This window comes from Platalea leucorodia (assembly GCF_965183815.1).
Source record: "Platalea leucorodia genome assembly, chromosome: 5".
Lineage (NCBI taxonomy): Eukaryota > Metazoa > Chordata > Aves > Pelecaniformes > Threskiornithidae > Platalea > Platalea leucorodia.
This window is the reverse complement of record NC_138827.1, coordinates 52,295,092-52,413,692: the sequence shown is the minus strand read 5'-3', so window position 1 is coordinate 52,413,692 and position 118,601 is coordinate 52,295,092. Positions and strand designations below refer to the sequence as shown.

At 51.0% G+C, this 118,601-nt stretch overlaps 1 protein-coding gene across 1 annotated transcript; it reads left to right on the top strand.

Annotated features, from left to right (window-relative positions):
• Window positions 1–24,521: 24,521 nt before the first annotated feature.
• PAPPA2 (pappalysin 2) lies at window positions 24,522–116,464 on the top strand (the record flags this gene model as incomplete). Its single annotated transcript, XM_082313979.1, has 22 exons — window positions 24,522–25,014; window positions 30,136–31,198; window positions 52,233–52,378; window positions 59,164–59,457; window positions 60,189–60,381; window positions 61,920–62,041; window positions 63,968–64,460; window positions 65,004–65,132; window positions 66,786–66,877; window positions 67,133–67,326; window positions 68,518–68,649; window positions 72,026–72,161; window positions 72,405–72,621; window positions 83,018–83,189; window positions 85,559–85,736; window positions 87,959–88,172; window positions 95,000–95,168; window positions 95,906–96,038; window positions 97,179–97,288; window positions 100,035–100,106; window positions 114,312–114,410; window positions 116,390–116,464. 22 exons carry the CDS (start codon window positions 24,522–24,524, stop codon window positions 116,462–116,464), a joined length of 4,926 nt encoding a protein of 1,641 aa, XP_082170105.1.
• Window positions 116,465–118,601: the final 2,137 nt, after the last annotated feature.

The window sequence follows — 118,601 nt, the reverse complement described above, 5'->3', positions numbered from 1 at the left end:
AGATTTCAAAAAATCAGGAAGTGAAACACATATAGAGAAATCTATTTCAAATCTCAGTGTTTTCAAGCCTGTTGAATGACTGTATGAGGGTTGGCCAGCCTGAATATTTTCCAGTCCACTTTCATTCATTGGGGTTGATTTTCTTGGTGCAAACCAATGGGTTTTGAAAAATGTATCCTTCTACGGAAGGCAGCTACCAACGAGGGCATTTCAGGGTGCGATCCACTGACCTACTGATGGTTTCCAGCCTGGGAAATTTCACGCTGCTCTGTTGCCTCTGCTAGACATGAACTCTGCCCGCACAAGTGAGCTTTTCCATCTAGCCCGTGTGCTATTCTTCACTGGCCAAATCAAACCCATGCTGGGCACAAGGATATGTCTGGTGCATTCAAGTAGGAAGTAAAATGATATCTCTGCTGGTTATCTGGTGAGAAAAAATATCCTAAGACTTCTGGAATTGGCAAATAAAAGTTTGGGATCCCATCCTAGGATCCCTGTTGCTGTCTGATCCAACCCAAAGATCCATACACATCTGCCTGTGTTTGAGCTGCTCTTCCTGACAGGTACGTACCACTCCTGCCCTCTGCTTGCCGCTTTGCCTGGCTAGAGTGGGCTCTGCTCTTCTGCATCACCCCTGTCACCTGCAGCCCAGGACGACGCACTGCGATGCTGTCTTATTGCTCACTGGCCAGGTCCAACATGGATCTTTCATGATTAAAAAAGACATAAAGTTGTGACTGCTCTCATCCCTCCCTGCCCACATGGAGAGGGAAGTGCAGTGCGATGCCCAGGCTGGATGCAAGGGACTACGCACAGACTTCAGCACCTAAAGTCCTCACCACCCCTGGCCCTCACCCACCAATTTACACTCCCGCCACCCTAACCCAGATAGGTCTCCGTTTCATTTTTACTACCCCTTATACTTTACTTCTTCCCCAGGTCCAACCCTGGAGTCACAAGACGTGTGTGTGTATCACCCTCTCCTGGCTGTGCAACCTCCATGCTCATATGGCCAATCTGCAATCAGAAACAGAGGAGAAAGATTGGCAGCTGTCACATCCTCTAAGTCTCCTCCCATATGAACATGGAGGGGAGCAAGGTCCTTGCTTAGTGCCTGCTTTGCAAGCAGATTCCTGTGAAGAGCAAGGAGCCAACAGCTCTGTCACTGTGGAGGTGAGCCCTGGGTTCTGACCTTCAGCAGAGAAATAGGGGAGAGGCAGGAAAAAAGGGGGATGAGGGTTAAGCTCTGCCCCTGCATGCAGCATCATGTCGGCTGCCAGGACCCTGAGGGCACCTAAAAGCCTTGATTGCCTTGAACAGCCCCATCTGGGACCTCCACCCACGCACCCTCTGGCCGTTGGCCCAGGAGCTGTATTTAAGGTCAGGCCTGGGCTTCTCCCCTTGTTTGGGGTGTAGTGCAATGGTGTCTATCACTAGTTCTATCTTCTGACTGGACCTGGTGCCTGTGCTGAAGAGTCCAGTCCTGCCTCTGGCACTGTCTTCTGCTGCTCCTGGGTGGACCTGAGACCTGGCTCCTTTGCTGTGTCTGGGAGTGTTGATGGACACTGTTACCAGCACCCAGTCCTGCCTGCTGAGTTCAGGTCCCATGGGGCTGCACCCTTGTTGGTGAGTGTCCTGCTGTGCTGGGATCACCCTTGGCTTCTGGCTTGTTCCCCTGCATGAGGCAGCCCTCTGCTCCCTGATATTAGCAACTGCAGGGGTGGCTGTGCCCTGCCTGCTTCCCCAGCCTGCTTTCTCTTTGCTAAGCTGGGTGGATGGCAGGTCACAGGGGTTAGTGCTGCAAGGACACCCCCCCTGCCTCCCCCCCCCCCCCCCCCCAAAAGAGTCAGCTGCTGGATTTGGGTAAGCTGGTAGATGGCGGGCAGAGGCTGCTTGTTTTCCTTCATGTTCCCTGGTTCCTTTTTAAACTAGGGCTTAAAAAAGCATTTTGTGGTCTTGTTGCCCCCTTTGAGCTGCTGCAGCACCCCTGTACTGCCTTGCTTGCTCTCTGCCAGCCCCTGTCCCCCTGCCCTGCTTTGGGCAGGGCATGACTTGAGCTGTCATGGCCAAGGGGGTGCCTGGAGAAGCTCCCCTCACTGAGACAACCTTCAGCCCAGGAGCTGAGGATGCCTTCATGGCAGCAGTGCTCTGAAATGCTTTATTAGTATCAGAGGGCTCAGCTGGGGAAGGGGAAACACCCCGGGCCTCAGGGGAGAGGATGGGTTTGGGAGAGACCTGCTTCTTCTCAGTACCAGAGCTTACCGTCAGAGGGCAAGCTCAGCTCAGGCGAAGATGCTCCACACCCGGTTACTGCAGCCTGCTGCTTCCCGGACCCATCTCTGCCAGGGCTGCTGCTGCTGCCAGGTAATGACAAAGGAAAGGGAGGCCATTTACCATCCCTCTCGCAGGGGAGATCCAGCTTCCCATCTCTGCCTGCTGCCAGGAAGGGCTCTGCTCCCTGGTTCCCCTGAGAGCAAATCTTGCTTTGCAGGAACACCCCAGCCTGCAGTAAGTGGCAAGAATGATGCTGTGAGCTCTAAGCCAGATCAGTTTAATACAGAAGAGATTCCCAGAAAGCAGCAGGTTTGTGCTTTAGCATCCCAAATACAATATAATCTTCCCCACCCTCTCTTCCTCCAGCAGAAATTGTATTTATGGCTGAGAATAGACTTTGAACAGCATGTGGAAAAGTTGTGCTGGCTGGTGCTTGCTTTCTATCCAGCACCTTGCTGCTCTCCAGAGCCACATGGTGAGCATGGCTGCACAGCCCCAGCAAAACCAGTGGCATTAAGGTAACCTCTATGGGAGTGGTGCCCCTCAGGTGCTTCAGATGCATCCTAGAGGAGCAAAGAAAACTGCTTTTTTGCTGCAGCTCTGACCTCTCCCAGGAGCCCCATGTGCTGGCATGTGGTCCCTGCTGCCAGCCCAAGACCCTCTGTGCTTCCCAGGGCATTTGGTGAGGATTTACATCTTGCCAGCTCCCCCCTTTGCCTCTTCCAATGAATCTCAGTCTTAATCCACACACCCGTCGTTGCCCAGAGTCTTCCTTTAAAAAGCCTGACGCTGGAGAGCTTTTCAGAGGGGAATAATGAACCAGACGCTTTCCCGGTGTCTCTCTTTGTTTTTACAGCCGTGGGTCTCCCCTGAAGACAGAGAGCCCTTTGTACTACATGGGGTCCCCTTACAAAAGGGGGCTTGTGAACAGAGCATCCTCCCATTGGGTACCACATCAAACTGATTTTTTTCCACCTGCCCTCCTAGGCATAGTCAGTGTAAAAGCCCTTTCTGCATACAGGGGACTGAGCCAATAACTTTAACCTTGGAGATGCATGATGCATGTATGTAGGATCGCTTGGTGCCTTCCTGCTGCCCACCCTCTGTCTAACTGAAGGGCAAATGAAGGGTTAACCTGGTTGTCATCTTCTCCCCTGCCCAGTTGATATTTGGAGTGAAGCCACATTTCATTCTCTAGATGGCTGATAATTGAATAAACTCTATCTCAAGTGAATTTAAAACCAAGACAGGAGCTCTCCCCACCAGAAGTCGATAAGTTTTCTCTAACAGGAATTTTTGTCTGGAGTTAATACTGCAGCCGCCTCTTCCAGGGATGAAGGCATGCTTGCGAGCTGTTGATTTTTGCCTGATATGGGGCTTTAAATTTAGATCTCTATGTGCATGAAGGAAATTCCTGTTTCTATTTGCTGTTAAGGGTGAAATTTAGGACTACAGCCTCAAATGGCCTTAAAACTGTTAAGCCATAAGTGCTGATGGTTTGATGTCCAGAATCCTTGACCAGGTAACACAGGGGAAAGAAAGGCAGAGGGCTTTATGTGCTGGTCAGGAGCCTGAATCTGCTTAGATCACAGTGTGGATGGAAGAAAGCAATGTGATGTAGCTAATTAACATCATGCCAATTAAATATTGGGTACTCCTCATGTACCCTTGTGATAAATCACTCTGTTTCAGGTGGCAAATTCTCACACTGTCATTTAATATGTGGATGCATGATGAGCCTAAAGAAAGCTGTCTCCTGTGAAGTTGAGACTGGTGACTTATTGAGCTATTTAAGATATTTGCTTTGGTCCTTCTTTGTGTTCACTTTTCACAGATATTCAAACAAATGCCTTTGAGTCTGGGAACCAGCAGATTTTTGGCACGTGTTCATTTTGCAAATGGGGGCATTCACACCAGAAATGCAGTTCTAGGATTTCATAGCCACGCGGTGGGTAGACAGAGATGCACCATGCAGTCTGTGCCCCATCAGAAATACCTAGCGCAGCTCATGTTTCAAACTTCACTGAGCAAAATAATTGCATGGAGCTGTTTACTGTCAATCTGCTGACTGCATGTTATTAATAGGAGAGATGGAGTGAATAATTAGGACTAATGACTAAATTAGAGAAAGTTGTCATCTATTCATGAATAGTTTGCAGAGAGAAGCAGTGTTCAACAATTAAACTGATAGGCAAAAATGATTCATTCCTCTTTGCAAACATACTTTACATTATGCCAATACATAAACACCCACACCTGACCCCATGTTGAGACTGCAGCTTCCCTCAGCCCCATTTTGGCACTTGATGTAATTGCCAGAGGTGCTGGGGATCCCCTGCCCCACTGAGCTTCCCTACCAGGCTTTGGAGCTGGGTGTCTTTAGGAAAGCAGAGGCATCTATCTAAATTATGGTCTGAGGATCATAGAATGATTTTGGATAGAAGATCACCTAGTCCAACCCCCCTGCCATGGGTAGGGATGTCTTTCACTAGATCAGGTTGCTCAAAGCCCCATGCAGCCTGACCCTGAACACTTCCAGTGATGGGGCTGTTGTGGTTTAACCCCAGCCAGCAACTAAGCACCACACAGCCACTTGCTCACTCCCCTGGCAGGTTGGGGGAGAGAATCAGAAGAGTAAAAGTGAGAAAAATTGTGGTTTGAGATAGACAGTTTAATAGGTAAAGCAAAAGCCATGCACGTAAGCAAAGCAAAACAAGGAATTCGTTCACTACTTCCCATCGGCAGGCAGGTGTTTGGCCATCTCCAGGAAAGCAGGGCTCTGTCACATGTAATGGTTACTTGAAAAGACAAACGCCATAACCCTGAATGTCCTCCTCTTCCCTTCTTCCTTCTTCTCCCAGCTTTATATACTGAGCATGATGTCATATGGTGTGGAATATCCCTTTGGTCAGTTGGGGCCAGCTGTGTCACCTCCCAACTTCTTGTGCACCCCCAGCCTACTCGGTGGTGGAGCAGGGTGAGAAGCAGAAAAGGCCTTGACTCTGTGTAAGCGCTGCTTAGCAATAATGAAAAGATCTCTGTATTGTCAACACTGCTTTCAGCACAAATCCAAAACATAGCCCCATACTAGCTACTATGAAGAAAATTAGCTCTATCCCAGCCAAAACCAGCACAGGGGCACTCACAGCTTTTTTGGGCAACGTTTCCACTGTCTCAGCACCCTCCTTGTAAGAAATTTCTTCCTTATATCTACCCTCTTTTAGTTTAAAGCTGTTACCCCTTGTCCTGACACTACAGGCCCCGGTAAAATGTCTCAATTTTTCTTATAAGCCCTCTTTAGATACTGAAAGGCCCCAATAACATCTCGCCAGAGCCTCCTCTTACCCAGGCTGAACAACCCCAACTATCTCAGTCTTTCTTCAGAGGAGAGGTGTTCCAGCCCTTGGGTTGTTTCAGTGACTGTCTAACAAGTCCATGTCTGTCTTGTACTGGGGACCCCAGAGCGGGATGCAATGCTCCCGGTGGGGTCTCACAAGAGCAGAGTACAGGGAAAGCGTCACCTCCCTGGAACTGCTGGCCACGCTGCAAGTGCACATTGCCAGCTCAAGTCCAATTTGTCACCCACCAGTATCCCCAAGTTCTTCTCTGCAGGGCTGCTCTCAACAAATTCATCTGAGTTTGGGCTCCAGTTTTGGATGCTGACAATCAGTTTGTGGAGTTGGAAGAAACTTAATGTTTTCAGCTGCCCCAGAAACACTGAAAACTTACTGTGTGAGTATGGAAAAACTAGCCAGCATGGGAAGACCAGGGGACTGGGGCAGTTTTGCCAAGAGCAAAGACAACTGAGGGGAGGGTACAGAAACAGGCTCCAAATACACCCAAAGCTGCCAGAGAAGAAATAAACTGTCGTTTGAGGAAAAGGCAAGGAGTGATTGGTTTAAACTGCAGCAAAAGAGTTAGGAAGACCTGAGGAAACCCCTTTCTGCCAGGAAAAAAAAAGAGAAGCAGTAGGAGATGATGCTGTGGGGAGTCCACTTTGCTGGCTGGAGGATCCAACCTTGCTGCTGAAGCAGCTATGGGGGAAATGCCAAATGAGGTTTGCCCCATGAACTGGGATGCCCTGCTGGTTCCTCTCCTGCCACTTTGTTGAAGGTGCTTTGTCCTTCCTCATGCAGCAACTGTGGAGGATAATGTGTGGAAGTGGATCTTGGAGACAGGGATGTTTGGAAAGCAGGGGAGACTTGCAAAAGTACAGGTGGGCCCCGAGGGGCAGGATTCACTTTAGCTATCTCCAGCCATCCAAAAGCTAGTTGTTGCAGGAAAAGCTGTTGTCCAAGATCCCTCGATGACCGAAGGACTGAAAGAGCAACTGTCTGAGAGTGATTCATCCCATCTAACCCAATTGCCTCAGATACTTGGGATAAATCAGCCTCTGGACTGAACGCTTGTTCATCTCTTCACTCACCAGAGAGAGAGCCTGGATGATTTGCTTGCTTTAGACAACCAAGCAAACCAACCAACCTTACAGATATCTGATGTGAGGTGAGATGAATTCAATATGAGCGTTACAGGAATTTTCCATGGAACCACCCAGGTGAGGTGAGGTACCCAGGGGTCTGCTGAACCTATAAAAACCCTCTCTAGACTGTCCTGGGCTGACCAATGTCCATACACCAACCCTCATGCACCCTTCCTTCTCCTCAACCACCCTCTGCCCACAACCCCATTTTTGAGTCTGATTCTCACGAAGGCTGGGGAACTGGTGAAAAAGGTCATCCCACAAAAGTTCACTTCAAACATTTAAATCCATTTGTTTCCAGACAGGAACCGTACTCAGGGTGCTCACTATCCTAAGAACTGTTGAGCCAACTAATTTTCTGGTGGGAAAGCCTGCCAGCACGTTGGAGGCTGAGGGAATTCTGTGGAACACGTTCAGAAAGCAAATGATTGATTCATCATCATCGGTGGTGGAGAACTGATTCCAGGAATTATGTGTGTGCCAAGCTGAAGCCTGTTGAAGCCAGGGAAAAGGCATCCTTGAATTTGGGTCATCAGTCAGCGTAGGGAAATGCACGGAGGCCCTGGTACAGGAAAGCTTAACTTCCAGCGCATGCTCAAGCCTAACTAACCTCCGTTAACGTCAACGAAGATAAAATTAAACATGAGGTCAAGATTTTGGATAAGAATGGTTTATGGCCTGGAGGCTTACGTGGCCGAGAAGGTCAAGCCAATGAGCCAGGGTGTTTGATATTGAGGAATCTAATCAAGGAGCTCCTGCGTCAGCTGCCCTGTGAATCAGGGAATAATTCAGGATAACAGACACATCTGAGTAATTCGTGACCTACTGGCAGACGATTCACACAGACAGGCAACATCCATCAGTAATGTTATTCCGTGCATAGGTCTTCTTGTGAGGCTTATGGGTCTGTGGGTGGCTCCACCGGGGGGTTCATTGAGGGAGAAGCTGGGAGCAGCCGGGATCACGCGGACGCCCCGGCACACATTGCTCCATGGGGGCAGAGCTGGTCCTTCACCCACTGGCACCCCAAAAGCCATGGTACAATAGTTGCTGTGGGCAAAGGGGGACCTTCAGGTTTTTCAAGCTGTCCTTGAGAAGAAAGGGATCAAGGTGAGGTGTGGGGGGGCATTACTGTAGACCCCGTATCCTGTCCCTGCTCTGCTCCACACTTCGTGTGTAACCTTGTTTAGACCTGCTTTATAACCTACTTTCCCACCTGAAATTTCAGTGTGTGTCTCTGCTTTCAGCTTCCAACATGGTCTGCAAGATCCATCAGCTGTATTCTGATGTTCACCAAGAGCTGCCATGAAACAGTCAACACCACAAATACAGAAAAAGCCTAGCTTGGAGCTCTAAAACTGAGAGTCAAAGTATAAGACTCAAAATCTGGAGAAAACCAAGCTTCATAATCTCTGTTCATCACAAAACAACTAGTTTTCCAATAGCTAGGAACCTACCTCCGGTGACACATTGCCATGGGATAAAATATCTGCCTCACCTCTCCAGCCTGGATGCATACCGATGCCATGGCACTATAGCTGTATCTATGGTAGGCTTGTGGTTTGCCATGCCGTATCTGAGATATTAGATCAGACAGGGAAAAGTTTGAGCCCGACACCATCAAATTCCTGTTTGACAGTGAATCGACAGTGCCTTTGGGAGCTTCCTTTGGGTGCACCGTACCTCCGCTCATCTTCATGGACCAAGTGACTCCAGGCAGTGCCAGGTGCCCCAGAAGCAGGAGGTCCCTGCGCCCCTTGCGAAACGTGGTCCGGCTGTTCCACCTGGCTTGAAGACACAAAGGGGAGAGGGAGGCCCCAAGCCGTCAGCAGATGGGGTATGAAGTGAGTGTTATGGCGTGACATGGCTGGGATGCACCTGGAGCACCAGCAGAGAGGTGAGGGAGAGCTTCCTGAGACCCTATCAGGAGACCTGCACCGGCTCCAAATGCACAGGGAAATCTGCTCCAAAAGAGTCATCTGTGGGACTGGTGATTTGCCAGAGAGTCTTAAAAAAATAAAATAATTCCAAGTACAGCTGGAACCAGAATCTATAAAGGATCAACAGAGAGAAAGAATATCTTCACTGTGTTTGCATGATCAGCATCAGGCCTGGAGATGCTAGAATAAGAAATAAAAAAAGAAATCTCTTTTTTGCCATGGAAAGTGCAGGAAAAGAGGGCAGCATGTCAGGTCCCTGCTGGAGTTTGGCTGGGGCCTTGCTAATGCCAGGCTTTTGCAGAAGGTGTGAAAGGAGTTGCAGGCATCCTGCTAACCCTCTCCTTCTGCAGGATGCACCAGCACAGCCCTCAAGCCAGGGTGTTGGCACCCACCAAGCACCCAGCCACCCTCCCTGCAATGGGATGGAGTATCTTGCTTTTCCCTAGAGGGCTCCCACCTGGCCTTGGAGATGGGGAGAAGCTCAGAGCAGTACAGAGCTCCCCATCCTCACCCCAGCACGTGAACATGGACCCAATTTTTGTGCCTCTCTCCCAATTTTTGTGTATTGTTTGTACCGTCATTGGTGCTTTGGAGCCTCCCGTGTGGGGACTGTGCTCTGCCCCTGCTAGCTGACATCTGCCCGCATGCCCCAGTGAAGCAGATAGCCATCAAGCGGCTTCCACTTAGCTTTAAAAGTGGCTATAAAAAGAGCTTGACAAGATCAAATGCTAATAGAGAGGTTTTCTGAAGGTTGAAACTGATCTGCTCGAGGGCATTCGTGATGGGGAGATGCTAGAAGAAACCAAACAACCAGTGCATTGCGGAGTAAATCATTTGATTTTAAATACTCTCCGGGAAAGGATCCTACGAGGGGGAAAAAAAGCTCTTTTAAGTGCTTGGAAAGCTGTTGCTTTTCTAAATCTCTCCTTTGCTGCAACATGTATAGAGCATTGCCGTCCAAAGCTACGGATGACAAGTGGGTCGCTGTGGGGGACTTTCTTCCCTGAATTTGTCTGAACCATGTGAAACTTCAGCATCCACAGTGTCCTGCCCCAATGGTGTCCATGGATGGTGTGGAAAACCACCTTCCACTGCTTGCATCCTTTGGTGTCCCCATCTTTGTATTCAGAGGGGCAACAGACAGTCCCCTGGCCTCTCAACAGCTGGAGAGGCTTCAGTTGCATCTCCATGATGGGCAGAAAGGCCCTACCAGCAGAACTACAGCTCCCTCTCACCCAGCTGCAGCACGAAGCAGTGCCCATCTCCTGGCATGGGGTAGCTGTGTGTCAGTATTGGCTTCTGGGGGTTAGCTCAGTGCAATTCCACCCAAAACATGATCTCTGGGAAGAGTTTAATAGGTTGGTCCTTGCTCTCTCTGAAACAGGGAGGAGGATGTCAGTATTGCTCTTCCAGGACAGGGATTGAGAGTTGTGGCTACGGCAGGGCAAGCTGGGAGCAGCAAAATGGCTCATTAGAGCCCTGCCAGCATCTGTGTCCTCAACCCGGGTGAGGATGAATGTCCACCTGAACAGCACCCATGTCATTAGAGCGACAGGGCTTTACCCCTCATGAGCATCTAGGCCCAGCTCTCCCAATTTCCAGTCAACGCTGGTGGACAAAGGCTCCATCTCCACTGTTTTTTTTTTTGCAGGACAGATGCCAGGCCAAAAATGGCCTCAGTCCCGCTAGCATCACACCACAGCTGAGCCAGGCAGCCTGTTTCTCAGCAGGTCTATCGGTGGGAGCGCAGGACCATGCAACCATGGTTACACAGATCTTGGACCAGTTGACTCCTAACCAGTCATGTCTGAGCACAAGTGTGGGTCCGGCCCCAAAAGAGCCACATAGACATGCCTTTAGGAAGGGTTGGTTCAGACCATCCAGCTGAGCATCACCAGGCAGCTTGGGGACCAGAAATCCCCAGCTGTCCTGCCTGTGGTTCTCATCCTTGTGCTCCCACTCCTCCCCCCATTTCTTCTCTCCACCATCCAGCCTTCTGTTCTCTCTCTGCTAATGCATCCAGCGCATAAAAGTGAGGTTTCCGAAGAGATCTCTGAACCCAAAGAGACAGCGGGGAGATGGATAGAGAGAGGGAAAGAGAAAGAGGCTTTTTGAATATTGAATCAAGGCTGTCTCCAGTATTATTGAATTCCCATAAGAAGACAGCCAGTGAGCCCACTGCTTTAGTGTCCTATGAATATTTCATTGCTTGACTTAAGCTCGGTGAAAATAGTTTCACTGCACAAAAGCACCTCTTTAGCTTGTGGACTTCTCTCCAAGCACATGGTGAGTGTCCCCTCGCTCACACCGGCTATGAAGTCACCCTGGCTTACAGAGTCATCCCACACTACAGCAAACTAAATTTGTCAAATCTGGGTGGTGTTTTGGCACCACTCGGGAATTTCCAGAAGACAATTGGTCACAGCTCAAAATGTGTTGGTGGCTTGCTGGGTTGGACTGCATGAGCACTGCAGCAGTGTTGGCAGCAGTGATGCTCAGTACCTGTGTCTCCATCCAACCAGGGCAACAGCGGAGAAGGTGCATGGTTGGGGAGGTCATCTCGCCTCACTTTGACCTACCAAGTCGGCTGCAGAACTGTGGATACAAGCTGTGCATCCTGGTACCCAGTTGTGGGCACTGGTCTTGAGGGTCTGGGTCTGCTTAGTTCCCCAAATTTTAGATGCTTACCTGGAGCTTCTCTGGATAATCCAAACCTCATGAATTGCTCGGGCTGGAAATCTTTCAAAAACAGGCTCTTTCACAAAAATTTGGTGACTCCTGCTTTCAGACAGGCTGTAAGCCCCATTCACCAATGCTACAGAGAATCCTGATGCAGGAGCATTGCTTTCCCACTCTGCACAGATGAAAACGGTGTCTCAAATACCATGAAAATACCTGCTTTTCCCTCTTCAGGGCTGTGTTTTTTGGAAGTGCCGGTGCCCTACTCCTACCATCCCCTGCTTTTCCTCCACAACCCAGGAGCTTCCTCTGATATTATCCAACAGTCAAAGGTCCTGCTCAGACATAGCAGTGGCAATAACCTTTTTCTTGTTTATTCGTTGAGCTCAGAGGTCTCCTAACCACAGCACTTAACACCTCTCCTTGCTCTGCCAGATACCATCACACAGATCTGGAGTGATTTGAGTCTGGAGGGGGATGGCTAATTGCATTGCTTTCTTCTCCTCTTTTTTTGTCTTTTTTTTTTTCCCAGTCTGGAAATACTCTTCAAAGGCAAACAGGGCAGATTAATGAGAATTAATTATTTTATTGTAGACAGGGTAGATAACAGTACTTGTTACTGAGGTTACCCAATATTTCCCGTTATAGGGTTACGTTTCCCATTGCTTAGAACAATGCCAAAATGTGAACATTTAGGCAGAAATTGTCTGTCTCAACATGAACTTCTCTGGAAAATTTCAGCCAAACTGGGTCAGCTTTTTCCAAGAGAAAAGCCAAAGGAAAGCCATTTGGCTTGCCTGTGGCCAAACACCCTTCCCGAACCTCCTTTGGAAAGCTGTCACACCCTGTGCTTCATGTGGGGAGGTGAAATTTGGCAAGGGACATTTCTCTTGATGGGACCATGCTCTCAACCTTTTCAGCTGCAAACCCCTCCTGGTTTCCTTGGAGGAGCATGATGCCCACTGCAGCTTATTTAAGCTTGTAGACTTGTTTTTTGTAGCTAAGGTTTCAGCAGTGGTTGCTTGACCTGCTGACCAGAGGTGCAAGCAGCACCGTGCTGGAGTATGGTGGTGTGCGTGGTGGGCAGGTCCAGTGCTGTCCTCCCCAGGCTGCCTGTCCTGTGGGGTGGAGGTCCTCCATGTCTCCTGCCTTGGGTCTGCCCATCCTAGGCTTTAATTTTCTAGAAGGGTGATGGCGGGCGGCTCCAGTTGACGTCAATGCAATTGCATTAGCAATGCTGAAAACCAGGCCCATGTCGTCTACACAACTGAGCCTCAGCACTCTTCCATCCATGGCTGTGGGATTGAACAGTCCCTGTAGAGTCCAGGATAGGGACAGACAGTGGGACAGGGAGCAGGGACCCCATTTCTCCTTGCTGGGCACCCACCTGCTGCAGACAAGGGGCTTGCAGGCACCTTCAGCGTGTCACAACTGCTTGTCTCTGATGAAAGATGAGAAGACAGGTGGCAATGCATTTTCTGAGCTAATTTCTCATGGTCATAGATCATTGATCATAGAATGGTTTGGGTTGGAAGGGACCTTAAAGGTCATCTAGTTCCAAGCCCCCTGCTATGGGCAGGGACACCTTCCACTAGATCAAGTGGCTCAAAGCCCCATCCAGCCTGGCCTTGAACACTTCCAGGGAGGGGGCATCCACATGGTGCTTCACTTACTCCTTTTGTACGAGGTGGGAAACCTCTCTGCCCCGGGAGACAGGAGGTCTTCAGCCCACTATCGCTTGAAACACCCTCTGAGGTCTGATTGCAGAAGGTGCTGCCACTCTGCAACGTCCCAGGCAGGGACAGCCAGAGACCCTGGGTGCAGCTGCCCCTGTTGCATGCTCATGTGGCACAGGAGCAACATGGTCTTTTCAAAATGAATGAGAAGATGCTGCCCCCAGGATCGCATCACCTGTGCCCTTTTGCAATTTAATCAGGAGAAAAAATAAGTTCTTTGGGTTAAACAGGCTCTTTGCACGCTGATGGCACAGGGTCCACGCATTGCACGGTGAGCCTGGTGGCAGATCCTGTTCCGATTACAACCGCGGATCTCTTCAGTGCCTGCCTCAGGTCTGCCCATCCTAGGCTTTAATTTTCTAGAAGGGTGATGGCGGGCGGCTCCGGTTGACGTCAATGCAATTGCGTTAGCACTGCTGAAAACCAGGCCCATGTCGTCTGCCCCGGCAGAGCCCACTCAGAGCACGGCAGCTTTCGGAGTCGTTTGGCATACATTAGGTTGGGTAAGATGGATTGCTCGGCTCCTAACTAGGACAGATAGATAAGGATAATGGATGGACGGCCAAAGAGCAACCATGCTTTAGGCAGATGAATAAATCACTTTGATTGTTCATATATAAACAGGAGATGCCAGCGGGACTTGGCTTTCAAAGTGGGGTGCATCCAATTTGAGCCCTGTGATTTCGTTTAAGGATCTAAAAGCCGTTTGAAATGGGCTTCATTAATTGAGGAAACCCCACTCATAGTGCTCCTGCGACAGAGCCAGGGTCACTCAACACTCAGTTGGCTGAGAGCCCCAGTCCCTCTGGTTCCTTGGGAACCTCCATCCTGAGATGCCACGTCCCCGTGCCACCTTTCCCAGGGAAGAAGAGGTGCCCAGGAAAGAGAGAGGGGCAGTGTCCTCCTGCTGAGGGAGGCTGGCTGCAAGACCTGCCTTCCAGCTGCTTACCTGTCTGCACTGACTACAGACCACCAGTTATCCTGGGTTGCATCCTGGGAGCAGGAAGGGTCTTCAAGAGGCTTTGCAGTGCATGCAGTGCCCTTAATTTCAAAGGATGCTCAGCTCTGGCATCTCCAGCATCTGGAGATGGGGCGGCGGGGTGATACAGGACCACCATGGGGGACATGTCTCCAGCCTCGCCTCCTCATGCTGCAGAGCACTGCATTTACTCACAGCAGCCTGTGTGCTCAGCAGGATGGCACCCACCAGGCTCTCAGCCTGTGACATGGGGGCATCTTTCTCACCCAAAGTGGTGAACAGTGTATGCCTGGTTTCAGCTGAAAGCATTTTTGGCACAGGAGTTGTGACTGTTCCTGTGGGTGTCTGATCCTGTCAGGATCCATGCTGAAGGCATGTGGAAATGCCACAGGAGCTGTGAATCAGAGAGGAGAACAAGACCTCCAGCCTGTGCAGGGATGGGGCAAGCTCTCAGTGCTCACCCAGGGCAAGGGGCAGCCCACAAACTGCTTTAACAGGAGCACCTGGTGTGTTGTCACTGCAAGGGCTGTGCCCACCCAAAGCAGCTGGCCAAGGGTGTCCCTGCAGATGTCCTCTCATGTCGCGCAGTGGCTTGGGGCAAGTTCTTGGTGCCCATGAACTTCCCACACATCCATGGCCTCCCTACATATGCCCAGGTGAGTATGGCTTTGTCAGAAATTCCCTCTGAGCCTCGATGCCCAAATAACCACACTGGTGGGTCTGGTTCACGGTGCTGGGCTGCCATGGCTGCTTCCCCATGCCAAACCACAAGAGCCGGCCATTAGGCTTTATTCGAGGGCTGAAGCAAGCCCTGAGAGACTGTGGGAGCCAACCAGTGGTGTCTATCTCTTGATCCATCACTCCCACCAGCCCTTTAATTTCCCCACAGCGATGGAGCAAGCCAGGATGATGCTTCAGCCATCCCCTCCCAGAGCAGCCGGGGTCCTGGATGCAATTCTGCTCCCTTACCAAAAGCTGATCCAACCCCTTCCCACCAGCCACCCCCCTCTTTCTCTGTCTGCTCATTGCCTTAATAACGCTCTGATCAATCTCAGAAGGAACCAGCAACGCGGGAATGGCAGATGGGGAACAGAGCATGAATATTAATTAGCAACGAATTCCAAACAGAGGACTTTAATTACATTAAGAGTGCAGGCTCGGAGGCAGTGACTTACTTCCTGCCGTAAATCTGTTGACAGGTCATTTGCCGCAGCGGTGTCGGTGCTCCTTAATGAATGAATATATACATTTCAAGTGCTGGTGTATGGGGGGAAATAGGGTCTTGTTTCCAAAAATGCAAAAGCAAGCTGCTGCACCAGTGAGCGGGCTTCACTTGTGGGGAGGATTTGGGGAAATATTTATTAGTATAATTACCTGGTAATAATATGCCCATTCTTGGAGCCAGGAGCTCTGCTCGTGGGGCTGGAAACCTCCTGTGCATGAGCCAGACCTGCTGCTTTGTTATATGTGGTCTGGTCACTGGGGGGAGATGAAGAACCGCAGCGCCTTCACCAAGGATCGGGTGGGTGCCAGGGTCCCCGCCGCCCTGGCACGCTTGGGTGTGCGCAATGTGCCTGGACCACTGCCCACCTTGGACGTAGGCACCCAAGGATTTCCCTCGCTGCAGCGTTTCACCAGATCCCACAGGGCTCACCTCATGGTGGGGTGGGGACACGTCTCAGCCTCCAGGTTGCTGGTGATGCTGCTTTGGCAGCCTGGCAGGAGAAATCAGTGCTGCAAGGGCAGAGGGTTAGCCAAAAAGCCCATCTAGCCAGGATCCCGTCTCAGCCCATGGGCAGCAGCAGGTGGAAAATCACATTTTCCCCAACACGGTTTAACCACCTTCCCCAGCAACAAGGCAGCCAACGCAGGGGACCTTCTGTACCAGCAAAAGGGTCTTTTTGTTTTAATCCCTCAAACTGGCATGGGACAACAATGCTGCCAAATGTCCCCTTACGGGGACAACTCTATCTGTACTAAGGGATTTTGCTGGATGTGTTTGGCCTGAGGTTTTCTGCACCGCTAACCAGCTTGAACTAAGAGGGGCACATGAGTGCCAGCACACCAATATCCCAGCAAGATGAAGCTTTAGCTTTATCCTTCTTCATCCCAGCCGCCTTTAGTCTGTGGAGCAGCACATTCCTCCGCAGTCCCCCTGCAGTGATGCTGGAGAGCCATGCTCTGGCTAGGGGCAGCACCCAGCCACTGACCCCTCCGGTGAGTCTGCTGGACAATGTGTGGTGCTCAAGGGACTGCTGCATGCTTGGAGCTCCTCCAGTTTGGCCCAGTGCCCTTGGCCTTACAGTGGGGAGCAGCATGGGACATGGCATGTTTCCAGACTCTCCAGGGCCTGGGTGAAGGCAAGGAGGGAAACGACCACTCTGGGCCATGCTGGTGGAGCTGCAGCGTTGAGCACAGTGATGTGGGCTGCAGGAAGGAGATGACACTGGGGTCTCCACTGGGTGGGCACATTGAGCTGCAAGGGACTCTCGAGCAGTGGGTGCAGGAGCTGGAGGCTTGCATGGGAAGGGCATGCCAGCAGATACCCTCTCATCTCCATGCTTAACCAGAACGACCTTGCCTGGTGGGTCCATACTCATCTGAAGTGATCTTACTGGTTTTGCTGGCTCACCCCAGACCGGGACTCCACTCTTCTCCTATGAGGCTGGCAGAAGCTGGAAGTGCTGCTGGCCAGCTCTGACAGCAGCACAGGAGTGAGCTCAGAAATGGCTCTGAGTAACTCTTGGCCCACCAGGGATCACTTGTGCATCTGCAGCTCTGAAAGAAGACACAGAAATGGTTGAGGGGAAAACCTGACCTAGGGATGAAGTTTCTGAATCTGAATCTGAATTCTCTCAGTGCCAGGAGGCACACAAGGCGTGAACATTGTTCTTCCACTTCGATCGGTCTGCGGCTGCGTGCTCTGGAGTCCCAAGGGCCACAGCGCAGTCTTCTGTTGGTTTTTTCCTCAAGACATGACCGATCCAGTTCCATCTCCTCCTCCTCACTTCATTACTGATTTTCTCCATCTCCGCCATTTTGGTTTTTTTTTTGAAAGTTGATGCTCGTCGTTTCTGCAACTTTTTTTTTTTTTCCGGGAGGATGTAGTTGGCCTCCTGCCCAACCCCCATGACTTGGAGGGCCAGTGGTATTTCTGTCAGGGTGGCCTTCCCTTAGGCTGCGTTGGTTCGCGGCACCTTCTTCAATTTTATCCGGTGCACCCTCCAGAGAGGGATCCCCTATCCACCACCCAGGGGACGCGCCTTCTAGCCATGCAGCCCCAGCCGAAGGAGGGATGAAGTTTAGAAGAGCTAATTAGGTCTGGCTGAGCTGAGGTAAAGGCTATAAGAGGGGTCTACAAAGATGTGATGGGTTTTAGCACCCAGGAAGGCACTGATTTGGAAGGGGTGGTCCTTGCCAGCAAGGACCTTGTCCTGACTGAGGCTTTCATGCCCATGCCTTGCCCTTCTCTGCTCAAAAGCTGTGGTGAGTGTGAGCACTCTGGGTTGAAATGGTCTTGAGGTGGCACCAGGGTTGGGAACAAGTGGAAAATGCCACAAACATCTCAGGAGCAAAGGTGCCAAGCATCCTCAGAAGATGTCTCTGTGCTTTGAGGTGAGTCAGAGAGGTGGACCATGACCACAGCACCATTGCACCACGAAGGCTGAGGGCTCAGGAGCATGAAGCCAAAGATTCAAGGGATTATGTGAGCTTCAGCTAACTGGCACAGAAAGCACAATGTGGCAGGGTACACCCCAGTGCCAGTCCTCAAGCAAAAGGAGGTACTTGCTCTGGTCGCAAAGGCTGGGGTAACCAATGCTCTTGGTGCCCCCAGCTCCCACTACTTGTGTAGACTCACAGGTACCAGGATGCTGCTGGCATGAGTGTCCGTACACCTGGGGGTGCACACCCGGGGCTGCTGTCTCCTCCAACGATGCAGGTGCAAAACCAAACTAGTCACAGAATCACGCAGGCAATGTCCAGCAACCAAACCAAGAAGCAACTGGAAGCTTGCTGGATAATGTGTGGTGCAAGACAGCACTTCCCGGAGTTTGTCTCTGGGTCTCCTTCCTGGCCCAGTGAAAACCAGGAGGTGTCTTTTGCCCAGCCTAGGATAACCGCTTGTTTGTCTTGCTTGAGAAGAGCATGTGTATGCACTCATCCTTTCTTCCAGCTTTTCACCAGGGGTCTGACCTGCCCCGAGATGGTACACAAACGAACCGAGTGGTGCAGGTCCACGCCACAGATGGGAGCTGGAGGCTGCGAGCTGCCTCGGCAGCTGGCACGTGGCTTCCTCCCCCTCACTCCCCTGCCTGTGGCTCTCTTCACAAGTCTATTTTTATTTGTCTCTTCTAAAAATGAGTGGGGAGGACAGAGGTGTTTCCTTGTTGTGATGAACTTGTCCAAACCACAAATACTTAAAACCCTTCTAGCCAGCTTTTAAGAGCTGAGTCTGACTCTTTCATGCTTCTTTTTATTGCTTGCTGCCAAATTACGAAGCAGGTTCTCCCCACTGGCCCAGGAGTGGGACAGAGGATGTCACAATGACAGTGCATTTTGGACCAGGAGGCACCTCTAATTCACAGTGCCAACCAGTGCTAAAAATCTTGCTTTACCTTGAGGGCAGAGGCAGCAGAGTTAACAAATACAGCCCCTTGCCTCCACCCCAGCCAATGTGCTCATTTGCTCCTGCTCTATTTCTTCTTGCAGCAGCTGTTCCCTGGCTTGGGTCAGACAGAGAGATGTTAAAACAGGAGTTTGAGGAGCTGCTGAGCTTTGCATCTGCAAAGCCACCATGCTGGGGTGGCACAAGCCCTTGCCCTCTCCCCTCGTCCTTCAGATACCCATGCCAGATTAAACATTTGCTCTGTGTCTTATCGACTGGCTCTAGCAAGGAGCTTTTCTGCCTGGGCAACACGTGGAAAATGTATATAAATGCAAGAGGCAGAGCGAAGGCTATCTGGAGATAGCAAGGCTTGTTTGTACAAGTAATTGCTCTGACACTCCTGCAAGGAAAGTCATGCTCAACCAGGGAAGAGATGCTATCGTGTGAGCGGCACATCCAAAGGGGACTAACAAGCAGATGTTGGCGTGGGCACAGGCATGGTGAAAATGCAGCAAGGTCATGTAATTATTCCACCTGGATTTACTGCCAGAGCTGCTGCGAACGTGGTGCTCTCCTGGAGCTCTTGCCAGCAGGACTTGGCTCTGGTGGGGTGGGATTTTGGAAGCTTGAGGGGGTCCCTCCTGTGTTTGTACCAATATGCTCCTCCCGTGGGTGCCTGCAGAGCTCCCGTCCTCCTCTGGGGTCCTGCCTCTGCTGCTGGCATGAGAGCCATGCAGCATCATGCTTCTTCTCTTTGGCAGACGCTCCCCACCCAGCTGGGATACGGAGATGCACTTGAACAATCCTGACTTAATGGGGCTGAAACTCCACAATGACAGCAGCAGAATGGAAGGGAAAGGCTGATTCCCTCTCTCTCCCTGCTTTTTCATGTATGCTTTTCCTCCATGGCGGCTGCAAGAGCTACATTACATAAAGGCACATAAGTCCCTGCCTTTTGTGAGCAGTTGGAATAATTTTCAATATCTGAGACACCCCATCTGGCAAAGGTCATGCTCTGTTCTCTGGATGGTCTTAATTTAGCACTTGCATGTTCTTGGTGAAGTGCAAAACTCCAGGGTGCAGAAAGACCCCTGGAGGCTATTGTGTAGGGAATGTCTTCCCTATGTAGAGATGTGAGCGTGCTGCTGAGCATCTGCATCGTGCTCACCTCCCAGCTGGAATTAAATGGTTTTTACTGGAGGCTTGCAAGAGCCCTTCAGAGCACAGCTCTGCTGCAGCTCGGCGTGCCAGTGTGACATCCAAGGCTACTCCAAAATAGCTGCACCTGATGGTGATACCAGCTTCAAAGCACCTTAGTTAAAGCACAGATGCATGCCTGGCTAGTTGGCTTCCTCCACCGGCTCCTACCATCCCTGCTGCCGCAGGGGTGCCACCCGCTGTCTGCAGGCTGTGTGGTTCAGAGCAAAGGTGGGGAGGCAGATGTGAGGTGCGAGGATGATGGAGCAGACATATCCTTGGCTGGTTGTTCTTCGCTGTTATTTAAAGTTCATTCCTTGGCTCCGTTGCCAAAGGAGTTGAGGTTGCATACATGGTTCATTGAATTCTTGAGGTGGGTAAAGCTGAATTCAGCAGAAGGGCTTGGAGAAGCTGTTGTCACCAAACTCATGGGACCGAACAGCGTGGGGAAACCCCACTAGACATCACGGGATGGGGGAGCCCACCTTTCCTATCAGACCTTGGAGAATCCAGGTGAGAGATCCTGTAGGAGGGCTCCCCGATTGTCTCTTGTCCCTTATGAGATGTGCCCAACTGCAGGGCACAAACACATGAGAGACAGGGCTCCGGAGGTTTTGCTGCTGGATTTTCAGTGTGTGACTGTGGACTCCTGCTGGCATTGACACCGGTGGTAGCCGCACACCAGAGCTTATCTCGAGACCTACCAGAAGCAGGAAACTCCGTGAGTTCCCAAGCAAACCTCTGGTGCGGGAGGCCAGTCTCTCTGACCTCCGGGGGTCCTGCGCGTTTGAACAGGCTCCTAATCTGCTTGGGAAAAGCAGGCAAACTCGGGAGGGAGAGGAGGGAGGGCTGGGGCTCTGCCCTGAGCCGGGTCGCTGTCGCTCACGGCTTTGATTGCTGAGGCTTGCTGTCTTGTGCTCGCGGGATTTGGCTGCCTGGCCACAAACAAAAAAGCTGGATTCTCCCAGAGCCTTTATTCCCATGTTGAGATCGCCGGTGGTTTCCCAAGGAGGAGTGGAGGGAGAGGAAGGCTTTTGTTGATGGCTTTTGACAGGCATGGGGAAAAGCATGGCTTGGCCTCTGCTCCAGGTAAAATGCTGCTCTTCACCTTCCCCTGGCACGGGCTGAGCCTGCACTGGGAACCCTGCTCCTGTGTTGGAGTCACCCCACAGTCCCAGCTCAGCATCTCACTTTGATGGGGCTCCCCCCTTCCCCCTGCCCCTTCCAGAGGCTCTGGCCAGGGGCTCAACTTGGGCCCCCTGCTCCTGCCCAGTGCTGGCAGCCTGCCTGATTCAGTCACCCTCCCAAATAACTCTGACTGCAGAGACCTGCAGCCCAGAGGGTCCAAGTGTGGGGACATGCCAGGAAGGACAACACGTGGGGAAGGGACAAGAAATATCCAGCCAAACCTACCCTCTGCCACCACTTTGTCCTCCTCCTGCCTCCCATCCAGCATCCTTTCTCTTACTCCTGAGCATCAGCAGATTTGAATTGCAGCTGGACCCTGCCTGGGATGAGCATCTCCATCCAGATGCTGCATGCAGGGATTCCTGGAAGATGCAGGGCTGTTGCATTCCTTGGCCAAGGCAGCCTGGCTCTGAGCTGGGACCTGTAACAAATGCCTGCCCCGCTTTCCAGAAAGACAGAAAAAGTGCCAAGGGCGCATTGCCACCACTCTGCCATCTTCGAGTCCCTTGCCTTATCCCTGGGGCTAGTCTTTGCTTTACATGCAGTGAAATCATCACATTGGTCAAGCTAATTGCCCCTGTTTGGGGAAAACAAAGGAAAACTACCCAAAATACAGGGATTTACTCTGTAGCTGGCAGTGGCACTGGGATGGGAACAGTATCGCAGCATTTCTGCTCCTCAGACGCTGACCCAGCCCTGTGAGGTGCCCCCATGGTCCCGCCCTCCTCATCCTCACCAGCCTCCTCCGGGCCCCACCTTGGCAGCAGCTGCTAGGGGAACCTGCCTGCATGTGGATGGAGAGCGTGCTGGAGCCAGCGTAGGGGTAATGATTCATGTGCTCGGCTGCCTGCTCTGGTGATTCCTTAAATCAGGCCAGGCTCGGGATCAGGCAGGCAGGGCAGGGGAAGCAGGGGGCTTGGTGTGGCAGGGAGCTTTCCTCTGCTCTTGCCCATCTCCCCCCCAAAAAGGGGGCTTCTTGGTGGGCTTTCACTCCTCCTTTGCAGCTCCTGCTCCACACCAGCCCAACAGCCAGCAGAGCTATTTGTTTGCGGGTGTCATCTTGTCAAGCAAGCGGCTTAGCCCGGGCCAGAGCCTATATATAGAGGCCTTGCTTGGGTGCATTTTTGGAGGGTTTTATTGCTCTGATGCTGGATTCATCCCAGCCGGGCTGTCCCCAAGGAGACAGTGCTGCCGAACCTCTTGGATGGCAGCACATGCTGCTGAGGGTCTCGTGGTCTTGCTTCTTTGGAGTACCCGGTCTGATGACTGGGTGGGGCAGGGTGTTGTGTGGCAAGATGATTAATAACTGCTTAATAAGGTCACCACCATTCAAAATAAGCCGTCCCGTGGGATCCTCTCTTATCAGGCCCTGGTAGACAGGGCTATCAGGAGCTCAGTTCATTCCTGAATGAATACGCACTATAAGCAACGCTTGCTGGCATTGGCCCCAGGACAACACTCTTGCTGGGCTACCTCACCAGTGCCAAATGCTGAGCTGGGTTATCTCGATATCCCCACCGCTGGTGGATGGGCACCGGTGCATTCGGTGCAGGCAGGAGCTGCAAACCTCTTCTCGCCTCCTCCCCATGAGTGATGGGCGCTTGTGTTGTGCTTGGATGTCGTTCACACCCCAAAGGTCCTCGGGAGCTGCTCGAGCTCCTTTGCATGAGCCATCCCCGCTCTGCCTGGCCTTGTTCGTCCTCTGTGTGTCCTCTCTTCCACTCCAGGCACCTCCAGCCCAGCCTCGCCATGCCCTTGCCTCTCTGCGTGCTTACACATCTACCTTTCTCCTTCCCGGGGGTCGGCAAAGCACTGTGCTCACCTCTCCTAACCCTCAGGTTTTTCCAGCACTATTTTTTTCTATTTCCCCACGCTAAAGCACCACCCCCCCACCTCCTCCCATCACCCTCCCACCTTGAGAAGACAAAAAAACCCAACCCCAACCTCACGCAGCCAGCTCCTGTTGTTTGTTCTTAAATCCCTTCCCTCCTGCCTTGCTGGTTTGAAAGCCTGTACCCTGGAAGGGGCCTCCCAGCTTTCGCTGGCAACCCTGCTTCAGACTGACCGCCACAGATAGTGTTTGGGAGTAAAAAAAAAAAAAAAAAAAAAAAAAAAAAAAAAAAAGAAAAGGAAAAAAAATCTCTCCATGCTGAGGTTTTCCTAGTCTCCCGTGCCACATGCTGGTGTGATGGTGTCTTGGGAACCAAGAGGAAACTTTGGGAGCTTGTTTTCTCACCCATGTGCTTTGAGCAGCTCTGCCCTGGCAGCACCGGTGCCGTACCCTCTGGCAGGGTGGTGGGCGAGATGCGTCTCCCACTGCTGCCCACTCCCTTGGTGCATCAATGTTTGGTTTTTTTTTGTCTTTTGGATGTGGCTCTTTTCCTCTCGCCCAGATAAGATGCCTCCAGCCCACCTTTCTGCACATGTCAAACAGATGGGATGGTTGTTCGGGGAAGGAAAAAAAAAAAAAAAGAGAGAAAAAGCAGCAAAATCTCGGGCTGAGGGGGGACCCTGGGTCTCTCCGCACACGTTGAGCCTGAGACCACCTCTCCCCTCGCAGGGGGAGGGCTGAGGGGGGTGTCCCCTCCTTTCGCCTTCCTTTCCTCCCCCCCAGGTGATGGAGACGAGGATGGAGGTGAGGTGGGCGGGCAGATATCACACCCTGAGCTACAACAAGAAAAAACACGGGCACGTTTCAACTTAGAAAGAAAGAAAAAAACACACAATTAGAAAAAAAAAAAAGAAAGGAAAAGAAACCAAGTGCCCGACTGCCAAGCGGACGAGTGAGAGAGGCAACGAGCGGGGCTGCAGGGAAGGCTGATGGGCCAAGCCAAGAGCAGCCCAGGACAGGGCAGGTGCTGCCGGTGCTGCCCCAAAACCCCGGGGGCGGGGAGGGGATGCGGAGGGGACCCACCGCCCTCCGGGCGATGGGTCCCCTCCGCATCCCCTCCCCGCCAGCATCCTGGGCAGCGCCCGGGAGGGCGGAGGGAAGGGAGGGCGATGCTCCGCTCGGGGTTTATTAGATTGGACATAATCATCTTTAAATAAGGCAGCCCCCCCCTCCACACCCCTCCTTGGTCGGGGGGGGGGGGGGGAGTGGAGCGCCTCGGGGCTTTCTAGATAAGGGCGTCTAACGCATCCCCCGCTCCCGCAGGCAGAGCCGGGCAGCGCAGAGAGCCGCGCAGGGGCCGCCGTGCCCCGGGAACCCCGGCTGCAGGCAGAAGGGGGGTCCCCGCCGCGGTGCTCTCGCCCTCCTTCTCCTCCTCCTCCTCTTCCTCCTCCTCCCGCAGGAGCAGAGGGGAGGAGAGCGGTGCCGGGGAAAAGTTGGGGGCAGCGGCTGCGGCGGGGGCCGGGGGAGGATGCCCCGGCGCTGCCGCCCGCCGCCCCCCTGAGCGCCCCCCTCCCCCGGGGCCGCCCCCCCCCCCCTTCGCCCCCAAGGAGGATGCTGCGCGGCGGGGCCCCCCTGGCCGCCCTGCTGCTGGCGGCGCTCAGCCTGGCCCGCCGGGACCCCCGGCCCCCCGACCCCGCGCCGGTCTCCGGTTGCGGGATGGAGGCGCCGAGCCGCCGTGCCGCCCCCCCGCACCACCCCTACGGGCTGTACCCGCAGGCTGCCGGCGCGCACCGGGTGCTCGGCGCTGCAGCCCCGCCGGGCTCCGGGCGGCCGCGGGGCCGGCGACCGCGGGGAGCCGGGGGAGGCGGCGAGGAGCCGGGGGGCGAGGCGGACGGCCAGGTCCGGAGGGAGAGGCTGCGGGGCTGGGACCCGCAGGTGCCGAGCCCCCCCCGGGAGCGGCCGCTGCCCGCCCTGTACTTCTCCGGCGGCCGGGAGCAGCTGGCGGCGCGGCCGGAGGCGCTGCCCGACATCCCGCGGGAGGAGTTCACCCTGGAGGTGTGGGTGAAGGCGGAGGGCGGACAGAGCAACCCGGCCATCATCGCAGGTAAACCCCGTCCCGCCGGCGGGCAGGCAGGGAGGGATGGGGACCCGACCCCCCCAAAACCCCCGTGGGGGGCTCGCCTGCCTTCTCCGCTGTGGCAGGTGACACCCCGCGCCCCCACCCGTGTCCTCAGCACCCCAGGCGTGAAATATTCCTCCTCCCTAAAACATCCCCTCCCCTCTCTTTGCCCCCCCGCCCCGTCCTTCCAGCCCGGCCCTCCCGGCTCCTATCTAGTTTCTCCCACTCCTCCCGCCGGGGGCTGGAAGGTCCCTTCGGGGGATACGCTCCGCCCGACCCCCCCAGGCCCCCATTCCTCCTTCCCCGGGGCCGCGGGCACGGCGGGGGCTTCCCGGGGCTCCCCGCCGGGCTAAGCGGCCGCGGCTCCCCGCCCGCCCTGGCCGGGCTCCCGGCGGCTCCCCGGGGCGGGCGGCCGCACGGTGGCAGCCGCGCCGCACGGACGGCCCCGGCCCCGGCCCCGGCCCCGGCCCCGGCGTCCCCCCGCCGGGCTCCTGGCCCCGAGGGCTCTGCGGAGCGGCTCCCCGGGGCAGAGGGCCGCCCCAGACGGTTTTTCTACCGGGAATTACCCCTTCGCCCCACCAAGCTAAGAAACAGGCGGGTGATGGAGAGCCTGGGGAGACAGAGGGGACTGGCACACGGGCACGGAGCGGGGCAGATGCCACCTCCTGCACCGGTGCCTCATGCGGCCGTGCCAGGACGGGTGTTTGTGGCAGGGAACAAGCACGGCAGGGCAGTGATGCCGGGCAGGGCTGGGAATGGGTAGCAGCGCCAAGATGTCCTGCTCCCATGGGATGTATGGGGCCCCCCTCTTGGGAAAGCACGGGGGCTGCTGTGTTTCTGTGCTGCCTCAGCCAAGCCGCCTGGTTGGGGAAACCCTCTCTCTGTCCTCACTCTCCCTCCACTTGCAATCACTCCACTGAACCCCCCTCTGCTTCGCTCACTGCCTGGCCCCCTTCATGAATTTATCTCCCTGGCTCATCGGGGTGATAGCTGTGTCTTTGCTGCAGAAGGGGTAGGAAGGACAGGCTAGAGACTGGGTGGCAGAGGGGGAAAGCAGCTGCGTACAAGGAAACTACCTAGGGTTCAACTGTCCGCCTTCCCACCGGGGTCCCTGCTACCTCCCCTCCGGCAGGCAGTGGCTCGGGATGCACGGAGCACACTTCCCAGCATTGCATCAGCAGCACAGCTGTTTGCATCTGGAGATCTGGCCTGCAGGTGTTGGGTTTTACTTTTCCCAGCTAGCCAGCGTTTTTTTTTTATTATTTTTTTCTTTCTTTTTTTTTTCCTTGCGGAGGGTGGGACGGTTGTTAGTGCTGAAAGCGCCGCCCGTGAGCGCTGGCACTCACTCGGGTAATATCCCCCGGCCTCCGTGCTCCAGGGTTTGAGTCAGCCCAGGCACCTCCGGCTGTCTGAGTCACTGTCCGCTTCCCACCCTCTCCCTGCGGCTGGGACTGCGGGGTCCGGGTGGCGGAGTGGGACAGGCCAGCGCCGCTGGGCTTTCGTGTGAGCAGGTGATGCAGGCAGCTGCCAGCCCTTCAGCAGGTGCTGAGTCTGCCTCTGATCTGCCTGCCACTCCTGCCCTGTCAGTAGAGAGGGGACTGAGCCCTGAGGTGGCCCAAAGCTGTGGAGGAGCTGGAGATGCTCCAGGTGTCCGTGTGCAAGGGACCTTTTCCTTCCACCTTGGAAGGAAAGCAGGGCAGAGCTGAGCATCTCCCAGCGTCACTGCCTGGGAAATAAGGTTAGGCTGAACAGCTCTGTCTGGGCAAAGCAAGTTGTCCTGTTGGCGGGTGTGACTGGATTGAAGGCTCAGGATTTGGGTCTTTGTTCCCACAGATGTCACATTTTGCCTTAGGGCCACCCTGGATGGGGCTGTTAGTCCCTCTTAGCCCCTCTTGCATGGGGGAGATTTCTGCTGGGGCCGTGCCATGGCCACCGCCGGGAAAAGAGAGTGATCCTCCTCATTTTGGGCAGGAAATAAGTGTCTTTTCATGTAATGTAATTTCTTTTTCCGCCTTTTTTGTCTCCCCTCCATCCATGCCTTCTCGGCTCCTGGTAAACCCCAAGGGGATTTCCCCTGGTGCCAGGCTGAGGTTTATTTTTACTCAGATCAAAGGTGGTTTTGTTGAGTCAGAAGATCCCTCACCAGAGGCAGTCCCAAACTTCTGCTGTGTCTAAGCCCAGGTGTCCTCCTCAGGTCCCCAAGCTACTCACGACTGCACTCCCCAAGGGGTGACCACCCTCTCAGGCCGGCTGCCCTCACGGCACAGCTGGATGCTCCTGGCCTGTTTCAGGAGCTTTAGCAGCTAATTTCCCTCTGGTACCTGAATCTCAAAGCATGACTGAACTATTCCTTGTGCTGCAAAGCTCCTGGCCCCAGCAGGAGATGCTGCTTTGAGTGTTGTCCCTAGGAAGTGGCGCACTTCATCTCTTTGGAGGCTTTTTCTCCACTAGACACCTTTCCTGGCAGACACCTTTCTCTTCATTTTTTTGCACTGTTGCCAGCCACTCTTGTTTTAAACCCCATAGTTATCACCCTAAGCACTAATGAACATCACAAACCAGGTTAGAGCTCCCCTTTCCCACCTGACGGATTAGAGGCAGAGTTGCGCTTATGGGTGCCAAGGCAATTGGCTTGTATCTCCTTTGCAAACAGCTCTTTCCCTTTCTGGCGGGACAAAATGCCAAGTTCTTTGGCAAATCCCAGGGTCCTCCAGGGTCCAGAAACTGGTCCCCTGCTGATTTCTTGCAGAAGCCCTCTGGAGGTGTCAGGAGCTGGTGCTGGATGGCTCTGCTTCCCCGTTCTGCAGCGGCTCCTGTCTGCGGGACATGCTGCTCTGCCTGCATGCTCTGTGGCTCCACCGCAGGTGGCATCCCTGGCCGTGTCTAGGAAGCACCAGTTGCTGTCTTAGTGGGTTTCCAGCCTCCATTGTAGACCTGACCTTGGCCTTACTTGCATCCCTTTGATGAAGTCTCCAGACCTAGTTTTAGGCTCGCTTAAGGTTCTTTTGGCCAGTTTTGAACTTGTCAGGCACTTCCAAGCTTGGCTCCCGCGTCGGTTTGCAAGGATGCTAGCTCACACTCACCCCAGAAGGCTGTTCCACCCCTGACGCTGTTTGCCCCAGTTTTGCCTTAGTGTTTAATCAAATTATGAGTGCTCTAAATCGTTACAAGGTGAAATGCATGAGTTTTCCTAAGAGAGGAGGTACCAAACCCTGTCTCCTCCACCCCAGTGAGGACCAAATACTAGAAGATAGCTTTGAAGTGTGCAGGTCTAAGCACCTTTCAGCCAGCACCCAGCCCAAAATTACTCTCCAGCTTTGCCTCCTCATGCCTGCAAGGCTCCTTTGCCTGCCTCCTGCTTTTTGGCTTCTTCCCATCTCAGCTTCCCCTGGTCTTTCTGCTTCCCTTTCACAATCCCCCAGAAAACAAGAGTTGGCCAAAGCCCATCCACCCACGGAGGCTTTGTGCGTGGCTGCCTTTGTAGTGAGCAGTGGCAGGGATCCGTGCCCAGGGTGGTTACGACTGTGGGATGGCCAAGAGGCCACCACCCATCTTGCCCTTGGTGAAAGGGATGGATGGAGGGAGGGGGGCAGCTTCCTGGGGTGCAGCGGGGCTTGACTGTGACATTTCCTGGCCACACAGATGGTGTGTTTACGAGGGCTGGTGGGGAAAATGTGGGGTCATGGTAACCTGGCTTCAGCCACATCCCCTGGATGAAAGCCAGGAGGTCCTGCTCCTCCTGGAGCTGCTGCTCCTCTACACCTCTGTCTCTCTCCACTGGCTTCTTTGCAATCCCGGTGGCAGGTACAGTTTCCCCAGACTGTCATGCTGAGCATCTCCAGGGACAGGTGAGGCAGCAGGACAGGGCAGCAGTGCCTTGTTTTGCCCCATGATGCCTTGACACCACAGAGATGGGCAGGTGGTGTCTGTGATGAGAGCAGCACTGTGAGGGGCAGGAGAACCTGTGCAGCGGGGTGGAGACACAGGGAAAAGCAGGCTGGAGCATAAGAAATATTGCAGCAGGAGCATAAAAAAGGCCTCTGGGTGCGGCAACAGGTTTTGGCAGCACCAGGGCACTGTTGCATCTGGAAGCGATTTGTTGGGGTGGGGAGCAGGAGAGTGGGGGGCTCCCAGAAGATGCCACTGGTAGGGCTCAAAGCATGCCTTCAAGCTCACTCACCCCAGCTGATGATCCTGTGAATGTCCCAGCTGTGGTGGTTTAGGAGCCCAGAAGAATTTATTTCAAGCAGCGGGTCCATTTCCCCTTCCCAGTATTTAAGTGCCTAATGGCCATTGATTCCCAAGGGTATTCAGTGCCTGGAAGCCTCTGGTTCTCAACTGTGGGCACTCAGCAGCCTGAGTTTCAGGGAAAGTCAGCAAAGCTCCAGGTCTTGCCCAGCCTAAAATACAGGTTTGCAACATGCTTGGGCGCACAAGGAGAGGCTGAGCCCAAAGCTATTCCTTGGGGTGGATTTATGCTCAGGAGAGCTTTGAGGGCTGAGGTGTGCACTCGCCTGGCTGGAGGCAGCGCATCCCTCCATCTTCCCCCTCCAACCCTCGCCCACCCACATTGGATGCATGACTGGGAGGAAAACTGGAGCGTAAAGGCGAGCTGTAAATCTGCCTGGAAGCTGTTGGGGAAGCAGTCCCTGGAGGAGGCTGTTTTGCTTTGGATTGCTGTGCTCTAATTCTTAAAAGCTTTGGCCCACAGATAAAAAGTTTAGCCTCTAATCCTGTCCCACAGGAGTGCTGTTACTACAGAGAGCATCTCAGAAACACCTCGCTCTTCAGCCTCTCCTCCTGTCCATGCTCTTCCTCTCCTCTCCATCCTGCCTCTCCAGCTCTGCCATCCCTCCTGGCTACTCCACCTGCTCACCCAATGATTCTGGATAGGGGCTGGGGTGTCCCCCCTGGTGCAGCACCCATTGCCCAGCCTCTGGCCACCTTCATTTACCTGTAGCAGTGGCAGTGGGAGCCTCCACGCAGCCCTGCCAAAAGCTGTCCCGCCACCGAGGACCCGGCTCGCGCTCCGGGGAAGAGTGGTGATGCTCTCTGGTCCTTACCAGCTCTCCTTTCTCTCCATCCCTGTCCCCGTCCCCACTGCAGGTGTCTTCGACAACTGCTCGCACACAGCCAGTGATAAGGGCTGGGCACTGGGCATCCGTGCCCTGCAGCTCGGCGGCAAGAAAGACGCCCGCTTCTTCTTCTCCCTCCGCACGGACCGGGCGGCCACTGCCACCGAGGTGACTGCCTACCACCGCTACCGCCCTGAGGTGTGGACCCACCTGGCTGCCAGCTATGATGGGCGGTGGATGGCCCTCTACGTGGACGGGGCACGTGTGGGCCGTGCTGGCGGGCAGGGGGGGCCCCTGCACAGCGCCTTCATGGCCTCCTGCCGCACGCTGCTGCTGGGGGGGGATGCCTGGGGGACTGTGCACACTTTCCGGGGACACTTGGCCAGGCTGGCCCTGTGGCAGGGCGCCCTGTCCCAATCCCATCTCCAGCGTACATTCCTAGAAGGGGTGGCTGAGGGGATGGCAGGGCTGGCTCTGGCCTCTGGCTTCACCACCCCAGAGGAGCACTGGGTGCCTTTTCGGGAGGGCGCCTTCCCCCGGCAGCGGATGCTGCCATCCCCACCGTCCCCTGTCCTGCAGCCGCTGGGCCCCCCTGCCTGTGGGCAGACTGCCTGTGATAATGTGGAGCTGGTCTCCCACTACAACCGGCACTGGCCGCTGCGGAGTGGGAAGGTAGTGCGGTACCGGGTGGTGAACCTGGTGGATGACAGCGGCGGGCGGCCAACAGTGAGCCGGGAGCAGGTTTGGCGGCAACACCGGGCGCTAAGTGAAGCTTTCCGACCCTACAACATCTCCTGGCAGCTCAGCTTGGTGGAGGTACGCAACTCCTCACTGCGCCGCCGCGCCGTCCTCCTGGGCTGCGAGCCCAGCAAGGTGGGCAACGAGCGCTGCGACCCCGAGTGTGAGCATCCCCTGACTGGCTACGATGGTGGCGACTGCCGCCGGCCTGGCCGCTGCTTCTCCTGGAAGCGCCGTGATGGTGTCTGCCACATGGAGTGCAACAACATGCTGGACGACTTCGATGATGGTGACTGCTGTGACCCGCGGGCCACCGACGTGGCCAGGACCTGCTTCGACCCTGACTCGCCCCAGCGGTAGGTGCAGGACTTATGGGGGGGGGCATGTTGAAGGATGGGGTGCACCCTCTCCCTGCCACCTTCTCTGCACCTGAATGTTGCTTCTGACCAGCCGTTTTCCAGCATGGGAAGATTGAGAGGTGTTTTGCTGGGGGGACAGGTGTGCTGTGCCATTCAGGGCAAGTAAATCCCGTGGTGCAGCACGGCATCTGTCTGTGATGCTCTGCCATTAAGTTTTTTTTCCCCCCAAAATGAATGGGGTGTGATGGGGAACTCTCCCCTTGGGGGATTCCCAGTGCAGAGCTGCTGGTCTCTGGTGACACGCCAGCAGGACCACGAGCACCCCAGAGTGGGCAGAGTGGCCCTGTGCAAAGGGTGCATCATCCCCTGACGTCCCCTGCACAGGATGCAGTGGGGGGATTGCTGCTCCTTTCCCACCTTCCCTGGAAGTGTCTAAAAGCCTGATTTCTTAATTTGTATTTAAAATGCCTTTGCCCGAGTGCTGGAGTGGGGAGAAGGAGGCCATGCTGCTATGTGTGAGTGGCAGGATTTGGAAAGGTGTGGGCTGGCATGTGTGAGCCTCCTCGAATCTTGCCCTGGGGAGTGATGCCATGGGGAGATGCCCTTGGCTGGGCATTGGGAGGGGCTGATCAAACCCTGCACCTCAAAGCCAAATGGTGGTTGGGGAGCAAATCCCCCTCTTCGGGCACAGGCATGGGGTGGCTGCTCAGTGCTGGAGGAGGACACATGCCTTTACCATGTACTACAGGTGCAAAATGCCCTGCAAAACCCACATTGCTCTGTGGAGCATCAATGCGCGCGTGTTAGGGGACCCCTGCTCTCCGCAGGGCCCTTTGGAGGCAGCAGCTGGGATGGGATGGAGAGGGGGACCCTGCTGCATGATGGGGGACCCCAGGGCAGCGGGGACAGTATCCTTGGCGCAGTTGGTGGCTTGCGGACGCCTGCCCTCCTCCCCGGAGCCTCTGAAGTGCCGGCAGCCCCACTGATGGCTTCCAGTGCTCGGGGCTTTGCCAAATGTGCTTTCTGGCTGGAGACGGGGAAGGGAAAAAAAAGTCATGGCTTTTCCTTTTTTTTTTTTTTAAGCTGTTTCTGTCTTGGTGTCAGAGAAAAATGCTCATTCCCTGCTGCTGGCTCCCAGCGGGCAGAGGTGCCCACTGGAGCAGGAGCAGTGCAGTGCAGATAGCAGCATCTGGGGAGAAAAGCTGCAAGGGAGGGTTTTAGGGAGACGTTGCTCCTTTGATCTTTTTTCTTCTTTTTTTTTTTCCCCTGGGCTGTGGGAGCAGGTAGGCTGTGGCCATAAATCCTTTTTTCCCAACCCTGTTCCTTCTCTGTGCTGCTTCCCAGGTGGGACATGGAGGGAGGAGGGAAGCAGGTGTTTCTGCTTGGGTGGTGGTGATGGGAGAGGAGCAGTGCTTCCCTTCCTCCCTTCCTGAGCCTTTCTCACATGTCCTTTAGTCATCTGAGAAAACACGGGAGGAGAACGAGGAGCCTTTCTTCCAATGCATCCCTCTGGCCACAGAGCCACACACCCTGCCTCTGCCTGAACACCCCCCCCCCAAGATGTTTTCACACCCCTGGAAGTCTCTTTGGTGACAGCCACCACCACCACGCTGTGCCTGCCTGTCCCCTTTTTTCCCATCCCTTTGAGTGAGAATGGGCAGTGCTTTCCTGTCCTGAGTGTGGGGGAGATGAGCGGCTCTCCTGCCTGCATGATGCCTCTCCTGCCTGCATGATGCCTCTCCTGCCTGCACAATGGCTCTCTACTCATGGTGGCCATAAGCATCCAATGCCACTCGGCCTTTGCTTCAGCAGGGCAAAGGCTTGGTCCTTGCCCTCTGTGTGCAGTTAGACAAATGTTTTCATCCTCAGACAAGAAGGGCTCCACCTTAAATTAAAGAAGGCCAAATTTTTGCTGGTATGAATCAGGGCTTCCATTTGTCAGGATTTTCCCCTGAAAGTTGGGAAAGAAAAAAAACAAAACAAAACAAAAACCTTGCTTCTGTGGGAAAGGAATGGGAAAATGGGAACACTAGGGAAATAACAAATCTTTTGCAATTTTCTTTCCGCAGACCTCATTGGCCTGTGCAGAAGACAAGATTGATTGTTTGTAGGCTAAGCTCTGAAAAATGAAATCTGGTGTGCCCAGCATTTGGGAAATGTGGGGGCATGAGTTGAATCCTGCTGTTGCTGAGCTCTTCTGAGCTGCTTTTTGCCACCTTCCTCAGAGTTGCTGGTGGATATCCACCCTCCCTGGGCTCATTGATGCTGAGGGCACCCTGGCTCCTGGGGAAGAATATATACGTCTGTAGGAAAACCACTGGGAAATTGGTAGCACGGGTTTGGGAAAAACCAAGGTGAGCTTGAGCTCGCCCAAGGGCATGGCTAAGTCAGTGTTTTTCCCTCAAAGTCGGTGGATGAATCCCAAGATACATGAGCAGGCAATCTTAGCCCAAGGGGTTTTGTTCAGGCAGAGCTCCTGCTGAGCGAGTACCTCTGGGTTTGCTCATAAGGTATTCTACTTAAATGAACATTTATGAGGAGCGGGGCAGCTGGGGAACTTACAGAAGGATTTTTAGGGTGGAAGCCAAAACGGGAGAAATAACACGAAATAAAATTTAACAAACTGCGGAAAGGAGGCACAATAGGAGCCAGGTGCTTCGATGTGAACAGCAGCTCTCGGTCTGTAACTGGAGGAGAGCAAGTGAGTGAGCTGGCTGCTGCTCTGCTGAGACGCCTGCACTTTTTCATACCTGCTGGGGAACCACGTGCCAGAGCCCAGCAGGGAGCTGCAGCTTTGGGAGAGCTGGGGGAGAGGGAAACCCTGCTGCAGGTGGTGCTCTTTAAATCTCCTTTCAGATCAAGGTGGCAAGACAAAAATCTTGGGATCTTTTTTCATGGAGTAAATCAGCTCTGCTGTATTTCATTTCAAGGCTCTCACAAAGAGTGGTTTGGATGTGAATGTTTCTTAGTATGGCCAAAAATAATCCAAATGAGAAAGTCAGAGTGAGATACTGAGCAATTTCTTACTAGCATTGCAGACAGTTTCAGTCTATTTTGGTAAAGGGTCTCTATACCTTATCTTGACTTGCGTGACCTTAAGCACTCATGCAAAAGCTTTTACCATCTTAGCACATCTCTCATTTCAAATCTCCTTTCCTTGGGCTGCACCTTTGAGAAAGGCAAATCAGAGGGAGAAGCCTTAGGAATAGCAGTAGCTCTAGTGCTTCTTAGCTGGTGGACATCTCAGTATACTTCCAGGGCCACACTTGGTGCTAGCATATACCCTCACCCATGCTTAGCAGGGGAGGGAAATGAGGTTTGGAAAGAAGGATTATAAAGCTCTGGTGGGGACGGACCCTGCTGTAGCCAAGGTAGAAGCTACCCCCCGCTCTGGGGTACGGGGTGATGCTGAAATGATGGCAGTGTTGCTGTGCACAACTCCAGACCAACAAGCCATCTTGCTGAGTCCTTCCTGCACCTCCTCTAGTAGCATGTGGGACAAGACAAGTCCTGCTGTGCTCTGAGCCAGCTGGGCCACCACCCACTAGTAAAACCCACTGACAGGACTGTGTGCTTGTGGCTGGAGGGACACTTGAGTGAGAGCTCAGGTGAACAGCTGAGTGTAGACATCCCTGCAAGGCACCACAACAGGAGCCATAGGAAGCAAGTCAGGGACTTCTCATTCATCCTGACCCACCATATGAAGAACAAGGGGACAGGCAATGGCAGGAAAGCTGCCTGCTGTCATCCTTCACCCAGTCTTGTTCTGATTTAAAGTGTTTTCCAGGAGTTGCTGGCAGTGCAATGCCAGGGTCTGGCGTAAAATTTGCCTTGATTTGCTGCAGACACGCATCTTCTTGCAGTGCCTGAGTGCAGTTGTAATTGGTGCTCTTGGAAGGAAAGCAGCAACAGCTCATTAACAGCAATTAACACTCAGCGAGGGTCCCCCTCGGGCAGTTAGTCAATGAGAGTCTGGTGTGTGACACAGTTCATATGAAAAGAAAAACTGGAAGGGAGTCTGGAGAGCAAAGTGGATAAGGGCAGAGCTGCTGGGTCTTTCATCTCACTACCCAAAGTAACAGCAGAATTAACCAAAGTGACAAAAGGAGGTGAAAAATTACAAGGTCTCTCCAGCCTCTTGGTGGCCTCCACTGGGGTGACCACAGCTGTGATATTAAAGTGTACCTGATTAACAGGACACTTGATGGGCTTTAATGCAAGCTTAGCTGGCCTCCCGTCCTGAGGGAAGGATGTTTAATTGGGTTAAAGCTGCTTGGGAGCCTCCCGCTGTTTAAGTGGCGTCTTCAAAAGCTGATCCAGATTAACCTTACTGAATGTCTCTCATGGACAAACCCCAAGGATGAACAAATCACTCCAAGCTATTCTCTGGCACTTGAGCAGCCCATTGTCAGGAGATGTTCAGCTGAATGTGGTTGGACTGATAGCATAAAAGGTGTAAAATTGAGAGAAGGTGAGGCAAGGATGGCACTTTGGGGCAACAGCTGACCCACCCAGACCTAAATCCCAACCAGATGGTAAGACAACATTCAAATTAGCTGGTCACTTCCCTTCTACCTTCCCTTGCTACAGGAAACCTCAGCAGATCTTTCTCATAGTGAAAGAGGGCAGGTATATGCAATGTTATTTTGAAATTATAAGCCTTGGGAACAACCTGAGGTCACCATCACTGTTGCAGAGCATAGATTCACCTGGAGATGGTAGGTGTATGCAGACGTTTTCATTTACTGCTTGTGGTCGTTGATCACTTAAGGATGATGGAGAGGGTGTATTATCTGCAAACTATTGAACTCGTTGCCTGTGAAGTGTGGAGTGGAAGAGACTATTTGCTTGCCTGATGCTCCTATGAGAAAAGCATAATTAGGAGGTACCCCTGCTCAGGACCTGAGCTCTGGCTGCTTTTTAGCTGCCGCTGGTACCTCTTGGAGTCCTACTGGCCTATACCCAAATATTGGCCTGATGTTCCCAAAAGACCAAGCCTCAAGTGCTGGGCTCAGGTCTCGGGACTTGTAATTGTGGTGGTGAGGAGATGGGTGCTTTGGGGACACCAAAGATGGTAGTGATGGATTCACTGGCTTCTGAGCTTTTTGCTTCTCCTCTCTAGTAGACTTGCTGGGACTGGGGAGGTGCAATAATAAACAGGGCTTTTTGCTGGAGCCTGATGGTTTCTTGGTGGATGCTTTAAAGTTTCATGAGAGTGGCTGGATTTGAGCTCATCAAAAAACTTACTATTTCCTTGTAGGAAAGCCCATTCTCTCTGAGCTTTCCCATTGATTACTGATTTCAAAACTTGGCAAAGATAGAAGGGATTGTCCTTGGTAGAGCCCATTAGATCAGGCAAACAGGACGTCAACCAAACTGCTTGCTCGTGATGGGTTGTGAAGGCTATACCCATTTTAACATGCCTCTGCGTGACTCAGCTTGCCCAGAGCCTTAGCTTAGGGGTGAAGACCCCAAATTTGCTTTTGACCTTCTCAAAGTACATTGGAGCGTATTTGGCATGTTACTACTCCTTAGGAAGTGTCTTTCCAGGGGGGAGGTGGCACCAAGGTGCAGCCATCCAAGGGACCGTGCAAAGTCTTGGGGACACTGGTCAAGAGCAGAGGGCTTTATGTCACAGTAGCTCCTAGTGGGACTAGAGCTCTGTTGTGTTACCCCAGGGAGCAGAGGAGTGGGGCTGGAAGAGAAGCATGAGAGTCTGGAGGTGTCCAGGTCCAAGGGCTGGTTCCCAGCCCCTGGCTTCAGCACTAGCCAAGGCAGCTTCCTATGTATAGCAAGCTGCAGCATACTGCTGATGTGGCCAAACCTTCTTCCATGTGTTTTGGGGTGCTAAAAGTAGGAAATAAAATCTACAGTAATGCACTGCTTTTCTTCCCAAGGTAGAAGGCTCGGGGGTTAATTTCCAATAAGCCTCTGCTGGAGGACAAGTCTCGCTCACTCCCTCAAGCTTTCCTTTGAGCATAGAGCTGCCAGGCGACTTGCTCCTTGAGCAACCTGCCAGGTCCCCCTAGGGGTGACTGTGTTGTCTCTGCAGGAGAGGGAGAACATGATCAGTGTGTGAGGGAGGGGAGAGGACCCCTGCCCAGGGGCTGTAGGCAGCCTGGGTGCTTTTGCGGAAAACAGCTGTCCCAGATGTAAGCTATTGTTCTAGGGAACACCACTGTCCCAGGGGCTCACTTAAGGGGGGCTGATTGTATCAGGATGGCAATTGTGAAGGAACAGCGGGTGTCCAATGGCTGGGGGGCGTCGCTCTTTGTCCCGATGTTCAGCCCTCCCCAGGGCTTCTCCTTGTCCCACTGTACCCGTGCCCACGGGCAGAGGACGCCAGCTGAGACCCTGGCCAGGCTATCCAGATCCCAGGAACTGAAACAGCAGGGCAGCAAGGAGCTCGGCAGCCATCCGGTGGGACACTGTCAGCTTGTTGTTGACGGGGTCTCTGGGATGATTTAATCCACGTTTGGGTTGGCAGGCTGAGCTGCGGCCATTGGAGTCGTTAAGCGAACATACTGCTTTTAGTTTTCCTTGGCCCAGCCACCACTGTTATTTAGGAAATCAAATTGCCCCTTGGCAGACGGTGGTGGGGCGAGAGGGAATGGGTCTAGTGGAGCCCAAATCCACTGAGATGGTGTGAGGCAGAGGACTTTGCTGGGAGGCTTTGGGGAGGGCAAGGATGCTGAGCCTTTGCAACTGTCGCATGCCAAGGGCTGTGCTGGGGACCAGAGGAAGCCTTGGACTTTTTTTTTTTTTGTGGTTAATGTATGATCGTTATATTACAAAACTTCCCCAATAAATTATCTTGCGTCCTTTTTATATCTGCGAGGAAGGCATTTTTAGAATGCTGGCTTGCGCACGCCACACTCTGGCTGGGACACCCAATTGGCTGGGCCTAAAAATAAGTTGGAGTCTTGGGAGTTGGTTTTTCCCTTTAAAAAAAAAAAAAAAAAAAATATATATATATATATATAAAGCAGGGACAAGATGTTTGGCTTGAATACATTTCTTTTTCTCTGTCTTGGTCCCTTTCCTGACCAATATCAAGGCTGTAAGTTTTTGCCCTTTGGTGAGAAATTTAGGGCAAAGGTAGCAAAGTTTTGAATCTTTTAGCAAGACTGGACATTACCATCATGGTGAAAAGTGCCTGAGGACTGTTTATTGACCACAGGGCTGTGTGGTTCACCTTGCAGAGGAACTAAGAGCCGTTAGCTTAATGCCTCTGGGAGCATCATCCCCGCTCAGCAAATTTGTCTACTGTTGTCAGCCCTGTTAAAGGGTCCTTCTGCCAGTGCCCAGGAGCTTTCGGTCTGGACAGATGAGGCAGGCCAGAGACTGGAAGGGTGGCTCGCTGGTCTTCTGACAGCCTTTCATTGACTTCTGCTGCAAGGCCATACTGCCCCACTGATGGATGGGCATGTGCATGGCAGCCTGCTGTGGGCTCATCTGAGCATCATCAAAAATAGTTCCCCAGTCTTGCAGTGTCAGTGTTTCCCTTTCTGCTGACGCACTAGTCATGGAGGCTGAATGAAGAAGAGAGACTGACTTTTGCTTATCACCTGGTGGTCACCAGAACAGTTTTTGGAGATGACCTCAAGCTTGGGGCTCTGCCTCCCCCATGCATGCAGAAACCAGTTTATGGTCTGGCCCCTCTGCACCAGCCATGTCTTCTTTCAGGAGGGGACCAAGCTGCCTCCTGCTATGTGTTAGTCCATGTTTCTCTCCAGCCTTGACTGGTCCTTGCCCAGGGCTCCACATGCATTCTGTCTCCTGAGACCTGGCGCTGAAGATGGTGCTGGTGGTAATGTTCATCTGTCCCAGCTCTTTGGCTGGAGACGGGCTTTAGACAGTAGTGTGGCACATCCTTGCTGGCACATATGCTGTGGGGTCATCTTCACCATGCTCATCCAGTCCACAGCTCTCCCTCTTTCCCTCCAGCTCTCTGAGATGTGTCCTATGGAGGAGGATGCTGTGGGAGATGAGTGGGAAAGAAGGAGGCACCTAGTGAAAAGCTGGACACCTGCTTTCAATTGAACAGAAGCAGGATGTGGGTGCCTAACTTCTCTAAGCTCCTTTGAAAACCCCGCACAGCAAAGATCATGTCTTCCGAGATGTTTGCAAACACCTGCTTGTGTTGTGGGTATGGGTAATCCCAGCTTTTCAGCCAGGGAAACCAAGGCACAGAAGTCTTAGACATCTTGTCCCCCAGTCATGCAGCAGTGAGGTGCTGTCATTGATGCTGAGGCTCTGGCCTCCTAGTCTCTGAATGGGGAAGAGAGGCATTAATAAAAGGAGATAAAGCTGCTCGGTCCTGGCTAAATGCAAGGGAAAAAATGATGCTCTCGTTTATGCAGTCCCCCTTTGTCTAGAGTGCTTTGCTGAGCCTCCTGGCCCTGAGATTCTGCTCAGCCACATGAAGCCCACAGAGTGCTGGGGGAGACCAGGAGGGTTGCACCCACCTGTGTTATCACCTCTGTCTTCCCTCAGTAGATTTTGAACTGCACTATAAAGATTGGCAGTGAAATTCAGGCTCCTGGGGGCACTGACTTGTTTGCAGAGACCTTAAGACCTCCCTAAACCTGGAATGTTGCTTCATATTTTTGCTGCAGGCAAAAAGCAAGAGAAAGCTGATTTAAAGATCTAGTCTTGTGGGCTGGGTGGGACAGGGCTTATCTGTGCAAACATAGACAGGCAAAAAGTGCTGTAAGACTTGGTCCTGGCCTGGGATGTTTTTTATTTTGCTTTGAAACAAACAATCCAGGCAGAAAGTAAGCCATACCTGGCTTTGTTTAGCTTGGAGCCTGCTCTAGAATAACTTGCCACTGTTGAGTTCTGCCTCGCAAAACCGCAAGGGGCTGCAAACATATTTCTCCATTTCCCCTGGCGCTTCTCGCTCACCCTCTCTCACATGTTCTGTATAACGCCAGTGTCTCGCCAGCCAGCATCAACATTGTCAAAAGAAGGCGAGTGCTTACCCCGTGTGGTGGATAGCGAGCCTGTCCAAAGCATGTTGGTGTGTGCTGAAGCTGGGATGCTGCCTGCACTGGGCTTTGGAGCCTGGCCATCCAGGGCAATGCTGGGCTCCTCTCCTTCCCCAAGCTGCTGCTTCGCTGCCTTTCTCCCTGGCAGGGCTCCTTTCCTTCCCCTAAATGGTTCAAAACTGGATCTTTAACTCTGTTTCTTTTGAATTCTTCTGATTAACTCCCCCCCAGCCACTGCTGTTTCCCTGTTTTCAAGGGATGATGGCTCATGATGACAGCTCCCCTCTCCTTCTTACAGCCCCCATAGATGTGCAGTAGCTTTCTGACTTGCTAGGTATGCTGTTAGGTCTGTGCTCTCGCAGATGGCCAGGCACGTACTCTGGGAGAATGACGATGTGTTTTCAGAGGCTGCCATCACGGTGTGAGCCTCCTTCATGCCCACCAAGAGTGAGTGGTCAGTGCTGGGTGCAGATGGAAAGCCCAACCCAGCAGGGTCCTACCACCCAGACGTGCACAAGCCTCAGGGTTTGCCCAGCCACCCTGAAAGCCCGACTCTGCATCACTGCCTGGTCTAATGAAAGACATCCCTGTACCTTGATGGGGTCTCAGATGGGTCGCCTGTTTTAAGATGATCTCACCCGTGAGGAAATGGTAAGCCTCTCGGAGGAAGAGATGGCCGTGATTCACTCTGATAGAAATAGAAAGGCCAAACAAGCAAATGGAAGTTCCCTATTGACCAGGTCCCTGCAATTTAAAAAGGTTTTTACTACCTATTCCAGTATGCATTTGAAAATCACATGCATTTACTCTTACGTACTACAATCAGATGGTTTTTAAGCCATTAAGGCCCGTTGGGTCAATAACCACCGTTTTCAAAAATCTATTAAATACCCATTTCCGTAGAAATAGAGCTTCTACAATTGATCATGGCTACCGACTCCCATTAAAATAAACCCCAAATGCTATCAACTCCCCCAAGATGTAGAGCAGTAAAACACAGATTGCCAGGACAAATTTATCCCAGGGGAAAGTTGATGGCCCATTATGCTTAAGCAACACAAGAATTGTCACATAAGCCAGGAAGTTTATGGGACTTGCATGGATTTGTCCTCCCTGAGGGGGGTAAAAAGGAAGGTTCATGGGGTGAATTGGTAGCGCTAACACAAGCTCAAAGCCAGCCTCCCGTGCGAGCTTTTTGGGAAACATTTGCCATGTTTTGTATTAACTTTCAAGTGTGTACAGGCTTTGGTTGTTTGGCAGAACCAAATGATGCTTTAGGGCTGAAGTGCTGTAAGAGATGCTGAATTTGTGGGTCTGTTCTTGGAGGCCCAGGGTTTTCCACGTTGAATTATACAGAGGTGTCACACTTCTGAGGTTGTATGAGGAAAGATATTGAGAAGATGACCTTGCAAAGATGAGGTCCTTGTCTCTCTGTCCTGGGAAGGAAGCCCTTTAGGGCTGCATGCTTTGCAGTGGACCCTAAAGCAGGCTGTGGGGGTGTGAATGTGGTGGGACTGCAGGGGATCCCTGCAGGTTGCCTCTGGCTGAGAAGTAGCTCAAGAGATGGAAGGCTGGTGAGGAGGGGCTTGACAATGTGGGGCAGAAGGGGTGGGAAGAGTGGGTGTCCCCGCTGCGATGTTGCTGGTGGGAGGTGAGAGCTGTGCCAGTCCTAAAGTGTACTGTGGAGCAGAGAGACCCTGTGTGTCCCTGCTGAGCACTGGTGATGGAGGGTTATAGCTCTGGAAGGTTCACCTCAGGAGGTGACCCAAAGGGCTGGGACCCATCGGTGTGGCTGTTGTATCCTCTGAGGGCAGCCTCCAGTTTTCAGGGGAGGCACTGAGGATGCAGGGAACAGCAGCGCAGGAGGAAGGGGTCCCAGCCCTGAGCCCCCCATCTTGGTTTGGCAGAGAAGCACAGGAGAGAGCTTTGCAATCCAGCTGTCCTTTCTGATTAAGGCTTTGCTGCTTACTGTCTCTGCCAGACAGCAACAACTCTTGGGATGCAGGCTCGCTGCTGGCGTCAGCCGAAAGCTGCCATGCCCCCTTGGAAGAGAGGTCAGATAGTCCCTGCTGAGCCAGAGGCCATGCTTCCCTTGTTTGTCTCCCTTCATGCCTCCTTCAATCAGCTTCACCGCAGCCCTGGATTTCTCTGCTGTGCATGCCTGATCCTGACCCAGCACTCATCTTCCTACTGCCCTGTCACCTCTCCAAGCCCTTTCTTGCTGGGGGATGATGTCTGTGCTATGGGGCCATGTCCAGATGCCTCTCTTATGAGGCCACTGCAGAAAGATGCCTCTTCCCGTCCAGCAGTGTGGTGATGTTGGATGGTACTTGGGCCTGAGAACGGAGGAGGCAATGTGGTGAGTCGGTCTCCTCCTTCTTAAAGGAATTTGAGGCAGGCAAAGGGGAACATGTGGGTTCCTGTCCCTGGGACAGAGTGTAGACATCTCTTCCTAGAGCAAATGTGGGAGTTTCTCCTGGGTTCATAATGTAAAGGCTTCTGTGTCAGGCACTGCAACCCTTTGACCCTTTGGGATTGTTGATGGCTGGTCCTGGTGCTTTCTGCAGTGCAGGGCTGACTCCTCTGGGAGCTCAGGAGAGACTATAAGTCTATCAAGTAGCCACAACCATTGGATTTTTTGGGAAACCTAAATGCAAATTGGACAAAATGCTGGTCCAAATGAGTGGTTCTCAAAAACCTCATCTCCTCCTAAGTTGTACTAGGGCTGGTGGTACCTCAGTTATAGCCAGGAAACCTACACAGGCACGTGGAGATGTGCGGGGGAATTCCCAGCAGAGCCATCCCAAGAGGCCATCAGACAGGCTGTGGTGCCCATCATGTGTGTGGCAGCTAGCACCTGAGTGAGGTGGCAAGCCAGCCTTGGCCTGAGGATGCAAACATCATGAAACCAGTGTTTTTCAATGATCCAAGCATCCAACGCACATGTGATTAATCTGTGCTGAAAGAAGAGCCACTGAACATCCCTGTTCCTTCAGAGGAGCAGTGGAGAAAACTCCCCACTCCTGCAGCGCTGGTCAGAAATCCCAGGGGTTGGGGGCTGATGATGCAGATGCTTTAGCATCCTCCAAGAGAAGCCTCAATTTGGCAAAGCCTCCAGCGAGAAGCCGCAAGAGGGGGCTGTATCTGAAGACAGCATTGGAAGGGGAGGTCAGAAGATCTACTCGGAGGCATGCACCCATCATCACGAGTGTCCTGAGGGTCCCCACCGCGCTGCAAGAGCACGGCTGGGGGTAAACATCTCCTGAGATTTATTCTCATGTATTCAATACAAGTTAGTGGGGGACCATCCTCGGTTCAACCCCCGAAACATGAGTACCAGTGTGTCACATGCAACCAGCCTTAAAACTGGTCCCTGCTTCCTTGCCCTGCACATAAGCAGTCAACATAGCTACAACAAGATCCAGAGAGGAAACCGGCATGTGGTAGAAAAGCAAACAGTCTCTAAGCAGCCTGGTGGGGAGGAATTGATGTGGGTTTCCTAAAGTCAGGTGCCCTGGTGTGGTGCTGGATGCAAAAACAAGTCCTTGATGCCCAGCTGTCACTTCCCAAGAGAAAGGCCATCAAGTGCAGCATGCCCTTGCCTGTGTTCACACTGGCAGGGTCTGGGATCTGTCGGTGCAGGCAAATGGTTAAAAATTTGGCACCCCTGGCAGTGTATTCAGAGTTTGCCCGGAGAGGGTATTGCATGTCCCTTGCTGGCCTTCAGGTGATCACATTTATATCAGTCCCTGTGTTTAAGCATTGTCATTATTTTTTTCAAAGATGGGGTAGGAGGGTGAAATTAATAACATGGAGACCTTTAAACCTGAAAGTCTGCTGAAATTTGCAGGTGGATTTAAGGTCTGTCAGAGAGAGGACAACCAGATTAGCCTGTCTCATTATGATCTTTGTTCACCCCTGTAGACATCATTGCATGTATCATATTAGTTGTTTGCCAGTCATGTGCCTTGTGGTCAGTCCTTCTGGATTCGGGGTGGCATTTTCCCAGGCTCCTGCTACAAATGTATTACATCCACTGATTTTTTGTTTATTTATGAATATTTCTATTTGTGCACTTCCCCTTCTGTTTTTTGCCCCTTGTTCTGTATCGCTACATCCCTCCCCTTTCAGTGTTGGGACTCACTGCCACCTCCCCAGTGTTTCATCTTCCCTCCCATCCTGCCCAAATGGCACTTCGGCTCCCATCCAACTGCTGCCATCTTTTCTTAATCTATTTTGAGCTCTGCCCCAGTACCATGCCCTTAATCTTGCTGTACCCCACTGGAAGGGAAGTCTAATTCTGTCTCGCAATCCTGAATAAAGGTGGAGACCATATGTTAATTCTGTCCAGGGATGCATCTCAATTATGCTGAGCTTCAGCTCCACCTTCCCTGCTTAGCAGATCTGCTCCTTCCTTCTGCCACTCCTCTTATTTCTAAAAGGGCCTTTTATTTTTTGTTTTCACTGGAGTCAGCTTGATTTCAGGGAATTCCCGTTTCATCCCACTCTCCCCAGCATCTTGGATGCACTGGTGTCTGCTGGTCAGTCCTGTTTTTCCATTCTTAGTTCAAGACCTGCCTTTATCCCTCCATTTAAGTTAATTTGAATCAGCTCATTATTAGTTCAGGCCAAGTTTTCTTTCTCTCATCAGCTCTTCCATGATTTCTACACTGCTTACCAAAACCAGGTCTAAAATAGCATTGCCTTTGGCTGGTGCAGTGATGATTTAGTGAATAACTTTTTAGCAAACACTTCCAGGAATAGTTAGGCTGTGCCATTGTTAGCAGCACTTATTCTTCAGTCTATCTCAGGGCAAAATGCCCTGCAGGGCTTTCTGGTCTAACACTAATGTTATTGTCTTTCTTGCCCAAATCTGACCTCAAGAAGTTGCGTACTACCATCTGATGTAACTGGGAGCTTGCCTGCTGTGTGTTAGTGATCTGCAGCCTTCTTGGTCCCTTACCCAGTAAATCTATGTGGAAGGGTCACAGCCTCGAACTACAACTTGTCTTTTTGATCCCATCTGCAGCTTTGCCAGTGCAACTCTCTGACCCTGCAGCATCTGCTACTGCTTCAGTCGCAAAGCCAAATCCACCTCCCACATGCAGATTTGAGAGTTACCTCTGAATCCAACAGGAATTGCTCATGCATAAGGGAAACCCCTGATCCTGAAGGCCCTCATGTACGAGTGTTTTGCCCTGTCACCCTCTTTGACATCTTGATACTTGGTCACTCATGCAAATTTTAAACTCTCTCTTAAGTGATGCTGCCAGTGATGGCTGTTTCCTAGGCTGTTCTACTCATGCTGTCAGTGCCTTAAAGGTGGGTTTTTCCAGGCATGTCCAAGAGGTGTGTTATTCCCTCATCCCTTGGGTACCCAAATGCTCTTTGGCTGGAGTCCAACACCCAGTGAAACTGATGAGAGACTCCTGAGGACTACAGAGGGTATTATTCCAGCAGCGTTGTGCCTCCTGTGATCCCAGGGGAATGTCTGGCTGCTCCTCAGCCTTCCCTTCACCTCTTGCATGTGTTTTGTATCTGGCTGTGTTACCAAAGCCTGTCCAGATGAGAGTAATTTGGATGTTGCCTTGTCAAGTTGTCATGATGCTGGCAATGATGTTTGTATCATACCAGCACAGTGCTGGACTGGAGTCAGAACTCGTAGACCATGGCAATGGGGATGCAAGTAGTCTTAACAAGTACAGAAGGACTTAAGCTTTTGCCTAAAAATACAGCATCCACCCAGCTGCATTGACACCAGACATTTCAGGGCAGGTAAATCCAGAGTGTGAGGCAGCTGCAGTTATGAGAACCACCATCAGTCTAGTCTGGAGAGAGACCAAGTAACCCATCCTGGCTTGTGTGCTGTGCCAAGATGGTTCCATGTCCTGTTTACAGCGTGGTAGCGGACTTTGCCTGTGGCAGGGCAGAAGGGAGGCAAGGCTGAGCATCAGCTGGGAATTCATGTGCTGGGTACAGGGATGAGGGTTCAAAAATTCTAGCAAGGAGGATTCATGTATGCAAGCAGAGACCCCCTTAAGGAGTCACCATGGAGAAGAGTCCTTTGGGAGGGGTGAATTGGAAGATGTTCACTTTGGCTCACTGTCTGGAGGAGCATCTCTCTTCACTAATGATACAGAGAGTTTAGAGAGTCTGCTCTCCAAAAATTTTCATGCCATTTGATTCAGCACCTGTCTTCATGGATTGGGTTGTGGCTCTTGGACTTTTGGCTGGTGCCTCAGAAGCAAGGTTGCTGTGTGTTGTGTTAACCCTTTGTAGCCTTTATGGAATGTGTTGTGAGCACACCAGAAATGTTGGTGGCAGGCTGGTGCTCGTTCCTGGGAAGTCTGAGGGATTCCTCATTTGTTAAGCAGAGGTTTGGGGAAAAAGGGAGCCTCCCTGCCTGGGGGGAGTAGGAAGAGGAATTTCCTTGCGGTGGGTGAAGGACATGAAAGCAGAGCCAGGAATCCCCTGTGACTTCATTGGGCTGTATGGTTAGCTGGAGCTGGCTGGGTCTCAAGTATTTTCCAGCTGTCTGTGGAGGGCACTTGGACAACTTCCACCCAACCCCACTCCCACATCCCCTCTGAAATGTCTACAGGGAAAAGATTCCTATTTTTGAATTGCAGTGGAATTCCTGTGGCATTACATACTGCATCCTTTGCAGTACCCAGAGAATTCAGTTTGATTTATGGTACTGGATGGGGTACGTGCTGGCCTTGCTTCTCATTCAGAAGTGCCATCTTTTGCCTTTCCGCGGTAATGGCCACTTCCGTGGCCCCAAGACTTCCTGTTATGATATGGCTGTCACTAGAAAGTACCACTCTTGCTCCTCCTCTCCCACCTGAAACAACATCAGGCTTGTGTTACAGCTTGATTGTCCATTCTACTGCCCCATAGATTAGCAGATCCTCTCCTCTCTCCCACCTGTGCAACAGCAGTGGTCCTGTTGTTGCTGCCAGAAATTGCTGCCTGGAACAGCAGCAACAGATCTGTCTCTCCAGAGTATGTCAAATCTCCTTTGACCAAGCCAGCCCAGAGACTGACTTACATCCATGAGTACAAAGACTCTGCCCCATGGGCTAGGACAAAATTGTTCAAGGAAAATAATGAGAAAGGGGATGTAAGAGTTCTCCAGGGAGGCCTGGGATCATGGGTGGAGCATGATTTTTCAATTGATCAGAAAGGAAGCTTTGGGTCTTTAGACCTTAGTCTGGTAAGGTCTAGTGCAGTAATAGTTTTCTATACAAAGCTGTAGTCATTTGATGGCTTTCCTATTTGATGCAATGGGGTGACACAGAGAAGATGGAGCAGGACTCTGAGATGTGTGATGATAGGACAGGAAGCAATGGACACAAGTTGGAACATGAGAAATTTGGATTAGACATTAAGGATTTTTTTTTACCATAAAGGTGGTTAAATACTGAAATACGTTGCCAAGAGAAATTGTGAAACGACTATCTTCAGAGCTGTTCCGGTCTCAGCTGGACATGGCCTTGAGCAACCTGTTTTAATTAGACCTGTTTTGAACAAGGCAGTCAGACTACATGACCTGTGGAGGTCCTCTTCACCCACAGTTATGAGTCTCTGATTCTGCTATTCTATGGTGACACAGTCACTGAAGCTGCTGCACTTCATCTTCATTTCCTTTTTTTGATAGCCTGAAATGTCACACAATGACAGCACATCATTAAGTCCCATACAGAGCCATGGGCTCCTGACCCAGCACCAGGACCACACTAGCATCACTGTGTCTCCACTGTGCTGCTGTAGAGCAATACAACGTCCAGGCTTCTTCCCCATCTTGCTTTCTGCAAAACATGAGTCCCACAAGTAAAACAGTATGCAGTGTGGTACCTAAGCGTGCCTTAGAGTCAAATTGTCAGCCAGTGTCATTCAGCAGAACTTTAAGTCAACAGTATCACAGGTCAGCACTGTCATGAAGGAGGCCCTCATATCTGGACTCATTCTCTCAAATACCATCACTTCAGATGGTGTTCATGCCCATGCTCATTTCTAATAATGGCAGTCCATAGCCCTCCTGTCCCTAATCTCTTTCTAGTGTTGCCTATAGTCTTCTTGCAAGCTCCGCTCTCCCATGGTTGCAAATACTCACCCGGTCAAGGTGATATTGCCATGCAGCTAGCTGCTCATCAATGAGTTTTGGATGCTCTTGGAAAAACATTTGCTTTGATTCTGGAAAACCTGATGGCCCTTCTCTGTCTCCCTTCCCTCTGCCCTATTCTTTGGTGTTGTTTTGTTTTGATGCTTAACTGATTAGCTGTGCCTTCATGTGCCCTTCTGGCCTTCGTTGTGTTTGTGTGTTGGCTTGCAGTGCCCACTCTGATGTAAATACCATCCCGTTTGGAATAATCTGGTCTTGTAGGCATTGAGAAGCTATTTGGGGAGCAGAGGAGAGGGCTGTCATTTAGGCTGTTTGTGGAGACCAAAGGCTTCTCTGCCTTCCCCCTGGGAAAATCACAGAAGCGCTGAAGAAGAGGGAGAGCACGACCTTGGCAGCAAGTGACAGGCAAAGACGCCAGTTACATGCTCCTTGTCTAAGCTAAGGATGCCAGTGGGAAATGTGGATTGAGGGGAATTGGAGTTGCCCATTCTAGAATTGTTTTGGTCTTGGTCATGTTTCTGGGGACACCAGCAGGAGGATATTTGTGCTTTCCATGCCATAGTGGGTGAAATCAGGGTCCTTTCCTCTCCTCCATCCATCTGAGCATCTCTCAGTGCTGGAACGGCTCCCCCTACCCCTGACACAGCCCTGAACCATCCAAATCTCTCAATGGAGGAAATTACAGTTATTTATAATTAAGGGTTGACAAAAAATGTTGCTAGTGTCAAGGGAATGGCAGGCGACAGCCAGAAAAACATCATGTCTCCAGAAGAGGGGCAGCGGGAATATCCCTCTGAATAGGGCTGACGTCAGCTCTCGGAATTTGGACAGCCTGGAAGGGTTTGGGGCTATTTTTCCAAGATATCATAGGTCAGGAATCAACGTTATTTTTAAGTCTGTGTCCCCCGAGCAGCTCTGGTGCATAAAGGAGACTTTCTTTCCCCCTTCTCCCTCCTTTATGCTCTATTTCTATGAAATTTTTGCTTCTCTTCCTTCCGAGTCATGCCACAAATATGTCCTTCAGGTTTATTTGTTCTTGTCCCTATCTATTCCTCCCAGCCTGCTCCCGTCTTGGTTGGGTTGAAGGGATGGCGTCAGCGTGGCGCGTGTCTGAGATGCTCAGGCGCGACATCACAGAGGAGGGATCACGTTCTCCTAATTTGCCATTTCCGGTTGGGAGAGTTTTCTCTCCACAAGCTGATGTGGCTGGGGAAAGTGTTCTGGGAATGCTGCTTTGTGGTGGGAGATCTCAGGGCCTGGTGAAGACGAGCTGGTCATCTCATGTCACCATTAAATGCTGACATATAGTCCAGCCAAGATTTTCTGAAGTGTCTGAAGTTTCGGAGCTGCTTTGTCGCTGGGAAGGTGGGTGAGATGTCTCCAGCCCAGGATGGCCTATTGTGGCTGACTGGAAAGGGAGAGGTAGTCAGCAGATCCTGATTATCTGACACCTCCCAAGTCAGCAGTGGCCGACCCAAGTCTCTGCTATTTCAGATGCAGGGAAGTGTCCACCCTTGGGTTTACCGAGCTCTGCTCCACATGCCATCCTGCTCTAGTCTACTTCTGGAATCCTGTTCCTCTATTTTTTTCACTTTTTCCTCCCTCTCTTCCATTTGCTGTAGCAACCTCTCTCTTTCTAAACAAGTCTGTTGGTATAATAACTTGACTAGGGATCTTGCCATCTCAAACAGTGTATTTAGTACATCTCTTGTTGGTTTCCCTTCTCACTTCACATCTCTGAGGAGAACATGCCTTTTTTCCTGTTAGCCTATGTTCAGCTTTTTGTCCTTCCTTCCGTAATTCAACACGGGTGAGGAATGCACTAATGGACACCACTTTTACAGAAGCTACTCATTCAAATATAGCTGGTGTGCCTTCATGGCTAGTCCAGTGTAAAGAAATGATTGTATTCCCTTCATAACCTCTCCGTGCAGCTCAAAGATGCCAATTGCTCCTGGAAGCATGGGAATAAGTGAAATGCTTTCCACCACCTTAATGTTGCTGTTGGCCTTATGCTGCAGGTTTAGTCATTTTTATGACATATTTCCACAATGGTGCATTTCCATCACCATTCCACAGCGATGTATTTGAAGCCTTTCCATGATCTTTTTCCCTGCTTTGAATCCCTTGAATTAATGGCTTCACAAACCACGGGTCAGGGTCCTCAGATTTTGAAGACTTAGAGACAAGTCTTAGAGACAATGTCTTCTAGGGCTACCTGTCCTAATGCTATCTCAGCCCATGAGGTTAATGGCACTGATGGTGGAAATGGTAGTACTTGATTTAAAAGAGTATCTGGCATTTGCAGCGCAGCCCAAGGCCCTACAATCCCACTGCTATTATTATTGGAATTATTATTGTTATTATTAAGTTAGATCCTGATTGTTTTACACAGCTGAGGACATGAACTCCCTAAAGATCAACTCTGGGACTGTTGGTGTACCAGTGAATGCAATATAGACCTCTGACCTGTGCAGAAACAACCACACAGAGGGAGAGTGAAACCTAAATTTCCTGCTGTTCTTGTTTGTTTGTTTCTGCAAGTGCTGAGCGACATGCCACGTTGTGAGTATCATTTTATGGACACCCAGACATACCTATGGATGTTACTGCTCTGCTGCAATGCCTATTGCCTACCCACCTCTCCCAGCCCATTATCTTCCCGTGCCCTTTAGAAATGGATGTCTTGGATATCCCCATTCTAGTATTTTTTTTTCTGCTCCTGCAACTTTTTATTCCCAACTCTGGAGATGGGAGGAGAGATGGCCAGCAGTGTCGTCAGGAGGCTTTCCCCCCTAAACATGCCCTTTGATGGATCTGTCTCCAGAGATGTCCCTCTGTCCCCATTAAGCTTATTTTGGGAGCTCCTGTGATTCCCTGCCCTGGCTCCTGCAGACATCCCAGACCTCTTCTCAGAGAGGATTCAGATCATGTGCAGAGAGACAGATTCATGTGAAGAGGGCCTTGCTGTTGGCTCAGTGCAGGGGGGACCCAGACAGCACTCTTCTCCAAGGTCTGTTTTGAGCAGAGCTGGAAGAGAGATTTCTTGGAGCAAATTCTGAGCTACCTTTTGCTCATGCTCTTCCTTATACAGTACACAGGGATGGGGGTAAGGTAGCATGTTTCTTGATGTGTTATGTGCCTGTGCTTTGCAAGGACCCCTTGCTCTTACCACGTGCTGCCACCTCTGGCATACGGGTTGTCCTGGGGAAAAGAATAGAGTGGAGGGCCATGGTTGTGAGTTTCTCCAGGCAGACTAGAGAAGCTGGAGAAGAGACTTCTTGGCCCCAGCTGGCAAACCCTCTCTGCTCCCAAGAATAAGGCTTGATGTCCATTCCTGCCCTGACCTCTATCAGGGATGACCCCTGAAAACCCTTGTTGGAACCAGCTGGAGTTCTGGATTCCTTTCTCTCTCACCACACCTTGAGGAAAACTCACTTCCCCCCCCACCCCCCACCCCCATTCCACTTTTCTGATGCCAAACCCCTTCTCTTTTCCCTAGCAGGACTCACCTCTACGTTTCCTTTCTTCTCTCATAGTTTATCCTCCCATTTTGTCTCCTTTTATCCTATTCTCCAGGGTCTCTTCTGTCCCCGTTCTTGGAAAACCTTCTCTAAGAGTAGAACTCATCAACAAAGCTACTGTGATTAGCAAAACTTCTTCAGATTTGCATGACTGCCTCCCACCCAAACCTCTCACTAGCACAACTTGCACATTACAGAGCAGAATTTGTAGTGTCATGGGACATTCTGTTGAAACTTGCTGAATTTTGCCATGCTTTACCAAATGCTATTGGTTTCAGATTTGAGGATGGGGTCTGCTGCCCCCTTTCCAGGATGTCTGTGGATTGCTCCTGCTTTTCTTCTTTGCTCTGTTGAAGTCTATGCTGACAATCTCCTATCCCTTATCCTTGCAGGGCGTACATGAGCGTGAAGGAGCTGAAGGAGGCACTGCAGCTGAATAGCACCCACTTCCTCAACGTTTACTTTGCCAGTTCAGTGAGGGAAGAGTTGGCTGGTGCTGCCACTTGGCCATGGGATAAAGAGGCCCTTAGTCATCTGGGTAAGTAAGCCACCGCACTCATGGGGTCTCAGGGTTGTTGGTTTTCCTCTCTCTTGGTTGACTTGGCAAAAAAGAGGCAGCCATGGTTTGGCTCAACATTGAGGATGTTTGATAAGAAGGTCATGATAACAGGCTTTGGGTGTACCAATAGCTGCTGCTGTAAGCAAAGGAGCTGCCTGTTCCCTGTGTCCATGTGGATAACGTGGTGGAGTTACACCCTGACAAGGGACTTCCAGGACTTCTATCTTCCAGGATTCTGGAAAGCGTGAACTTCATTTTGCAGCACATAATGACAAACAGATAAATGAGGAGGGTCAGTGATTTCAGAGCTGAGACTCCAGATTTGAGCAACTCCAGAGCTGACCAGGCAGCAAGCACTGGCCACTTCCGAATCCAGCTGCAAATGTGAGGATGACTATCAAATTAAACTACACTTTTATAACTTGGCTTACTACCTGCTGGAGGCAAGGTTCTCCTTGGCTTCAGTGAATTCAAGGCAGACCCTTAAGGTCATCAGCCTTGGCAGGATACAAAACAGTCAAAACGGCAACTGCTTCACTAGAATGTGAATGTATTGTGTGTTTTCTCCTATTTCTGCTATCTCTCTTTTCCCTGCCTCTCCCTCCACCTCTTCAACATCAAGTTTTCTGGCAAAGACCTTTACACTTTGCAGTCAAAACATCTAAAGTGTTTCTCAACAAGTAACTGGAAATAATTACTCCTGACACCTGCACAGCAGACCTAGACTTTCTGCTTTTACAAGTGCGTGATGTTCAACCCTTAAAAGTTTTACACTGCTGTTAAAGACCTGTTTTAAAGTTCTTTTTTGCCAGTTTCCCTCCCTCAATGAGTTTCGGGACTGTTTTTTCAATAGCGTATTGCTACAGTTGCTTATTGAGGAAGGCAAATCTCCATGAAATGTATTCCTTCAGCTTCCAGAAATCACTTCCAAGGCTCAGCTTGACAATCATCTTACTACAGCAAGTGCTTCAGCCACACATGTTCTTTTCAGACCCCTCCCAATGGCTCACAAGGAATTGTACGGAGGGGTAAGCAGGGTGACTGGTTTCATCCAAAGCTTGCATTTAGCTGCGGTCTCAGAGTTTGTGTCCAGGCAGGGACACAAGAGGTGGCACCATCTGGAAATGTTGGATGAGGGTTTTACCGCAGAGGTTCAGGGGAAAAGGGGTGTTGTCTTGGCTCTGGTGCCAGAGCTGTGAAGTATGAAGCTGGATCTGAATTTCTTTGAGGCTCTGGCACAGACTGAAGACTGTGGTTCAAGACTGTCCTTGGTTTTAGATTTAATGAGCTAGGGAGGGCGGGTGGCGGACTCTGTTCTCTGTAAACAGTAGGTTCCACCACATCATCAAGTGTTTTGTACCACGCACGTTGCCCAGCAAAGAAGAAACTTAGGACTGAGCAGGTCTCGAATATATGTCTTTTGACAAAACCTCTCACAAGAGGCTACTGGAGAATCTGAGTAGCTGTGAAGCTAAAGCAGTGAGGAAAGACCAAGGAAAACCTTGGGAGGAGTGAATAGTAGTTTGAGAAAAGTTCCTGAGCTTTAAGGACCTAACAGTGACCAGGGGTGGAGAAAGGTCTTTACACAAGAGAGGGGTCTGTCTCCAAGAAGACACACTCCTTCCCCTGCACTGACTCTTGCTGATCTCCTGTCTATCCTGACCTCAAAATATTAAGGTCAGCACACAGGCCCTGCTCCCTCCATGCCACTGTCTGCTCCCATGTAACAGAAATGCCACACTGATTTTTTCCCTACATGCATACAGACTCTCTCATGCTTTGGTTCTCCTCCTGAATCAAATTTGTTCCTTGAGCTTGACTTGACTTCTCTGAGACACTAACCTGCCTCTTGGCTCCAGAGACTCTTGGTCAGATTTTGCTGTGTTTGTCTCTCTGAACTGGACTTTCTTAGATGTTTTCAAGAGTAGTACCATGAGACTTTTTCTCTCCAACTGCCTTCTCTTCTTCTATTTTAACACTTTCTCTCACCCAAAGCTCACTAAACATACTGTTTCCAAAGTGTTCTCCATCAGTTTTTCTCTAGGTGTTTTTTAATCTGCCATCTGGACTTTGAACTCCTTAGAAACCAGTTTTTCATGACCTTTTACTGTGTCTTTCAAGAGGCTCCTCCTCACCTTCCTGGTGGTATCTTCACCTTCTGAAGTCTTCACTGAACTTTGTTTTTCATCCCCTTCTCTTCACCTATGCTTGTTCTGAGCTACCAGAAATTAAGTCAGCATTCCTATGCTGATGATTTACAGATCTATTGCTCTCCTCCAGATTATTTTCCTGAGTAAATTTGAATTTCAGGCAGCCTTCCTGAAGGTTTAGGGATGATTTACCATTTTAGACCAGTAGTAATACTAGCCAACAGCAACTACATTCATTGAAGCATAAGAGATAATTACTGACTTGGAGAGGGTGAACTGGTCTGTGGTGCTTCTATAGGCAGTATTTCAGCTTCTTTGGAGCTCCTAGACAGAGACAACTTGCAGCCAGCTAGCAGCAGAGGTAGAAGATCTCAGGTCTGTTTGCACCGCTCCCTCTAACCATACTGTCTGTCTCAGTCTTTCCACCATAATCACAGTGATTTCCTCTCAAATTCAAAGTTCTTGCTTGGAGTCTGGAATGAATTTTCTGAGAACTTGTAGTTTAAAAGATTTACTTCTAAAAAACAGGGAGTTGAAGAAATCCCGTCCTATAAAAAACTTAGCTTTCCACAGTGGAAAGCCTTGCCTCAAAAACCCTAGCAATGTAATAATGCAGACGCTTTAAACTTCATGTGTAGCTGCATGTGAACTGTATTTGCATAAACATGGTTGAAAGGCAAGGGAATTGTGAATATTTGATGTTATAAAATACTTTCTGCAGTTACATAAGCTGAGGCCAGCTCATATATCTGGCTGAGGTCAGTGGATCCTGAAGGACGGCCAGCCGTTCCATCAAAGGTACCTTAAGCAATGGCCATCTTCCTGTCTGACTAACCGTCATGCGTTTGTTCCATTAATTGCCATGACTCAGTGTTTGGGGAAGACTGGCCCTGTGATACAGGTTCAGTTTTGTGGTTTGCTCTTTAAAGATCCCGTGCTTGCTTGAGCATGCGTTCTCTATAACAGCCCTGACCCAGGAACAGGTTGGCTTCTTGGGACCTGGCTTGAACCAGAGTCCTTCAGTATTGCTGTTGATCATGGCTAGAAGCAGGGCAACCTCCTGGGACTGGGAGCTTCCAAGTGATGTGTGAGTGAAGATGAAGTTGGGTCCATACCAGTTCGAATCAGTCACTGTACTGTTGGACTGGGTACCTCTTGTTGCTTGAGCAGAGTTGAGGCTTGACCTTGGGATATTACCAGCTCTGCAGCTGTAGCTGGTAGGTCTGGTCTGGAGGGAGAGGATGTTGAAAGCTGAAGCTTTCCAGCTGCCTGGTTTTGGTTGGGTGAGCAAGTCCAAAGACTCTGGTTCACCTGCCTTGGAGTTCTGGACCCCCTTGATGTCACAGGGATATAACATTGAAGTTTTTAGCTTGGTTGTGTAAATGCTGACCTTGGGGGCCTCCTTGGGCTGGTTCTCAGGCATGAGAGGGAGAGTTCACTTAAAGCCAAATTTAGCCCATCTCCCAGGGCAGGAGGAGGCAGAGGTGAGAAGGAAAGCCTGATCTCCAGAGGAGGGAGAGGGGGGAGGCTGGTCTTGTTGGGATGTTACGAACACTTCCACATCTTGCCTTCATAGCCAGGACGCTGCAGAGGGGAAATACAACTTCCTGGTCCAAAGCTGGGAGCTCTCCCGGCTCATCAGGGAGCTGTGGAGACAGGGACATTCTGGAAGGAAGGCAGAGTTCTCATGCTGTTCCTAATCCTGCCATCTAATTAGCTGAAAAAAAAAAAAAAAAAAAAGTACTAAAAATATGATCGCCCTCGTGGAGTGTGGGGGAGGAATGGGATAGGGGAAGCCAGCAGAGAGGAGGGGGAGGGAGAGGGTATCCCAGCCTTGGCATCCCTCCCCTGTGACAATTTTCTCCCTCCCTGTACTGGAATCCCATTTATTCCCCCACATGGGAAGAGCATTGGGTTTCTGCTGGGAGGAGGGCTGCTTGGTCACAGGGCCTCCTGTGCCCCTGGTGCTCAGACCCGTTCCTTGTGGTTAGTGCTGCAGGATGCGTGCAGGGCTTTCACATCTCATTTATTTGTTTATGAACACTATTTTCTTTCTGTGTGTGCATTCCTCCTTTCAGACCTTTGGGCAGGCAGCCCCCCCGCCTTGCTCAGGCTTGGGTTTGGCTGCAGAGATGCCTTTTCTTTCTGTTCTCTCTTCTCTTGTGCACTGTTTTGATTGAGAAGCAGCTTTTTTTTTTATGTGCCCACTGGGTTCTCCATCAATGGGATGCCCTTTGCTCTCTATAGCATTTACCAGCCTGGTAACTGAGAGGGGGATTGACAGGACACAACCTGAATGTCCCCAAAGGATTTTTCAACCTCTGTACCTTCTTGTGGCCCATCTCCAGTCAACTAAAGGGTCAAGAGCTGACCGATGTGATGCAAGGTCCTCTGCTCTGGTGTCTTACAGCTGAGGAGAAAGGGAATGCAGCTACTTTGTGGCCCACCCTTTGCCTCAAGCCAAGCTGCCCTGGGCATAAGATCCACAGTGTGGGGAGGAAGAACAACAAAATTTTAGCTAGGAAACAGTGCCACTTAACAGGTCAGTGGTGGCTCTGAGCCTTTCCGTGAGTCACATATACAGGATGGTCCATAGAAGATGCCACCCTTATTTCTTCACCCTCTTGCAACCCTGTTGGGCTTGAGAGAATTGCTCAGGGCATCTCTGAAGGCCCCTTTCCAGCCCCAACCCAGTGTTCACCCAGCTTGGCTCCACCATAGGAGTCATGGACCTGCTGGTGTCCTGCCAGGGACACCATGATCTGAAGAAAGCCCTCTCTTGGAAGGAATGCCCTGTACTTGAAGACATGAGGTAGGCCAGTAGCACACGGAGCTGATCCAGGAGCAGATTTCAAGCAGTCTGTGCTGTGGCTGGAGACAGGATCACATGGTGGCCCTCTGCCAGTTTTAACTTTGCTGGCCTGGGCAGCAATCAGCAGCAAAGATGCAGTAGCAGAGGCTCTGCTGTGAGGTAGCTGGCACAGTAAATCCTCCAGAGCCCTGCAAAGGAGGGAGCAAGCTGTGCTGGAGCCAACTATTCACTGCACTGCCATACAAGCTGTCTGGGTTAAAAGTTGGGTAAAAACAGCCTACCATGCTATGGAGGTATTTCCTGGATTCAGCCTGGGCACATGCTGGGGTCTGCTTTTTGCCCCCTCGTCTTGCTGATATTTCCCAGCCCTTGCTCATCCACTGTAAGGCAGCATGGAAAAGTGGATGGAGCAAGGAAATGAGAAGAGGAAAGGGGAGCAAATGGCCAACAAAACCCCCAAAGCAGGGAGAAAAAAAAGCAGCGTTTCTGAAGAGATTTTCATTTGGGCAAAATAAAGAAATAAAAGGAGGCCAGAGAAGAGGGCTAAGTTTTTTGTTCTTGAGCATCCTCCATGGACAGTTTCCCAGCAGATGTGGTACAGAGTTGTCAGTACAGGGTGTGCATCCCACGTCAGGAGTTGGAGATGCTGGCAGTGAGCAAAGGGAAGGCTCTGCTCCACCTGGCTTTCCTCAGCATCATTGATCCTTGCTCTTCTCATTGCAGGCAAGTGGGCAGGAGAGGAAAAGCACCTTGTCCTGCAGCCAAGGGGCAGCTTAGGGCAGGATCAGCTTGGGTCCCTATCCAGCTCCATGTTGTTGCTGTCAGTATGAGGTGGCAACTCTGGGCAGTTTTTGAGGACTTAGTCTGTTCCTGTGCTCCAGCATCTTTGACAGTTGAACCTGCACCAGACTGGCTTGGAGACAAACTGCTCCTTTGTGCCCCCTTGAGTCAAGGGGCTAGGGTGCCTCAGTAAAGAGGAGCAGGACTGTGATGGGTAGGGGATTCTCACATGGTTCACTTGGTGCACCTTGCTGACACGCAAACCCCTCTGAAGGGGAGGAAGGGATCTTCAGAAGCTACATTTTGGAAAATCCCGCTGTAAAATATACAGTGAATTTGGGTCAGGTTTGTGGTAGAAGCTTAGTGGATTGCAACAGCACCTCATGAAAGTGTGTTTACTCCTTAGGGTCTGGTTTGGAGGTTGAAGCAATAGATCATTGATGTTTTCTCAGTAGGGGCCAGAGGCAGTGCATTTAAATCTTCGTATGGACTTGTGCTTAAGGTGGCTTAAGTTGGCACAGCCAAGTGTGTCAGGACTTTGCTAGGCATCTTGTTGTTCTCGCCTGCCATGGGACCTGGCATGCTTTAGCCACCTGTCTAGGCTAGGGAAGGTCTTCTGTCCTCTGGTTCAAAAGATTATCCCTGTAAACTCACAGCATGTCTCAGTTTGGTTCCCTGGCTCCAAACCTCATTTGGAGTTGTAAGTGTGAACCAAAGCAGACACTGAATTACATGTGAAAAGGCACAGAGGGAAATGCTGGCTGAAATGATTGAAGATGTTGGGGGGAGTGGTGTGATCAGAAAGGGAAGAAAACCCACCCACCCCATTCCACTCCAACAGGGCAAAGGAGCCCTCTTCCCATCCTACAAGAGGGTGAATATGTCCATCTTCAGGTTTCCATCTGGCACCTCATTTGTGACCTGGAAGCACAATGAGAGGAGTTTTACCTAGCACAGGTGAGTAACAGGGGCTGCCCTCTGTCTCTTTCTCTGGATGATGTTCTCTGTACTTGCAATTCTAGGTGGAGTTGTCCTCAACCCTGCTTATTATGGTATACATGGCCACACGAACACCATGATCCACGAAGTGGGACATGTCCTGGGGCTGTACCATGTCTTTAAGGGAGTGAGCGAGCGGGAATCTTGTGACGATCCCTGCAGGGAGACAACTCCATCAATGGAGACGGGAGACCTCTGTGCTGACACTGCCCCCACCCCAAAGAGTAAACTCTGTCGGGATCCAGAGCCTACCAATGACACCTGCGGCCAGACACATTTCACAGGAACGCCCTTCAACAACTACATGAGTTACACAGGTAACGAGTGATTGTCATTAGAAATTGTAAGGGGTCACCTTCCCTAGACCAGACCTTTCTTTCCCTTCTGCCTCCATTGATAGTTCCTTCCCTCATTCCCTCACTGATGTGGTCCCTCCTGGTACACTGGGATGTGGCAGGCTGCAGCCTGTGCTTGCAATAGCTTCTTAGCCCCTTTCTTGCTGCACGCTGTTTCTATTCCTCCCTCTCTGCCAGTCTGTCACTGGACATGCATAAAGGCTGTTCTTGTCTGTATGGTGGTGTGCCTTTGTTCTCCAGTCCTGAAGCAAGTTTATTATTATTATTACTACTACTATTATAATTTTGGACCTTTGAGTTGAGCTGTTTTGGCTTGGTTTCCAAAGGCATGCCACGGAGGGCTGGTGTTCCTCCTGGCAGCCCAGGAGGACCAAAGCCTGAAGAGCAATTCTGTCACCCCCTGCTGACCCAGTACGAGTCCCCTGAGGATGGTGGCACTGCCCAGGCGTTAGGGCTGGTGTGAGCTGGTTGTTGAGCAAGTGCAGGGATGTGGAGCTGCTGAGGCAGTGCCATCTTGTGGCTTTGGGGACATACAACACCAGAGAGTCCCGGCAGGGGAGCCACCACACGCTGGTGTCTCCCAGGTCTCCCTAGAGGTCCCCAAAACAGAGTTTGGAGATCAGGAAGAGTGCACATCGCCATGCCCCGCTGGCCGATCCCTGCCATCCTCAGCCTGGCCTCTCTTCCCACAGATGATGACTGCACCAACACCTTCACCCCCAACCAAGTGGCCCGGATGCATTGCTACCTGGACCTGGTGTACCAGCGCTGGGGCCAGAGCAAGAAGCCTGCACCCATCCCAATCCCTCCCATGGTCACGGGGCAGACACAGGACTCCCTCAGCATCTACTGGCTGCCCCCCATCAGTGGTGTCATCCATGAAAGGTAAGAGATCTGCTGCTGCGCTGCTCTTGGGCTTGCACAGGAGCCTGCTAGATGGGACAAGGGACCTCTGTGGTGCAGACCCCCCCATCCCCTTTCCCCCTTGGTTGTCTCCAGCAGAGCCCTCAGACACAAGAGTCGGGCTGCTGTGATGGCCCCGCTGGCATGTGGACTCTGCTGCAAGCCTTCTGCTGTCGGAGTGCCAGGAGGGGAAGCCAAAGAGCATTGGGAGGCAATGCCAATTCTTAAACCCCAGAGTGCAATCACAGAATGAAAAATGAGCTTCATTTAGCACTTATTGTATAAAATAGCCATTTACCAGGAGGAAATGCAGCCTTGTGGTTAAGGCAGGGAGCTTGAACCACAAGAGCTGGGTTTCGTTCCCAGCACTGTCGCGGACTATTGGTGTAACTAACTGGGGGCAAGTCAGGAAACTTTTCAAGCTAGAGAAATGCTGGTGAGGAACCAGAGTTGTTTGGCTGGCAAGCAGTGCATGCCCCTGAGCGCTGCGTGGATGTCTTCCTTCTCCTCAACATTGGGGAGTCACCAAGACCTGGATATGCCAGCAATAGCTCTATTCAGCAGCCCCTATTACTAAAACATTTCTGTTTCCACCAGGTTTTAGGTCTGTGCTTTTATTATGGGACCATAGGCATATGTTAAAGAGCTCTTGAAATTGTTCTAAAGTTACTTCACAAAGCTTTTGCAACTCCCAGAAAAACGGTGTTTGAGGACAGCTGGGACAACCCTGGGTCGGTGCTTACTGCCTTTTCAAAGAACTGGTGCTCTTCACGATGGGCCTTTCGTCCCAGGGATAAAGAGAGTGTGTACCTGTTACTCCCACAGGCATGAGAGCCTCTGAGTGCTGGGTGGTCTTGAGTCATCCAAACAAACTGCTTTGGTGGGGAATAGAGTGGTTTGGGAGCAGGAAAACATGGGTCTAGGTGGCAGGCGCTGGGTCTTCAGATCCATCCCTGGTTCTCGCTCATAACCAGCTCAGGAGCTGGTCCACGGTGGGGGTTCTGCATCGCCTGTGATGAACTTGCCAAGAAAAGGGCCTGAGGCTGGTCTTTATCACAGAAAAGTCTCTTTTTCTTTCCTGGAGAGCACAGTGGTACCCTCTTTAATTGACATTATTGTGACTGTCTTATATTGCAGTAGTGACAGAAGTCAAAAACCTGACTCTGGGGTTTAGTGGAAATAGACCCAAGTGTACCCACCCAACTGCAGAGGCATTGCCTTCGGAAGCATGAAGTCTGTGAGCTCTGCTTCATCGGTAGGGAACAGGGCATTCAATGGGTCATCCAAGACTACCCAGAGAGCCTGTAGAAGAGGAGGGATTAAACCTGGCTTGTCCCATGGTCACACTTATTCTCCTGTCTTTGACAAAGCTTATTCCAAGCAGGATGATATGCCCAGGGACTTCCCGAGTGCTTAGCTTTGCTTTTCCAGCTTCTCATCTGATCCTGCCTGGACAAATCTGGATGGAAAATTAACCAGTCATGATTAGACATGCCAATGCCTTTGTCTTCTGTCTGCAGGGAGCAGGACACGCTCTGCAACGACTGTGCGGAGGACGGCACCTTCCGTCAGTATGTGCACGAAGCCTCTTCCCCTCGCGTCTGTGATTCTTCCGGCTACTGGACCCCAGAAGAAGCAGAAGGTAAACACCTCCTCTCTTCCCCTGGCTGTGAATCTCCTGGACAGAAATGAGATCTTGTTGGGAAAAGAAAAAGAAGCTTTTTTTCTTTTAGAGAGTGAGATGTCTCCTCTTTGGGGAGGCTCTTTAGTGCAGGAAGGAATTCTAGGTGCCCAGGAAATACCTGACAACTGCCAACTAGCTTCAGACAAGCAAACAGACACCCCAATATTAACCCCAGTGATTGCCCAGGAAGGGGTCAATGAGAGACACCGGTCAAAAGGGAGGGGAATTTCATTGAAATAAAAGTCTTACAACAGATCTTGGGACCTCATCCAAAACCTCGGAGGCATTCACAGGCTTTGATGCAGCCTTGTATAAAGGGAGCAAGAGTAGTAGCTCCTTGCTCAGTTCCACTGAGTCTGTACCAAGTCCCGGGCAATCTGGGTTGGATGCAATTCCTTGCTGGCAAGGTGTCACAACTTCTTTTGTGCTGAGACCCAGATGTTGGTTTAGAGACCCACCTTGTAGGCATGGTAGTGGCTTGCAGGGTCATGCAGCTGCCACAGGAGCTGTTGGGCTTTTTGAACCGCCTAAGCTTCTCCAAGGGCAAAGCAGAGGAGGTAGGAGACCAGATGAAATGATCCCGTGAGCTGTATGTAGTGCACATGCTGCTGTTGAACCATGTGGAGCCAGAGGATCCGTTCTGTGCATCTGCACGTTTGAGCCACTGGGATCAACTGAAAATGTGCCAGGGTGGTTGCAAAGAAGGTGCAGTTTGGACATTATTACACCTTTGGGATGCAGCCCATGCTTTGAGAACAGGAGTGTCAGGATGTAGTTGAGATTCTGTGTCTGAAAACTCTTTAAGTATCTCTTGCTAGCTTTGCAAGTTGCGGGGGGGGGGGGGGGGGGGGGGGGATGGGGAGGGGAGGCGAGAAATCAGCTTAAAGAAATAATCAAACCTGTGCTTATTCAGTGACACCAAACAAATCAAATCTTAGCTCATTTATTGTCAGTGGTTCCTGTTTCCCCTGCCTGTCTGATTCGCTGGCAAATTAAAAGTGCTTCTGGAATTATTGGATGTTGTTTTCTCCTATGCATGACCTGCAGTTATCCCAAGTGCATGTTTGCTCTGGTGAAAGGGACAGGTTTTATGGTTTTTAGAAGACTAATATTAAATGGATGCAGGCTTGAATTGGTGCTGGGCCCTAAGAAATGCTTGCAGTGGTTGAGGAAGACAAGGGTATTTCTACTACAGGATGATGAATTCCAGTGATGCTTTCCGAGACTGAAAGCCCAATGCTACATTTCTCTTGCTGAGTGCTAATACACCACCAGGGGAGGCAGGCTGGGGATCTGAAGTCAGCCTCGGCACCGTCCTGGTGGAAGAACAGCCTTCCAGAATTGCTTCCCTGGCTTACTTTGGACCTGGTCCCTTCCTGCCTGCGAGCTGTTCCAGCACGTGCCTGTGGAATGCTTCAGTCTCTGCTCTGCTTAGCCTATGTCCAAACACATGGAGCCACAGGGACTCAGCATTCAGGTGCCCTTGGCAAGCCTTCTGTGCCCATGAGACTACAGAGCAAGCTTCATGTCCCCCAGCTGTGTCCAGGCTGTCTCTAGAGCTTGGCACTGCGACCAGCTGCAGTGTGGATACTATTGTGCCTGTTTGAGGGCTGCGAGACACCAGATCTGTCAAACCTTGAGCTTATATGCATACCCAGGAGCTGGGAGACTAGTGGTGCTTATTGCTTTCTAGGTTGTTAGGGCAGATGCCACCAGCTCTGGCACATGCCTGTAGTGGGTGCAAAACTGCATGGGTGTGCAGCTATAGCACAGAGATGCATAAGCACCTATAGGGTACTGCAGGGAGGATCACCCCTCTAGGTCCTGTATGAGGTCAGCTGTCCCCTGGTTCTCATCAGCCTTTTCCTCATCCCTCCTGCCCAGGGCCCCCAGACGTGGATCAGCCATGTGAGCCCAGCCTGCAGGCCTGGAGTCCAGAGCTCCACCTGTACCACATGAACATGACGGTGCCGTGCCCCCAGCCGGACGGCTGCATCCTGGAGCTGCGCTTCCTGCACCCCGTCTACCCTGATTCCCTCACTCTCTGGACCACATACCTCTCCACAGGCTCTCCCAAGGCACTGTCGAACATTGAAGTCCTGACAGAGCAGGGGGAGTCTGTCCATCTGGGCCCCCTGGACACCTTCTGTGATGTCCCCTTTACCGTGAAGCTTAACATCCCTAAAAAGGTGTCTGGAGTCAAAATCTACACCTTTGATGAGAGGATGGAGATAGACACAGCCCTGCTGACCTCCATGCCCCACAGCTCTCTCTGCTCCACCTGCAAGCTGATCCAGTACAGAGTCCTCCGCGACCCCCCATTTGCAAATGGGTCCCCCGCTGCCCCGGCACAGGCGCACCGCCAGTTTGTCGACACGTGAGTGACAAGACTGCTCTGTCGCAGGCTGAGTGGGTGACTGGGACAGTTTTGATGACCTCCTCAGGTCCTGCCTTTGAATCCCTGGATGGTTTTGCTTGTGTTTTGGTTTTTTCCACCCCCTGGGAATTACCATTTTCAATGCCATGAGCGGATTCCCTATTCAGCATTGAGGAAGCTTGTTACAGACCCACCATGCTAGCACGACCCTTGCCCATGAGCCCAGGCAAACTAGAAGGAGCTTATTAAACCTGGAAACATTTTCCCCATCAACACAACCAGTAAAATGATTGTTTGAGTTAATGCCACTTCTCCCCAGCTCAGACCCTAGGGAAAAAAGCAGCAGGCTTCTCTGCATGACCTGGCAGAGACCCTCTTTCCACAGTCTCTGCCTCTGGCAGTTTAGAGTACGAAGACATATGTCAAACTGTGACACTGCATGGGCACACACATGTGATTTCTATAGCTGTGGTGAGCAAATCTGTTGCAGATGTATGGGCTGTTCCCTCCTGCTCTTTCTTCAAGTCCTCTCTGTTCCTGCAGGGAAGTCACGCCTGGGCAGGTGTACCACTACCAGGTGCAGGCAGTCTCTGGGACAACCTCAGGAGAAGCCTCCCCACCACTCATCCATGTCCACGGAGCATCCTACTGTGGGGATGGGAAGGTGACCACGTAAGTCAAGAAACTCAAGCTCTCAGCTGAGGTTCTTTAAGCTCTCAGGTCATCCTGCCCCAGAGGGAAGCACTGGGTTTGTCCTCCACCCTTGGGTACTTGACGGAAGATGCTGTGCTGAATGCCTCCAGCAGACTGGACCATAGAGCTTGTGTTTTGTAAAATGCCATGTGCATAGGAGATAGAGATGGTCTTTTTGAGAAGCAGGGTCTAGATGAGGGGTCCAGCCTGAACATCCTCCATGTTTGAACGTGCTTGAATTCTGGCCCATCTCTGCAAACTGTCACGGAGCCTGATCCCAAAGGGATCCACCTTTGGGACTGGCCAATGTAACCTTTTGCACAGGACACATGGTGGTGGCCCTGCAGGAGTAGGTTCCACAGCAAGCGCAGTCCCACACAGTGTGGTGTCTTTAGAGAGCTGTCTGGTTTCTGCTTAGAGACCCCAAATGATGAGGGATGCACCACCTCTACATTGAGAGACTCCAATGGTTCACCTGCTCCATCTGGGGATAATTATGCCAAATTTCCATATTTTAGCTTTTTCAGACTTCAACTTCCAGGTTACTCAAAATCACTTTGAAAACAGCTTTCTTAACAATGTGAGGAAAGTGGGCAATTAAAGCAAGTGCAGGAGGGAGTGTCGTATTGTACAAGACCCAGCAAGGCAAAAAGGCTTACAGCAGGGCTAGCTGCTAAGATGATGTAATCTGGTATGGTCTGAGTGTGAATTCATACTAACTGAAGACTTGGTCCAGAGAGAGCAAATGACCACATTAGGCTGTGTTGTCAAAGTTGATAGAAAAGTGAGAGGAGCAGAAACGGGCAGATAGCAGCTGAGATTTTTGGCAGGCTTTCCTGTTCCAGAGCTGTTGTGGGGAAGACCATGCAGGAAGCTTTGTCTGTGAAAGTTTTTTTTCCTTTGTACCATGTGTGGAACAGTAAGCCAAAGGTGGGAAGATGGGACACAGTGGATCTTTCATGTTAGATGAGGGTGGAGGTGGGTGAGCATCACAAGATGTATGTCTGAGTATCTTTTGAGATACATAACTCTGTGCACAAAGGAATGAATAGGTATGAATTGAGGCATTTCTGCCAGCTTTTCCCATCAGGTCTATTTTCTGGAGTATGCGGACAGAGTCTTTTCAAGGAAGCTGCAGGGGCTTTTTTTCCTCATGAGATGCCGTACATGTCAGCTGGGGGCTGATTCTTGTCTCCTCTTGGGCTAACCTTCTCTCTCTCCCTTCTCCTGCCTCCCTTTCTCCAGCTCCCACTGAAACACCAGCCCCATCTCAGAACCTCCTGCCCTCTCCAACGCTTGCTTTCTCCAGCAGCCAGTCTTCCTGATGCTTGGTTCTCTACTTCCTCCATTGTATATAGCTTCATTTTCTCCCATAGTTCTTGCCTCAGGTCTTATAAGAAAGTCACAGTACAGTAATGCCTTCTCCCATATGCTGTGTTTTCAACCTCTTTTTATCCCCTGGCAATATACAATGTTTTCTCTCCTCTACCTTAATCCACATATGGTTCTTCCTCTTCTCCCTGCTTCTGTGGAAATGGAACCAAGATATGGGGTCCTCACTCATGATTAAGCAGAAGCACAGGAGTGTTGAGTCAAGGGTGGTGTTAACACATGTGGCTGTTGTCCTCTTAGGAGCCTGGAGGAGGAATGCGATGATGGGGACTTGCTGGATGGAGATGGCTGTTCCAGGAAGTGTAAAAAGGAAAAAGGCTTCAACTGCGTTGGTGAGTCCAAATGGATTGAGACACCCTTTTGAGGCAGGAGTCAAAACTGTATGTTATTCACACTGCTCCTCAGAGCAGGGGGTGATGTACCTCATAGCAACAAAATGTGAATCCGCATCTGGAGTGATCCACGGAGCTTGTCAGGCCCTTGTGGGAAATCCCAGAACTAAACGGTCAGCACGCCTCCTGGAACAGGAGGAGATGTATGTGCCTGGAGCCTAGTTTGTAAACGGGTCATCCCTGGTCTCCTTGCAGGGGAACCAAGCCTGTGCTACGTGCACGATGGGGACGGTGTGTGTGAGCCATTCGAGAAGACAAGCAGTGTCCTGGACTGTGGTCCCTACACGCCCGATGGATACGTGGATCTGTGGGCAGTGAAAGCCTATGCCTCCCATCAGGACGTGATGTCCTGCCCTGCTTCCTTGGTCACTGGAGAGCCTGTTGTGAAGGTGAGTGAAGGCATGGCCAAAAAAAAAGCTTTTCTAGCAAAGCCCATGCAGTAAAGCTGAGGAAGTCACTGCTGCAAGAGTGTACTCAGGCAAAAACAAAATCTTCAGAGCAGCTCTGGAAGTGTTCATTGATTACTATATTCCCATGCAGGCAGCCAGTAGAAGACCTGGGCATTTCTCACACCCCTCTTTCAGTAGTCTCTAAGCCCAGGAACTGCAGTATGTGGAGGGGTGTTTCATCAAGGCAGGGAGCACCTCCCCTGACCATGCAGTTTGCTAAACAGTGACCACCCCTGTCCCACCAGCTAAATGCACAACTTTGAGCATGTGAGTAGTCCCACTGTCAGTTTAAAAAAATCCTGTAAGTCTAATACCTTATAAGGTCAGGGCCTGAAAGGATAAAATCATGCATACATCAGCATCTGTGCTGCTCTCAAACTCTGTGATCTGAAGCCAAGGAAAAATCGATGGGAGAATTCCCATCTTTCATATGGGCTTTGGAGCAGGGCCTGGAGGTCTAGGATGGGATTTTGCCTAATCGGTGTTAACGTGGTGTGTGTATGTTCTTTACTAGCAAAATGAAGAAGGGCAAGAAATACGTAGAGAGGTCATATTTAGCCCTTTATACATGAGTTTCTATTGACCTCATATAAGGGACAATCTGCTTGAGACCTACAGCATGATTAAATTGCCCAGATGTACATGTCTAGTGAGATGCCTTGGGCTCAAGTGTCTGCTTCTCTAGAATGACACACGTATCCCCCAGGTTTTGTCTGCCAGGCATATGGGGATGTTTGGGATACTGTAGGGCATTGAATGGCACAGAAGACTGGTATTCAGGCAAATGAATCACACCTTCAGCTCTCATCAGCCCAGCCAAAATCTGGAGGCTGTGGTCTTACCTACCATCTCACAGCTTGGCTCATTATTTCTTACTCAGCCCCACAGACACCATGGGGTGCTTAAACAGCATATTTACAGCACCTCAAAATGGCAAAGGCCTCCTGTGCACGTGTGGGCTGTGAGATGTCACTCCTGCTTAGGAACCCACATCCTAATTTTCTTCATGCTAGGAACCAACTTGGCATCCTTCTCAATATTTGTTGAGCCTTCCTTGAGGTTTTGTAGGTGCTGTTTCTTTCTCTCACTTTCCTTGCTTCTTTCTGGGTTGAAATAAATCTCTCCTTTCAGGTATGTAAATCCCACCTTCATGATGTGCCAAAGGACCTTTCCCTGGCTGCTTGGTTCCCCTGCACTCCCAGCCAAGACAATGCTCAGGATCCAGATGAGGAGAAGACAGGTGATGAGGGAGTTTGGCTCAAGGTAAGTGAGGATGTGTGGTCAGGTACAGAAGGATTTGCTTGTCTTTGCCCTAGCAAAGACATTTGCTTGTCTTTGCCCCAGACCCTTCCTTTTCTGTCCAGTAGGAGCTACAGCAGCCTTAAAAACTGCTCAGATAGATAGGACTTCATATCCTACTGAACTCTTCACAAACCCTAAATGCCTGTGGCTGGGTCTTATGTAGTTGCCCCATTCCCACTGTGAATAGCAAACCCATCCTGGGGCAGATTGCCAGGAGAAGGGCTGTGCCCAAAACCAGAAGCCCACAGAAATGTGTTGAGGCTGAGAAACAACTTGCTCCTGACTATTCCCTGCAGTCAAGCTGTGCTATTACACCCGCAAAGGGTGGGTGCAAGCTGTGTTTAAAGTCCTAGTCGCCTTTGTTCCCAATGGCTGTGAAGAGCAACAGAGGATAGCTGGATATACTCTGCCATCCTGAGGGGTCCTGAGCACTCCAGGTTGCTGCTCAGCACTTTGAGCCCACAGCAATCAGCTGTGGCATGCAGGTCCTCCTGCCCCCCGGTGATTCCAGACCAAAGGAGGCACTTCTGTGCCCAGGATGCTGGTCCTGCAGCCCAGTGGGGGCTCAGAGGCTGCCTCTGGGAGAGCACCTGGAAGGTCAAACCTCTCTGTCCCAGCAGGCAGAGGAGCAGGACAGAGGAGAGCTGAGGGCTAGGCCAATGTGATTTTTACAGCATTGATTTTCTGACCACAGACACAGTTTAGAGGTTTCGTGGCTGTTGCCTGCTGTTACTGGAAAGCTGGGCTCTGGCATGCTGCTTCCTCTGCAGCGTGAGGGGCACCTTGCCCTGCTTTGCTTGAGGTTGTCTAGAGAGGATTTCTTCCCAAGACGCTCAGTCGACTTGGTGAATTGTCAAACCTGAGTCAATAAACATGGCTATTGCCTCTGAGGCCCTCTGTCTCTCCAAAGAACTTCCTTTAACTATTTTTTTTTTTTTTTTTTTTTTCCTTTCTTCGTTGTCTGTGTGCTCACAACCTACTTTCCAGCTTCAGTCTCTGGCCATGACAAATGTGCTTCCTTTCTTCCTTTGCTAGTGAGAAAGCAGCAATCTCCCCCTCTACCCTACCTAGATGAAAGCTCGCTTTCCACTTCTCACCAGGGGTTAAAGCGTGTTCCAGTTTTATTGGAGCTTGTGGTCAGTTCTCTTCCTCTATGGATGTTTATATTAAAGACTTTCATTACTGGTTCTCCGTGCTCTCTCTAGGACTGCTATTATTTTCCGCCCATAAAATTATTTATGGACTAGTAATAAATATGCCCTTTTCTTTTTTTTTTTTTTCTTTTTTTAATAGAGTTTGCCTGATTGGTAACATATTGGGTTAGGAAAGGCAGCTTGTTGTTGACAATTTGCCTAGCACATCCGCCTGCCTGGACAGGAACGGTGCTGTTCATCCACATGCGTATCCATGTGTGTATGGTATTTTGTGGCCACCAACTCCCATGGACATTTAAAAGCTGTTGCACCTGTGTCACCCGGGTTAGAGCCACGCCACAAAACTCATCGCGTGGTAGGAATTGCTTCCTACAGTGCTTCTCAAGAGGTGGCACCAATGAGCAAGGGAAGGGTTGGGTCATGGTGTAAGGGGTCTGGGACTAGAGGCAAGAGTGGGCCACCTAACAAAGCATCTACCACGCACCTTGGGTCTGTCTGCAGATGGAAATAGTTATGATTTGCAGATCTTCTAACACATCTGATGAGGAGAGAAATCAAAATCACTTGTAAGCAAGTCAGGATGTGTAACATGCAGGAAATTAAACAGAAAGGGGGAGAGAGAGGGAGAAAAATTAAGAAGATAGCCTGCTGTGGTCAGGCACATAATACATATTAAACTAAAAAACAAATAATTGGGATGATAGTCAAGTCAGCTGCTGTTGGTCTAACTTGGGGCCAGTGTCTTCCACCTCCAAGTGGATGCACTGTAGGAAGGGAAAGAATAAACCCTCCACCAGGGAAAGCATCACCTGACTTTTCTCCAACCATCTCACCTCCTCTGAGGAACCACACTTGGAGGAGTGAGCAGCAGGTGGCTGGGTTAAAATTGGCTGGCTCCTTGGGGCTTACCAGCTGCAGCTCTGTCCTGGGGGGCTCCTTGGAGCAGGCTCTGAGCACTGCTGGCTCTTCTTTGTCTTTCCTCCCTTCTTGCTTTTGTTTCTCACCAGCTTCTGAGCTCAGGTGGGGAGACAGTGGGGATACATCAAACAAACAAACAAACAAACAAAAAAAGGTAGGGCAGCTTCAGCCTCCTGGTCCACTCCTTGCAGCAGGGCCAAGAGCAAGCCCTGGCCAAGGGAGTGTGTAGGCAGCACTGGTGACTCGCTCATGGGGTGTTTGCTGCCGAGCACCTCCCTGCAGGGTGGGAGCCCTGGGATGAAGCCCAAGGTTTTCTCCTGTTCCCGTGCGTGAGTAATGCCTGGTGTGGCACAAACCACCCTGAGGCTGGGCTGCCGTCGTGAAGCGGGTGGTTGTCCCCTCTGCTCCTGCAGTCTGCTCCTTGGGCTGTGCCTGGCCAGCCGGGACTTGTCCTCCTCCGAAATACACCTTTGCCTTGTATTTCTGGGCTTCCTCCATGCCAGCATTCAGCAAAAACGCTCCATAGGGTGGGTCTTGATCAAAACACATCTCGGCACTGGGTGGGGGGCACCAGGGTGGGGGAGAAAAACATTTCTATCCTCTTACTTCCAAAGAACATCTGCCCTGCCATGATTGATGCCGCAAGTTTCTCGGCTGCCTCCTGTAGCCTTCGGGGCTGTAGACAAGTGGGGAGCTGTCGGCTCTCCTAGCAGGCAGGACTTCTTCCCACAAATCTTTCCACATGTTGGCTGATGGACAGTTTGCAGTTACTCTGCATACTGGGGCTGTTCTATGGGGTTTTTGTTTTAATGGAAATATTTCAGTGGCAGGGCTGGTAGCTGTGGTCTCTGGGTGCCTTGCTTGCCTGACCGGCACCATGTGGGGTGGGAGTCAGTCTGGGGAAGGGAGGGCAGAAAAGGGGTTATCCAGGTCTCAGTCAGGTGTTGCTCAATTTTAAGAGCAGCAAATGTGGAAGCTGGGAGGATGCCATAAATTTATGGCAAGGCAGGACTGATACACGTGGGGAAGACTAGTGAAAGGGAGAAGAGGAATTAGGAGGGAAAAGGCTGTGTTCCTGTACCCTTCCTTCCCTCCCCTCTCTCTTCCCATCCATTTGCTGCCCTGCACATCTGCAGTCTTGACCCCCTAACCCTGCTCCTGCTCTCTCCCCACATTCCCTCTTTCTCTCCCTCTTGCATATATGGGATCAGAAAGGCTGTATTTGGTATGCATGCTCTCAGGGTCTCTCTTGCCCTCCTGCCCAGGTGTGCTTTGAGAGACCTGCAGTGCCCACTTCCCTCCTGGTCTTCCTGGCCTCTGACGGCACCATCCCAAGCAACCAGCACAAGCCAAGGGTGACCGTGCAGCTGAGTGATGTAGATGGGCTGAACCACTCTTTAGGTGAGTATCCTATGGGCTGTGGCACCAGTCCATGCTGTCTCAGCAGAGACACCAGGAGCCCCCACTATTGCTGCAGTCTCTCACTGAGTTGGGTGCTGGTGTCCCCTGTCCCCACCTTGCAGCATCTTCTGCTTCCCAAGCTGGTCTGTTGGGATGCATGAGGGAGCAGAAGAGGTAAATCAAAACTAGAGAAAATATCCCTGGAGTGGAGCTAGTGACTTCTTTCTTTGCCTCATCTTGCAGGGATGTATGAGCTGTCATGCCAGCACAACCCACTTGTCATCAACGTGACCCATGGCCAGGAGGACCCATCCCACTGGGCTGCTTCAGTGCTGCTCAACTTCTCCTCCCCACTAGTGGGCATCGCAGCCGTGGCCTTGCGGACCTCAGCTCAGCCTGTCTCTGACCACACTACCTGCCTCCTACAACATGAGGAGGGACATGGTCACCAGCACTACAGGTATGGTCTCCTCGGGCACTTCCCAACAGGCACCCAGAGTACCTGTCTCCTCTGGGGCTTTGTGCTTCAGTTCTGGAGTTTTATATATTCATTGAGTGTTTCGTGACTATTCTCAGGTGGCTTTTGAGGTGCTGTTGGAAAATCCAGTGTAATGAGACTTGATTTGCTTATCTCACTGTGGGGGGGAAAGCAGCAAAATAGATTTTGTGCATGGCCTGTGCATCTGCACAAAACTGCATTAAAGGACCATTCCCCAGTGGGAAAACCAAGCTCCCTTTGCTAAGGAGTTATTGCTGAGGGTTGCTGCTGAAGCTGACATGCAGGCTTCTTCCGCATGTGCTTTATAAGCTCAGTCACCATCCATCCCAGGCTTCTCCACACTGCAGGAGATGGGGATGAAGCTTCCCCGGTTGCAGCTCTCCATCTCCTTCTCCTCCCCACGCTGGCTCCTCGTCCATCCCAGGCTCCTCACCAAGTCTCACGCCGCCCCCGTCGTAATGCAGCGATAATAATAATAGTAGCAACAGCACTTTAATTTATTGATGTCTGGCGCTTGCAGGCGTCTGCCTGTCTTTGTAAAGCAGCAAACGAGAGGTAGTATCTGCAGAATGGGCGCTGCTCTCCGAGAGGGTTGTGCTGGCAAATGGATGGGGAAGGACCATTGTCCAAGACAGACTAAATAAACAAGGCGGAAAGAGCATGCTGAGCAGAGGCACGTGCCCACAGAGGAACAAAAGAATGGTGCTCAGCTCTGTCCTAGAGGGATAGTGGGGCTGATGACAACCAGACCTGCCAAGTCTGGCTTTGCTTTAGGATCCCAGGCTCCCTGAAGTTACAAGCGTGCCAATCCAGGGCTCTGGTTCAGCCCTGGATCAAACCACACCACTGGGAATACTGATTTTGGGTCCAAGCTTTGCTGAAGCTGTGGGGGCGTTAAGAGTGCAGGGCTTTGGCTAAGGTCATCGCATTGCTGCTACTGTCATTTTTCTTCTGTTGATGGCCCTGGATGGACAAACATCCTTGATAATGAATGAGTGTGAGTGTGTTTAAAAGCTTGGGAGATCATGGTACAATTGATTTATGTAGAATTCTGGAAGCCATGAATATCCTGCAGTTGCTTTTTACTTTTTTTTTTTTTTAAGTGCATGTGTGATTTATATGGAAACATAAATCTTAGTGAGTCAGCATATAAATATTATTCTCAGCCTTACATTAAAGGATCAGTGTCCACCTGAAATGCAGTCCGTTTCCTCCTGGTAGCCGTTACAGCTATGTACACACATGCTTCGAAGACCCCAGCCAACTGATGTGGTTTTTCAATTACATTTCTCATCCTTTAAAATAATTTTGTGCTCTCATTGCTTGAGAGTTTCCCCCTCCCCCTCAGAAGTGACTGCAAGGAGGAATAGACTGACAGGATGCAGCTGAGCATCACCTATGGATGGGGAGAAGCTCATATAGGGACAAATAGAGAGGAAAGTAGATGGTTTTTCTCTTAAAAATTTCATTATAGCTGAAGTACAAGCCAGTTCCTATATTGCCAAAGCGCATGGAGCTGTGTGCTGTCCCCTTTGCGTGGGCACAGCAGGATCCTCGCATCTTCTCTTCCTCCTCTCACTGTTGTCCTGTGGGCTCCCCGTGGCCTTGGCTTAGCTGTAGTATGCTGAACTGCAGGTTACACACGTGCCCTTAGCAAACACTCAGAGTAAATCAGATCCCCAGAGTTTTCGGAGTAAGAAATGCTAGTATTTCTATAGTATTATAGTATTGCTTTTCTGGACAAAAGGCTTGAATATTTAGAGGGGGGCTAGGCTTACAGTCTCCAGTAGTCTCACTAATAGTAAAGGATCTGCCTCTATTAAGTCAGGAAACATCCAAATACCTCCCTCCCCCTTTATATTTTAAAAATCTATTTCATCTCCAAAACAACGTTTTTATTTTTAAGGGCTAATAATCCATTTCATATAAAGCAGGTGGAGTCTAGGGAAAAAAAGTCCCTTATAAAAATCCAGGAATATAAAATCTTAAGAGGTTTAGAGACATTTGACTGTAAAAGATCACAGAAGATCTGTGTTACTCCTGTAAAGAATTGAATTGACCGTTCGTACGCACCCAGCCTCATATACACAGTACGTGCATGTGAGTGCTTTCCTAAAATAACCCAAGAAAGCGACAGTAACAAAAGCAACAAAGAAATGAGGTTTCCTGACTTGAGTCTAGAAATGCTCATTGCCAAAATAATAAATACATGACGGCTTGGTATTTCTGCAACATCTTTCATCTTGAAGGATCTCAAAGTGCTTTGCAGGCTGGGGAACACAAAAAGATCATGTTTTTGCTGATGGGATGCAGCCATCTCCAGGTCAGGATGCAGCAGGCATTTGATGCTAGAAAAGCACATCCTTGTTTTGAAAAAAGAGTTGCCTTCTGCTTTTGGACCTGCTTGAGGCACTGAAGGTTGGAAGAGCACTTGCAGACCAAAGCAGCGTGGTGTCGCTCCCTCACACCTCGCTACCAGGAACCCCTCTCTACTCTCTCTGCTAGCAGCTCAGGGCTCTTCTTTGCTTTCTGTACCCAGTTGCAACCTTATGAGGTCAAGCAGAAATCAGACTTTTAGTGAGTTTCCACCCAGGAAGCTCAAACTCTCCAGTTCTCATCCTTTTCTTTGTATTTTAAAACGGAGCCACAGTCCCTCCTGTTTTCCTTGGTACAGGCTATATACTGAACCAGGGAAACATTGTTCATTTCCTCCATTATGTTTATTTTTAGCTTGGTTTTATTTTTAGTGTGTTTTATTTTATGTTAGCATATGCTGGGAAATGCCTTGGCGAGTTAACAGGAAAGGTGCTACAAAATGCAATCTGCGTTGTGTTTTTATTTCCTGTGTGAGTGCCCTCCTCTGCTCCCCCAAAAGTGGGTTTAATACATCAAGGGGAGTCTGGTTTGGATTCCTTTTATATGGAAAGTAGGTGTCAGGAAGAGAAAATGAGATGGAGGAGGGGGTTGTTTACATATTTTCAATTGCTAGACTTTATTCAGCAAAGAGGGCCGTTTCCCAAGCAGGTTTTATTTGGCTTGTTTTCTTTCTCCCAGGCACCAAATTTATGCAGGGTCAACTTATGAACTGTGTCTGTGCTGGTGTGAATATTTGCGGGGACCCTGGGTAGAGATGCTGGTGTTTCCTTTCCTTCCCTCTGGCCTAGGGTGCCCCATGGTCGGGGCCCATGCACAAAATGGATGCTTATGTTGGGATGCCAAGGTCACCCTCGATGGGCTGAGATGTGCTCAGGTCAAGATGCACCTCCATCCCTACTCTGTCCTCCCAGCTATTGTCTGCTCAGGCTCTTGTGTGCACAGCACAGCCGGCATTGAGATGTCTGCCATGAGGACAGCACGTATTGCCTGGACGTCTGTTCCCTGCCTCTCCCAGGCAAATGCAGCCTCATGGGTGTAGCACAAGGCACATCAGAGCAGGTTGTGTCTATACTGCACCATGCACATCCTCTCCCCTTGGCCTGGAGGAAAAAAACCTCTCAAGAACCAAGCCCAGGATCCAGATCACTACCTTTCCTGGGGCATGGGCTCACCTCAGCCTTTGGCTCTGCCCTTGAGACCTCTCAAGGTGCCTCTCCTCTGGCAGCAAAGCCAGTTGACCTGTGGCATTTCACTTGTGGGTTCCTGACTGGCTGATGGGCAGCAGTAGTCCAGGCTCTACTGCAGGATGATCATTCACTTCAACTGGTGGCTTAACTGTCCAGCTGCAAGGTGGCAAGGGAAACCCTTGGAGGTGCAAGGGCCATTTTCATGCCCCGTTCAATTTGTTCGCTGTAGCCTAGTCAGCTTCTTCCATTTAATGCTTTATATGGGCTTTTTTTAGGATGGTCAAGGCATCTTCTGCCTTTCCCTGAGGCTAGCCAGTCTCACCTAGAAAAAAATATCTCCTAACGCCAATTTGATTTTGAGTCAAACACAGTGGATGAACAGTTTAGAAACAGGGTGCTTGGTGTTACCTCATGGAAAAGGCCACCCAGTCTTGCTCCAAGCATGGCCAACCCCTGATACCTTAAGGGAAGGTGAATTACTACCCAAAGCAGTTGTGTGGTGCAAGGCACATTTCCTTCCTGACCCCAGCACAGCTCCCGGTGAAACCCTGAAGCTTGATCTTGATTCCTTTATTCTCTTACCAGTGTGGACATTATGTGTCCTTCCTGTGTCCAGTGAAGAAGGGAACAAGTGCTGGGAGACCCCGAGGTTTGCCTGCAGAGCCCTCGGTGTACCGCTGCAGCCAGCCTGCCCCCATTCTGCCCGGCCTTCCCTAATGTCACATACAGGTACTAGCATTTTTCACAGAAACTGGATTAAACGTGTCCTTCAGCAAGCTTTCTTATCTCATGTTACAGGCTGCAGGAGGTGATGAGTCCACCATCTCCCCTCCTGAGCTATTCTTATATCCAGTAACCCTCTCTGCTGAGAAGTTGCCTCTGATTTCAAGATGAAAGCTGTTGCTTCCGCTCTATCCTTGTCAGAAAGGTCTAAATGCCTCCTGCCAGCAGACTTCCTTTCTGCGTGTATGTGTCTGTACAGAGTGATCAGATCCTCTCACTATCTCCTCTCTGTCATGATAAATATTTTTTTCCTTCTTAAATCTCATAGCGTAAGTCTTGCAGTCTAGCTGTGGCTTCTGCTTGCAGCTCCCTTTTGAAATCCCTCCACTATTTCTACATCTTTCTTGGTGGTGGATGTGAATCAGAAGTGAATCACTCTGGACAAGAGAGGAAGTGGCAGAAATAAGGTGCAGCATGTTGCTGTGGGGATTGGATATGGATAAAGGTGGGATAGCTGAATATGCACCCTTGAGGAATACTGGCAGATAAATCCTACCTGTGTGCTGCTCTCACGATGGGCAGATGGGCCATCTGCCTTCAGGAAGGAGTCAGGCCAACTCCTCTTAAGAGTGATGAAGGTACGGTCCGTCCTACCTCAGGTTGGGAAGCTGACTAGACCAAAGTTGACATCCCCTTCAGTCTCACTTTCTGTGCTTCTATAAATCTATAAACTTTGGTGTAGCAAGCAGCAAAAAAACATGGAAAGGAACTGTCTGGAAATATATTAAGATTGACCTGCTCTTGCTTCTTTTTCTGCCTTTGTCACTTCGGCTATGGAGGGGCCAACAGGTCATTTGACATCTTACTGGTGCCTTTTCTCTCTGTGAGGTAGACGACAGTGGATGACTCACAGGAATGTTATTTTTTTGCCAAGTTTCTTTGGGAGTCACGTACAGAAGCAAATCTCTTTTCTTGAGGTGGCAACCTCAATGAAGATCGTAATCAAGAAGCATCACCACCGTTGGGTCTGTACATGTAGCCTGCTCCCACAAGGATGGTTGCTATCAGATTTACTGGAAAAGTGAGACTTTTCCCCTTCACAAGAAACATGCCTGAAGGAAGAAATTCCCAAGTATTTCCAAAACACCTTTTCTCATTTCTTAGCTATTTTCTTTTGCTAGACCACATTGGGGTAAACATCTTTTATCTCACTGATGTTCAGTGCTGCAATCCAGACTCCACCAGAGTACATGCAGTGACTACTTTTAACTTCAGGAGATTTGGCTGAAACCTTTTACCTTTCCATCAACATCCCCTATAACCCCCTCTCCCCCAAAAAATTTGCACCATGTGATGAACTTCTTATAATAATTTTCCTCTGTTAGAGTTGGAGCTTGATGATAAGGGCTGTTTTAGCAGCAATCTTTGGGTTGAAAGCTTGGGTAGATACTACAGCAGTTTATGGGTGATTTATTATACTTTAGGTAGCTGCACTATATTTGGCTTGGCTTAGCTTGACTTGGGTAAATTCATCAGTATTTTTTGGGTTCCGTGAAATAATTGCTGTAAAATGGGAAATTTCAGCTTTTCAGAATTTGGATTTTGTCACAACAAAACCATGTCTCCCTACCAGCATTGTCACCACTGGCTCAACATGCTCTGTTCTAGCAGTTGCCTCCTGCTTTTATTGTAGAAAGATGAAGGATCCAAAAGGAAAATTTTGCTCTGGTTTATAGAATTGGTCCCATTTCAGAACAAAGCTCTTATCGTTCCAGAGCAGTTAGGGCCATTGCTAGGCAGAATTTCACAGATTTCCAGATCTGAAACTTTCTTTGATGTATGAGTTATAGGAGTTGGTGAGCCCAGAAAATCATGCAGGCTGGTGCTGATGTGGAATAAGTTTGGAGAAAAACCTTGGTATTTTGTGAAAGTGTTGTTGACAAATCATTAGTTTGAGCTTCAAAAGATGCTGGGATAAAAATGGAAATTTTTTTGGATGTTTCATGCAGAAAAAAAACATTGGCTCGTCCCACATCTTATATGGCCTGAATCAGAAATGGCCAAATGTCAGGAGTTTGCAGCTGTGATACAGGAATTTCATTTATCATGAAAGGAGAAAGAGCTCCTTCATGCTGAGATCAGAACTGGGCTAACTACACTATTTCCTCGTCCAGCCTTCATTAGGGTGTTCCAGCAGCTGGGAGCAATGATTTATTCCATCATGTTACCTGAACCCTGGTAAGGCATGTGGATCATGATGGGGCCAGGACACATGGCTTTTTTTTTTTTTTTTTTTTTTTTTTTTTTTCCCCCCAGGGGTGTTTTGGGGATGTGTTTTTTGTTCTGCACTTATATGACATCAGGCTCAAGGGTGTCCTGGCCCAGAGTATTGCAGAGGTAGTCATGATGATGCTGATAATGATAAAGGAGAAGCAATCATGGCAAAATTTGTAGGTAGAGATTTTTTTTTTTTTTAAGCTTACTGATACGTTTGAGAGAATCGGACAGCTTTCAGCGACAGGAGCCCCTCTTCAGGTCTGGAATAGCAGCACCAGACTTCAAAGCTACGTGTAGGATGAGAACAGATTCTCAGAACTTGAGTTGATAGGTGTCGGATCATTTCCAAAAGAAAACCTGGTGGGTATTTGTGGGATAGGGGTGTTGTTAGTCACAGAGAAAACAGTGGTAAGTTAGCCATCTTTTGGGGCAAAGAGAAAGCCAATTATTTCTAAAATATATCTGTATGCACATATAGAATGTGTGAGTGAGTGTATTGTGTGGTGTATATATAAAAAAAGATTCAATATTATGGCCTATAATTATTGATCCCTTATGTATAACTAATCTATATAACATTTTGCATATATAATAATACAGTAAGAAACTTGCTGATCTCTTGATCTACTTTTTACCAGCATTGCTGGTTACATTTCTGAACTGGTGGAAAACCAAAATGTGTCCAGAAGTGCTAAAAAGGACCAGTGCTTCGTTACCTGTTATTAAATAACAGTGTTGTCGCGACTGCTGAGGCTGCCCCCAACAATGTGCCATTGCTCCACCAGCGCCAAGCAGAGCTGCTCCAGCCAAGTGCTTGGCCTGCCTGGATGTGTTTGGAGGCGCCACCACCCCCTCTGAACCAGCGCTGTGATGAGCGCACGCTCTGTAACTCAACACAACTTCACGAGCAGAAGAAGTTAGGTGTCTTGGGGTCCTGCTGTGGCCACCCAGCTGCCCTGTAGCCTACAGCTGCTTGGTGAACTCACCACTCATCTCCCAGCCCTGCTTCCCAATATGTGGGCTGTGACTTGGCTGGGTAATTCCCATGTGCCCAGAGGCACCTGGAGGTAAGGACTTTCTTGCTGTGGTGTGTTGATGTAGCATCAAGCACCACGATAGGAGGGATGCTGCGCACCAGCTGCAGCTCCCCACATGTCCATGACTGGTGAGGAAGGGGATGGGAGGCAAGAGCAAGGCTGGAAGGAGGAGAAGCTCATTCGCTTTCACACATGCATGTGCAGAGACACGCACGCAAGGAGGTTCAGGGCAGCGGCTCCATCATGGGGAGGTGGAGTTGGGGACAGGAGCGTGTGTGTGTGGGTGGGTGGGGGGCACGGGCAGGGAGCAAAGGAACTGCCCAGGGAAGGTGACTGCGGGAGGGGAGGGGAGAGGGCTACAATTGGTACCAGATGCCCTCAGAAGCTAATGACCTGACAAACGCTGTGCTCATAAAACAAATTCTTTAAAAAGGAAGCAAATGGAAATATAAGCTAGTGAAAGAATTTGCAGCAGCTGCCCTGAAACCATTTCTCACTTCATAAACAGGTCTGCATTGAAAAAACAGCCCCTTTCTTCTTGTTCTCCTTTGTGGTCCCCTCCAGTGCCCATCGGCTCTTTCAGGGCTGTGGCCTGCAGGTTTCCACCATGTCTTTGGCTCGGTGGACTTGTCCAGAGTCAACAGCACATTGTGTTCCCTTAATGTTCATGTCGGCACCTTTTCTTTTTTCTTTCTTTTTTTTTTTTTTTATTGTTTTGGTGTTTTTTGTGTCATTTGTGGGATTTCTAGCCGTGCATCCTTGGCTGGAGAGGTTGAGCAAATGCAAGAGGCAAAGGCTGCCTCTGCCTCCCCTGGCTCAAACGCAGTGCACAAAAACTGTCAGCAGCCCCATGCAAAGCAGGGAGCAGAGGGAAGACGTTTGGGTCCACCTCCCTCCCTTCTCTCCCCAGTTATCACCTGAAGCTGCAGCACCTCTGTCCCTGCTTCAGGAGGGCTGCTGTCAATTTTTTTTTTGTAGTGGTACCACTTGGTAAAAGATAAAGCCTGACTACCAGATAATCAGGGCATTTGCTTGTGGGAGCTGTTGTGTCAACCCTGTGTCTTGGCTCCATTCCATCCCAGGTAGTTAATCTACTGGCTGCATTTCACTGATGGAGACCATAGCCCCCTGCCTGGCCCTTCTCTTACCGTAGGACTGTTTGTGATGCTTGATTAATCAGTACTAAAGAGCTGGTCCTTGGTGGGAAGCTGCTGAAGTGAGGAGGGGGCTGTTTATTTCCCAGGGATGGGTGATAGATTGCAAGCTTTACTGGGACCTCTTGTAACTTGAGGTGGTGCACAGGGAGGGTACTTCCTCCTTTTATCTGCATCTAACCTTGGTGGCCACAGCTGAGTCTCTAGAGCTGGACAGGTGTGTGTTGAGAGGATCTTCATCCCAAAGCACCTGATGTCAACATGCACAGGCTTGAAATGCTGCATGAGTCTGTGGGAAGAGCAGAGCTGCTGAAGACCATCAAAGCAGAGCGGGAAGGTGACCAGAGTGGGGTGGAGGAGACAGCTGCAGCATGTTCAGCTTCTCTCTTCCACCACAGGCTGCGTGGACATGAAGCTCGGGCAACTCTGCTGCCAGGTCTGGGGAGGACTGTGTGTAGTTTGAACCTCTGCAGGGGTTCCTTCTCCATCTAAACCTTTCCTTGCAAGTGGAGATTCCTCTGTGGATTCTCTGATGTCTAATACAGGGTTTGACATACCTGTTGCCCTTCTATCAGCACAGGCTTTAAAAAGGCCTCTTCATCTTTTTTTTCCTGACCATCTGTTTCTGCAAATCTTTTCTTATTCTGCACTAAGGCTGATTGAAATTGAGGCGCGGATTCAAAAGTTACCAAAAAGGAGAAAGACCCAATGTTACTGTTTGGGCTTTGTTGCCTTTGGAAAGTGCATGTCTCTTGCTGTTCACTGTCTGTCCCTACACACTCGTGTCTGAGACACCTGTGTGAGCAGAGTATGTACAGGAGGACACATGTGAGCGGCTGCAATCGCGTGTGAGTCTTAACAGTGTACTCCCTATAGCATCACAGAACACAGTTTCAGGAGGTCTCTTGCCACAAGTTCTCTGGTGTCCAGTATGATTTGAGCATGTTGGAGATGAGAAATTGTCATGTGGTAGAGACTGCCTTGCTGCCAGAGAAGCTGCAGCGCTCTCAGGAAGGTGTTACAATGACTGTTGTTTATTCCTTGTGCGTTCAGGAGTGCTGCTTCATAGGACCATCTGATATAAACTTTCCCACTTTGGCCACGGGAGTTGTGGCCATGGTGGATATGTCACCTGCCTGCCCTCTCCCCATGATGTCCTTCCTCTTGCTCCCTTGGTCTACCTATACAAAGCACTACCAGCCCCTTTGGTGCCAGGCTGTGTGCAGGCTCTGTGCAATTCAGCCTGCACACCCTGGGGCAGAGGAGCTGGAGCAGACCAGCCACAGAGCATGGATTTTGGAAGGGGCGTTGTTGGGCCATGCCTCCTTTCATCAGCTTGGAAAGACATGATGGTCTGTGGGAAGGTGTGGGCTGGGGCTGGGCTGAGGTCCAGCCAAGGCAGAGCTGGGAAAAAGTGCCCCCTGGCATCATTGTCAGGAGACTTCAAGCCTGGAAGAAGCTGGGACTGAGGGATAGGTGTGCATCTTTGTAGGCATCTGTGACCCACTGAGCATTCCACACAGGTGCCACCCAGAGAGAGCCCCTCCTTGCTGCAGGAGCCCTGGGACCCGCTTGGTGATCCCTTCCCTCTTCTCCTCCACAGCTGTGTCCATGGTGCCTGTGCAGGATCAGGAAGCTGCATGCGGCCGCTTCTTGCTCACGCCGCCACCCTCAACTGCACCTCTGACGGCCCAAGGCACATGGTGTGCACTGTCACCTGCAAAAATGGTTTTGTCCTCCACTCCAGCAACAGGAAGAGCCTGGGCTCCATGCAGGTGAGTGGACCTCAGGGTGGGGGTGACCTCGTGGCATGGTGGACCGAGTGCTAGTTAAGAAAGGTTTAACCACCCTGAGGTGGTTGGAGCGACCCCAGGACACCTTGTTCCTCCAGCCCCAACCTCCTCACTGCTCTTCCCATGAACCTCAGCCCAATAGAGGCTCTGGTGCCGGACCTCCGTGCCAGTGGTTGGTGGTCCTGCTCTGGGGACCTCTCTCCTTCCCTCGCTGTAGTCCTCCTAGCTGCCTGCAGACCATGATGCTGCCTGCAGATCACAGCTATGCGAAAAGCTGCTGCAGGGGGTGTCCCAAGCCAGAGTGATGCACTCTGGCAGAGGGAGAGGTATACATTTCTGTTCTCCAGATGGGCATTGCTGGGAGGGCTAAACATCCCTGGGACATTTTCTCTCTTAAAGCTGAAATTAGTGGCTCAGGAAAAAATGAAGTCATTGCAGAATGACTATATTTAGAGGCAGCCAACAGCGCCGAGAGCTTTTCTTCCTTTGTGTTGCATTGCAATTACATTGCCCACACCAGTGGGGCAGCACAGAGGTCACCATGAAAGAGTTTGTCCTGCTTTCCAGAGGGCTGGGCGATGCCTTGTAAAAGCCACAAGCCAACATGGCTCTTAGGCATTGACTGAGACCTGGAACTGATATGTCCTTGGGAGCTGAGCTGCCTTGGGTCTGGGCAGTCACCTGGGCAGGGTCCTGGGCACAGTGTGTCCTGTCTTTAGGCTGTTCCTGGACGGGGAACAGGAGTCTTCAGGGCTCAGCTGGTCCCCCTGCCAGCCTGAGTGAGAGCATGAACTCACACGGGGTGGAGACAGATGGAGGTGAGTCAGGCCATGTCAGCAGGATGGACCTCTCATCCACTTGGAGAGTTGCAAGTGCTCATGATGCCTGGCAGGCAGGTTGCCCGTGCTGCAGACATCGGTGTTTGCCGAAGGAGAGGTGGATGCTGGAAAATGCAATGAGGCAGCTGGGGATGCACCGCTCGGCCCCTTGTCACCAGGGAGGTTATTAATTACATGGCCGCATGGCTCTGTCGGCCAAGGCATGCCCAGGGAAAACAAAATGTTCCCGTTTTCCTCTGAAATGAAACTGCACAAAATAAATCTGCCTCAGGTGACAGTTTTCATGCATTTGGCAGCAAGATGGGAAACTTCTGGACAGAGCTTTGCCATGTGGCTGTCACAACAGATGGCAGCTTGCAGGTGCCCTGCCCTGAGCCCCCAAGTGATGTTACTGGTTTGGCTGTGTGACCCTACACATCGTGAGGCATTTTGGGAAAATGCACACAGCTCTCCCTGAGCATCCTCTCCACCTTGTTCAGCTACACCATGATCCTGCTGTGCACCCAAGAGAACCAGACTCAAATTTAGTGATGTCGTTCAAAGCCACCACGTCCAGGTTCAATCAAAACACATTGGCTGGGAGGACAGCTCACACAATTGACTGTATGAGCAGCGCGGTTGTACTCAGCCAGTGAGGGGACATCAGGAACAGTTGAAAGACAAATCTTTGGTCTGCAGCTCCTGCCTAAGGACTGCTGGGCTGGGGTTAGTGGTCTGGGAGTGGAAATCATAGAACAGGTTGGGTTGGAAGGAACCTTTAAAAGATCATCTAGTCCAACCCCCCTGCTATGGCTAGGGACATCTTTCAGTGACCAGATTGCTCATGGCACACTGTCATCCACCACTCTGTTTTGATGAAGTCCATGGCACATGTTGATCATGTTTAGTGGTGGGACCACTTGGGGTTCGGTTCTCATGCAGTCCCCCAGCTGTGTGAGAGGGGCTGTGTAATTAGGATTTGTAAATGAAGTTCTATGAACCTCTGATTTCAGTGGGGTCTGTGGGCTGAGGCATGAGAGAATTGGTGCATTTAGGGAAAAACAATGAACAGGAGAGCTGCTCGTCAACGGCTGAAGTAAGACTTGATCTTGTAGGGGAGAAAATTGCAGCACACAGAGCTGGGAACAACTTGTAGCTCAGGAAGTGGTAGTGTATCTTGAAGGGATTTTCCTTTTTCCCCTTAATGTGCTCTGCCACTGCTCAGACAGTGCAGCTAGCATTTTCTAGAGGCAAGCAGTTACAGACCAAGCATTAGAAGTCCTCTTGTGCAGGTGGCTTGTGTGTTACCCCAAGGGCCATTCACTGCTTTCACAGCCCAAACATCACCCTGAGAACAGGTAGGCGCTTCCTGACTCAGTGTCCAGAGTGGAGAGAAAGGGCACACTGGGGGAGGAAAAATGGGGGAAAGGTTTCCTTGTCCTGAAACCTGGGTCAGCCCTTTCTTCTGTGGTGGCAAACCAGTAGATTAAAGCTCACTCGCAGGGGTCTGATGGGGCCTTGCTTTCTCTACAGCAGGAGGTGGTGCTGACATGCAGCTCAGGGCGGTGGGACAGATCTGTGACTTGTGACCCTGTCGACTGCAGTGTCCCTGACCAGTCCCATGTGTACTACGCCAAGTTCTCCTGCCCCAAGGGGACCACCTACCTGCAGAGATGCTCATTCTCCTGCATCCACCCAGCCAAGCTTCAAGGTACGGCCTGAAGTGCTGAGAGATTTAACTCTCCCTGTTTGGTGCCACCTTTTCATGCCTGTCCCAAGCTGTTCAAACAGAGCATTGCAACTTTGAATTTCCTGGTTATCCTGGCTTCCCCCAGCCAGGTGGGCTCTTCAGAGACCTCCTGAAATGGTTGGCATCCATCCCCCTTGAGCAGGGACACCATAGTGTGCGGATAATTCGCTTTGACTCCCATCCCCTGGCTGGCAGCCCTTATCCATCCACCTCAGGGTGTAGGGATGTCTTCTCATGATAGCTGGTGAGGTCTGGCAGCCTCCAGCATTATGGGGATGAGGGAGGCAAGAAGTGTGCAGGCAGCCAGCATGGACAGACAGAGAGGACTTCACAGAGCCAAAAGTGGCTCGCTGCCTGGTGGCTGTGGGAAAGCGTGTGGTTCAGGAGTCCTGGGGCTGTATAAAGCCATAGAGACCGATGCCCACAGCTACAGAGCAATCTGGGAGATGTTCACCACCCAGACACGCAGCAGTCCCCCAGACATGCCATGGCCTGGCTTTCATTCTGCTGACTCCATCAATAGCCGCAGGAATGTTTTTAAGCCAAGCTGGAGAAAGAGAGCTACTGTTCCTGTCTATACAAGGCTGAGCTGGATGGGATTTCGGGGGTAATTGCCTTGACAGCTTCAAGCATTGGGACTTTATATGAGTTTCCACCAGCGCCTTTGCTCTGAACAATCACATACAACAAATCATTTTAATGGGTGCCCTATTTTATGGAGACATTTATAGCTGAAACGTATGAAAATCATTTACTTTAAAAAAAAAAAAAAGTTAAATCTAAGGAGCAAAAACTGCAGGGAATTAATTTCATGATGGGGGCATGCCGGCAGATCCCCAACGTGACCTGATCAAAGGGTAGTATGCGAATGACGACTCTGTAGCCCAAATTCTGCACGAACTGATGCCCATTGCCTTGGGTGGGTCAGCTGAGGGCAGGGCTTTAATCTGATCATTAACTCACAGCCGCCTCTTGCTCCTGCTGAAGTCAACAGGAGGTTTGCCATGGGCTCCCTTGGTGGGAAGGCGTCCCCTTGATGGAGCGCCCTGGGTGACTTCTAGTGGCTGACACAATGGCTGGTGGTGCTCAGCCAAGGCTGCCGAGCCACGTGGGTAAACTCGCAGAGGTCCAGCAGACTCGGCTGAGCTGTCGGTGCAGGGACATGCCTGACTTGTTCTCCCTGAAGGCTTGGATTCTTACAGGCAGGCTCTCAAGGCTAATAAATGCTAAGAATAGGCAAGGAAAGGATGACATGGCTGCACGGTGCTCAGAGGCGGGGGGCAACCCTCGGCGGTGCAGGCCTGCTGGGAATGCAGGCGCTGCATGGAGGCATGGTCTTGTCCCTGGTCCAAGAGCAGTTGTAGGCAGAGCAGCAATCCCATAAAAAGAAAGCAATGCTTGAAGGGAGTGTGGAGCAGTCTGGCTGCACCAGTAACCTGCTGATCCAAACCCTTCAGTAGGAAGAGTCCGATTCACTCCAGTCCAGCTTTTTTTTTTTTTCTCTTGTTCAGCAGTTCCCAGTGAACCATCCATCATCCACACCATGTGGGTGATGCAGTCCTGGACACTTACCGCAGGCACCCAGAGCTGTGCAGTTTCGGCCACCCATAAGCTGGGTCTACCAAACCCCCTTTTGTCTGGAGGGACAACAGAGAGTTGGGCTGTAATACTCAACCCAAGCCTTGGGTAATGGGTGGTTTGAATTCCCAGTCACACCAGTTAAGGCTCCCACATCAGTCCTGCTGGCACTTTCCAACTTGCAGTGCATGTGTAGCAAGGACAAGCTGCAAAAAGGGGATGGGAATGATGGAGATGGGCTGAGCTAAATATGACAGATAGCTGTCATACACAAAAGCCCCCAGCCCACTGAAGACTCTTCTGAGGCATAACCAGAGAAGGGAAGTTTAAGGGAAAGTTTTGGGGGATTTGCAGAACCAAGATCCTTTCTCCATTCCCTAGAAGTTGTCCCTTCCCTGCTTCTGTCTGCATTAAAGGAATTTGATTTCTGCCCCAGCCTGATCAACCATGCAACAGAGTCCATGGTCTTCGTATTTGTTGCCTCCCTTGGCATCAGTATCCACTTTAACAAGAGGACTTTTGCTGGTTGCTCTGAGCTTCCCTCAGCAGGATTCCATCCCCAGGTCAGCTGTAACGCCAACATACTGCTTTTCTTTTGGGGTCAGGAACAAACCAGTGGCTGACCTGCCTGGAGGACGGTCTCTGGTCGCTCCCTGAAGCCTACTGCAAGCTGGAATGTGACGCGCCTCCTGCAGTGGCCAATGCCAAGCTCCTGGTCCCACGGTGCCTGCAGGGGAACCACGATGTTGGCTCGGTCTGTCGCTACAAGTGCAAGCCTGGATACCACGTGGCCGAGAATGCAGTGGGCAAGCCTAAGAAGTAAGTCTGTGGTGGATCTGTTATCACCATTTCCTTCCTCCTCTCCTCCCAGCATGAGCAAGGAGGAGAGGTGATGGTACACTGGCAGCCTCGAAGAGCTGATTTGATAGGTACAAGGCAGAGCAGCTTGCTCTAGTCATACAGATTTCTTGAGGTACAAGAGGCATTCCCCTGGTTCAGGTGAAAGCAGGTGAGAACAAGATGCAAGCTGCTGTTGCATGCACGTGTACATTAAGTGCCTTAACCTAAAGCAGGAAAATTTTCCCGTGCACCTCAACATACTTGTCAGTTGATGAAAATTAAGCATGTACAGAAGTGTTTGTGGACTCTCAAGTAACTAGATGTAATAAGGTGCTGGAAGACTCCTGGAGCTGCTGTCTTTCCTAAAAGTGATAAAAACATAGATCAAGGCACTGGGGGCTGTAAGAATGAATGACTGCCTTTTGTCAGGGTTAATATTTTACCCCCTGCACATCTTGGCTAAATTTAATCTCAAGTATTGGCATTTCAATTGGAGAAGATTTTTCCTGATGCTTCGGGGAAAAATTCCTGGTGATTCACTAGCCCTGCACTCAGCCGATGTCGTGATGCTGGGGGGTAAAGCAGCATTTCATTTGCAATGCCTCGAGCTGAAGTCCCTGTTGGGTACGGTCACTAAAGATTCCCTGGCACTGGCCAGGTCCTCCCCAGAGTCTTGATGCTACCCCAAATCAGGTAATTATGTGCTAATTGTTTAATGCCCCCTTCCAGTTTTAATTGGATGCAGACTTCATCTCTGCTTTGCTCTGGGGTAGGGTTGTTGCGCACTGTGAAGCAGTTGCCAAATTTCTTGCCTCGTAATGAAGGAAGTGGTTTCTGTAAACAGCTTTTCACAGTGTTAGGAGCATTTCTTGGGCCAAGGGGAGCTAAGCAAATTATGATTATGGCTACAATCACATGGACTGCTTTGCAAACTGCGGAGCAGCTTGCATGCCTGTGGCATTGCAGGCACTGGATGTGCAATCACATCAATGCAGCTTGCAAAGTTAGGCCATCGCAGTCATGCGCAGCAACTGCTGGTAAGAAGGATGCCCTCTGGGAGTTCCCGAGGCTCCTCTGATGTGTGTGTAACTTCTCTATGGGTCTGCACAGCCTGTGAGACAAGTCAAAGAAAATCATGCAAAGTGGTTTACATTTTCATAGCAGTGCATGTTGACATAGCATTTTCACATCTGTTATTATCATTACTACTAATTCATTTAACATCTTTGATCGTAGAGTACGATCCTGTTATGGTAAGCAAAAAAACATTAACAGAAGCAGAAACTTCATTGTTTTCTTATCACGCAGATTAACTGCTATGTGAGTGGCCTGATTCAAAGCAAAAGCCTTTCCTTGGAAGTGTAAATGCCAGTGTACCATCTCATCCGGACCTCTGTGTGTATACTCCAGCATGAGTACAAACCCCTTGGCATGTGTAGTGAGTAGCAGCTACTAGCCAGTAAGTGGGCCAGTCAATTGCTAGATTGCTGGAAATCCTTCTGGTGTTTCAGCCCTGGCAGGCAGAGGATGGGAGCTGCCAGAGTGAGAGGTTGCTTTCTTTGTTCAGGCCAGTTTTGGAGAAAGCGAGTTGTTGGAGAAGGTGATGGAGAGCTCTGGAAGGGGCCAGGACTGGTGAGGTGCAGGTTGCTGATGTGCTCGTGAGGGAGCAGGGTCTCAGCTGATGGCTCAGACATCAGGTTTTGGGGGCTTCTGAAGCCTTGCTGGGTTCTCTGTGGGTTCAGCAAACTGAGTTCTTGATCTATTGTCTCCCTGTTGTCCTTCAACTAGCAAGCACCAGCCTTGCTAAAGGATTTACTGTCGTACAGGTGTTGATGGGCATAAGAAAGCAAGACTCTTTATGTGTACTAGATATTGGACAAAAGTCAGGCATGATCCACCACTGACACTGCCAGCTAACTAGCCCAACCTTTGAAATATAGCCAGGCTCCCTTAGAATTATTCTGCTAGGTCTAGCGATCATGCCATTTTAGAGAGGAATGATGGAAAGAGTGTAACCCCCAGCTGGCCTTGCCAACAGCTATGGGGCTCGGACTGTTCTCCAGAGAAGGTGTAGAGGCATCTTCAGGTGTCTGTGGGTTCCCAAGGGATCAACCCACTCTGCTACTATGTGAAAGACATGCTCATCTTCTCACAGCACTGTTAAAAGAAGCTTGGTCATTTCCTTCAGGGGCTACTTGTAGGCACCTTCCTTCAGGATGGCTCTGGATCTCCTGTGGACAGGGACAGTTAAGGTGTAATGTGAGCGAGCAGGAACCCAACCCAGCCAGGGCTCAGCATCACCTCCTGACTAGCTGCTTTTTTGATCAGCCTTCTGCAGTGCATTCCTCTCTCATGTACCTCGTAAAACACCACGGCTGCTACAGCTGGACTGGGGACCCAAGCCCTAGGGCTTTTCTCCTCACGTGGTAGGTCTATGGTGCCCACCTTATGCAGGCCTGAGCCATGGCTGGGAACCAGATGTCTCTGTCCAAGACAAGATGCTCTTGGACAAAAATGCTCATATGATTCCCTCACTTCTGTTTCCTTAGTTGAATTTTACTGCAGGGGCAGTAAGGTTACTTAGAAGGCTCTTGCAATCTTAGTTGAAATTCATTTCCCACAGCATAAGTGGAAGAGAAAGGGGATAAAGAAATCTGTTGTCTTGGAGAAGATGCTTTTATCTATTAACCTGAGTGAGGAAAGGTCCTTCAGAAATCACTGCTTGTCAACAAGAGATCCTCGAGGAAATGTTGATTGTGTAATCAAGATCCTGCCAGAGATTTACTGCCTTTCTGCTGGCAGGATCGTCTGACTGATGATGCTGACATGAAGGGTAAATCTTCTTTGACTCTTCCTAAAGGAAATCTGTTTTCACCCTGGAGAGCCCACATAACAGCCTAGTTCCCAGCTGCCAAGCTATTTCACATCTAACCCCAAAATAATGGAAACAAGGGGAAGTTAACACATGCATTCGTGCTTTGTGATGAGAGGTCTCTGGTTTTCAGCAGCATCTGTCCAATGGCAGCATCAATGCACCCACTTGGGTTGCACAGAGCAATGAACTGCCAAGGAGCAATGTTTGGCATCATCCAGGGCTGCAGCACTGAAAAGAGCTGGCCTGAAAGCCAGAGACCAGATACTTCAGGGGAAAATGGGCATCACCCCCCAGTGGTCCCTGCTGTTGCTTCCACAACAAAGCGCCATCTGAAGCAGCTCTCTGACAGGCATATCTAGGACATCCTTTAAAGCAGCACTCTAATACTGGGGGGATACTCTCAGTTTAGGGACCAAAAAGGTCAGACTCTGCAAAACGGTTGTTTCACTTGCCCAAGTTCTTGGAGAGAAGAAATTTTGGGATCTCAAAGCTACTTTTGTGAGGGGTTGAGCCCCTTCTGCTAGCTTGAGGGAATGAAGCAAAGAAGAACCAGGCAGCCCAGCCCCCTGATGAGCTTCCATGGAGATGTTGGCCCCTCTGCCTCCTCTCCCTGTTCAAAGACACAGAGGCCATGAAAGAGGGAGAGGAGGCAGGAGAACACAGAGGAGAATATGGACTGGAAGGAGTTAGCAGACCAGGGCCTGGAAATGTATCAGAAAGATTGCAGCAGGCAAAGCAGGACAGCCTAACCCTGGGAGCACCGGAGTTTAGCAGGGCACCGGGCCATTGTACATTTTTGGTGGGTGCAAAGGCATCGGGTGCTTGCTGCTTCTGCCCACATCTGGCCCCTTCCAGATAAAAGGCAAACACCTGTGCAGCTGAGGGAACCAAGCAGCCAGGTAAAGAAAACACAGCCTGTCAACTGGACTCCTGTGTCACTTCCACCTCTAAGGTCTCTGATGAAGACTTACAGCGCAGGTTTCCCAGGCTGTTTGGAGCATAAATGCGGAGGTCCTACAAAGCTGATGTTGCTTTCTTTCAATTTACCAGCAAATCTCCCTGTTTCCCCCCTATTCTTTTTGAAGCTGTCAGTCTCCCACCATGGGAGATGAGGCTTTAGGCTCATTTATCACTGCTCCTGTACAGCAGACCCAGTTCCCCCAAGCTGGCCGCCCCAGTACGCGGCTGGATCCCAGCCAGGCTCCTGCGTGCTCAGCTCCCAGAGCCGTGCAAGCGCTCATGCCTTCACGTCAGATGCAGCCCTTGCTGGCCTCAGACGTCTCCCCTGCCTCCTCTACCCGTTAGGCATCCGCTTGCCCAGTTGGAGGGGGAAGCTTTGACTCTGATTTTCCTGGCTTCCTTGTTAATCCTTGAGAAATGCTGCTAACCCAGATCAGAAGAAGTCAGGGGGTCTGGAAATTTCAAGCTGCTATGAGGTTGTGGTTTTTTTATTTTATTTTTTTATTTTTTTTTTAAAGCCTCTCCCTTCCCTTCTTCGTGCTTTAATATAAACTGCTCACTTCATACGTGCGGCAGTGGTCCACATGCCACCTTCTACCCTGGGGTCAGCCCAGGCTATCCTTGTTTGACGTTCCCCAGCACAGATGCTGGCTGTGGGGTAAGCCTCCAGAGCAAGGCAGCTTCTCCCTCCAGGTCTGGGGGAGGGAGTGCAGGTCTGGGGAGAGGTGGGAGAGGCCATGCACAGCGCTGGCCCCTGTTGGGGTCACTCCAGCACCACATCAAGATGAGGAGCCCTGGGGAAGATGATGGGGCTCTGGACCACAGCGTGCACCTGTGCAAACTGCAGCTCCTGTGGTGTGTCCTCCCCATGCTCAGCCCCTCTCCCCGGGTCTTCCTGCGGCTCCTGGGCAAAGGGCCTCTGCCATGATTCGGGGGAGCAACAGGGAGGTGCAGTGGGTGCATCGGCTATACCCCGGTGGCCAGTGGTGGGGGAGTGAGAAGTAGTATGTGGCTGAGATTCTCCTGATTTGTAAGAAGTTTGCTCAGTGCCTGAGGCATTGCTGTTGCAGTGAGGCTTTACACCACCAGTTTGCCCCTATCACCATAATGCCATCAGCTTAACCCCCAGCGATTTACCCCTTGCAAGTCATACAGCTGGATCACACCCTGTGTGCCAAGCAATTCAAGAAGGGGAAAATGCTGCCTGAGGACCTGGACATCCAACACGGATCAGTACCTCTTGGCATGTGCCTTTACTCACCTTTAAAGGTGGGCAAAGCAAAGTGTTCAAACAGACAGGGGAGGAGGCAAGGTCTGATGGGGACATCTTTGAAAGGCAATGACCATCATTCCAGTGGAAAGGGCAAGCCATCAAGAAAGTTAAGTTAGAGGTGGGCTGAAACCACAGATGCCCACAATGGGATCCAGAGTTGCTCTTCCTTACCACCCTTCCAAAATAGTACATAGCTGTAGTTCCCTTCAGTCAATTCAAGGCTACTGCTCTTGGGTTGACTTTGCACCACCACTTGCTGCTCAGGTGCTCACACCGCGGCCATGCACGCTTCCGGTGTGGTCTGGTGGGAAGATTTGTGCAAAAGTCTGTGCTGGGGGCCCTGCCACCTCCCGTCCTCTCCCCTGCCTGCCTCCACATTACCTGCTGGAGCCTGAATTCACCACAGCAGGAACCCACAGTCCCCCTTATACAGTCTTTAGGAAAAACAGATCCCTGATTTCTGAAGGGAGAAGGGGAACATCTAATAGTTGCAAATATTTAAAAAGATGAGAAAGTTTCAAAAAGCTCTCAAATTTCCCACCCAGGCGTTCCCAGCAGAAATGTGATGGGGATGGCCACCAGCTCCTGCCCCACGTCTGACTTCAGGGTGCAGATGGGGTCCCTTTGCCGCTCCAGGCTGCGTGACCCTGCACTGTGTGTCAGGGGCCAGCCAGGTGGCCCCACGCAATGTCTGCTGCTTCTCAGAACAAGGGGCAATTGAGTGCCTCCTCCTAGGGGTTTCTCTACCCAGTTAAACTCCTCTCCATGTATCTGCAGCATTCTATAAACTCCTAACGTGGCACCTGGAGCCCTGCCTGCTGACACAGGTGATGGAGAGGGCAGGGGCAAGCAGCTGGAGCAGGCTGTCCAGTAAAGAAGGACAGGAGGGGGCTGGGGGAAACATCTCATTAAGGATGGAGCAATTAGCACTGTCAAAACCTGTGTGTCAAAGTCTGGAGTCGTGGTGAAATGTCCTCTTCTGGGAGAGCAGTCCCTAGCCAGCCCAATACCTTGTGGGGTTTTGATTTCTCTATGTAAAAGACGTGGTGTCTCTATCGCTGCCAAGGACAGGAGACTGAAAAGCGGGTGGGCTCCGCTCCTGGTCTTTTTCTTCCTTTCTTTTTCATTGTTTTTTTGGCAAGTAGTTTGTGCCTGGGCTGTTTTAGCAGCACAGGATGGTATTGGTCTGCTGCAGTATGACAGCCTCTCGGTGAGAGCAGGATTGACAGATCTGGCTAGAGTACAAAGAGGAGCCTCAGGAGTAGCTGGGTGCAGGCCAGCAGGATTTACTGGTGGAGGCTCACTCCATCCAGTGAAGTATGTAGCTATTGGCAGTGCGACAAAGCAGCCCAGGACCTGCAGGTGTTGCGGGGCACAGAGGAATGGTTTAGGGGGCACCATGAGAGGCAGGGAGCAATGGGGTGGTGAGTGTAAGGAAAAAGCATCCAGTGTTCCTAAATCAGTGTGATCCCCGCAGCGAGGGAAAGAAAAGGTCCTCGTTGAGTGTGGGCTGTCCCTTCGGGAGGACCCACCCATGGTGAGGGGTAGGATGGCATGGGAAAGCCCCATGCCGGGGGCTTGGTTGTGCTCCAGGAGAGGTGTCTCTAGGCTGCTCCTGCTTCTGTGGGATGCTTGGAACAGCCAAGGTGGGTTTTGTTTGGGGTGCTGCAGCCCAGCCTGGTGTCTGTGTTTCCCCAGGAAGTTCCTGAAGGTCCAGTGCCTGGAGAGTGGGCAGTGGGAAGAGGGGCGCTGCGTCCCCGTGCTGTGTGCGCCGCCCCCTCCCGTCTTCGAGGGCATGTACAACTGCACCCAGGGCTTCGAGCTGGACAGCCAGTGCGTCCTCAACTGCGAGCTGCAGGGACAACAGGTGAGTGACTTGGGAGGAGGCAGAGATCAGCCAAGTGTTGTGCTTCAAAGCACCTGAAAGCAGCAGAGCTGCCTGTGCCCTGCTGTGCAGAGGGACCCCGTGGCAGCTTGGCCATCCCCAGGGCCAAATGCCCTTGTACCACTAAACAGCAGTTGCCCTGCAAACCTAATCCTTTTCTTGCTGGATACCAGCCATGGCACAGGGTTCACCGCTGCTGGGCATGCTCTCCTGTTCTCTGGTGACCCTTCCAACTGGTGGTCCTAAGCAAGTCTGCTTGTCTTGAGTGAAAAGGGTTGGAAAGCAAAAGTAGAGGGTTTCCAGCAGGTTTTGGGAGCTGCTGTGAATGCATTTGCCTGGGATGATGGGCAACCTTGCTGCAGCAGTCTTGCTAACCAAGGGGCTTGCCTGGGGATAGAGGCTGCTGCCTGCTAGGCTCTTTCACCCAGGTTTTACATCCAACCTGCTGGAAGGGTCTTGTCAAAAGAAGTGCGGTCGATTCCCTCTGGTGGGATCCAGCAGCAGCTGGATAACAATTTGCTTTCTGGTCAGTAGTGCAAAGCACACATAGACTGGACCAGATGGCTGCCACCCAGCTGCCCCAGAGAACTTCCCTCTCGACTTCACTGGCAGGAAGGGGGTCCTTGCGTTTTGCTCCCTCCAGAGCTGGACAGTGGCCAGGCAGGGTGAGCCCTGCTACTGCCTGTAGTAATGCTGGCTGCTCTCCCTCTGCTTTGCAGGTTCCCATCATCTGCACCAAGGAGGGCTTATGGACAGAGGAGTTCAAGCTGTGCGAGAGCTTACAGGGCACCTGCCCGCCGCCCCCGGAGCTGAATTTTGTGGAGTACAAGTGTGAGCAAGGCCATGGCATAGGTGAGGGCAGATGAAAACTAAACAGAAAACCAAACCTTATGTTGACTCAGCCTTCCTAGAGAGCTGAAGGTCACAATGACTCTTCTTCTTGTGCCAATCCCCACTAAATCTCTGAAAAAAAAAAAAAAAATGTTTTCTCTTCCATCCTCTTTTGAAAAATAGAGTCAGGGGTGGCTTTAGCCTTGTGCATGCCCTGGTTGTACTCATGGGCAAGACTTAAAGCTAAAGCTGGCTCCAGTGTAAGCATCTCTCTTTTCAGAAGGAGCAGGGACTTGCCTCTAGGGCAAACCCAGCCCCTTGCAGTAATTTTCCTAATCTTTAGCCCTCCACCCCTGCCCCCGAGGTCTCTCCACTTGTTACTACTGCTGATGTTTGCAGGGTTAATGTGGCAGGTCCTAGATAAAAGCCACAGTGACAATTGCGTGCAACAGGGCACTTTCACCAGATGAGGGACCACATCATCCATTTCTTTCTCCAGGACTTGGTTGCTTTGTGCTTTCAGGAAAAGCTGCAACACTCAGTCACAGTCGTTGCATCTCTTCTGGCATCCTGCTGGGCAGGACGCTTGAGCAAAGCCCATATCACTCTGAAGCAAACACACCAGTCATCCGGGTCTGATCAAAACAGGCTGAGGCAAGTCTAAGGGCAGCACCTGCTGAGGTTAAGCTTTGGACAGACCTGATGTGAGGCTGGGGTTAGGGCTGAGATCCACCTGGTTTTCCAAGGTGGTTTTTGCAGCTTTTTTTCTTCCTGGGTCATAGGAAGGCAGTGGGAATTCAGCGTGGTAGAAAAACTATGAAAGATGCTTCCTAACATGTCAACAAATATTCCATAATATTTAGGCCAGACTTATTTTCATGCTGGATCCCATGTCCTGCCATCAGGCCTTGAATCTCTCTTTTAGAGTGCGTTCAATTTTCCTTCATCTGGGACAAGGCAATTGGCCACAACACCTGTAGGCTCTTGCATACTTCAGGATTTGGGGAAGGAATTGTCATCCCAGGTTGGGAGGAAAAGGGTCTCCTTTATGTCCGTCTCTACCGTCACTGAGGAGCCTACACGTTTGGGTCTGGTGCCCTCCTGTAAAACATTATTGCCTGGTTCCTGATGAAGTCCTCAAGGCTCGCTCTCCTCCCGCAGGTGCTCTGTGTGTACCTTCCTGTATCATACCTCCCAGTGACCCCGTCATACTGCCCGAAAATGTAACTTCTGAGACTATGGATCACCGTCTGCAGCCCACCAGAGTCCAGGTAAATGGGGAAGTGGATTCCCCTAGCAGGGTGTTTGCTGGCAGCATAGAGAGGACCCTCCCTCCTCTCTATCTGACGTTTTTTAACCAATATCTCTTTGCCTTGGGTGAAGAAGGTTAAGACTTGGAAAGACAAGCAGCTTAAGTGAGCTTGGGGCTGGCTGGCCAGCTCCAAGGAGCTGCCCAGGCCGCATGCCCTGGAGGTACCTGCTGCTTCCCGTAACTAGCTTCCAGCACCAAGGTGGTCCTCCTTCCTACCACTTCTTCCTCCTCTTTCCTCCCTTGCAGATGCTACTGCACAGCCTCCTGCTCTCCTATACCAAAGTTCAGCATAAGTTGTCAGGTCCCAACCCAGCTTTCAAGGACTTGCAGGATACCGTGATGAATTAAGTTAAATGCAGGAATCCCACTGATTTTTCAGGATATGCCACATGCCTAAACCTGCTAAGCTGCTGTTATTGTCAGCCAGTGTGCTGGGGGAGCAAAACCCGCCCCTGGCATGGTGTGAGCCTGGGTCCCTGATTACCTGGCAGCAGAGGTACAACCCCAGGCAGGCATCTCCCTGCCAGGGAGAAGGCAGGGCACTGTCAGCTGAAAGGTGTCCCTGGCTGCCAGGACCCATTGGCCAGCCAGTTGCCTCTGCTGGTGGAATGGGGGAGCCTTTCCCTCCCCATTTCTTACTCATTTTGTAGGCAAACCAGCTCAAATAGCTCAAATAGTTTGGATCCTCATGGCACGACTTTCCCAAAAAGCAGCTCCGCTGGGGTAATATTTCTTAAAATAAAAATGAGATGCATAAAGAAGGAGGTGGAACAAAGAAAAGCAAACAATATTCCCAGGAGCCAGCACTCCCATCCAAACTCTTTCCCCTCCTCCTGGGAACCCGCAGGAGGCCCAGCATTGTGCCTTTGGATACTACTATACGTCGCCTTGAATCAGATCCACGGATCACTGCCGGCGAGTGAGAACGCCTGGGGTGTGTGGGATGGTTAAGCACGAGCCTTGGAAGGAGTCCTTGCTTTTGGGGGATCGGATGGCTTGGCCCGTTGAGGCAGTGGCGTTCAGCTTCCCTTTCACCACCACTGTAGGCTCTCGTGCAAGGGAGGTATTTTGCAGAGAGGAGGGGGAGGAGGAGGGAGGGGAGGCGTTGTTTTAAGAAGTGGTACTCCCCCTTGTCAGGAGCTCTCTCCCTGGACCATCTTGTTTTCCTTTCTGCCCTGGCTCCTGCCTCTGCTCCCTGCTTTGCTCCTCCAAACCTCCAACAGCTCACCATTCCCAGGAGCTGTTGTACTCCCGAGGTGATGGAGAAGATGGGGCAAACCACACAGGGAGCTGCAGAGGCCATTCAGGGAGGGCACGATCCTGTTTTGCTTTCAGCTCTGATTCATTGCATCCCACAGCCGAGCAGGTTTGTCCCTCTGCCCTTCTTTCCCAGCCTGGATATGAGTATACTAATAAAAGTATGCTAAAATGCCATTCAAGTTGCACAACAACTGCATATGAAACACCCCAGTAGGGCTAGGATGCAAACATCCTCTGGGCTGAGCAGGAATCAGCTAGCTCAGCCAGCATCCCCAGTCTCTGCCCCATCTGACAGTGGCTCCCTCTGGGTCTGCCTTCCCTGCACTGGCTGAGGAGGGCCAGGACTTCATCCTGCCCCAGCCCCATCACGATCTCAACTGAACATGCAGCAGAAGGACCTGCAGCAGGTCTGTGTGGGCAGAGCTTCCCCATCCCTAGCTGCTGTGCAACCTGGGAACACTAGAGACAGTTTGCCTGCTGCTGCATGTTTCAAATGGGAGGCTAGAAGAAAACATATGTGCCCCTCTGTGCAACTCCCACGCTGTGAAGGGCATCCTAGGACACTTTCACAGGCCAGCTGTCATTTTATGGGGCCTCAGATTTCAAAGTCTGCCTGAGCTTTACAAGGAGGAAATTGCATGTGCAGTGGGGCTTTTCTTCCCCCTATATAATCATGAGTGCTCCCCGCAAACCCCCGTTGAATGAGCAGGACAACACATTCCAGCATGATGAAACTGAGCCCTCCACATCTCGCTCTTGTGTCCAGTTGGCTGCAACAGCCGAGTTTGTTCCTTGTAAATACCAGCGATAACCTCAGCCCCATATGAGTGAACGTGAGTCTGGTGTATCTGCTTCAGGCCAAGTCTGGGGAGGTGAGTCCTCCCAGGACCCGGTTCTCAGAGCCTGAGCAGGGGTCAATGAGAAAATTGATCCAGGCATCAAATGATGACTGGCTGAGCCCCCCATCCTGTATTAGCGAGAAGCTGGTGAATCCAGCATCACGCAGAGAGGTGATGGCAGGCTCAGCCTGTCGTGGCTCCAGGTTGCTTCCTCCCAGCAGCAGCTTGTGGCCAAGTCAGCCACCGTGAGGAGGCACTGCCAGCCAAACCCACTTCTCTGGTTGTCCCTGCCATCTCCCTGTGTCCTCTCTCAGTTGTGTATCTATATACATCTACATAGACACACGTGTGTCTATCCAGCCTCTGCCTTGAACAATGTACCCTGGTTTGTGGGAGAACCAGGTGCAGCTGCCTTGGGTTTGATGGGCTTCAAAGGGTTTCCCGCTGGGCAGAGGTGCAGGGAGGCTCCTGGGGATGCCTCTGCTGTTCTGCACTGCAATGAGCAATGTAGTGTCGTGGGAAACCCTCTACCTCCAGAGAGCATTGGTGGCTGTTGCCCTCCCTCTGCTGCCTTGCCTAACAGGTCTTTTCTCCTTCCCTCCTCAGCATATTGTGTGCACGGGCAGGCTGCGGTGGTATCCAGACCCCTCTGTCATTCACTGCATCCAGTCGTGTGAGGTAAGCCACCCCTGCCCCCAGCACAAGCTGCCTGCTCCTTGCAGGAGAGCTCCTGGTAATGAAGACTGGCTCCAGTACAAAGCCAGATGGCTTTGACTTCATGTTTGCTCTGAGCTGGGCCAGGGCTTGCTGGCTGAGCAGTGACCAGAGCAAGCATCCTTGGGTATGGTCCCCTGCAGCCAGGGCGATGCTGGGGAACGAGAGCTTCAGAATAACCCATTTACTTCCTTGCCTGCTTCTTGTTGGCCAGCCCAGGCAGAACGTTCTAGCAAATGGATTTCACTGGCAAGGGGTATCCCCAAAAAGCTCGTGCTGACTCCAAGGCTGAATATTTCCTTAACCAGAACTGCAGTTCTAGAGTAACGCGGATCCAGAAAAGCCCTATGTGACTCACACATCCAACCAAAACAACTAGGATTTCCAGCATCGTACATGCAAAACAAACCGCTCCTGAAGAATCTGCAGACAAAGAATTCCTTGCAGAAATCAGTTAGCTGCTCATTTCACTTTGAATAATGACCAGGCAGGAGAAAATCATAGGCAGCCTGGAGTCAGTTCACAAAGGAAATTAAAAATAGGCAGTCCTTGTCAAGCACTAGTTGTTATTATGATTGAGGATAAAAGGAAAAAGAGGGGGGCATTTTGGAATGTTGTATGCTGAAAACTTGGGATTTTTACGAAAAAGGAAAATGTAAATGAAGTTTGCACACCAAAAATAGCTTTGGGTTTTGCTGATTATTTTTTTATGTGTTCATTTCAATGCAAATGATTGCTTTTGCTCACCGATTCTGCCTAGCTCAGCTCTTTGCTGACTGAAGTGTGGGAGAAAAGGTGATGTTGCAGGGGGCACATCCCCGGGAAGGAAATGTTATGGTCAACAGAAGGTGTTGCAGTTATTTCCCAAACTCGATGGCTGTGTTGTGTGTCTCTACTGCAAGGCATGGGCTGCAAGCGTAGGGGAAGGAGGTGCTGTGTGCTAGAGGTGTTTGATGGTTGAGTACCAGAGCTTAGTGATGGATCCTCTGGTGTTTTGGGAGCTCCAGGTCTTTCTAAACCACATCTTTTTGCTCAGCTCTGGGGCAATGTATTTGAAGTAGGATGGGCTTATGTGGAAGAGCAGTCGAGATGGTTGTGGTGATCCCATCTGTGGTTCTCCTGCTGACAAGGGAGAACCGCTCCTTGTGCTCTCTGGGAGTTGGTCCTTCCAAAAAAGAAACAGATGGGGTGTGAGGTGCTCCTTCTTCCCTTTGTGTGCAGCTCAGGTGAGAGAAAGCCAACACAGGTGTGAGGATGCTCCCTTAGGTTCAGATACACCAGACCGACCCCAGCCTTTCCTCTGCGATGGTTCCTGCACCTCACCTTGGGTCTGTGCCTTCAGCAAGAGGTCCCGTAGGGAATGATGAAAAATGCTAGCTTATTTGCAACACACACACACACGACACCAACTACCTGAAGTCCCACCATCTCACAGTCACTGTCTTCTCATTGGCCACACAAACATGCTCACGGCCAACATGACCTCTTTCTGTTCCTGGATGCTTGTCATCCCCTTTTACTCTTACAAAGCAATCCTGGACAGCAGTCTTAGTGTACAGGAGGTTAAGCAAGGCAAAATCTTGCAGTGTCCTACCAGAAAATGGAGAGTCCACGCTCTTCATCACCCTTGTAGACTTTTTAATGCCTCTTCTGCTTTCAATTAATCTTTCGTCAGGAATGACCAAGCAGTACATACTCTTCCAGCTGAGGTCTCACCAAAGTTCTGCACAAAGCTTCCTTGTGCTGGAAATGTCTCTTTTGATAGGACCCAGAACTATATGTGTTTATTCTGCAGTTGCATCTGTCTGGCAGCTCAGAGATATCCTGTGGTCAGCAAGTACACCCAGATCTTTCTCTACCTCCTTTGTTTCCAACTGATGAGCTCCAAGCTAACAGCAGATGTTTTACCATCAGTACAAGAGCTTGCCCTTCAATTTTGTGCATGTGAATGTCATCCTGCTTCTCTCTCTAGTCCTTCGGGTCATCTAACTATTTGTCAGATATCCTGATTCTCCTCTGTGGAACAATGCCTTCTTCCTCGTTAGCAATTTTGTCAGTGCAGGCCTATTTTTAAGGTCACAGTCACTCACTGTAATACTAATGAATTCATCCTCAGATAGTTTCTTTCACCCTGATGCTCTCCTTTTTGATACAGCTCACAACCGCTGCCTCCCTGTTCTCTTCCTCCTCGCTTCTCACATGCATGTCTTTGATTATTCTTTTCACTGGGTTTTCTTCTACAATGCTGCAGGTTGTTAAGGTTGGACTGATAAGCCAAGTCTTCCTAGATAACATTTTTTCACATGTATTTTATAGTAGTCATTGTCTTGCCATAAAGAATAACTCTTACCAAAAGTGTCTTATTCAAAGTATTGCTCTGGGAGCTGCTGCTCGGCACTGGGAAGAAGGGAGGTGTTACCAGTCCCCTCGTTTGACCACAGAAAATGCCCTGAATGTTGTTTCCACCTCATGTGTGCTGGCTTCCTCCCTCATTCCTATTCCTCTCCTGCCTCCATCCTTGTGACCAAAAGCACTGCAGTTCTCAGAGGCCATTTCACTTGGGACCCAATCTCTTGTGGGATGTGGAGATGTCAGACAGTAAGAGCAGGGTAGCGATGGAATATAACCTGTAATCTCTCCTTGCTGCGTGGTGCCCCACCACCACATCTCTGTTTCTTGTTCTCCCCTTCATTTTCCTGCATGAGAAATGTTCTGCCTCTGTAGAGCATAGCCCCTGCTGGATCTGATGTCGTTCAGCTTGACTTGTCATGTCCATGGGACATCTTAGTCCCACATTTCGCAGTAATCCCTGACTGGAGGCACCTTCTTTAGGAGCCCAGCCTCTGCTCTCCACTGGGCAGTGAAATGCTGTTCCAGTGGACTGTCCAGGTCACCTCAGGTCTGAGTCACCCCTCGGAGATGCCATTGTCTCTCCATTGACTGCCAAGTATGTGTTGGATGAGGAAGCTTTCTCATCTGGATGCCTCAGTGAGGGGAACAACCCTACATAAGAGAAATCCAGGCCACCTGGCTGCTCATACTGTCTCTCCCTGGTGGAGTCACTTTGGGCTGGGGCATGGCAGCAGTAGCCAAACCTCAACCTCCCCAGCCTCAGCTGGAGCTCTGCCTCACATTAGAAAGTTCAGGTCACCGTGCAATGGCGTTAGAGGGATTCTCACTCATCTTTATTGTACTTTGGCAGTGGATCAGCCTGCCTCCTCATCCCTCTCACTCCTCTCCCCACCTCCCTTCTCTTTCCATTAATCTGGTCGTCCATCTGCCTCCTGGTCTCTCGCTGCGCCTTGCCAAGTTCCCCATCCCCAGAGCGCGAAGGCACGTAGTTCAGTGGGTGAGAGAGGGAGGGAGGGATGCAAACCCTTCCAGGAGCCCGTCAGGAATACGAGTTAGCACCGAGTGTGCTTCGCCTCTCAAGGGCCAGCGGAACATCTCATCCCCTGCCATCAGTAGAAAAACAGATGGCAGCACCAGTAGGGGGGGAGAGGAAGGGGCTTGAGGCTGGGTGGAGAGGGGAGTGGAGGAGGAGAGAAACCCCCCTCCCCACCATGGTTTGGGAGGAGGCGGTCATGGTCCTGGTGGTGTGCTCAGCTGCTGGGAGAGAGGTGTTTGCAGCATCTGGGGCAGGTTCTCCCAAGCCATCCTGAGGTGACCAGTTTCAGCTATCCTCCTGTGCCTAAGAGCAAGTGAGGCTGTTGACTTCAGAGGAGACAGCATGTACAGTGATCTAGGCTGCTCCCTTGGACTATTCCTGCCATGGTCCAAAACAGTCCATGCATGAGTGTGGCCAACATTGGCTGCTATAGAGCATCTTCTAGTCCGTGTAACTTGCCAGCTCTGCACCCCTCTATCTCCCAAGGTTGTGCAACATGCTGACCTTGCCCCCACCTCCAGCTCTGCTTCATCATTGTGTGCAGGTAGCAAAGGGTTAATTGCAAGGAATTTAAGCAGCATGCTTTGGACAGACCACTAGTAGGCAGAGCTTCGTACTGGTATGGTAGGAGTTGGACAAGAGCTACTACAGCTGTGGTCTGCCTCGCAGGGTAGCAATTCCTTCCTGATGTGACTTGGTGCCTTCTCTGGTTGAGGCTTGCTTTTCTGTGCTTTGCTCCGAGCAGCCCTGCCTGCAAGCTGGGGGAACATGCAGAGACTTTGGCTTGAGGTCTCTGCTTCACACTCTGGGTGAAGATGGGCCATACCAGAAAGCTATCGTGAGCATGAGCTGCTGGGAATTTCTTAGGTCTTCCCTGCATGAGGACAAGGTCTTGCTGCCCTTGCGTGTGCTGCTGGTCATGTTATCACGATTGTAAAACACTCATCTGTTCCTTGTTTTGTGGTTTTCCTGAGGTATTACAATGGAAATTATGAGATAGGGATTGAAGTGTGTTTGCGGTTGCAAGTTGTTCTCTAATCTCTTGATCCAACAGGTAGTCAAGGACCTCAATGGATCCTTGGCTCTTCCCACGAGCATGCACAAAACCCTTACCCGGCATGTCTGTGGCTTGTGTCCAGCCACTGTCAGCCCAAATTAACCCCTTTGAAGGCATATGCAACAGGGATGATGGGAAGTCTCATCTAAAATGAGGGTCCCACTGTGCTTTAATGTGATGGGAGACAGGGCAGGCAACCTGCTCCCTGGGTAAAGCGCTGCAGTTGGGGTCCAGCTGCAGGCAGCTGCCTCTGCTCCTCACCATTGATGGGGCTGGGGCCCCTTGATTGTCCCTCCTTGCAGAACTGGGAGCTCTGATTTTGTACCATGGCAAAGCTTGGTGCAGGAAACCAGGAAGAAACATGATGCAGGTAGGATGCTCCGCTCCGGGAAAGAGATCCTCTTCTGCTCTCCTGGGACTTAAGGCAATGAGGACTACAGGCACCCCAGCTTCTCCAAGGAGACTCTCTAGAGCAACTAGGTATCTCAGCATGGCCAGAATTTAAAGTCACCCTCTTGTGATGCTCACATCATCATTATATCATTTCCTGTCCCCGTGGGAGCATTTCATGACACCTTTATCCAGTCCACATTCTTCTTCTGTCTGGCTGGCTTTGAAAATGTGGAGAAGATCCTACTGGATGTGACTGCTGTTCTTGTAAGCAGGCAAGAGGCAGACTGTGTGACTGCTATTCCTTCAGGAGTCTTGCCAAAGCCTACAAACCCATGTGATCCAAGCGACCAAAGAGGACTCGGTGAGTCACTCTAGATTCTGGTACATTCACATTTTGGATAGTACACAACATGTTGGCCTCCACATCTCAAGAGTACGCAGTGGAATTGGAAAAAGCAATCAAAATGATTAAGGGGATGCCACAGCTGCCCTTCAAGGAGACCCTAAAACAGCTGGGACTCTTCAGTTTGGAGAGCAGAAGATGGCTGGAGGTTTGCCAAGTCACAGAGGTGCTAGATAAGATGAATGCAGAACTGGGGAGCACTCACTGAGACTGGCAAGGGGGTTGCTTCAAAGAGGTGAAGGAAAGTACTTTGGACACAGTGAACACTGAAACTGGCTGCCATGTGAGGCTGCAGGGGTGAGTAGTAGCTTTAAGTTCAAAAAGGGATTAATCAAATTAGTGGACATCAGGTCCACAAAGAGATGCTGAAAGGACCAGGCAGGGCTATACCTTCACCATGCCTAATGCAGCAAGTGTCAATAGTGGGGGAGTACAAGGGGCATGGACTGCAGGTAGTGGTCACTGCTCAATCAGACCTGGCCCCTGATCTGTGAGGGCAAAGCCCTTCATGCTGGGGATGTGGAAGACAAGATGGGGAGCTCTCTACATACCTGCTGGGTACATTTTCATGCTGCTCTTGGCATGAGCAGCACAGGCTGCTTAGCGTGGGATATAGCCTTTCAGGGGATGAGCTCAAAGAAATTCATTCCTCTTCCAAAAATCTCAGTTGAGGCATACTTTTCCTAAACTGCAAGAAGATCTCTGTCCCCTGCACACACGTAGAGTGCGATCGTAGAAACTTCATTTTCTTAAGAGACAAAGCAAACAGAGGGAAACAAAATGATCACACACCAGCATGGTGCAAGGACAGGTGCAGCTCTCCTGCCTGTAGGGACAGGCTTACAGAGCCCCAAAAGACAGGAGCCTTTTGGCATAGGTAGGACTACAGCATCCAGGTACAACACCGGTGGTGGTGGAGACCCAAATTGGTGGAAGCAGCCTCAGCTCCCCCAACCCATGGCTGTGCAGGCTGGCCTGCACTTGGGATACCCCAACCTATGGCTACTTCTCTGCCCTCTCCAGCTCAGGTGCCATCCCTCTGTCCCTGTCCATGTCCGACTTTCCCCTCTCCTGACGGTCACAGTCGTGCAGTCAGAGACACAGACAGAGGGAGTGGAAAGCCACTGAAAGCACCCGCTGAAATAAAAATCAATGAGTTGCTTCTGATAATAAACAAACATCCCCAAGCGTAGCCCAGCCAACTACTCTTCCAACATGAACATTCATTCCCCTTCAGCTCCTTCATCCCTCGTACATTGTTTTTCTTTCTGTTTAAGATCTGTAACAAGAACTTGGCAGAAACCAGATACAAGTGGGTCAGGAGGCCCTTGTGGTTTTCAGGGCTTGTTTTCCATAACCCGTTCTATCCTGCAACATATTTTGCACAAACAGCTTGGCAGGAGATCTAATCCATGGCAGCAGGCAAGCTGCTGAGGGTAGGATCGCAGGCTGGTGCTCGTGGCATGGGAAGTCCTGGCTTCTCTCATGGGCGCAGTAGCAGCCCTGGGAATGGTCATCACTGGGGACCCGTCTCTGGGACCCACCATGCTTGCTAGGAGTACTATTGACACATGGCATCTTCCTGTGCTCCCCTTTGCTTGTGCTTTCCTGCTTCTGGTTTTCTTCTGTTAGCACTGAGATCAGGGTGTAAAAAGGATGAAGCTAAGGACCCTGCTGTGAATACAGAGATGTTTTTATGGAAGCAAAGACTTGCTCTGATGTGGTGTTTATCTACAGCAGCTTTCCAGCTCTTTCTTTACTCTTGTCCCTGTGGACTGTGCAAATCCCTTTCTAGATCACTGTCTGCTGAGACATGGGGTCCGTGAGAAACAAGGCACAGAGCAGTACAGGGGAGAAGAAACACATCCCCATTCAGCAGCCCAAGGTGCCACATAGTCACTTCTGCAGAAGTGTGTCCAGACCAAATCCTGGCCTGGGACATAGAAGCGCTTTCAGACACCATGAAGGCAAGGACCTGCTCTCCCAGTATGGCTATCTACAGCAGCATTCAGGCTGGAGACCAAGCAGCAATCTAACCTCTGTACTCTTTATCCCGCTTCAGACACTGATCCTGTCCAAACTCAATCCAGACTGATTCAAACAGGGCCCAGATGTTTGCAGGAAACCCATGTCCAGAGGACCCCTTTTGTCCTGAAGAACACCTAGAGCGGCATACTAAGACTGCTGGGAGCTGGGCTGTTGCTTGCCTTGGGCATGGCAGTACAAGTGATGGCACACAGGCTGAAACCAGACAGCAGGATGCTGCCTTCCAGCCTGTCACTCCTTCCTTGAAACATTCCTTAGAGTATGTGGAGTACTTTCTCAAGCAACAAGCCTCTATTTTCTTAGTGAGGCCTGGGGAGAAGGATGTTGGAGCTGCAGCAGATGTTCCTGCAGACCTGAGATGTGATGAAAGCAGTCTGCATGCTGAGCTGACGAGTGAGTGGCTCAGGGACACCAGCAAGCTTGGAAACAACCGGCATTTCTCCATTTTGCTTTCTAGCCATGTCTGAGGTGATGGGGTAGGTCCACGATGTCTCCTAGCAAGCCATCCTGCAGGTATGTGGCTCCAGGGGACAGCCACCATGATTCAAAAGAAGCACAGGAACAGCTCACGGGACAGAAACTAGGAAACATTGAAATGGTGGATGAAGTGCTGGGTTTGTAGGAATTCCTTTCTCTTTTCTTCAGGCCACTTGGTCCCAGGTGCCTCTCACCAAATTTCTAGAGCCCTCTTCCTCTGAGCGGTATTTGCCCTGCCTTCGTCACTGCAATGGGCCAGGTAGCACTTGCTTGCTGCCTGGAATGGCTCAGGGCAGCAAGGCATCCCAAAAAGCTTTTTGAGCAGAAGCTAGCCCTGTTCCCTCTCTGTCCCTCTCTGTGTTTTTTAGAGCTGATTTCCTCTTTGCATGTGGAGAGCCTCAGGAAGGAGAGAGGGAAAGTGAATGTGCTTGGGGTGTCGAGGCGGGGGAGAAAAAAAATAATAAAATAAAAGACACACTGCAACAGAGACAGGGCCAAGAAAAATATTTAATCCAAACAATGAACATTGTCGTTTCCTCCCACAGTCTGCATTCCCAGTCAACTTCCCTGGGCAAGCAGGGGGAGCCAAGAATGGCCGGGCTCTCTGCCTCACCAGCATGAAGTGTGTGTGTATGCAAGGAAAGGGATGTGTCCTGAGGACACTGTGCTATAGTATCGCTTTAACTAGCTCCTGCCACGTCTGCGGCTGAAGGGACTGACACCAGCCCCAGTTTTTGCAGGGAAACAGTGGTTTGGAGCAGTGTTGGAGAGATGCGGATAGGGATGGAAGAGGGAATATCCAGGGACCCAAGCTGGGGTGGTGGATACATAGGGGCTTTAAGGGAACCAGACTTTTAACAAGGCTTTGGGTATTCTTCAAGTCCTCCCAGGGACCTCCCAGAGCTTTCTGAAATATCTTGGCTAGTGGGTGAGGTGGGAGGGAAGGAAGGAAGGAAAGGCATTCAGTGGGGAGAAGCTGCCCTCTGCCTATCCCTGGCCAAGGACTGCTGCAGCCTCTTCGTGCTTTCCTTTCCCCACGCACCCCTGCCTGTTCCCCCCAGCACACACAGTGGCTTTTGCCTGGGACACAGCTTCTCTTGCATGCTTTAGACCTCTGAAGCCGCAGTGGTCTCCAGCCCTGGGGCAGCTCTAGGTACATAACCCATGGTTCTCTGAGCCCTGGTTTGGGCTGACATCCCTCTGTGGCCAAATGGGCAGGGGTTTCCAGCTGTGCTAAGAGAGAGCCTGGCCCTGGCTACTGCTGCTTTCTTGTTTCTGGTGCTGAGCATGTGCTCATGCCTTTGGGGGCTTGCTCTTGAAGACCCTGCAAGGTGGTGGCTCCTGGAAGACCATGTGCACAATGAGGGGAGACATTTCTCCAGCAGAGGTTTGTCATCCAGTCCTGTCCCTGTCTCCCTGCCATGCCGTCTCCCTCCTGTCTCCTCCAACTGATCTTTCCATCGGTAATGGCTCATCCATCACAAGAGCAGAGTTAACAGCTGTGCAGCTGATGCACAAGGCATGGGTCTCACAGCATAGCATCTTTTCCAGGGCTGGTCCCTGCCTGTCTCCCCTGCTGAAATGATGGTTCCCCTGTTCCTCTGGGGCTGCTTTGAGAGCGACAGCTGAGAAGGATGAAGACACCTGCACCTCCTCAGCTGCAGGGTCGCACGTGGTCGTCTCAGCATGCAAAGGGTCCAAGATCGATTCCCAAAATACCAATGCCCAAAGGGAAGGACGAAAGGACAGCAAAATCCATGCTGACTTAGAAGCAGCATGAAAGTAAACTATGTACCCTTCTTGGACAGGATCAGCACAGTTGCAAAGCCCAGGACCTGCGCAGACTCCCGAAGGCTGAGGGGAAATATTTTGCTTATTGAGGCTGGACTTAATCCCCTGAAACTGGGGTCTGGGCTTTCTCTAGCTATGGGCAGATTGAAATCACAAGCACTCTCCATCCCAGCGGCAGCACAGGAGAGCCTTTCAGCTCTTCGGTTACACAATTGGCCAGGTGCATGCTGAATTTTTTTCCACCTTCCTCCGAAGCATCTGGAATGGGTCATTGCCATAAGCAAGGTACCGGGCCTTCAGGTCTGCTCGACCAGAGCAAAACCTGCATTTCTGGGAAATAATGTTCATCAACCACACATGACACAGCAGCAAAATATGTATGATACTGGTGGTATCTGTGATTTATTCTTCATGCTCTGTCTTTCCCTCACTCTGTCGCACCCTTTCATGCTCTTTCGTAGTGAATCAACCTACATAAAAGGTGGATTTGAAGAAAAGTGTCTGGACCCTGCCTGCCTCCCCAATGGCATTGGAGGCTCCCCACCGGGCAGGCCGCCAGCTCCGGGGAGGGAGCCAGCCGGCCCCAGGGACTCTGCAGGAATGGTGGAAAAATGCCGTGCACAGATGCTGCTCCCTGCACAGCATCTCCCAGCAGCCTCAAGAGAAATAGCACTGCTGAGCCCTCTTGAGATGCTTCTGCCTGGGATGCAGCGGGATCTAACCAGTCTTTTCTCACATCCCTCCTTTGCCTGCAATACTTTTCCCTCTTTTTATTTTTTTTTAAACTTAATTTTTTCTCTTTTCATTTTTGCCTATTCCTGGCTTTGAGAGCGTGTGTTTTTTTAACCTATTTAAATTGCCAAGCACTTGATTCGCAGTTACTATTTTTATGCTGGCAGTGCAGGGCTCTGGCCCGGCGGTGCCAGATGCTGCACCTCCACGTGCTAACACATGCCCTGCTGAAGCTCCTGTCTGAATAAACAAGGAAGACGGATGGCACGAGCCGGGAGATTCGCTGACACAGCCCAGCTTGCTAGCTGCTTCGATGGCATGCTGCCTAACCGAGCAGCTCCCTATCACTTAACGCGGCACAGAGCGGTTGCAGCAATTACCTTATTCATTTTTTCCCAGTTTATCTGAGCCATTTGAACCAGCCCTTTTTCCCCCCATGCTGGAGGATGCATATTCTGGCAAATGAAACCCAGCTGGCCATTTCCCCAGATCACATGCATTGCCTTTGCATGGCACAGTTGGCCATTGGTGTTGGGGTTTTTTTCCTGCCAGCATCTTAAAACATCATTGGGTGTTTCTGCGAGTCACCAACATGGGCAAACCTCCCTTCTCCCACCACTGGCATTGCTTTCTGTAGAGCCACACGGCTCAAGCACAGGCTGAAGAGTCTGTACAGGTTTTCCTTTCTCACATCACCTGCTCTTTGTTTGTTGCATTGCTCGTGTCCTCCCTTGCTGTGAGTCTTGCAAGACCAAAATGAGACTGATGCAAGTACGAGGGCACCTTTGCCCTCAAGGGTGACCCACCAGCACCTTACTTTGCTCTTTCTGCTTGCAAAGATGAAACCAGCTGGAAAACCTTGACAAGGCAAAGCAACGGGATTCGCTGTGTTATCCAGGCACTGGGTGAGGTGCAGCGACAACGGTCCCCAAACCCTGCGCCTGGCTCTCTTGAGCCTCAAGTCCAATTAGTCATTTTTTATTTTCCCCTCGTATGTTTTTCCAGTGTAATTTGGAGCATGAGTTGTTAAGTTTCCCCAACAAGTGTTGCCATAGGAGCCTGTATTTGTTTAGGGTGGGGTACGGGCTCCAGTGGGTTGAGAGGAGGGGGCAATTAGCCCTAATAGGTGAAGAGAGAAACTGAGAGCCTCTCCTGCTCCGTCCTGTCCCTGTCTCTGTCCTCTCCCCACCTTGTGCACAAGATCTGGAAACTGTTTCAGACCTGTGTAGCCAGGATGGGCAAACCCCCTCATAATTGTATGGAAACTACCGAAGCGGCTGGTGTTGTTTTGCCAGTGAGTCATGACATATGGAGCAAAGCTCAAGGAAAAACTCCACTGCGTGGAAGGCTGCAAAAGCAAATCACACCCAGAAGAGCTCTTCCCTGCCAGCGGCCCTGGCCGGTCCCCTGCCTGCATCCCTGCACCGGCCAGCCCGAGCATCCCTGCCTTGGCCCTCCCGGTGCTCAAAGTTGCTTCATGGCTCAGAGACCTTCCTTGATCACCATCATTTAAGACTGACTGATGCTTTTCAATGGAAGAGGAGCATTAAAGCTATTGCCTTGGTGAAATTGTACCCTGGTCTCCTCTGGATGTAGTGTGCGACAGCAATGATGGGAGCCAAATCCCTTCTTGTTTTTGAGTGAGATACCTAACCCGGCTGTGCCTCAATTTCCCAGCTGTAGGAAGGTGCGCTCTTTCTTATTTTCTTGCGAGATCTTCCAGGCAAATGCAATCTCTCTGTGGCTGCCTGGATTTGGCCCAGGGACTTGGTATTGACAGCAGAGACAGACTCAGTGGTTTGCCATAATCCCTGCTGCTACTGCCTTAAGTGACATTAGCCTACGTTGAGCCCATTTCTGTTCTTTGTGAGTCATGATGACAAAAAGCCACATCGGTTCCCTGGTTTTGGCATGGCTTTTTCATGTGAATTATTGGCATTATCACCAGTCCCGCATGTTGGCTTTGGCACAGTGGATGCAGGGCTGTTGTGGTGTGGTGATATTTTTCAGCTGGCTGTCATTCAGTTTAGGGGTGCTACATGTGAGTGTCCATCAAAGGCTGGGTCTGGGTATTTTCTGAAGCCCCGTTGACGTTTGGGGCCACCAGATCCACTGAAACAGCGCGGGTGCTTCCATGAGCAAAGTAGTGGCCAGGTTTGCACCAAGATCCCTTTCAGATGACGGCAGTCCTCCTGGAGGTTGGCCATGGTTGCTGGGCCAGTAGCTACCATCACAGAGCCTGGAGCAGGCAAAGCATTTCATTACTAATCACTCGGTTAATGAATGGCCTCTCCATTCTGTTAGCACATTCGGTTGTTGCTTGGCAGTGCTGATGTGTATCTGTGATAAATAAGCCTCGGCTGCAGATCGTTCCTGACAGTTTGTTGCAAGTGCTTCACATGCATGTTGTTTGGTTGCACCAGTCGCACAGCGTTGTTTCTCAGCCCTAGTTGGCTGCTTCTCAGCCCCAGTTGCTTATTTCTCTTCTCTGATCAGATGACTCATGTAACTAAACAACAATAAAATGGATTTCTGAATGTCTGCTTGTGCCATTTAACATTTCTGGGCAGAAAGCTATTCTGCTGTGATAGGTTTCTATTTGCACATTAGAGCTGAAAGTAAAGGCGGCTTGTTAATGATGGAGCATTTATCTGAGGTGCACCAAGATAATCTGGGCTCTGCAAAGCCCCAGTTGTCCAGGCAGACCCGACGGTGCAGCAAAGTGCATTGGGCTGTGCCATGCAAAGAGGAACCACCATTATTTTGGCAATGAAAAATCCCCCACCACTCAAACATACAATTTCCTTACAGAGGGTGATATTTGGGCCACGAAGAAGATAAATGAGGATGAAGATCACCAAGACTGAAGCTGGAAGGTGGCCTCATTGCCAATATTTCTGGTCATCGGTAGGCTGGTGCCCTCTCTGCTCAATCCAGAGTTGGATTTTGCCTGTAGGGAGCTAGTGCTTAATGAAGATTCCTTCTGTTTGTCCCAGCTGGCCACCAGATAAGTAGACTTGTAGTCCAACCCGGCAAGGTTTGGTGGAGCCATGTGCTGTGGACAGGGCTAGAGCCTCCAGTGAAGAGTCTCGAGGAATTTGGGGACATGTTCCTCAGGGTCAGAGTGACAGCAAGAGCATTCTGGAAAAGGCATAGTCTTTGCAACCAGCGCTTGCCAATGCTTGGCCTGGCTTGAGTGCAAGTACTTCTGGGAGACTCCTGACCTTCCTGAACTTTTCTTGTAGTCCAAGGGAGATAAAGCACCTGCCTTCCTGAGACTGATCCTCTAGTAGGTTGCTCTATTGATCCTCGTAACAGCCTCTCTGTACTTAGCTGCCCAAGCCAGGTCACCAAGCTCAACTTCAGAGACAAGCTCTTTGGGAGGACAGGTGTTGAAGAGAAGAGTTGGGTCAGCTTCCTACAAAGCCCTGCCCCAGTGAACATGCAGAGAGATGGATTACAATAGAGATGTGAGAGTGGTGTGAGAAGGTGGACGAGCAGATGAGGTGGTCAACTGACTCCTAGTTGGGTGGCAATGGACTCTGTGGAGAAGCACTGAGTAAGATGGGAGTGGGGACTTGTGGCATTCAGGTTGGGGCCCTCTCTAGCGATGTCGATTTGCTTTCTCACTTCTTGTCACAATTCCCTGATCCTCGAGCTACAGCTGCTGCCCTCCAAGCACCCATGACTCCATACACACCAGCCGGATACCAGTCATCTGGTGCCCTTTGGCTTTGAAGAGAGGGTTGTGTATGGTGGAACTGTGCCTTGGCCCTTATCAGAGTGCACAGGGGCCTTGCTGAGGACCTGGGATCTCTGCTTTTGGGGACAACCTTATGCTTTTGAATAACCCTTTCAGCAAAGACTTGTTTCTCTGCCTAGCCCTTCCAAGCAGACGGCTGGTGCGACACCATCAACAACCGGGCATACTGCCAGTATGACGGGGGTGACTGCTGCTCCTCCACACTGTCCTCTAGGAAGGTAAGTGAACATCTTCTGTGGTGCTGGCCAGGATTTAGGATTAAGTGGTGACTGCTAGCCATGCTCTTTGGCTTTGCTGGCCGTGGAACCGAGCCTGCAATGCAATTCTCCCACGAACGGAGAACAAACCCATGATTTTAAACCAAAGCCAGCTGAAGCTGATAGATATCATCCCACTGATTAACAGCAGGGTTTGGACTCAAGCCAGCAGGACTGAAAGCTCAGCTCAGCTCCCACTGAGGTTCACGGGATTCCCTCTTGTTTTGGGAAACAAGTCCCAAAGAAATTACTTCCATAGGATGTAGCACTAGCCACAGTGAGTCAGAAGTCACCTTGTCGTATAATGAGCAATCTCAGGGGATTTTTGATATGGTCCATTGGCATCTGCTGTGGGCTTTCCCTCCCAATTCTCCTGGGGAGGGAAGGAGGGAGGAATAGCGTAGAGGGAGCAAGTTGGTGGGGTTACACAGACCCTTCTTTGTCTGCCATCACAACCTCCCCTCCCACCTAACTTGCTATCCAGTACTCACAGCCCATCCTTCCTAAGCATGTCCAACAGCAAAACAAATCATAGGGCATGAGATAATTTCTCACTGCAAAAATATGTGAATTTGGATCTTCTCATCTTTGTTGTGGAACTTGAATCATTTTTCCTTTCATCACGCATACACACATAGAGAAAAGGAAAAATAAAATCCTGGGAAGATCTAGTTGAGATAAGAGAGAAAAGGCTTTACACCCAAGTGATGAGTGAAACCGCCACAGCGATATCATGACATCTTGGGGCAAGGCATGGCTCTCAGGAGGTCTGAGACATCTGAATCTCTGGCCAAAATAAAAGATGGGTTCACAATGGAAGGTGGGGAGTTTCAGTCCCATGGCTCTCAGGAGACCCAGCCCCAGCTTGCATCCCCCACGGGTCCCAGATCTCCCATGGCACAAGCCTGCAGCACGTCTCTGTTAAGGCAGATGCAGGAATATGGGGTTTAAACACCAAAAAACCACTCGAGCCTCTCACTGGCCCAGGCTGTGAAAAATTGAACATGCTTCCACAGTTAAGAAAAACTCCTGGCTCCGAACCTGGTGTGTATAAAACCTCTGGAGGAAACTGTTTTCTCAGCTCCCAGGAGCCAGATGCCCTGCTGTTGCCCTCCCACCTTGCTCTGCTGCCACCAGCTACGGTGGCATAAGCTTCCTTAGCCACATACAGTTGTTGTAGAGAAAGCAATGTGCAATGAGCCTCTCTACTTCCGTGGGATGTCTCAAAGCAGCACAGCTTGTGGGTGACCCTAGACGGACCCACTGCCTGCCCCACTGACGGGCTGCTCACACAGCCTCCAGCCTGCCTGGGTTTTCTTAATCCATAATGCACAAGAACTGTATGCATCTACCCTGGCTCCTATATCAGGTAGTGTGGAGGCCAGCCTTTGCAGCTGGGAGCTTGGTTGAGTTCCTCCAAGAGATGCAAAAGATGAGGCTGTGCTACCTTCATGCTTTGCTGAGCCTGGAAGAGCCAGGAGTAGCTTGAAGGACAGGTCCATGGGCTCAGACATGGACAAGGTGGGCTTTCTAACAGGGGCCAAAGTAAAACTGAAATCTAGAGGTGCTTCACCACTGCCAGCCCAAGTCCAAATGTCTCACACCCACCAGGGGATTGGTGCGGGATTGGTGCGGGGATTCTCCCGCAGGTTTGACATTTGGAGCACAAGATGTAAGCTGACCCTTGGTTGAAAAATTTGAAACACAAGTTAACAAAAAGGAATACGCTAAGAATAAAACTCAGGCGGGGACAACTTGTATCAGAGCCCGTTTCTTAGTGAGCGTGGAGCCCAACAGTCTCCACAATGCCAACAACATCACGGTGAAGCCCACAGTGTCTGTCTGTCCGTACTGGGGTGGAGAGGGCTTGCAGGGGCATAGGGGTGCCAGGAACCAGGGATCTCAAAGCAGAGGCTTACATCTCCCTTCGGTCCCCCCAGGTGATCCCGTTTGCTGCTGACTGTGACCAGGATGAATGCACGTGCCGTGACCCGGCAGCTGAGGAGAACCAGTAGCGGCACCACGAAGGGCCTCTCTTGGTCAGGCGAGCGCCGGAGGAGCAAAGGGGCAGCAACGGGGGCCGCTGGGGAATGGCGGGGTTCAAGGGGGCAGAAGGCATAAGGAAGAGCCGGGCAGGGGAGGGGGTGGTGACTGTGCATGGAGGGGACGGGTCGAGGCCACGCGCAGCCAGCAAGCGGCCAGCGCGCTGTGGCACAGGAGGGCAGGCGCATGGCAGTCCCCTCCCCATCGCTGCTCCCTCCTGAACCCAGCTGGGACATGGGGGCCTGGTGCACGCTCGAGGGGCTCAGCCAGCGGTCCAGTGCCATCTTGCCCACACACTGGGCTGGGCTCCACGCCGAGAGCCCAGGCACTGCCACGGACATTTGTCCTGGTCTGGCATCTGAGTGTCTGTCTTTCCTCTGGATTTTGTCACTATTCACCCCCCTCTGCTGTACAGGCTTCTTTTAGCAAGGTCGAGGTAGTTGTGATCTCTGCAAATATTTAAACTTAATTTTATATATATATATATACATATATATATAATATATATAAATATATATTATATTTTCTTTGCTCTTGATGAAGCTGAGAAAGGATATCCTTTGTCACACACCCATGCTGCTGTGAAGTACAAACCATTGGGAAAAGCACAGGTCAGGGCAGGAGGAGCAGGGAATTTCCCCTTCCTTGCTGAGAGGGAGCTGGAAGGACAGAGAGGGAAGCCAAACACCCCGGCCATACCAGGAGAGAGCTCCCCAGGCAGGAGGCATGGAGACTGCGATCTCAAGGTGCTCTCAGCATCTTGCAGGCACCAAGTTTTGCCCTTGGGATTTGCCGGTACTTTGCCTTGCTCTGTTTAGGGTCCTGCATCAGGATTTTGAGGTTGAGAAGAAACACTGCTGTGCCCTTGGATCACCCTGGCAAGCACGGCACGTTCGGTGAGAACTGCTGCCCCACAGGGCACCGCAGATGCCGGTCACCCACTATTTTAGAGACCTCTGGGAAGGGTTACGTGTCCATGGGGATCGCTGCGTGGTCAGTAGGAGCAAAGACACACAACAATCCCTCTCTGCCTTGAGCTCCATGGCCACTGCACACCCAACTAGATGAGGGATGTAGTGGGCAACACAGAGTAGCTGTGTGATGCTCTGAATAAAGGACGATGAGGTGGTCCTTCTTTTCTTTCCCCACATCTCCTTTCCAAACATGAGCTTCAACAGTGTTGTCAGCAGTTCTCAGAGGAGACCAGACCCTTGCAGGAGAGACAGGACCCGAACGATCTGTCAGGAGACCTTGAGCATCATCTTTTTCCATTGAGATTTTCCTTATTACTATCTCTGTGGCCGAGCCCATCACGATGGACATACAGTTGCTGACTTTCACGAGTCTCTTGCTCCTGTAGGCACTAAATGAAAATCTTCAGATTGACTTCTAGATCCAAAGAAGCCCAGCTAGAAACTTTGGCCCCATAGTTGATTCCCAGAGGCTCAGCTTGGCAGCCTGGACCCAGCCCCATAGAGGCAGCAGGCAGGGAAGGTGCCTGGCTCCAGCTGGGGTTACTGCTGATGGTTTTGTGCTGCAAACAGGCAGAGAAAAAGGACAGAGAGAGGAGAGTAGAAAAGGGACCACAGAGTAGGAGCACGGACACCCTGGTATGCCCCAGTGCAGCCCCAGGCTGGGACCAAGAAACCCAAGGCTGCCCAGCTACGTCCTCCCCGCATGGCCTGTGCTGGTGGAGCCAGGCTCCAAGCCAGTTTCTCCAGCACAAGAGTGATGGACAGAGGGTGACACAGTGTGGAGAGACTGAGGATTTTCAAGGCATCCTTTGGCTTTCACTAGCTCCCCCACCCTTTTTGTCAGGCATCTCCTACAGTTATGTTTGGCTGGAGGACAGGAACGGGACAAAGGTGCCTGGACATCCCACCAGTGTCCAGGCAGGAGATGCCTTGTCCTTCTCTAAGCCCTTTCCTCACCCCAAGTGTACCCATCGCCCTGTGGCGGGTCACCTCCTGCCTGCCCTGGCCTAGCCAGGGATGCAGGGGGGGGCAACGGGCCCCATCTCCTCTTGCTGCAGGGATGCAATGAAATTTCTGTTTCCATCATGCACAGGTGACAATACCCGGAGTTTTTACCCAAAGGCACTGTCAGTTT